Below are 129,001 nucleotides of genomic sequence, written 5' to 3' on the forward strand. Positions count from 1 at the left end.
TTTAAGTCCACCAAACTTTAGAAAACTCAAAGAAAATTTAAATCATTTTAATAAAATTTATGTATAATTATGTGCATTTGAATGTATATAAATACGCAAATGAAAAATAGGTAGTCATCTAAGTTTCTAACAATAGTTAAGAATAATAATATAAATAAAATAATTTCGTACTCACACAATGAATATGAAGACTTCATTAAAAGGGTTTAAAATAGGGGCACCTGGGTGGCTCAGTTGGTTAAGCGCTCGACTTCGACTCAGGTCATGATCTCACGGTTTGTGGGTTCGAGCCCCACATCAGATTCTGTGCTGACAGCTAGCTGTCTTTGGATTCTGTATCATCCTCTCTCTCTGATCCTCCTCTGCTCATGCTGTCTCTCTCTCTCTCTCAAAAATAAATAAAAACATTTAAAAAATAATAAAAAAGCAAAAGTGTTTAAAATCTATGAATTTATATACTGTATCTGTCCTCACTGTATGCAAAAAGTCACAGAGTTGTATATACTCATTGACTATCATGTCACAAGTGATAGTCATGTGAGAAAGTCTATTGAGGAATATAAAATGCCAATAAGATTTGTTGCATTAGAGTGGTAAACTTATTAATCATATTTTCTCTATTATTTTTAAACTTTCTATCACAATGTAACATTGTTTTGGTAATGACAATACAATTTGAAATGGATTTGGCTGAAACATTTTTATTTTAATTTTGTAAATAAATTTCTCTAATGTTTCAAAAACTGATCCTTTAAAAATTTTTTTTATGTTTTATTTATTTTTGATACAGAGAGAGACAGAGCATGAGAGGGGGAGGGGCAGAGAGAGAAGGAGACACAGAACAGGAAGCAGGCTCCAGGCTCTGAGCTAGCTGTCAGCACAGAGCCTGATGCGGGGCTCGAACCCACGAATGTGAGATCTGACCTGAGCCAAAGTTGGAGGCTCAACCGACTGAGCCAACCAGGTGCCCCTTAAAAACTGATCCTTATAAGGGGTTAAAGGTACATCAAAATATCATTCAAAGGAAAATAAAGATATAAAAACAATGCAAATAATGAGAGAGATGTACAATTTCGGAATACCTGGATCTAATTCCAAAATTGATCCACCCTTATGTGAAATATGACACTCAACCAGAACCAAATTTTCTGAGCATGAAAGACTCTTCTTTGAAGCCCTGATTTCTACAGATCACAGTCTGAAATATTTTATGTCTTAAATAGCCTGCACTACTAAAAATCAATTTGTGTTCCTTTTTTAACCTAAAGTATATGTGATGACCAGTTAATGTTGTTCATGAATTGGTTGGGTTCATATATCATGAACTGAGCTGAAGTCAAGAGTCAGATGCTCAGCTGACTGAGCCACTCAGGCACCTCATGGATTGGTTGGTTTTTATCAGAATGAGATCATCAGAGTTACCATGCCAAATTGATGAAATTTTGAAAGTAATTTACAGATCTTCATCTACCAATTTGAGGATCCATGACTAGAAAATAGTGCCTTCTGTCAAACTGAATAAAGAGCTGACTTTTCAGTGGAAAAGGGAAACAGTATTCCTCTTGGAATGGGCTGGGGAGTTAAAATTTAGGCAAATTTTCTTTTCTTTCTTTTTAAAAATGTTTTATTATTTATTTTTGAGAGAGAGAGGCAGAGCATTATGAGACTGACGCGCTACCTACTGCACTAAGGAGGCACCTAGGCAGAGCATTAGTAGGGGAGGCACAGAGAGAGAGAGGAAGATGCGGAATCTGAAGCAGCTCCAGGCTCTGAGCTGTCAGCACAGAGCCTGACGCTGGGCTCAAACTCACAAACTGCAAGATCATGACCTGAGCCAGAGTCAGATGTTTAACTGACTGAGCTCCCAGAAGCCCCAAATATTAGGCAAATTTTCACTCTGACAATTTTACTTCAAAGCCAAGACGTCTGCCTGAGTTTAATATTGCAAGGGATGAATTAAAAGATACAGTTTCTTTCTCTGTTAGAATATTCCCATCAGCATAAAGGCATGCCATACTATCTCCAGTTTAAATCTCAAACTCCATGATTTTCCAATTCCTCCATATGCTCTGAAAAAAGCATGATATCCAAATTGGGCAAGAGAAGGGAAATAAAAGTATGTAATATGTTTTTCAGGTAATTGTAGGTAATTTTTTATAAATTTCTAGGTAAATTCTGTGACATTTTGGTTGAGAATGGCCTTTCTTGGATGGTTTGATTACTTTTACATATACATTAACCCCCCAGATCCCTCCAGATTGTGCTTTCCTATAGTTCCAAAAATGCTGTGTTCCTTTCTTTGTCTACCGTGTTCATCCCTCTCCAAAGAAGGAAATCCTACCACAGGGCTTAGGAATCTGTAAAGCTATGTTATCATGATATAATTATTATTCACTTTAAATTCATAGGTATTCCAGACTTTGTCAAGTTTATACAGGGAGTGTCTATGTTTACTAGGTTACTAAAAAGTATGAAATACGGTTTGGAAAACAAGATATTTATAAGCTGGAATTCAGAATGTAGTTTAAGGAAAGACTTGAACATAAGGGAGTGTATTTTAGCTCAGGAACAGACAAGTCTTAGCAGTAAGGCTTAAGCCATAACAGATCCTATTTCCATTTTTCTCCCTTTTGTCTGTGCTCGTGATACGATGAACTATCTAAACAGACATGCCGAAGCCAATGAAGTGTTCTGCCTTCTACCAGCCCAAAACAACTTGAGATAAAAGTAGGAGGGAAAAGCTCTTAAAAACACATTCCAAATTCTGCCTGTTGCTTCAATCCTTCTTTATGAATTGCAATTTTAACTTTCATAAATTATGCTTAAAATTATAATTCATTAGGCAAAGACTATGTTTTGGTAGAAATTAGACAAGTGAATATCGACTTATCTTTACACACACAGAGCCCAAAAATAGTGAACATAAAGCTCAACTTTTTGCCCATAAAAACCAGAGGCTGCTACCCAAATAGTTGCCACACTTGGCCAGACCATTTTTCTAATGGTGGTACATGCTGGAAGGTGGGGACATGGCATTATAATATTATAGGAGAATAGGCTGCAATTAGTCACCTAAGATCATATATTCTCCAGCAAATTCTCTCATGTCCATTGTCAATTTGTCCTCTGGAAGGCACTCCCAAGTTATTTCCTCAGAAGTTTGTTACCTGACTTGTATGCTGCTTCAGCCCCCAACATGGCTATGGTTGACACTCCTAAAATAAGTCATGAGGATGAGAATCAACATCTACTATTATAAGGAAACTTAAAGATAATCAATCCAATTGCTCCAGCTGGAAGGATCCCACTCTTTTGAGCAAAGAAAACTTCATGGTTTTTCAGGGTAAGCTTTAAGTCTAAATACAGCATATGTTCATGATATGGAAAATAGAAGCACCATCCCAAGTCTAAAGCCATTCATTGAGTAACTATATAAAATGACCAAGAATAAAATTGACTTTGGAAAAATTTAAACACTGTGACTAACTCAGCAGAAATAAAATGGCAGATTCTGTTGAATATTTATAGTGTCCATTTGCCAGAGATATGAATGAACAAGTATATCAGTGATTAATAAGAGGATAGGTAAGCTCAAGCTTCAAGGAAGTGTATTAAAAAGAGTCATTGAACATATTACTTCTAGCTTAGAGAAAAAAAATTTTCTTTAGCCTACACAAATTTTTACCCTGATAATCTTCCTTCTTAGCCAGGATATTTGCTTGAGTTTATATTACAAATAATGAATTAAAGCTTACCATTTGCCTCTCTGCTGGAATATTACCATACTGTTTCCAGTTAAAGACAAAACAAAACCTTTTCCTAGACCTACACTCCCTCTCCAACTAGTGTCTTATTTCTCATTTCCTCCAGTCAACAGCAAAACTCTGCCAAATGTTTGTCTAGACACACTGCCTCCATTTCTATTTTCTTCTACCATTCACTCCATTTCTTTTTTAATTTTTATAGTGAAATATATTGCACAAAGACTAATTTTTAAAATGAACTTCAAAGCAGTCATTATTTATTAAGAAAAAAGCATCATCAGTATATTTGAAGATTCTGTGACCGCTCCCCAATTGTATTCTGTCTACTCACTGCCTTCTCCCAACCTTGTCCAATCTGTTATCTGGCATGTTATCTAAATGGCCATTTGTAGCAAAGTGGATGGACCTTGAGGGTGTCACGCTAAGCGAAATCAGTCAGGCAGAGAAGGACAGATACCACATGTTTGCACTCATAGATCTAACAGGAGAACAGGAGAAACCTAATGGAGGACCATGGGGAAGGGAAGAGGGAAATAGAGTTGGGGAGAGAGAGGGACGCAAAACCTGAGAGACTATTGAATACTGAAAACAAACCTAGAGTTGAAGGGAGAGAGGGAGGGAGAAGAGCAGTGGTGGTAATGGAAGAGGGCACTTGTGGGGAAGAGCACTGGGTGTTATATGGAAACCAATTTGACAATAAACTATGAAAAAAACAAAGAGTAAAAAAAAAAAGATAAAAAAATAATAAATGTCCTTGATTTTCTTTATGATTTTACTACTCATAGATGGATCCCCAAATAATATATCATTTATAGTTCTACCTACATTTGAAATGAATGTAAATGGAATCAAAATTATACTTTAATAAGGTAGGTAGTAATAATTTATTCATTCACAAGCTATATGATTTTCCATTGTAAGAATATATTCTAACTTACATATCTATCCTCCTCGTATTTTGCCATTACAAATACTGTAGCTTTGAACATTCTCAAATGAATCCTGTGGTACAAGTGTGCAAGAGTTTCTCCTGAAAATGGATTTTCTGGGTCATAGTGTGTGCATGTTTATCTTTAACCTACTCCCTCTTCTCCCACTACCAAAAGTTTCTCATCCCTATGGGTCTGAAATAGCTCTGGTCCAGATCTTCAGTGATTGTCTGCATTGCAAAATCCAATGGTCGGGTCTCAGCACTCATTTTTACTTAACAGCTTCAGAGTAGATCATTCCTTTCTTGAAACACAATCTTCATAAAGCTTCCAAAACACCATTGTCTCCTGAATTTTATCCTATCCCATTGGGTCAAACTTTCTGAATTTCTGTTATTGGGTTATTTTCATTTTCCTATTGCCCAAATTCTGAATAATTTGAGGCACAATTTCTCTTCTGTATTTATACTTACTTTCTGTATGATTCCAACTAGTCCCATGGTTTTCACCACTATGTAGGCTTATGGTTTCTAATGGCAAGCATTTTCCCCTCAAGTCCTCAATCATTCAGTGGAAAATCCAAAATGTTCTTGCTTGAAAACAATTTTTAATTCAATGTGGCAAAATAAGCCATTTTCAATCCTACATACCCATGCACTTTGTTTTTAACTCTTTTATGCTATTTATACTCCTTAAAGGATACTGCATTCATCCACTCATTATTCATCAATTTAAAAGATACTCACTTTTTCAGTGCCCAAGAGTGGTTCTGAAACAGTGTGGAGTGCTAGATATACAGAAAAGAACAGAAAGGACTTGATCCTGTTTTCATGTTGTTTATTGGGAAGACAGGCACTAAAAAATTTAAACAAGCAAGTACCTATGTAATTATAATGTGGTAAGTACTACAGAATAAAGCTTGGGGGTGGCTTTTATTAATTACGAGAAATGGAAGCAACTGTCATTGAACATATTTACTCTATTGAAATCTCAGCAGAGCAAAAGGTAGTTTTTGTTGAAAATCACAATCTTCGTGGCCAGGAGACAACCTTGTCAGTGATTGATATGTAAATATGTGATCTCATTTTGATTTTTTTAATAAGATGATACTAAAATAAGTATTATAATACAGGAAACTAGGGAGTTATGGAAGGTTTCTCTGAGGGAGTATTTTCTAATCAGAGACTTAAATGTAGGCAGGAAACAGATTATACTAGTCTTTAAATGTCATAATAGGGAGTTGGAATTATATCGTGAGAGAAGTGTAAAACTATTAAAGGTTTGGTGAGGACAGAGACATTACTATATTAGGATTTTTAAAAGACCATTCTGGCTGTCTACAGAGAATAATCCCTATGGGCGACACCCATTGATGAAGACCAGTGGAGGCTAGTTCAGTATTTTAGGAAAAAAAAAAAATGAAGATGGAATGGACAAACATGGTGAAAGTGCCAATAAAAATGGAGACAGACATAAGAAGCAGAAAGGATGGACACTGGCACTTGATTGAGTATGAGAGATGAGAGAGGTGTGGAGTAAAACTTTCAGTTTTTCCACATGAGTAACATGAAAGATGGTGTCATTTACTGAAAAAGAAATGCCAACAATGGGTCTGTTTGATGGGACAGAAGCAGGTTTTAAGTGTTAGAAGGGAGAAGACAATACATTCAGCTTTAGAAATGCTGAGTTCTAAACACCAAGTGAGAATACGTAAAGGATGTAGATGAAGACTTTGGCTTTAAAATCATGTGTAGATCAGTGTTTTTCAAAGTGAATAATATTTCAGAGTGTATAATCTCTTTCTGAACCCCCTAAGGCACTTGTTAAGTGTTAGATGAATCACTAAATTCAACTCCTGAAATCATTATTACACTATATGTTAACTAACTTGAATTTAAATAAAATTTAAAAATTAAAAAAAATAAAGGTCTCTGAGTAGCAAGACCAGACCTACTAAAACAGTCTGCCTGGGTGTTGGATGCAGGAATCTTTGTTTTTCCAAGCTTCTCAGTTGATTTTTATGTATACAAACACTTGAGAGCTGTTGGTTTAGATGGTAATTGAAGCTGATTGAATGAGATCAGCTAGAGAGAAAAGAAAACACCCAGACCGAGTATGGAGCAACATCAGACACTTAAGGTTGGATAAAAGAGAAGCAACTAGCGAAAAACTTTTAAAAGGGGGAATCAGAAAGCTAGAATGTAGAATCATGGGGGCGGGGGGGGGGGGGAGACAGTGTTTCAATCAAAAGAAGAATGAGTCAATAGTACCAAATGCTGCTATCAGATATGTCTTAGCCTCTCTCAGAAAGATAGGAGTGTCTCTTGGCAAGGACAATTTTTGGGGCCATTTTTAAGATGTTCCCAATGCCTAGCAGAATGGCATTATAAGTATTCAATAGCTATTGATTTATTTAACATTTATTTAATAAACATTGTTTAAATGGAGTGCCCACCATGTCCTGGGTTGCAAAAACAATAAAATATCAGAGACGGGGCACTGACAAAAAAAGTCAAGAGGCTTCATAGCATCACTTAAACGCTCTGTAGATTAGTTTATTCTTCTGCATAACAGGAAGCCAGAGTGGTTATTCCTGGAGTTCTCTTCCCTTGCTGACATTCTGTGATTCTACAGAATGTTATCACTCTTGAAAAATGTCATTAGAAAAAATCATATTATTCACAGCTAAACCAGGGTTCTACATAAAAGAAGAATGTAGAATGTAGAACACAGGCCAGAGTTCTAATACTTTACAAATAGTATCCCATTTAATCTCACAACCCTCTGAGGCATGTGATTGTCCTCATTTTATAAATTAGGAAAAAATGAGGTTCAGAGAGTTTATATCATTTGGCAGCGGTCAGTTAGGTCTGTCTGATTACAAAAGTCATGATTATCACTATTGTATGATATTATCTTTCTATACTTGTGTAGCAATTAAAAATGCAGGCTTCTGGACAGGACTAGAATATTCATTAAATATTTACATAAAAATAGAAGAAACCCAGTACATGGATGCATTGGTTCAGGATACAGAAAAGAACCTCGAGTGTGTTGCTCTTCATGCCCATATTAGGAGCCATGTTCACGAGTAAACAGGGCCTGTATAACTCCAGACCATTAAAACCTTTGGGAGATACAGTGGAGAACTAATTAAAAGCAGTGCCTACCCTTGTTTATTTAATTGATCCAGCACCAACAGAGGACCCAATGCCAGATGTAATTCTAGCTGTATTAACAAATGTTTAACTCATTTGTCCTCACAATAGTCTGGAAGTAGGCACTGTTGGTACCTTCAGTTGGCAGGTAAGGAAATTAAGTAGAGGTTAGGTTCATAGAGTAAGCAAAGGGTAGAAGTGGAATGTGAACCCAGTGAGTCCACCTTCAGAGCCTTTGTTCTTAACTGCTGCCTCTTGTGGTGCTTACAGTCTACTAGGGAGGAGGGATGTAGGGATGGGGAGATGGATAAAGACCTTGTCAGCAGACTGACTTTCTTAAAAAACAGTGTTTGCAAAAGCAGAGTAGGCAGCAAAGATGAGAGAACTTACTAATAAAGTGGTCATGGAAATGAGAAGGAGCCGTCCTTCTAGAGGAGGAAAGAACAGTGTGAAGGTGACAAGTAAACTCACCGATTCTTTGTTCAATAACAAAAAGGAAAACTGGAGTCCAGAGAAGTGATTTGCCTCATGTCAAGCAGTTTTTCTGACCACTTCAATAGTGTTCTAGCCCCACTATCATACTGTTTCCCAACAAAAGCGATATGCCTGCATTTTTCCTAAGCTCCAAGGGACATATTCTATTGTATAAACCTCAAAAATATTAGGATCAACGACCTTGGAATTCTGTTCATTTATTTATGACCCAAAACCATTTTGGTAAAATAATACTAAGAATCTCAATTCTTTCCTCTGCTTCTGTAGACAAAGTGGACAAGGAGCTACCAGAATTAAATTCAGAAGGGGCTGAGTAATAGATGTTTTTAAAAAATACTGATGTAACTAAATATCACTCAAAAGGGTATGAAACAGCTAATCTTGGGTTTTATCCATGAATTCTGATTCCAGTCCTCTCCTGTGAGTTCTCAGTAATAACCTCAACTAAGAGAATACCTCCAGGAAATTTCTGGATTCCTTACTCTCTTATGCCCATTATACTATGTCATTCAGATTGTGCTGAACTATCTTTCTTGCTTTAGACTCTTCACTAGTAGATTTTTATTTCCTCAACTTGTGTGTTAAAGGTATATTTCTTTTTTTCTTCCTTCTGCTCCGTCATTCATAGTACCCCCTTCCCTGCCTCCTCGCTCCCTTCCCAAAGCAAGTAATGTTAAAAACGTGGCATATATCCTTTCATACAAATTCGGCAGGATTGCTTCCTGGCAATTGTGAGAACTTTTTGTATTGGGGTCTATAAATAATAATCAGCTTAAGCATTGGAGGACGAACACATTTGGGGCAAAAATGCTATCTTGTGCTTCTTTGGAGTGTGATATACTAAATTCCTCACTTCAGTAGGACTTCACCTTGTAGAAACGGTGAAATATCTTGACATTTTCAATTTAATATTAAATCAAGTCACATTGAACTGGAAGTAAGGGCCCTTAAATCCTTTACTCATTTATTTTTTGTAGAAAGAAATATCTAGTTCTACATTAGGGTTAGTATGTTTTGATGAAGTGTTAAGTTAAGGGTTTGAACATTTCATAATGATCTTATGACAGGAAAGAATTGTTTACATACATGAACTTTAGGAAACAGAGTAGGAACTAGTATGCCCTCATTAAAATCACACTTCTATTCTGGGGCTACTCTGATCTAACTATATCCAAACCTTTGTTATAGAGTGTAGTCCTTACACCAATAGCATCAACATCACCCGGGAGCTTGTTGGAAATGCAGAATCTTGGGCCCAACCCCAGATTTTCTAAATTAAAATTTGTATTTTAAAAGGCATTTCACATATACATTAAAATTTAAGAAGTAATGGGGCTTCTGGATGGCTCAGTCAGTTAGGCATCCAACTTCAGCTCAGGTCATGATCTCACAGCTCATGGGTTCGAGCCTCACATGGGGCTCTGTGCTGACAGTTCAGAGCCTGGAGCCTGCTTTGGATTCTGTGTCTCCCTCTCTCTCTGTCCCTTCCCCAATTGTGTTCTATTTATCTCTCTCTCTCAAAAATAAATATTATAAAAAAATTTAAGAAGTGCTAAGCAGCTTCAATTACAATGAAATAGCTACATGGTAGTCACTCAAGTATGCAAAAAAGAGAGAGGAACAGCAAGACGCACCTTATATACTGAAATATGAATAAGCATGTCTTCTAAGCTGGGAGTACAATAGTTCCCATGACTCTCCTACAGAAACACTTAATGCCTTGGGCAAGTTAGAGCTCACAGAGCAGCATTTTCTTAACTGAGGTTGGGGAACATTGTGCTACTCAAAATGTTAGGTATTTCAGGAATAAATACCTCTGTGCACAAATAAGCTTGGGAAACATTACTATCTACTCAGCTTAGGATGCACATGGGAAAAAAGAAACAGCAGAATTAGGGAATGTGCAAAGAATAAATAGGTTTGTCACATCTCAGCTTGAATTTAAATATAAATTTCTTTCTGGGACCTTGCGGCCTTCTTTCCCCACCCTGACATATGATAGTAATATGTGTGACACACCCCCATGGATCTAACTAGGCTTATAAGCAATTGGCCATGCACTACTTGTAACTCCACCCAAAAATATAAGAAGATGCAAATCAGTAAGAGGAATGTTATGCTAGAATTATCTGCTCTAAATTGTGTAAGAACTAAATCATTTCAAAACTCTGATGTTTTAACTATTCACTTGCTATCAACAATAATACACCACTATATTCCAATACTTCACTGTGAATTGCATGGCAATGGCATTGAAACTTGAACTGAATGGATTATTGAGGCCTTTTCTGTTTCTGTGAGTTCAAGCCCACCGTCACTGTTTGGTAATTTTGTTATTGCAGTAAGTTAATAATCATTAAAATATGAATATAATTTTAACAGCTTTATTGAGGTGTAATTCCATACCATAAATCTCACCTGTTTAAGTGTACTAGTCAGTGGTTACTAGCATATTTATGAAGCTGTTTCATCATGACATTTTCATTTGAATTTGCATTTTTCAACTCATTTCCTAAAGAGCACTTTGACAATAAAATATCACATATTTATATTGCTATGAATATTTCCTTGTAATTTTCAGGAAGTTGGCAAATAATCTTGGTGCCAATAAAAGTTACAGATCATCTTCAGTCAAAAATAAGGAAAAAAGGAAAGAGAGAGAAGAGAAGGAAGAGAGAAAATAAAACTAGCTTATTGAAAACTCAATCCATATACGAAAAAAATGCTATTTGGAGGAAAATAGGAAGCAAATCTTCAACTAAATAATTGTTTCTTGCTTAGAACCTGCTCTAGGTTCAATAGTTCTTTCAATAACTACACTTTCTAGAGCTCAGAAGGAATGCTAACATTGAACAGCAGTTCCCTCCGTAGTATACTAGGCTCTCCTTAATATTAATTATCAAGGAGATAGGTAACCTGTGTCAGGAATTTCTCTGTCATGACTGCTGGTACTGAAACACTAGGCGTACATTTTTTGACAATAGTAGAGTCAACAAAACATTGCTCCTATAACTGTGATGATTTCTAGAGAAACACACTTAAAATGTCAGCATCATGAAGTTTGAGACAAAATATTTCCATCTGGTCTGTTGTTTTCAAATCATGTAGGTATCTCACCTTAATAGTCCATGCCACCATCTACCATAATGTCACTGTGCCCATTTGCATACTGAGAAAACTCCATAATCTCAGTTAGGGAAGCAAGAACCCATTCTTTGGGCAGCTGTAGAGTTTCAGCAAAGACTGCCTTCCTTATAAAAGCAAGTGTATATTAAGTATAGCAGGGCAGTAACCAAAATACACCTCCATGTCCTTAACTGATTCTGTCAGTCAGTAGTCTCCAGACATTTTCTATTAATAATTACACAAGACTGACTCTACAATGTAAATCTCCTAACTCCATGTCTTTTTCCATCTTTTATGAGAGAATTAAACACCATGCTCAGAAGTTTGAAATCAATTAAAAGAACCTTTCATATCTCAAATCTTCTATTGCAAAAACATGGCTGATGTTGGAACAAAGGAAATCTCATAAAAGATGAAATCATTTGTAATTACAAAAATGTCAATGCCTACCTTACTTATTGCAGAAACATAAAGTGAATATTACTAACAAAACTGAAAATATTACAGAACTGAAACTATTTTTCAACTTTGTAAGGTCCAAATAAATTAAGATTTAATACACTATGATGAAGTACAATTTACAAGATTTTCTTTCTCTAGTAGTTGTTTAATGCAGCCTCAATCACTAGGACCCAGTGAAATTTTTCTAAATCAGTTAATAATTGCAGTAACTTGGGGCACCTTGGTGGCTCAGTCAGTTAAGCATCCAATTTCAGCTCAGGTCATGATCTCGTATTTCATGTGTTCGAGTCCCGGGTCAGGCTCTGTGCTGACACCTCAGACCCTAGAGCCTGCATCAGATTCTGTGTCTCCCTCTCTCGCTGCCCCTCCCCTACTTGCATTCTGTCTCTTAAAAATAAATAAATGTTTAAAAATAATAATTGGGGTAACTTATCTTGAAATACATTTTAATGCAATAATAAAATGGAAAAAGAATGCCCATGGACTTCCAGTTTATGAAAATGATTCCTTCAAGTTGAGGAGCAGTTAGACAAAGTATGAATAGAGCATCATTATGGAAAGTTTATTTTTTCCCCCAGCAGTAAAGGTAGATTTGTCCTATTGTGGCCACACTCTCTAATGGGGTTCATTCTATGATTTCATTCTATGAGCCTGAGTTCCAGAGGATAGCCTGAGTCCTAGGAAAGAAAAAAAATTTAACAAGCCAGTGAAGGAATTGAGCCCACACTCTTAGCGTCATTGGCAACAGAGTCTCATAAACCATCATTAACTCCCAACTCCACGACCACACACACACACCTATTAGTCATTTGTTCATATCAACTTGCAAATTTGGTGAGAAGAATTTGAATCCTGGATTAGCTTTCCCTACAAGTAACAGATTCCAGATCTTCAGCACATCATTTCAGGTATGCAATATACAGTTGTGAAGTTTGTGCAATGCACTAAATTGCATGGCTTGGGGGAAGATTGGAAGCTGAGATGGAGCCTGTGCTCCCAGCCAAGCTGTCTGTGCCCGAGTGTTGCTGCATGCAGTCCAAGGAGCAGCTTTCATGATTGTCTCTGTCTCCCAGGAAAGCTCCCTTTTCCTAATTCTCACCAAAGTATTACATAAGTTAGCTCAAGTCCTTCACCACTTGCCCCACCTCTGTATCCTCAGGAAGCATAAAGTGATTTATATCTCCAAGGAATATAAATTTATTTCAATGCATCCCAAGATAAAAATAAATTGGCACATAAATCATTGAATTAAAAGAAAGGCACGTAATGCATTCCAAAGGTACACATACACAGAGTGGTGAGGGTTTGTGATTCACGGATAAGATTCTTCCATATTAACCTAGAGTTTTCAGAATGCACCATGGTTTAATAAAATAAATATATTCAAGAAGTCTTAAAACTGTGGCACTGACTCTGTCACCATTGAGTTTTGCAATTGGAATAATCCTCTGGTGCCTCTCTTTCCGGTGCCTAAGATTATCAGGAACAGAAAATTTTAAGAAAGAAAGAAGAATGTTGGACTAGCTCAGTGAAAATTTACTGGAAATAGGAGGAGGGGAGACTTTTCTCCCATCCCAAATTCAAACATAAAAGCTATTCCATTTAATCTGTTTTCCATTATTGAGCTTCCAAGCAAGACCTTGTTTAAACAGTGTTTCTCAATGTAAGAAAATTAAAACATTGAATTAGATGGTCTCTATTGCCTGCCTACTGGAAACATTTGAGTCTTCATAATTCCAACGTATAATGTAAATACACACACACACATACATTCAAATATATGTGTTTGTATATCCTATAACACAAAGTCTATAGAAATATTTTTTAGCTTTCCATGTCTTAACATCAGCAATAAGGTGGGGGATAGAAGTGGATAACAACATGATAATTAACAGAAAATCTCCTCCCATCTGATGTGAACATTTGCAGTTTGAGCTTGACAGACCTGGATTCATATTTCATCTCCGTCATTTACTAGCTTAGTAAGGAAGTCTCTATTTCATCATCTGTAAACTAGGGTTATTTATGAGGATTAAATTCAATGATGTAGAAAAAGTCAACACAGTGCCAGGTACATGGTAAGCACTCATTATTCTCTGATCTACATTTTATTTGTCAGCAGTTAAAATAAAAATGCACATCATACAATCCTATATGACGTCCCTCTGACCTATAAATTATTGTTAAATCCTTCTTTGCACTGTCATTTATTTTTTTTTCCATAAAAAAAGCCCGATGCTGGCTCTGGAATGGGTATTATTCTAGGGATAAGGCATGTCCTAACAGATAAGATGCAGGTCTACTTTTCATGAAATACAGCCTGGCTGTAGGTGCAGGCAAGAAGATAGTTGTTTCCCACACAAAGGGATAAGGACTAGGAAGAGGGAAATTCACTGGACATTGTGAGATCAGATGACCAGAAGCCGGGGGAGAAGTAGGTATCTACCCGGAGGGAAAATAAAGATGGTTAAATTATCTTCAGAACAAAATGGGAATCTGCCAGGCAGTTGAGGTATAACATTTTCTAGCAAACGGTCATCACACACAGATGTGGCTGTCCCATTTGGTCTGTCTGGGGTAAAGTGGGCACATGAGGACATAGTAGAAGATGCAGCTGCAGAGGTGACAATGAAGGGCTTTCCATGCCATGTGGAAGATTTGGATGCCATCCTGAGGAGCTTGACAAGCTATAGATAAATTTTCAAATGAGGTAAGGAAAGAGGAGACTGTCAGAACCTAAGATTTAAATTCAAAGAGTCCCTGGAAGCATTTGAAAAGGGTTGACTGGAAAGAAGTAAATCGTGAATTCAACCTAGAGTCCTCCTTTTCCATATCTCATAAGTGAATCATCAGCAAATCCGCTAGGGTCTAAATTAAAAATATATCCAGAAATCTGAGCCCATGCTTGTCTAAACTACCATCATTTCCCACCTCAACTACTGAATGACAAGTTATCTGCCCTCTATCCCAGAGTGATCCTATTAAAGAAACAGATAGATCTGATCCTTTGTCCAAAACACTCACTTTTTATTTCACTCAGAAGGCAGACCAAAGCCCTTACATGCAAAGCCCTAAAAGCTCTGCCCCACCTGCTGACTCCTACTCCTATCTTCTGACCTTATCTTCCTCTCATGCCCTCTACCTCTACCTTGACCATTCCACCCCAGTCCAGCTGCCACCCTTGCTCTTCTTCAGGTTTACCAGGTGAGCTCCTGGCTCAGAGACTGCTCTTTCCTCCACCAAAATCATTCTTCCCCTGGTATCTTCATAGCTTGCTCACTCACCTACTTCCGGTCTTTATTCAAATGCTACCTTCTCGGTATAGCCTTCCTTGGGCACTCTACCTAAATTTTCAGCACCACATACACACTTCCTTTCCCACATTTCTGCTTTTTTCCCTTATTTTACTTTTTCATTTCTATCTCCCTTCCCCATTAGGACTGCTATGTTTGTGTTTCTTTTCACTGTATTTCCAGGATCTAGAACATTGCAGTCACTCACCAAATGTCTCTTGCATTAACTAATTAATGATTGAGTAGTTAATGCAAGAAGGGAGACCAGTTAAGAGGCATTTCAAGTAATACAAGTTAGGTGATAACTGTCAAAATTAAGAACAAAATAGAGGGTATAGGGAAAAAAGGATTTAAGTGTAAGATAAGCACTGCTTGGTGATCTCTTTAATGTGAAATGTGACTAAGCAGGAGCAGGTGCAGCTAATTCCTAGGTCTCCAACTTAAGATACAAGGTAGATAGCAGTCTCATTCACCAACTTTAGAAACAGTGCAGAGTAAGTGCAGTGCTGGGGGAAAATTTAATTTTGAACTGAACTGTTATGTTTAAGGAGGTTGTAAAATATCCATAAGATGTCTGGTAATAATTGGTGGCAATGGCATGGAGCTCAAAGACAGAGATCTGGGCTGAAGATCTATTCTAGAAAATATTATCCTTCTTTTAAAAATTTTTAACATTTTTATTTATTATTGAGAGAAAAAGAGAGACAGAGCATGAGCATGGGAGGGGAAGAGAGAGGGGGAGACACATAGTCTGAAGAAGGCTCCAGGCTCTGAGCTGTCAGCACAGATCCCAACACAAGGCTCAAACTCACAAACCATGAGATCATGACCTGAGCCGAAGTTAGATGCTTAACTGACTTAGCCACCCAGGTGCCTCTAGAAAATATTATCCTATAGAATGCTTGCTGAAACTATGACATAAAGTGTGATTATTGAGGAAGAATGCTTCACAGGAGAAGACAACTGTGGACCAAATCTTTCTTACTAAGATAGCTGAAATCTTATTTAAAAGGACACAAAATTTTCTGAAAGCCCTTTATATACATATCATATGCTTCTGAATTTGCAGTTACCCTGTCACTGTTTTCCTCCATTCTTGCAGATAATGGGAATTATTGTCAATGGCTCTATTAATCCACAGCCCTATAATGCTTGTGTGTGTCAATGGCAAAAATGAATTAATACAGTATTCCTATACAAGTTTGATATATTAATGTCAGATTTACTTTCAAATTAAAATTAAATAAACAATTACTTTATTGCACACTTATTATGTGTAAGACAAAGTCTAGCTCTCAGTATATGTTGATCCCTTTGCTTTCCTCAAGTGAAGTCAGAAGAGATAGAGGTCCCAAAGCTTTCCTATCTCCTATAGTGTGTGGGAGGAAGTTGTATGAAAGGAAGTGCATGTGCGTTGATTCAAACAAATCTAGTCTCAACATTCAGCTCTGTCACTACTGAGAAATTTTGAGTTATTTACTCTCTGAGCCTCAGTTCCCCTATGTTCAAAACAGGGATCATACTACCTGCTTTACAACTGTGAAGACTGTGGCAATATACATGTGTAATGCCTGACACTTAGACTCTCAGAATAAAAGTATAGAATATGTTTTCCAACATTAACGTAACTTTTTCAAGTCAATAAAGGAGAGCAAAAGAGAGGGGAAGCTGGTTAAACATATTACAACCAAATTATTTGTTTTGCTGTTTAAATGTAAGCACCAAAGGCTCATTAATCAGGAGCCCCCTTTAAAAGCAAAGTATTTTCTTACACAGATTTCCATTGCATTGAGCAAAAATTGAGTGTTGACAATCATGTTTTCTCTACTAGTTTACAAAGTAAATATTGTGCACAATTTACTTTGTGTTGGCATAAGCTTTATAATCTGTCACATACAGAAGTTCAATGACAAGATTCACTATCAACATGAAAGCAGAAATTTCTTCAGCTGTTTCTACAGGGTGGAACAACCCATTCTTATGCAATTAATTATGGCTTGTGAGATTAGAAGATGAGCTCCACACCCTTTGTCTATTGAGTCATATATTTCACGGTGCTTTTTAGTCATTGAGTTTAAGGTGTTTTCCATAAACCAAAGCAAAGTTGGTGTTAAAGTCATTCCCATGGGAGCCTTATCCAAGCTGAAGCATCTGCTGACTTAAGCCTTTGACTTTGGTTTTCAGCTTCCAACCTCCTCCTCGTGTTTTAGTACTTCTCTCTCCACGCTCATAAATCCTAACACATTAGTTCATCTGTGGTTGAGGAGAAGGATCAATCCGTTGGAAACTTATTTAGGCTTTTAGGTTTACCCTTGGCTCCAAATCTATCTTCTTTTGGCTTTGTCACCACTCAGTAGCCACTAACATTTTTTGAAATCACAAATGCCAAACTCTGTACATTTGTGATCACATATTATTGGCACAATGACCACATAAGGTAGCAGATGAGTAATTGGAGTCTCGAAAATCAGCAAATATCAAAGTGCCAATTTTCTCCAACTTGAAGTTTACTGCAATAGTGGTTAGACTCTGGACCAGCATCAGTGAAAGTCAGTTTTCACCAGTTTAGCAAAATGAACATAGAAGAGCAATAGAATAAAAAGGTATCATAAAGCTAAAGCTAAGTTATTTAATTTTTGATAGACTGAGATTATGTCCTTCCTACTTCTAGGTACTTCAGTGCCCTTTCTTTAAATGATAATGTTTGAGCATGGTCATTTTTTTTTCATTTATAACATGTTTATTCACCAGAATTTAAGGTTGGCAAGTCTAGGTCTGCCTCCAGTAATCTTTTGAAATGTTACCAGTCCCAGAACCACAGACTACAATGTGCAGGTTCCCTTCTATAAGTGTCTGAGTTATGCAGAGGCCCAAACAAGATCAGGCAACCCTGCAATGAAACCTAAATATCTGGGAATCACTGACCCTCAGAGCATTCTTTTCACACCTATATCAGGATGTTGTCAAAACATTCTGCTGAATGTAACTGCTTTTCAACTCTGTTAAGGCTTTTAACAGGCTCACAGCCTGTGAGGCAGATATTATTAATTCCATTTGTCAGACTAGGAAAGTGTCAGATCAATGACAATATGATCTCCAAGCACACAAGGGCTAAAGCCTAAATTCACACTTAGCCCTTCTGGATACTTGCCCGGTGCAAGGCTATGTGGTTGCGGGGAGAAAGCCAGTGAAGAAGATAGTACCTGGGCTATATACGCAATATAATACCGTGTGCTGTATTAGTACAGATCTATTGGTTTACACTGCAGTTAACAAATTCATGGGGGCGAATGATAAATCACACAAATCTCCTGCCGTTGGTACAGTTCTAATTCATTTCAGGGGCTTGCTATTCTTCCTGGATCTCAGCACTCATCCTTTGGTCTCACCCCCCCCCCACATTCAATAATACAGAGAATATGACAGTAAGGAATGCTACTGTTCTGACTCCCTCCCCTGCTCTCCCCACCCAAAATGATTTCTCTTCTATACACTACTGGGGATGGTGCTCAGTTAAGGGAACTTACTACAGTAAGTATCCAACAGAGGGTCTTAGAAAGACTTACCGCAAAACAGAACATTGAGTTGTTATTCTTGAGAACTTCATCAACTGGCAGAAGAAGGGAAAATAACTGCAAAGCATAGGTTAGAGTTACTTATTTTTCTATCAACTACCAAAATGTCTACAGTTCTGTGTGCTGAAAGCAATTTGGAAGAAAAATCATTAAGGAGAATTTAGTTAAGGTTCATTTCCAGGATTATATTCCAATCAATAATCACTGCGGTTTCCTTTAAATAGAACCATGGATTGGCTAAAAGATTTGGGGAGGCAGAAAATAATCATGAGCACTGAACTATGGCTTCTCTAAGTGAAAGGATTAGTCTTTGATCATTTTCTCTTGTTCTAAGGCCAGCACGGGTACCATCAACCTCAAGATTCCGGAATCCATACATCGTGTGTTTCGTTGTTGTGGCAGGGGTGGTAATCTTGGCGGTGACTGTAGCTCTACTCATCCACTTTTTAGCCTTTGGTAAGTACTAGAAGACTAAAAGGACCACTTTTTAGACCAAATAACTAAATATACCTTCAGATGACAAGTCTGACATTCTCTCTTTCATTGCCATTTTTATTTTCTAATACAACATAATTGAGGGTCTTATATATCTCTAAATACATGTTTGTGTCTATATTTTCCCTTAATCAGTATTCTTCTCTTCTATCCCTCTCTCTCTTTTTTTAGAATAAACATTATTACCCAGGCAAGAATTACTCTAGCCAAAGCAAAAAGATCTCTTGGTTCTTTTCTGACACTAGAATTTGCCTACTATGTTTCTCATTTACGTAATGGTTTTCTTCTTCACATAATAATCTGGTAAAACTGTAAAAGTGAAATATTGCAAAGAACTTTAAGTTTCAACATCTAAAAATTGTATGTACCTAATTATTTGTTAATTCATGATCTATTTCCTGATAAAACAGTTTTAGTTAAGAGAACAGTTATGAAAGATAAGGAGTAAAAACAAATTTTAAAAAAGATCTGTTCCTTTATTTTTTCTCTTATTATTGTAAGATAAATGTAGGACACATGGACAAGAAACAATATAAGGAGCACATATGCCCTGTTCATTCATAAACAATGCTCCTTAATACTTCAGAAAATGTTCTTTCAGATGTTTTAATGTAGGTAAATAAAATATGTCAAATTTCACTAGAAAGCAGGCTTTAATCAGATTTTATCACTTAAAATGCACTTTGATGTTATTTTAGTTCAGCTATAATTCTGTTAGCTCATTTAAATCATATGTGTGGGTGTAGGTATATAGGTATCCATGAATGTAAAGAGAAAGAGAGAACATAACTTACTGTATGTATGATCTATTGTAAATGAGCAAAAATGCTTACTTGTCTGAAAGTTGAAAAACATCCAATGGTACAACAAAATTACCAACATTAGAAAAATCAGTAATGAAGAATAATCTTTTTTCAGCCAATCTAAAGTTGTTGCTATATTTTGCCATCAAATCAATCAGAGTCAACTATGTCTTAGGTGAATTACAGAGGCAGGAAAAAGAAACCTCAAGTTTCCAGTTATATTAATGAATTTTTACTCTTTTTTACAAATTTTCAAATTTTTTAAATTTATTTTTTAGAGACAGTGTGAGCAGGGGAGGGTCACAGAGAGAGGGAGACACAGAATCTGAAGCAGAATCTGAAACAGGCTCCAGGCTCCAAGCTGTCAGCACAGAGCTGGATGCAGGGTTTGAACCCACGAACAGTGAGATCATGACCCGAACTGTAGCCAGCTGCTTAACCAACTGAGCCACCCAGGCACCCCTGAATTTTACTCTTGATGATATTATATTGTCACACAAAGAGAGCCTAGGTTAAGCGTCTTCAGAATGTGTCCCAGTGACCATTGATAGCCCTTGATAGACTTGTCCTTTCACTACAAAGGAATACACTTCCTTCCACAAGTATCTCTACTCTTTTCCCTGATTAAGGTATTTCTCTGCATTAGTGATTACATATGAATGATCAAGAGAAAGCAAGAATTTTTCCTGAGACAGGTTAGGTTAAGTCCATGTTCATAATGTTTCTAAGATGTATCCAGTGTTTTGGGAGTCTTTCTTTTCCTCACATAGCTGAATATGTCCTCTGGAAGACTTTTTTGATGAAAACAATTCACAACGGACAACCAATTAGATAACCTGTTCAAAGGCTTATTTTCTAGTTTAGTCTAAAAAACTAATGACAAGTCGCTAGTACCTCTAAAAAGATTATTATGTGAAATAATTTTAACAATGTTTCAGAATTAGTTTGGGTTACTCCTTTGTGATAAATGAATAATAGCATATTATAGACATTCATTAATATTTCCTGAATTAATAAATCTGCAGTCACAAATCTCCCAAAAATATAGGCAAAATGAAAATTATGATATTTCTGAACAGTTTGATTTTACAAATGATGCTGCTCTGATTTTCCTACATCTTTAACAGTTTCAGTTTTGTCAACTTAAAATAAGAGAAAGAAGAATAATTTTATTATAGTTACATTTATAGTAAGTTTAGAGTTTTAAAAGAAGCAATTTTTTTAATTGTGTAATATAGCCTCTCATGGTCCTGAAAGATTAAAATAATTAGCAGTGAGACTGATTCTGCCTTTTCTTTGTTTTACAGATCAAAAGTCTTATTTTTACCACAGCAGCTTTCAAATCCTAAATGTCAAATATAGTAATCAGTTAAATTCACCAGCTACACAGGAATATAGGGATTTGAGTGGAAGAATTGAATCTATGGTAAGTTAATATTTCTCTTTGCTCTTTATCCCATTATAAAACAAATTTGATAATAAATCTAATATTTTTGTGATATATTTGTAATTGCTAGATGTGCTACATCATTTCCTTCCCTGAATACTGAAAGTTGTGTTTCTTTGTGATTTTTCTAAGTTAATTTGCTAGTATACTGGTTTGTCATTACATTTTTTTAAGTCATAAGTGAGAAGTATTAGAAGAGTCTTAAGTAAAATGTTATATGATTATGATTTCAAAGGCTGGAAGTCTATTGTTTGTGCAAGCTGAGCATTTATCACTTCTCTCCTTGAGATTGCCTTTCTAAATCCTTTCCATTTTGCCTTCTTTCCTTTTTCATATCCAACTAAACACACAAGTAGTAGGTGTTAAAATATGTTTGCATGTCCATAATAACATAGGTTAGACAACACCCTACTTTGGCTCAATGATAGACATAAAAAATAAGCAATGCAAGCTTGGGCTTTCAGTTGAAGAGGTCTGCCAGGAAATCTCATAAGTGGATCCTTTGCACTCATTTATGACCATAGATCAGTGTGTTGGCTTTTGCCCACAGAGTCAGAGCTGACCAGTGTCAAGGTTGCTTACTTACCCTTACCTTTTTAGAGTCCTAAGAATATAAATTAATCCAGTGGCTCTAAAACTTAAAAATTAACAGAATCACCTGACAGGTTTTCCAAAACACAGAATTCTGGGCCCTGATGTGAGAGTTTCTGATTCAATAGGTCTGGGGTGAACTGAAGAATTTGCATTTCTAAGTTCCCAGGTGATGCTGATGCTAAAGGTCCAAGGACCGCACATTGGGAACCACTAAACTAATCTTTAAAATAAGGACTCTCATGGCTGGGAGACTGAATCATTGGCTTGTCTAACACATTTTTCCCCAGAGGCAAACCTCACTAGATGCCAAGTTATGGGAAAACTGCTTATTTAGCAAGGGATTAGAGTGAGGAAAGTTAGGCATATTATTTAAAGGTTTAATGAGATCAGAATAAGCAGCTGAATCCGTGATTTGGGAGTAGAATCTATGACAGATCCTAAGATTTTCCTTGTTTTTGAGAACCTTGAGAGTTTTGCAGAGTACTGGGCAAGTATTTTGTAAAGTCACATAATTGGGCTTTCTAAATTAGGGTGGAATTACAGGTTTAGGGAAGGAAGACCATAAGGAAAGAGTATCATTTTCATTCCATCATATGAAGGAGGCTCATTACATTGTCAACATGACTTATCACCGTCAACTTGATCACCCAGCTGAAGTAGGGTTTATCAGGTTTCTACGTTGTAAAGTTACTCCCTCTTTTTTCCCTCATACTCTTCGAAGAAAGACACTATGTGCAAGCCACACATAAAGAGTAGAGGAGTAGAGCATTAAGCTTTGAATATTTGAAGAATGTTTAAAACCTTTGTTCTATTCTCCTCATGTATTTATTCAACCACTTGCTTATATCAACATAGTGGTCTCTGCATTTTTAAGATTAATATATGGACTGCACTCCAGAAGTGCTCCAGTTTAAATTTTCACCAGCAGCACATAAGTATGCACAAGCATGCTTATTTCACCACAGCATTAACACTCAGCGTGGTACATCATTTTAATTATTGCTAATCCAGTAGGTGAGAAGTGATATCTCACTATTAATTTGATTTTCATTTCTTTCATTACTAAAGATTTAATCTGTCTTCATATATTAATAGGTTATTTTTATAACTTCATTTATTAATTGCTTGATCATGACCATGCCCATTTTCTTACTGGAGCATATGTCTATGTTATATGGATTTGGATCCCTATGAGCATATTAAAGTTTACCTGTCATCCACATTGCATATATTCCTCTAATAATGTACTTTGACTCTCAATTCTATTTATGATGATTTATATATGAATTTTTTAAATGTCAAATATTTAATTTTTATATATGTCATATATATTTATATGGCCAAATTATCAATCCTTTTTATGATTTCTCATTTTGTATCATGTTAAAAATGGCTTTATTAACTCTAAGTACTCTTTAAAATATTAACCCTCATTTTCTTTTTATAATTTTATTATTTCAGTTTTTAGAACCAAGCTACTGAGAGTACTATGGTTTTATAATATATTTAAACACCTGGAAGAAAAAGATTTCCCTTGATAGTCTTCTAATGTATGATTTCCATAATCTCATTTATTTGTCCTTCTGTAAAAACAACTTGAACATTTAAAACATTGTATGAATGATACTCTAATAAGGTGCTAATCTATAGTTTACAAAGCACTTTCATATCTAACCTTCAGTTCACAACAGCCATATAAATTGACAAATCATTTTTATAGATGCATAAAGTAAAGCTTGTGAGATTGGGAAACATGTCAAAGGCCATTCAACTGGAGAGTAGTAGAATCAGATTTCAAATCATGGTCTCTTGACTCCAAATCCAAGTATCATAGCATTTCCCAATGGTAACATGAGTATCATCATTATCCTTGTCCCACAGACAACATTGTTTTCCTTCATGAGCAGTAGAATAGTCCCAGAAACTTCTACCAGGCAATTAATTCATCCTTCTTTTCTAGCTCTCAGTTTACTCATCAGTGAAATAAAGTCATTAGACCAGATAATTTTTACAATGCATTCTAATTTTATGACTTTAAAGCAATATATTCATTCATCTGTTTTTTCTATCCTTCCTCTCTGACCACTCCTTTGTGTCTTTACAGGCTCGACCTCCTTTACACTGCCATTAAATTTTGAAATTCCCCAACGCTTTGACCTGTGCTTTCCTCTTTTCTCACACTGTTTTCTATCTGTAGATGATCTCATCAATGAGAGTTACTTCAACCAACACTTGTACACTAATGACTCATTCTGCCTCCAGCCCAGACTTCTCGTCTGTACTTCAGATCTTTTCACCCCACAGCCAACCTAATACCTCCACTTGGCTGTTTTTTTTTTACCTTAAACTTAATCTGTCCCCAAATCAAACTCATGATTTCCCCAGAGCATCCCAGTCTCCTTCCAATAATCCTGCCTCCATTAACAACAATGTCATTTATTCAGTTTTCCAAACCCAAACCCTAGAATTCATCTTTGACCTACTGCCCTCTATCATTCCAAATACCCAATCTATTACTAACCTCTGCAGGTTTTATCTTCTGTTTCCCTCAAATCCACTCATTTCTCTTCATATGTACTAACACCATGTCCATCCAAGCCATCATCTCTACTCTGAACTACTTAAACAGCATTTACTGATTTGCATTTATTCCCTAAAACTGACTATCCACATGCAGCAAAAGAAAGTATTCACTAATTGCAAATCTGATTATATCATCCTTCCGTTCAAAACACTTCAGCAACTTCCCATTATTTATGATAAAGACCACTAAAAAGACCTGAATGGTCAGGCCTTTCTGTCAACATAGCCTCCTTGCTCTCTGTGCTACAGCTGCATTGGTCTTCTTCCATTCCTGCAACACCACCTCTGTGTTCCTACCTAAGAATTTTGCTTGTGCCATTCACCTCACCTGTGAGGCTTTTTCCTTCCTCTTCAACTAGCTAACTTTGATTCTTCCTAACAATCTCAACTCTATAAGCATTTCCTCTGAGAAACCTCTCTAATATTGATTGGATCCAATTACTCTACTATATTTCTGTATTTATCAGTTATAATTTTACCTAAATGTGGATGATAACTTGATTAGTGCTTGTTTGCCCCCATTAAATGTAAGCTCCATAACTGCAAGGACTATCTATTTTCTCTCACCATTGCATCCCAGTGCTTGGTAGAAGGGGTGTGCACCAAAAAAGTTACTAAAAAATGGTTGTTGAATGAGTGAAAAAATGAATAAGGCCATCTAGAAATATTGAGAGCACCAGTTTGCAAAATATATGTATCAAAACCATGAGCGCATTCGGACTGAATGGGATGGCTCCTTCTCAATAAAACAAAAGATTTCAGTCAGGATTCACACCTGGGATCAACTGAACTGTTGGAACTTCCATTTGTTACCACGTGTGATAATGCAACAAATTCTGCAAACAATTGCCCCTTTTTCCAAAATATACCCAATTATAGTCCCACAAACAATCTAGTTCATAGGAAGAAAAAGAAAACAGTATCCATTTGAGATTAATTTTATCATATTATTACACTATAAGGCTTCTGGGTAAAATTCATTTCAGTTATGTCTATTTAACAAACATTAATTATTGGGGTGCCTGGGTGGCTCAGTTGGTTAAGCATCTGACTCCTGATTTCAGCTCAGGTCATGATCCTAGAGTTCATGAAATTGAGCCTGGAGATGAACTCCATGCTAACAACACAGAGCCTGCTTGGGATTCTATCTCCCTCTCTTTCTGTCTTTCCCCTGCTTATACATAGGCTCTGTCTCTCTCTCAAAATAAATAAATAAACTTTTTTTAAAGTTTACTTAATACCAAAAAATCCAATTTGATACATACTTGACATTGAAATATTTTTTGAATGAATAAATAAATGATGCATTCTACCTGCTGGTTCCTGTACCAAGTCTTAGGGATACAAAATACAGCCATCATTGTAGTCAGGGGCTCACAGTGGTCTCCAAAATGGGGTTGTGCATTCCAGGAAGAGATTCACAATAATTAATTGTAAATACCCAAATACTCGAATATCACTCTACATGCATTCTTCCCATAAAGAATATTTTTTAGAGGGAAGTGGTTTGTTACTATTTAATAAGTGGATTGACATTGGCACCCTTGTTTGGTTTTATGTCAGCTGGTCCCATGCAATGTTTGTAAAGGTATCTTGAGGGAAGAGGAGAAGGGCACTAACACAGCAGAAGTGACTAGTCTTCAGCCTATTTTACCTGCTCTGAGGAGACTTCAGCGATGTATAGTTTCAACTGGAATTAAAGATTTTATTATCTAGTTCTAAAACTAAACAGAACCTCCCCAAAATCAATAAGGGAACTGAGAAGAATTCTGGAAAACACAAATTTTAAAATCCACAATCTGGAGATAACTCTAACATACAAGGACAATAATGAACAAGTAAAAACAATAAAGTAATAACAGAACTGACACTTCGCTGATATTGGCTGAAGCCAAGTTACCAAGGGAAGCGATATCTTTCTTAGAAGATATTTAGTACACATAAACACAAACACACATATAATCCCATCTCTTCAAGGTGTAAAAAAGAAATTAGGTGCTTTTAAAATAAAATTCAGGGGTGCCTGGGTGGCTCAGTCAGTTAAGTGTCTGACTTCAGCTCAGGTCATAATCTCGCGGTTCATGAGTTTGGGCCCCCATCAGGCTCTGTGCTGACAGCTCAGAGCCTGGAGCCTGTCTTCAGATTCTGTCTCCCTTTCTCTCTCTGACCCTTCCCTGCTCACACTGTCTCTCTCAGTCCCTCAAAAATAAATAAAAAACATAAAAAAATTTTAAATAAAATAAAATAAAATGCATAATATGGAGAAAAGACTTTGAAATATGTTTAGCAATGGGTCCTTCGGGTGTTTGGGCTTTCTTCTGTTTTACTGAAAATGATGCATTTTATCTATAAAAGTGTTTAGACATGCACACATAAAAACTGGGGAGGAAAGGATTAACCATCATGTTTGGTTGGTTCTGAACATATTTCTTTTAATATTTTTTCAATGTTTATTTATTTTTGAGAGAGAGCAGAAGCAGGAAAGGGGCAGAGAGAGGGGCACAGATTATCTGGAGTGGTTCTGTATTGTCAGCACAGAGCCCAAGGTGGGGCTCAAACCCAGGAATCTTGAGATCATAACCTGAGCTGAAATCGTACGCCTAACTGACTGAGCCACCCATGTGCCCCTGAACACACTTCTTTAAAAAACATATGAAATGAAACACATTCCATTTGGTTTGCAAAGGATAACCAACTGAAATCAGGGAAGATGGAAAGCCACTTGCTAACATAACCCTTGCACAATGGGTGGGACGGACTGACAACTTTGTGTCATGATTTATTAAATTCTGCCAAAGATTTACTTTATGCATTTGAAGCCACATAATTGTGTAGAAGAACTTTCAGCATTCCAAACCAAGTATTTAAATTAAACTTAGGTGGCGCCTGGGTGGCTCAGTTGGTTAACCATCCAACTTTGGCTCAGGTCATGATCTCGCGGTTCATGGGTTTGAGCCCTGCGTCGGGTTCTGTGCTGACAGCTCAGAGCCCGAAGCCTGCTTCAGATTCTGTGTCTTCCTCCCTCTCTGTCCCTCCCTTGTTCACACTCTGTCTCTCTCTGTCTCAAAAATAAACGTTAAAAAAATAATAAAAATTAAAAAATAAACAGAATTGTAACTTTGAATCATTTTACCACAAAGTACTTCAAAAATTATAAATTCTACCAAGTCATATTACCAGTGAAATATTATTATTAAATATAAGTGGAATAAAATAACTAAATGTCTAAATCAATCCCATGTGTTCTGAGATGAACTTAAACTAAAATGAACTGAACTGAAAACTCCAGTCACTATTTCTCATTAATTTAAGTCCTATGTTGCAAGGTTGGGAGGGAGGAGAAGAATGACTGGAAGTATAAAAACGTTTTTCCGTTTTTTTTTCCTACAGATTACTAAAACATTCCAAAAATCAAATTTAAAAAATCAATTTATCAGAAGTCATGTTGTCAAACTGAGGTAAGTGAACTATATAAAAATATATATAAGCTTAGTGGCTCTTGAGTGGCTCAGTTGGTTAAGTGTCAGACTTCAGCTCACGTTATGATCTCATGGTTTGCCAAAAGCTCAGAGCCTGAAACCTGTTTTGGATTCTGTGTCTCCTTCTCTCTGCCCTTCCCTAGTGCAGCTCTCTCTCTCTCCCTGAAAAATAAACATTATATATGTAAGCTTAGATGCAATTTAGCCCATTTGACTTTTGTTCACAGCATAGATAATGAGACACAATTTGTTGCAATATGATGAAGGTAGTATCATGGGCAGCTTAAAAAACAATGCAAATAAACAAAAACAAAACATGCCACATTTTGATCTACTACTACTATAAGTAAGCATATCACTTGAATGCATGGTAGGAAAAGAAGAAAGGTTAAAGAAAGCTGGGTGAGGATATGGTAACAAGGTTATTCTACTGTATAAATCCAGTGGATACCATTCACGATACAGTCTATGTAAACAGTGCCCCCTGGAGTTGTGCAATTTTGTAGTTCTGGGCATATTCAGCCAAGATCAGAGCACTATGACCAACATCAAGCTTTTTGGTTTGTATCTGCCTGAAATACTATAACAAAAATGACATTGTGGCCAAATCCAAGCATGTCTGGCAAGAATTAATAGTAAGGGAAGTAGCAGCATACATTCTAGTTATTTGACATTCCTGCCATAGTTGAATATGTACATATCTGTGTGATACGTCCTCCCAGCTAAAGTACTGGCCCTTACTGAACTTACCACAAATGTCTCAAATGCCCACATTACCCAATCCTGCAAATAGTATGCAAAAGTCCTTTGGAAGGGAGGTGTTTCTCAAATACCACCACCACAAGAAAATAATAGTTCCTATTTTCTGTAGAGTGACTTAGTAAGTCCAGAGCATGAACATCTGGTCAGATAAGTTTTCTTGAGAAATGAGAGGGGAAGGGAGAATCCACAGAAAGAGTATTTACCAAAATGAATTTCAATCAGTTCAGTGCACATTTGCCTTAGCACTGTCTTGTGAAAATCTCTGTACTAGCCACTGGCTCTCAAAACTTGTAGGAGTCAGTGAGCCATATGTGCTTGTTCACTTCCCACTTCCTGCTCAATGCCCTGCAGTCTTGCTTCTGAGACCACCAAAAATGCTAGTTGCCTTTGCCAAATTCAACAAGGACATTCAAATCACAAGCTCCAAGCAAATTATATCAATCTTCCATTTGGATCTCTCAGTGATATTTGGTACTGTTGTATTTTCAATCCTTCTTGAAATAGTACCACCCTGTAGTTTTTATGACCTATACACCCCTATTTTCCTCTTACCTGTCCATGCACTCCTCAGTTTTCTTCGCTAGCTCTTATTGCTTTTCTACATCCAAATGTTGGATGTTAGGCTATGCTATAAGCCTCTCATCTTCTCAGTTCACATTCTCTCCTTTCAGTGGCTTCATTCCCCCCTATATATTTTCTCAAGGTTGCATCTCTGGGCAAGTCCCCTATTCTCATCTCTAGATATGAATGTACACAGCCATCTACTTAATGTCATCGTACAGGTATCTCACAGACAACTCAACTTACCATATCCAGACCTGAACCTATCATCTCTCCCCACCAAATGTTACCCTTCTACTGTTGCCTACCTCAATCAATGGCATCTCCTTTAACTTAGTTGTTCAAGAAATATGCAAATCATCTTTAATTCTTCTTCTCTCTTGACCCACCCATCCAATCATCTAATCTTTCAATTCTATTTCCTAAATATTCCTAAGATCCATAACTTTTCTTCAAATAGTGCCCTTAACCATCTCTCTCCTGGACTATGAACAGTCTCCTAGTGAGTCTTCTTTCCTCCAGTTTTTTTCCACTCCACATTCTACAAAGCAGTCAGAAAGAATTTTTGAAACATACTCTAAACATATTACTCCCCTGGTTAAAATCCTTCCATTGGCCTCTCCTTACCTTTGCAATATGTCAAATATTATATATAAATATAATATATGCATATCAAAAATACATATATTCTTGATATATGTGTGTACATATGTGTGTAGAGATATATATATAGAGAGAGAGATTTTAGATACGTATATGTAACAGAGTATACTAAACCTTCCTTTACCTAACTTCCTCTTACCATGTCTGTCTCTGGGCTTATCTTTCACTACCATCCAAGTAGACTTCTTTCAGTTCTTCACTAGCCCTAACCTCAAGACCTTCATGTAAGCTATTCTTTCTGCTGGAAATGTACACACACTACTTTCCCCTCTCCCCCTTCAGTTTTACAAAATATAGTGTGTAATTGGAAGTTTGAGGTACAGTAAGTCCAAAAAACCAAGAAAAGACAGTTTTGTAACTCATAGTACCCAAGAGGAGGGTACATGCTTCTTTGGTAGAGTTGTTAGGAAGATCAAATAAATTAGTGTAAAACACGTAGTCCTGTTTGAGTATATAATCCAAAGTTTGTCATTCACTAAAGATCCTTCTTCTTTGAATTGGTTCTTCTATTTTTTGTTAGTCTTTTTCTTATTGATTTGTAGGAATTCTGTATTCATAGTTGGTAGCAATCATTTGTCACCTTCTGTGTTGCAAATGTATTCTCCTTGTCCATGGCATATTTTCAAACTTTATGGCATCTTTTATTGTGAAAAGTCAATTGCAAACAGTCTTGTTTAAGAAATCCTTTCTATTCATCTATATAAAGGCATTCTTTTATATTTTCTTATAAGCCTTAAAATTTTTCTTCATATTCAAGTACTTTGTATATAATATGAGGAGATTTAATTTATTAAGTCTTCTTAAATTTTTTTAAAATTTAAAAATTTTATTAAATTTATTAAATTAAAAATTTATTAAATCTTCTTAAAATTTTTCCATCTGAGTCATTTTCCTTCAGTTCTGTGATACCACTTCTTGATACATTGTTTACATATGTCAAAGAATCAATTTCTGGTCATTAATTCTGCTTCTTCCTATAAAGCTTAATACTTGTCATTCAAATAAAAGCTAACACTATAGATTTATCTATTTCTCCTTATGCAATATATTTTGAGGACACAGTGTCAAGTACCTGTATGTTTAGAATCAGTATATCTTCCTCATGAATTGTTTATTTTTATCAAGATATTAATCCTTTTTTCCCCTTATTAATGTTTTTAATCTTAAAAATCTCTTTTTTTAATGTTTATTTATTTTTCAATGAGAGAGAGTGTGTGTGTGCAAGGGAGGAGGGGCAGAGAGAGAGGGACAGATGATCCAAAGTAGATTTGGTGCTGACAGCAGCAAGTCTGATGTGGGGCTCAAACTCACAAACCATGAGATCATGACTTGAGCTGAATTTGGACACTCAACCAACAGAGCCACCCAGGCACCCCAGTCTTAAAATCTCTTGTATCTGACACTATTGTGGCTACACTGACTTTCTTGTGGCTATCATTTTTCAGTATATTTATTATCCTTTTATTGTCATGATTTACATATTCTTATAGGTTAGACATTTCTCCTAAAACAGAAAAACAGCTAGATAATATTTTCTAATGCATTCTCATTATCTTATTTTAGTGAGAGGAATTTTTATACACACAAATCACTTATTTTAGTGATTATCATTAAAACTTAAATAGAGAGTTGGCTTAATCACTACCCTTTTTCTACTTGGAACTCTTATCCATGTTATTATGAAGAATGTTTTAGTGCCACCTTATTGTAATGACACCAAATCAGTCATTGTGATGATAGATTACCAACTTGCCACCTTCTTTGTTCCCTATTTCTTACTGTACCTCAACTCTCCTTCTACGTTCAATCTCCTTTTTTCTCAAGTACTTCATTTTTAAATTTTCACAAGAGTTAGAGCATCTAGGTGGCTCAGTTGATTAAGCATCCAATTCTTGATTTTGGCTCATGCCATGATCTCACATTTATGAGACTGAGCCCTGCTTTGGACTCCATGCCAAGCATGGGGTCCTCTTAAGATTCTCTCCCTCTGTCCCTCTCCCCTGCTCATGCTCTTGCTCTAAAATAAAATAAATAAATTTTCATGAGAGTAAATGATCTGTAAGATATTCTTTTTCATTTTGCTTTGGGCTAAAAATATGTCCTATTTTTATTTTCATTATTGAATAATACTTTAGCATAGATATAAAATTCTAAATCAATAGCTATTGTCTCTCAGTACTTTGAAGATACAATTATATACCACCTTTTTCATTGTTATTAAAGAAACTGTCCTTTAGTTAAAATGTTCTTTGGCAGCGACTCTTTTCTCTATTGTTTGAATATCTTTCATTTGTCTTTGGAATTCAGTTTTTTAATGATGTATTTGTATGTGTGGATTTTCTTTTATTTAGTATGTTTCAGACCCATTGTGATCTAAGGTTTCATGTCTTCATCAATTCTGGATAATTCTCATCATCTCTTATAATATTGCTTCTCCTTTGTTCTTTGGTGCTCTTAGTAAGCTTTCCATTAGGTAAACATTGAGTCTTCTCTAGTCTCTTAACCTCTATTTGATCTGTTTCATCTTCTTGTTACATTTCGTGTGACTTCTTTATCTTTCAGTTCACTAATTTCTCTTCAGCTTTGTCATATTCTGTGTAATCCACTCATTGAGTTTTCAATTTCAATGAAAAGTTATGATTATGTATTCCTGTCTGCAAGCTCTGTTTGTTTCTTTTGTGACCCTGTCTGGTCTGTTTTGATAAAGTCCTATACTTTTCTCATATTTATGATTCCCCCTTTTATTTCATTAGTCATTAGTCATTATTTCAAGTATAGTTACCTGTTAATTTTATTATGTGAAGTTTTTGAGGATGCTTTCCTTATTCTGCTGATCTAAGTCATGATACATTGTTTGCCATTGGGATTGTATACTTGTATTTAATCCCTCTTCATAAGTGAGAGACTATGTAGTCTGGATTTAACATTCACTCTTACAGAGCATTTGCTTCTATCAGGCACTCTAGGAGGATCAGCAGCACGTGAACCTTTTTTGTTTTTGTTTTTCTGTACGTTTTTTTGTTAATTTCTTAAAAGTTCTGGAACCATGAAGGCAGTGGTAATACAAATCCAAAACTTTCAGGTAGCTAGGCTCATGATCATGAAATATCAGGAGACTCTTCTTTTTTCTGTCTAGACCTGAAACCCTAAGACCCATAGACCTTTTTTTTTTTATGACAATGATGAGCACATTTTTTTCTTTCCAATCCATGCTTTCACTAAGGGTTTAGTTCCTTGAGAATCCTGGTTATTTAGAAACCTCATATTCATCTCCCTGTTTAGCACTGCCCAAAGTGTCCTCTCCAATACCTATGTAAATGCTAAAAGTTAAGTCTGCTGGGTATTCTAGTGCTTACCACATACATTCATGTTCTTTACTTTTGGTTTACCAAAATTTCCCTTCCTTTAATGTGACTTCAGCTTTGCATTCCAAATGAAATATATTGTATTTTACCAAGCACTTCTGATTATTTTATAGAGAAGTTTTTTAAAAATTAGTTAGGCTTTCAAAATGATAGAAATGGAGGCCATTTCTTCAGTGTCTGCTCCTCCATCCAAACTGCAAAATCCATGAGAACAGTAACTGTGACTCTTGGTCACAGCGAATTTCTGAAACAAAGAACAGTGCCTAGGACAAGAAAGTGCCTATTTAATATTGCTAAGTAAATATTAACACTTGGAAAAAAATATTATGGCAGAACCGACTATTGAGAGGAGAATAGAAGGCCTAGAATGAATATGAGAGACAAATTTGTCTAAAGCACATTTTCAGGACAGAAGATGGCCAATGTTAGGTGGAAGAAATGATTTACATGTAATTTACATGGAAAGAAGTGGAAATTATATCAATTTTTGATAATTGTAGGCTTTAGTCAAATTATTAAGGTTCACTGTGAGAAATATCTGTGGTTAACTGATATAGCGATAAAATTTTAATATATGACTACAAAACTTAAATTTTGCTTTCATAGCTAAATCAATGGTTTATGTAATAGCAAATTAACCTGAGGCTTTAGGTCACATAAATTTGGAAACTTTTTCCTTACAGGTTTGTTTAATGAGATAAGGGTGCTTTTTTTTTTTTTTAAGATTTGTGAAGTCTAATAAAAGCTAATATGTATAATACACTTACTGTATGCTATTTTCTCTTCCCAAAAGTTTGCAGATATTAACTGACATAATCTTCATAACAACCCATTTTAATGTGATGAGACTTAAGATATAGAAAGATAAGAAATAAATAACTACCAAAGTCAAACAGTAAATGGCAGAGCTAGTATTCAAATTCTGGCATTCTGACTTCAAAGCAAACTATACCAAATAGTGGATACGGCGTACTATGCATTGAAACCAAATACTTGTGAAACATCACTGTGTGATATGTTATTAAGTATGCAAACACTGTTACGTGAATCTGTTCTAAAGTTAAATTCCCTAAATGAATCTTTTTAATGTTTAATCATTAAGAGTATATAAACAGAAAAACAAAAAATTATATTATCTATTTTTTATATAATTATGGCTTTCAGGCAAGAGGGCAATGGTGTGATAGCAGATGTTGTCATGAAATTTAAATTCACTAGAAATAACAATGGAGCATCAATGAAAAGAAGAATTGAGTCTGTTTTGCACCAAATGTTGAATAACTCTGGAAACCTGGAAATAAACCCTTCAACTGAGATAACACGCAAGTACCATTTTTATATGCCATTTTATCCCAATATATCAACTAAACCAGTTTGAATTCATATTTTAATTTAATGAGACTGATTTGTCTTTCCTTGGAATTAAACTTCATGAAAACAACATATTATAAAGCTAGACATAATACATAGTTCTCTAATATAAAACATTGCATTCAGATAGTAAATTTTATTTGCTAAAATTCTTTATATAATTTCCCTCTGGACACTCCTTATACATATCTCAACAGGAGAGATGTCATTGTCAGATCTTCAATCTGTAGGTATGCTATAGATATGCTCAAGGTCAGAGAACAATTGAATTAACACTGTACCTCACCCAGAACACAGCATGCAGTCGGAAGGTGTCTGATTAATACTTACAGAATAAAAAAGAAAATTAGAAGATAAAGCAACATCCCTAACTCCCCTCTAAAAATATCTGTACCTCTGCTTGTCCTGAATCTATTTCCATTTTTTTCTATCCCAAATGCTACCACTTTGGTCCAACTCAACATCATCTGACTTGATCTACTGCACTATTCTCCATACTACTCTTTTTACATACTCTTCCAAACTATTGTCCACATACTGACCAAGGAATTATTTTAAAACATAATTTGAACATTATTTAAAAGCCTCCCATGACTTCCCACAAAAAAAAAAAAGCAAGCAAACAACAACAACCACAAAATACCTGTAACTGGGATACTCAGGCTTACCCAGCTCAGGACAGTCCGAGTTCATGCCACTTGTCCGAGAACGATTATTAATATTGATCCCCTAAGTGCCTTGGTTTGGACAATAAATGATATGACCATCTCACTTAAAGCACTGCATGATCTAGTTCAAACTTACCTCTTCAGCTACTTATTACACCACTCTTCCTTATTCACCATAATCTGGTCACACTTTCATTTCCTCCACCTGCCAAACTCCTCTCCTCCTGCCTCAGGGCCTTTGTACACATTGTTTCAGTTTCTTATAATACTGTCTAGATCACCCCTTTGCATCCATCACGTCTCGTCTGGGTCACTGCTTTCTAATATAAGCCTTTTCTAACTTCTATTACTCAATTATTTACCTGTGTCATGGACTCCATTTTCCTTTATAACATTTATCACAATCAAAACTACAAAATTATTTGTGTGATATTTCTGTCGTTTGTCTTCATACAACTCTGTAAGCTTCCTAAAGGCAAGAACCAGTCTATCTTGTTCATCCCAGTGTCCTACTACCCACTGTCTAGTACATAATAGATACTCCATTAATATTTCTTACATGGCTAAAAAAAGACTTAATATGTGCATAGAATTTAAAGACACTCCTCTAATTTGTCATGCACTGTTAATAAACCACGATTCCCCCATAATAAGCTCAAGATTAAATAATTTTGGTAGCCCCCACACTGGACTGGTATACAATCAGTGTGTACCTATTATAGCTGTACTAAGTGTTAAGATATTGAAATGCTTTCCTATCTATTGGTAAACCACCTCTGCACCAGGCCCAAAAAGGTGTTTCCCCAGCTTCTCCAAACCCCCATCCCTACCCTGGACTCTCGGCTTATCCCCCTGCAACTGAAGAGTTGATGCTTAGGGACTTCCAAGACACTGCTCTAGTTCCATGGTTTGTTGCGTCCTTTATGACTGGCTGGTGCTCCTCCATTATAGTTTGCTTAATCCCCACAACAAGACTCTACTTTTATTGTTCCCTCTCAGAAACGATGGAGAATTGCCCAGAGTCATGCAGTCTGCATGTAAGGGAGGCAGGATTTGAACTCAACTCTCTCCTGTTCAAAGAACAAAAAGGAGTGGTCAGCTTTTTTTATTCCTTGCCTCCAAAAGGATATTTGGGCTCCTCTGACACTTACAAAACAGATATGATACCCAAACCCTGTGAAAGTTCTGTCAGCAAATAAGTTTGCAAAAATTGGTTTTAGAAAGTATGAAAACCTGTCTGAGAAGTTTAGATATCTTTAATAGGATATAAGAAACTGGGGTCTCAGAAGCTTTCAAGCAAGGAAGGATATGGTCTGACATACATTTTTAGTGGGGGAAGCCTGGTAACATATAGGAGGACACATTGAAAAGTGCAAAAGTGGAGGCAGGTAACCCAGACTGAAGGTTATTATAATAGTACAGATATTAAATGATGAAAGCATGAACTAAAGTAGTAGTCAATGGGATGGGGAGGATGGGCCTAATTCAAAAGATAGTTAGAGGCTAGAAGGCATAAAATCTGAAAGCCAATAAAATGTAAAGATGACAGAAAGGGAGGAATTAGAGACTGTTTCAGAGTACTAGCCACTGGTAGAAGTGGAATCATTCTCTGAAGGAGGAAACATAACAAAGGTAGCAAATCTGGGGTAAAATCTGGTGAGATTGAGTTTGAAAGGGCCGCAGCATGTGCAGACCTTAAGCTGGAATAGACAGACCTTCACTATCTGTTATCAACATAGTTTTCTGTCTGTACCCTCCTCCTGTTTTGTCACATGCCACACATGCACTCCTAGCTCTACTGACTTTATTGTTCCACAAACATTATACATCTCCATGCACTTGTATGCCCACTATACTTTCCACCTGGAATACATTTTCACTGCTTGTCTGCCTAGGAAATTCCTTGTAGGTCTTCAAAATACAGCTCAAATGCTTTTCTCACCATGATAGCTTGGAGAATCTCTCAGCATGACCATTCTCTCCTTTTCCCTCTCTACTTCATACTTAAATTTATTTGAATGATTTTTTTATTACTTTCTAAGCTGTCAGTTTGTGAGGGCTGACCTCCTATATTTTTCTCACTACTACACCTTCAGATACTAAGAATAGTATCAGTAGAGTAATACAGATATATCGATATATATTTACATATATAATCAGGTAAATGAAAATTTAACTTCTCTTATGCAACTTATCACACCATAGCTCAACAACTTTCTTATGTTTCTGTTTTTCCCAACTAAATTGAATGACTTGAGAGCAGGAATATCTTTTAAATATCTTTTAAGTATCTTTTAGTGTTTGATGACAAACTAAAGCACAAACTTAAGTATAGATAACAATAAATTGGGGGAAGATTATAAACATGGAGATTTCTAGGACTTACGACTCAGAGATTCTTTCAGCAGATGTGAGATTAAGCCTACAAATCTGTATCTTATCAGACACTAAGTGATTCTGATGATGGTTGTCTGAAGACTGCATTTAAGAAAGTAAGGTGAAATAATATAAAATCCTTATTGTATTGATCTTACTCTCACTTTTTTTTAACACCAGCAATTACTGACCAGGATACAGTGGAAATGTTCACTCAAGGTAAGTTTCAAAACTACCTTATAAAAACGGTTTACAGAACATAAACAGTGAACATTCAAGTATTTGCACTCTTTGCCAAGGCAGTTTCTATTAAGGTTTGTCTTTAGTCTTAGTTCACACCTGTGGGCTGTTGTTGGGCTAAGACACTGCTGATTCCACTGGCCCATAGAGAGATGTTTAGGTTTTCCCCTGCTTTTAGAGGAAGGAGCTGCCAGCAATGGCATTCTGTGTTGAGTTTGACCTCAGGAGAATTTTTTTGGCAACTTTGGGAAGCTCTTCCTGCCCCAGTTGTATGGTGGCACTCCCTTCCACTTGTAAATTATGGTTGGTAACACCATTTATATGGCTTCTCCTAACCACCAGAATAGCTTGCTTTGTTGTGAATTAGGTTAATCAAAAAGTACAGTAAAAAAAAATTATAAAAAGTGCTATTAGATTTAGGTCTCAAATCTTAAGGAAAAGTCATGACTTTCCAATGCCATTCTGTATACTCTCAGGCTAGGATACCAGAAATATAATCCCTAGAAAACAGCTGTTTACTTCTCTGATTGATGAAATATAGTTAGAAGTTAGTTCAATGTACCTCAATAGCTGGTCTATCTCAGATATTTAGGTGATGTTACAAGGTAATGGTAACTTTTTCAACTTCATTTTATATTTAACTCATGCTTCTTTAATGAAAATGTGCTTAAGTGATTTACTAGGGAACTTGGTTGAAGGGTACAGCAGAGGAACTTACAGTCTATGAATATTCTTTTTTTCCCCCTAAGTTTATTTATTTACTTTGAGAGAGTGAGCAAGAGAGAGAGAGAGCACTGGGGAAGGACAGAGAAAGGGGGAGAGAGAGAATCCTAAGGAAGAGCCACACTGCCATTGCCCAGCTGGACACGGGGCTCAATCTCAGAACCCTGAGATCATGACCTGAGCCAAAATCTAGAATAGGATGCTTAACTGACTGAGCCAGCCAGATGCCCCTGTGGCTTTTGTATTCTTAATGGAAGTCTGGAGGTCTGTTAGAAAAAAAAAATGCCTTTGGATGGATGTCTTATCGAAGTAGTGTCACTACTTGAGAATAGAAGTTGGTAGTGACTTACTTCTAATTTCTTAGTAATAGACTGAATGAAAAAAAAATCATAGGAATGGGGATTAAGAGGACTTGAATGATCATTTCAGCTTTGGCCACTGGAGTGTTCATGGGCTTTCTTTCTTAAGACATTTAGATAAGCCTCATCTAGGCACTTAGAAACCCTCAGTTACCCTGAAGCATATTCTGTGAAATATGGCCTTGAAAAAGGGCACATTTGGTAATATACAGTCAGTTATGGAAGCAGACTGGAACTTCCATGATAAGCTGGATTACCACTATGGAGATTTCTTGATGAGAGCAGTTTTCCTCCAACTTCAATGTGGACATTAATCACTCATAAGAATGTAGCTTCTAATAAGTTCTGGGATCTACCATACAGCAGGGTGACTATGGCTGATAATACGGGACTGATGCTTGGAAGCTGCTGAGTAGGTCTCAGGCACGCTCATCACACGCACACAAGAAGAGTTAACTATGTAATGTGATGGAGCTGTTGGTTGTCTTGATCTTGGCAAACTACAATGTATATAGATATCAACTCATCACACTGTACACTTCAAGTATATAGAATTACATTTGTCAATTATTCCACAACAAATTTGGGGAAGAGGGGAATGCAGCTTCTGATTTTTTTCCTAGTGTGATCCTTAGAGTCAATTTTTTTCCAGCTTTGAAGCATAGTTGACAAAACTGGAAGATATTTAAGATGCACAACATTATGATTTGTTATACATTATAAAATGACTTCCCACCTAGTTAACATATCCATTGCCTCTCATATTTACCCCACCCTTTTTTTTTTGATGAGAACATTTAAGTTCTATACTCCTAGAAAATTTCAGTTATACAATGGTGTTACCAACTGTAATCATCATGTTTTGCACTAGATCCTCAGACCTTATTCACCTTTGGCTGAATGTTTGTCCCATTTTACCAAATTCTCCGCATTTCTCCCATCCTGGCAATTACTTTCTACTCTTTCTTTCTAGAAGTTTGACTTTTTCTTTGTTTTTTTAAGATTACACAGATGAGTACCATGCAGTATTTGTCTTTGTCTGGATTGTTTTACTTAGCATGATACCTTCCAGGCTCATCTATATTGTTGCAAACAACAGGATTTCCTTCCTTTTTAAGGCTGAATAATATCACCATTCTCTTGACCAATTCATCCATTGATAGACCCTTAAATGATTTCTATAGAGTGTCAACATGTCAACACTTCTAATAAACTTCCAGGATATACCCGTAAGGCAAGCCCACAGACAATAATTTTGACTAGCAAAGCTATGGAGAAGATGAAAATTTCCTAGTGAAATTATGGCCAGCACAAACCTATCTTAACCCCCATTCATGAAGAATTCCAGAGAACTCTAAAGTTGCTCCAGAATTTGAAGTCTCTGTGGCTATTAAGTTCAGAAATATTCTCTAAAATGCAGTCTATAGGCAACAGTAGTCACAAAGGTATTCTAAAAAACAACATACTAATCACACTTTTGGAAAAACTAGCTGGTTCTAAGGACAAATACACAAAAGACAGAAAAGCTGTAAAAGATGGAGAGACTCTGGCAGCATCTCCCAAATATAAATGAATCATGATCTTCCCAACACATTAATGCCATTTTATTACTAGGATGTGGGGCCCGTACAGACCTAATAACTCTGTCTGCGGAGCGGATCCTGGGAGGCACTAAGGCTGAGGAAGGAGACTGGCCCTGGCAAGTCAGTCTACAGACAAATAATGTTCACCACTGTGGAGGCGTCCTGATCAGTAGCGTGTGGGTCCTGACAGCAGCTCACTGCTTCCGAAGGTAAGGCCACAGCTTGCCTCCCCACCTGGGAACAACGAGGAGAGACAGATACAGGACTCCACCCTGGACTGAACATGATTGGATTATGCTAGAGATAACTGCATGTGAAAAAAAAACTTGATGAGTTTTTCTTCCTATTCATGATAGCAGAAACATTTTTTTCCTCCTTCAGCTGACTAATTTAATACTATTTTTCTTTTTCAGGTAATAGTGTGCCATCATGGTAAAAAAAAAAAAAACACGATTTATATGTCAGCTTGTTTAGTTTAAATCCTAGCCATGAAAACTTGAGAAATTTACTGAACCTTTATAAGCCTTTTTTTCCAAATTAGGGAGATACTATTATCTGTGTCTTAGTGTTATTGATAGGATTAAATACAGTAATGCAAACATATGTTAAGTATTAGCAAGATGAGTTACTGTAGGAAATTTGCACAATACATTATATAAGCTTATCAGCAGACTCATGGCTGATCTGAGACTCCCTTATGTCATTAACTAATTCTTTCAAAACAATTATTGAGTATCTACTATGAGCATAGTATTATCACAGAAGTTAATTAAACACTGCCTATACTTCAAGGGAGCCTACATTCTAATGCTGGAGATAGACATGCACAAAAATAATGATCAATAACAGTGAGTAGCATAAATAAAATGAATTTAAACAACTTTTAGAAAATCCTTCACTGATGTCACTAAAGGATTTTGCTAACGTGAGGGTAATAAACTGCCAGTGGAGAGTAGGATGCATAAACTTACTCATGATAGAAGGACTAGATGACTAAAATCTGTAAGGTTTCTACACACCTTATTACTGGAGCATTCTAGTTGCTGGGAATTCATCTCAAACACTCACTCAGAAAAGTGAAGATGTCTAAACTCAAATGTGCCTCTCACCATATCTATTCTTTTCTCAGACTCACGCACTATCCACAGTCTAAAATCCAACTTACTACACATCCAGAGCCTTCCTATCCAATCAATCCAGATTTCTTTTTCAAAGCATGAACATTGAGCTCCAACCAGACTGCTTTCTTCTCTTGCCCTGGATTCTGCCTACTTTTTCAGGCTTAAGAGCATTGTGCACTAGTCTTGTTAAACTTTACTCCCTCTTAATAATTTTGTAACAGGCACTACATTATACAGCAGTACCCTCAAATCTGCAAAGGACTTCTTAGAAATAGTGAAGATTTTTCAGAATTCCAATAGAAGGAAATAGAGGAAGAGATATTAACATTTTAGGGAGAAGAAGAAGATTTTAAAAAATGCTCTTAAACCTGAAAAAGTAGGAAGGGAATAATGCAATCTGGCTGGAGCTCAAGGTTCAGTCTTTATTGCCACATGAAAGGCCAAAGAACAACTGTAGAACTAATTGATTTTAATCACTTCTGAGTTTGGGAACCAGAAATGCAAATACTTGGACTTAGTAGGCACTTAGGATAATCAAGGATGTAATGTGTAAACAGTCTGGATTCTAAGCCCTATGCAAACCCAACTATCAAAAGCTAAGTAAAGGATATCACTATAATGAAAGTCACCATTATAAATATCAATGATTACCAAAGTACTTCATGTTGTTAACTCTTTTTTAAATTTATTTATTTTGAGAGACAAAGAGTGAGTGGGGAAAGAGAGCGGGAAACAGAGAATCCCAAGTAGGCTCTGCACTGTCAGCACAGATCCCACAAACCATGAGAGCATGACCTGAGCTGAGATCAAGAGCCAGACACCTAACCAACTGAGCCCCTGAGGGACCCCATAATTCATGATTTTAAATGCTTGGAACATCTTTGAATTTTACCTCCCAATTCTTCTGTTCACTACTAAATTGATCCAGGAGAGCTAACAAACTATGTGACCCCTACACTGGCACTCTTCCAGTAGGCCTGATTGTTACTGAGTACCCATCAACAAGGATTTTTGGGGACATGGCCAACCTTACATCAAGATACATAGATGTGATGGGGCCTTCCAAGAGTCCAAGAGAAGACTGTTATCACTTCCTCTATGAAGCCTTCCCTGATGCTTTCTTCTCTCTCCCATGATACTCCCACAGAAATCTGCTCAATTGTCTTTAGCAGTAGTCCCTGTGATTTAGGATAATTAATTGTCTGAGTCTCCATTAGCGTGTGGAGCTGCTCACAAAAAGAGATCATAGTTATTTATACTTTTAAAGTCCAGTAAGTTAGCATACAGTGTAATACTAGTGTCCGTGATTCAACACTTCCATACAACTCCTGGTGCTCATCACGACAAGTGCACTCCTTACTCCTGATCATCTATTTAACCCATCCCCCACCCACTTCCCCTCTAATAACCATCAGTTTGTTCTCTATAGTTAAGAGTCTGTTTCTTAGATTGCCTCTTTTTCCTCTCCTTTTTCCCCTTTTGCTCATTTGTTTTGTTTCTTAAATTCCACATATGAGTGAAATCATATAGTATTTGTCTTTCTCTGACTTATTTCATTTAGCATAATACTCTCTAGCTCTATTCACATCATTGCAAAGGGCAAGATGTTTTTTTTTAATGGCTGAGTAACATTCCAGTGTGTGTGTGTGTGTGTGTGTGTGTGTGTGTGTGTGTGCATGCACACACATGCACACCACCTCTTCTCTATCCATTCATCAGTTGATGAACATTTGGGCTGTTTCTATAATGTGGCTATTGTAGATATTGTTGCTATAAACATTAGGGTGGATGTATCCCTTTGAATTAGTATTTTTGTACTTTTTGGGTAAATACCTAGTAGTGTGATTGCTAGATCATAGGATAGTCCTATTTTTTTTAATTTTTTAATGTTTACTTATTTTTGAGAGGGGAGAAACAGAAGATGAGAGGGGAAGGGACAGAGAGAGAGGGAGACACAGAATCTGATGCAGGGTCCAGGCTCTAAACTGTCAGCACAGAGCCTAACATAGGACCCAAACTCATGAACCGTGAGACCATGACCTGAACTGAAGTATGATGCTTCATCAACTAAGCCACCCAGGTACCCCAGGGTATTCCTATTTTTAACTTTTTAAGGAAACCAGAGTGGCTGCACTAGTTTATATTCCCATCAACAATGCAAAAGCATTCCCCTTTCTCCATATCCTGACCAACACCTGTTATTTCTTGTGTTGTTGATTTTAGCCATTCTAACAAGTGTGAGGTGATATCTTATTGTAATTTTGATTTGTATTTCCCTGATTACCAGTGATGCTGAACATCTTTTCACCTGTCTGCTGGCCATCTGTATGTCCTCTTTGGAAAAATGTCTGTTCGTGTCTTCTGCTCATTTTTCAATTGGGTTATTTGTTTTTTGAGTGTTGAGATTTATAATTTCTTTATATGTTTTGGATATTAACCCTTTATCGAATATATCATTGGCAGATATCTTCTCCCATTCTGATGGTTTCCTTTTAGTTTTCCTTCACTGTGCAGAAGCCTTTTATTTCAATGTAATCCCAATAGTTTATTTTTGTTTTTGTTTCCCTTGCCCCAGGAAACATGGCTAGTGGGGCACCTGGGTGGCTCAGTGGTTTAAGTGTCCGGCTTCAGCTCAGGTCATGATCTCATGGTTCATGGGTTTGAGCCTCGTGCTGGCTCTGTGCTGACAGCTCAGTCTGGAGCCTGCTTCAGATTCTGTGTCTCCCTCTCTCTCTGCCCCTCCCCTGCTCATGCTTGCTCTCTCTCTCAAAAATAAATAAACATTAAAAAAATTTTTTTTAAAGGAAACATGTCTAGAAAGAAGCTTCTATGGCTGATGTCAAAGAAGTTACCACCTGTGTTCTCGTCTAGGGTGTTTATGGCTTCAGGTCTCACACTAAGGTCTTCCATCCATTTAGAATTTATTTTTGTGTATGGTGTAAGAAATTGGGCCATGATCATTCTTCTGCATGTTTCTGTCCAGTTTTTCTAACAGTAACTGTTGAAGAGATAGTCTTTTTCCCACTGGATATTCCTTCCTGCTTTGTTGGAGATTAGTTGGCCATACATTTGTGGGCCCATTTCTGGGTTCTCTCTTCTGTTGATCTAGGTGTCTTGTTTTTGTTCCAGTACCATTCTGTCTTGATGATTATAGCTTTGTAATGCAGCTTGAAATCCAGAATTGTGATGCCTCCAGTTTTGTTTTTCATTTCCAACATTATTTTGGCTTATTTGGGGTCTTTTCTAGTTCCATACAAATTTTAGAATAATTTGTTCTAGTTCTGTGAAGAATGCTGCTGTTATTTCAATAGGGATTGCACTGAATACAGAGATTGCTTTAGGTAATATAGACAGTTTAACAATATTTGTTCTTCCAATACATGAGCATGGAATGTCTCCATTTCTTTGTGTCTTCTTCAATTTCTTTTGAAAGCTTTCTGCAGTTTTCAGTGTACAGATTTTTTACCTCTTTGGTTAGGTTTATTCCTAGGTATCTTACTGTTTTGGGTGCAATTGTAAATGAGATTGATTCCTAATTTCTCTTTTTTCCTGCTTCATTATTGATGTATAGAAATGAAAGAAATTTCTGTATGTTGATTTTGTATCGTGGGACTTTATTTGTTTATTACTGCCAGCAGTTTTGGGGGGAGTCCTTAAGGTTTTCTATATATAGTATCATGTCATCTGCAAATAGGGAAAGCTGCACTTCCTCCTTGCCAATCTGGATTGTTGTTTGATTCCTAGAGCATAGTTATTTATACTTTTAGAGACTCATATTGTTTCTTATACAAAGTGAACATCTAGTAATGACTTGTTCAACTATAACTAATGCAAATAATAGTTATTTCCACTGAGTGCATACCTTGCATGCCAAACACTGTGCTTGACACACTTGTTTCAATACTTACAACTGTGTGAGAACATATAATAAATTGCATTTTGTACAAAAATAAACTGAGGATTAGAGATATGAAAATAAGTTGCCCTAAATAACATAGTTAATATATGGCATAGCCAAATTTTAAATCTAATTATCACTGGTTCCAAAATCATGTTCTTATTCATTTGCTGGAAGAAAGAAAAGAAAGGCAGGGAAGGAAGAGAACAATAGCTTTAAAACCTCTATAAGGAGACTGAGCAAAACTCTATAAAGAGACTTATTGCAAACTACTTTTTACTTTAGAATTTTTAATTAGCATTCACTCTTACATACGTTACTATACATTATAAGATTATTTCCTGGACATATAATTTTTATTTCTATATCATCTATATCTAAACTAGACAAAACTCTTAAATTATTGTATAGAATATTTTATTTTTATTCACACTTAAGAGCCACAATGAGTTAATCAAGACTTCAATCCACAAACCCTTTAGACAAATTATCCAGAAAATATATACCAAAGAGATATTGATCAAATAGTTGCTAGCTGGGGAAGGGATGGCAAGCACAAAATTCAAATATTTGAAATGCTAATAAATTCACTATTCAAAACACATTTTCATATTTTTTAGCTACTCTAATCCTCGTCAATGGACTGTCACCTTTGATGTTTCAACAACTTTTCCTAAACAGAGAAGAGGAGTAAGGACTATTATAATCCATAGCAATTATAACCCTGCAACTCATGAAAATGATATTGCAGCTATACAACTTGACAGAGACATCAACTTTACCAAAAATATCCATAGGGTGTGTCTCCCAGAGGCTACCCTGAATATTCAACCTGGTTCTATTGCTTATGTAACAGGATGGGGATCTCAAGAATATGGTGGTAAGTGTCTCGGGGAAAATAACAACAACAAAATCTCCTGGGACTGGCTGTTATGTAATTTTTTTTTAATTAGGAAACACATGAAGGACATGTTCTGTGGAAGGAACTATCTCATATTCTGATGAGTCCAACTTCTAGTTATTACTAAGTTTCCTCAGCAAAGCAAAGCAGTGTCCCTAGAAACTACGGGGAATACTCAAACGTAGTAACAGGGAAACATAAAATAAAAATGATGAAGAAACATGAGTTCTTCAATGCACCATAGATCTCAATGTCTCTCATATAAAGAAAATTTTTTACTTTGAAAAGATTTGGATAGACATTCTCTAAGCGTTTTAACACCCTTTGAAGTATTAACAATCATTAAGGTATTCTGAGATTAAGTGAATTCTGTCTCTAGCGCAAGAAACTCCACACACATAAACATTACTCACTCTTATTTATTGAATGAATAAAGTAGAAATAAAAATGACAGCAATGTAAAAGAACAGATAGGGCCATGGTGAAGAGAATATCAACCAGGGTGTGGAAGGACATAGCATAAATAATTTCCACATGCTTCAGCTCATGCTATAGATTGGTTTCCAAGAAACAATATGAAGTCTTAATTGTCCTAGAAGATACCTCATTGTGTTTTCACCACCCAAAGTAATTTGCTGTAATAGATAAATATGTGCCAATCACAAAAATGGCACTGCCATTTTGAAGAAACATCAATATAAATAAAATATTTCTTTATCCTTGAAACCAGACTGGTTTCTCTTTCATTGCTAGATTAAAGGTTACTCAATATGTAATTTTCCAATTCAAAATCAGTCAGTGAATAACTTAAATGCTGCTAGTCAATCTAAAAAAAAACAGATGTGTTTTGCTCTTGAGGTCCAAGAGGCACTGCATCACAAAGTAAGGCAAAAAATAAAATTGATCTGTATAAAGGGGTTATTCTTCTGTACTATTGGCATTTTGCTAAAAAGAAACTCCCAGCATATCTTCAATAACCTGCTTTGCTAAATAAGATATAGTGTTTTGGAGTATACTTTTTCCTTCCTGTATTTGACACAGAATCATTAATTTACCCATTTCACTTCTACTTTATACTTTACAGGTAGCACAGTTCCAGATCTACAGCAAGCACAGGTCAGAATAATAAGTAATGATGTATGTAACGCACCAAGAAGTTACAATGGTGCTGTCTTGTCTGGAATGCTATGTGCTGGACTACCTCAAGGTGGAGTGGATGCATGCCGAGTAAGTTCAAAACAATGCTATCATGTCACCATCCAAGTTCATAAGCATTTATTGGCACATGATACTGTGATAAGCATAGAGGTAACATAATTGTAATATTCAGCCCTGATCCTCCAAACGTTTGTTATCTAGATTGTACAGTTAAAATTCTATTATGAAGTTGATCCAACATTAATTTTGAGAAACCAGATTTCTGAGTGATAAACCATCTAAGCTCAAAAACAAGTCAGAACTCTTTTTGAACTCCCTGACCCCTATAACCAATCCTTTTATCTATAAAAAGAGGGTAATAATAGTACCTAGCTTTTTAGATAACACTAAAGATTAGCTGAAGGTTGAATATGTCTGGCATATGTTAAGCAACAAAGAAATCTTAGGTATCTTGGCTATTTTTGCTGTTAATCTAGACTGCGAACACTGATATTAATAACTTCAATCTCAAACTTTTAATTACTATAAAAGTGTAAATAAGCTAATTGCTCAGCTAAAAGTCACAGACAACAACTGATGTTTTAATATAAATAACACCTGAATATCAGTACCTTGAAGATAAAAAAATGTAAACAAAAAGCTTAGTTATTTCAGTCATAACAGTTTCTATAATTGTAGAACAGTACAAATGAGGGAGGGGGGAACTATTGAGATCAGGCCTGTCATTTTTAATCAAAGATAAAAATGTAAATAACTATGAAATTCTTACTTTAAAGTAATTAGAATAGGATTTTAATACTAACATTTTAATGAAATTATCTAAGCAATTAACGTGGATATGTCCTTTAATAGATTTTGATCCCATGTCTGATATCCAACCCCATATAGTAATAGCAATAACTACTCAGTATCAGAAATTATATTTCTGGAATTAGGAAAAATTAATCTTTTCTTGAGGAATCTGCTGCTGTTTTGGGGGTGGGGGAAACAGTACACAGAAAAATCAGGTTTATTCTTTCCTCAAACATTGCTGAAATTTTTTAATTTCAATTTTTTATTTAAATTCTAGTTGACATATATGGTAAAATTGGTTTCAGGTGTAGAATTTAGTGATTTATCACTTACATACAACACCCACACATCACAGTTCTCCTTAATGCCCATCACCCATCTAGCCCATCCCCCCACCCATCTCCCTCCACCAACCCTTAGTTTGTTCTCTATCTTTGAGAGTCTCTTATGGTTTGCAAACATTACTAGTTTAGTTCTCATATTCTTGAAAAAGTGGATAAGAAGTATGTCTTCCATAGTTTTTTTTTTAATTTTAGGCATTTTACCCAAAATGAAACATTTTTTACTGACTACAAGTTGTGTGTAAATGGAGAGGAAATGTTTGTCAATTTTCAAGAAACCATTAAATACCCATTAGCCCTTTGTTCCCTTTAAGTGGAGATATCTTTGTGATAAGGAACACTTCTTGTTCTACTTCCTATTTCTTTTTTATTGCTAGTTCTATAACAAGAAATTCTCAAACTTCATAGTTTTCAAAAAAATTCACCAAATAAATAATACACATCTATATTGACAATGCTGGCTATACCTAGAGCATTAATTAGAATTGACTTAGGGAATCATATGAAATATAAAAGGGCATTACTTATGCTTTACTCAAGATGTCCTTTACCTTCTGCATACACAATTTCCGCTCTTCCCCTCAAGCCCAGATCAAGCCATAAATCATCATGAACCTTCCCCTATCTGTTCCACTCCAGACCTCACTGATTTTCAGCTGAAATACTGTAATGCATAGAGTTTGTGCGTCAAAAAGAACTAGCGCATTGCAAAAGAGTTTATGAGATCATACTTGTTCATTTATTCATAGAAACTTTATGAATTGTTTTCTGTGGAGAGGAACTATTTATCAATTTCCAAGAAACTAGCTAGCACCAGATACAGTGCTAGCAAACAACGTTGTTCCCTGCACTCATCCAAGCTACAGTCTAGAAGAGGAAACACAAGCTGAAATGCCTGCCCAATAGGAAGTGAAGCTGTCCAAATACAGGATAAATTACATGTCCCTCTTAGTTCAACATCTGCTGGCCCACTCTTAGTTAGTTAGATATTATGCAGAGAAATCTCTTACTAGAAAGAATAGCAGCAAAAGCGCAATGATGAAAAAGAACTGGGCAAGAGGAGCACGAACACACAACCCAAAAGAGGCAGGTGCCAATCAGCTCCGTGCAGTGCTTGCCATGCAACTGGTGACTCACACACTGACCCTTCTCCCAATCTAGACCAATAATTAGAAGAGCTAGCTACTAAGATCAGTCAGATGAACGGCAAACTATTCTAAAAGCACACTCGGTAACAGCTGACTTTTCTTAGCACAGACTATATGCCAGGCTGTACTCAAAGTGTTACCTGTATAAAACTCATTCAAACATATAGAAACACTATTCACAGATGAGGAGACTGAGACCACAGAAATCTATTACACAGGTTACTAAAGGGTCATATGACTGAAAAGTAGAGGATTCCAACCCAGGCTATCTAACTCCAGAACCCACAGAATCAGTCTATCATGCAGCATGTAAAATGGATTAAATTTGTCTCTCCAACTAGATTATTACATTTGTTGGTTAGTTTATTATAATTGGCCAGTGTTTCATAAGGAGTGTATTACTCATTGCCTTATAAACTTCTTTTTGATTATTCACCAAAGAACACTTTTTGATGAGATATTGTTATGCAACAGACACCATGCAGGGTGTTATGAATAGGAAGATGAATGAAACATATGAAAATTTATCCATTCAACAAATATTTCCTAAGCATCTCCTGTGAGCTAGAAGCTTGGGATATAGTAGTGTCCAGAATAGGTATGACCTAATATGGCAGACTTTACAGAATAACCAGAAAAACAGACACTGAACAAGTATCCTAAATGCTGCGAGTTTTCCAGCAATGTGGGGATATCACAAGGGGAAGTGGTGCAAGGGAGTAAGTTCAAATAGGCATACAATGTGTTTATGTAAAATAATATAGAAGCAGTGAGAGAGATACACACAAGATGTGGGACACAGGCAATGAAAAACTAATCCAGCCCAAAACCTGAAGGGGTGGCAGTGGGGAAGAAGGCATAGGTCTAGGGAAGGCTTCCTGGAGGAGGTAAAGTGTGGGATGGGAAACAGTCAGCCAGATGACTAAGGACAGTCTGGGAAACATGCTCCTCATCTTCTCACACCTGTGGAAGGAACAATGTATGTTCTTAAAGGATTTTGGTAATTTTCACATGAAATTGGTATAATTTTTCAACTTGGTATAACATTTCAACAGGAAATGCCAGATTACATTTACTGTCATAATGGGTGTGACTTCTACTGATAGAAACTCCTCAATCCTTCAGGGTTGCCTCACACTTAAATAATCATTGTGTTTCCTTTTAGGGTGACTCTGGTGGCCCACTAGTTCAAGAGGACTCACGTCGGCTTTGGTTCCTTGTGGGGATAGTAAGCTGGGGGGACGAATGTGGTCTGCCAGATAAGCCAGGTGTATACACGCGGGTGACAGCCTACCGTGACTGGATAACTGAAAAAACTGGGGTTTGAGCAATAAAGGCATCTCCTGGCAAAGTCTGTATGCAGATGTATGTCTAAAATTCTAAAATCTTGCCTTTCAGCTGCAAAAGAAACTGAATTTTAACACCCTGTCACATAAATATCCTTTCACAAACACTTTGTTCTTTATTACTACGGATTTTGTTTTCTTAAGAAAGCTGTATGAATGTTGCATAGTATTGTGGCTGTATGCCAGGGGAAACATGGAAACTAGTTACAGAGGTAACAAAGTAGTGAGAAAAATGGGTACCCTGAGAGTAGACACTAGAGGAATCTGGATAAGTCTACAGTATCAGAGGAGGCTTCTCTGAAAAGTCTCCTTGAAGCTGTTAAGTGAGCAAAGTATAGAAACTTGCTAAGGAAGGAGTGGTAAAATAATATTCAAGACAGAAAGAATACCATGAGGAAATAAAAATATTTGAAATTTCTGGTTACTCAATATTCTATGGGTGGTGTAAGTCCTAAAATTAAATATGTGAGGTCATTGTACAACAATCTTAATTACCCTATAAGAACACACTCCCATAGAAACTGATGAATTTCAGGTATTTAAGATCAAAGCTAAAATAGTCACTCCTCAACTGAGACCCAAAGAATTATAATTTTTATGATGACTTTTATTAAAAATATCTGAGTCTGGGTGGCTCAGTCAGGTAAGCGTCTGACTCCTGGTTTCAGCTCAGGTCATGATCTCACACTTCATGAGATCAAGCCCTGTGTCAGGCTCTAAGCTCTCTCTCCCTCTCTCTCTCTTCCCCTCCCCAACTTGCTCTCTCTCTCTCAAAATAAATAAATAAACTTTAAAAAACATCTCTCACCTATGTGAAAGAAAGAATTTACTTCCTCTGTAAACTGATGATATATACCTATGCAATCTTCTAAAGTAACTTCCAACAATACGGAGCTTTTGAAAAACTAAATAGGAGTAATCTTAAGAACTAAAGATCACAGTGGCAGTTATGTTTGAGAATATAAGGACCCTCAATAGCTAAATCAAGTAATGAATTTAAAGTCATATGCAAAGAGTTGTCTTGCAAAGAGAAAAGTTAAACAGTTTAATTTCAATAAAACTGTCTTAGAAAAGGAACGTTTCTCTTTCCTTTTTTCTCCCTTTCTCTCCCTTACCCACACATTGCCAATGGATGTAAATAAAATCCATTAAAATTTAATGGCACAGTAATTTATATAGTCTGAATCATGAATGTGACTGAATTTTTATGGGATCCTGACGTTAATTACAGCTTGGTTACTCATGACAGTCCATGTGTCAGGGTGTCCTCCTTCTAAAAGCTAACTCACAACACCCAGGTATCAGAACTACAACATGCATTGCGATGAAAACTTGCATTTCCTCACCTAAACTGTGAAGATACCCTCAGGGAAGTCATTTACTTTTAAGGAAAAGAAGTTGAAAGTTTAACCAACTTGGTGAAATGTGCAAATTATTGGTACACCTCATTTCAAATAAAGTCTTTTAAAATGATTTCCCCACCTAAGAATTTATGGAAGTTATAATTTATGAAAGAATCCAAAACAATTTATTTAATTGGTTCTCCAACAAGAGAAATGCCAAGCAGACTCTAAAGGCTTGGTACTTTCTGCTGCCTTATAATCAAGCTCTGTAACTGAGGCAAGCGTCCAGCTTGCCACTCCCTGGTCTCACCCTGTGAGGACAACTTAAACTGGTAATTCTGAGTAAGCCTCATGGGGAATGTGTTTTTGTGTATAGGTGTGTTGGTGTGTACATGTGTGTGTATACATTCCCTCACATACTCATAAACATTTTAATTTATTCCTATGTATTGAAAGCTATATACTTATTTAACAGAAAGTAGAACAAACTCAACTTATTGAAGATAAAATATTATTTAACAAATATGTTTACTTTTATGAAGAGAAGGGAGACCTGAGGACCTTCTTTCTTTCTTTATTTTTAATGCACTGATGGGTTTCATTTTCCTGAGAGCTAAGTTAACTCCATGAAAGCAATTTTAATATTTATAAGAGGTCCTAGAAGATTCAGGGGAAATCTTTTATAATATCAAAAGTGAGTCTTCCAGAGCATCACTTTGCCATGAATAATAATTACTCTGTAGTTTATATGAGGATGGAACGAAGATTCCATTAGATTGTTTATCTAAATCTGTCACAGGCTCGAATTTACACAATTCAGTTGCTATATTCCAATTTGCTAAATATTAAATGGTTCAAATAGATCCAAAATGGGTTTTTTCTTTATATTTTTCATATGTCTATATAATCCAAATCTCAATACAGTCCTTTTCGTTTCTAATCAATCAGTTTGATTAACCTCCTATGGGAAAAACAGATCAAGGGAGATACTTAGGCAGAAGCTTAGATGATCATCTGCAAATGTTTTAGAGGATTTCTGCAAAAAGTCAGGCTTAAAAACAGATCATTTCCATGGTCCCCTCCAGGCTAAGATTCTATCACGATAAGGAAATAGTTTGGGGGAAGCATGAGATCGCTGAGAGAAAGAGGAATTTCAGAGTATTGGGACATTGTTTAAGCTGGTATGCAACCATAAAACACAAATCATCTAGAGTAAAGAAATCAAATCAACCAAAATTCAAAAAGAAAAAATAGAAATCCATTTTGGAGGGAAAAAAGCCCAAGGAATTCAAAAAGCAAACAGAACTCTCAGGGCATTTTCCAAGGCCACCTCTACCTTTAACCTCCAATCGAACAAATTAGACTGATATTACTACTGCTATAAAAATCATGTAGCACACTAATAAGAGGGTTTTTCCCTACAAAATTCATCCATCTAACCAGTCATTCATTGTTTCACCCATCCATTTATTTATCAATATCTTTTGAGCACTTATAATGTGCCACACATCATTCTGAGCCAGCCAAGCCACCTTCTAGGAAAGAGCAAGCCAGGCAGAGAAACAAGCAAGTATAAAAGTCCTGAGGTGACAAATTTATGAGTTCGAGGTACAGTAAGAAGTCAATGTGGTTGGACTAAAACTACTCCAGAGAAACTGGTATTAGAGAAGGTTGAAGAAATAGGCACATGGGCCATACAAAGAAGTTTTGATTTTATTCTAAATTTGAGGGCAAGATTTTGGAGGAGAATCGCAACACGTGGGTATCAGAACAGCTACATGCATTGTGATGAAATCTTCTATTTCCTCGTGTGAAGTAACCTACATTGAAGTCACTTATTCAAGAAAAAGAAGTGACAAATTTAACCAGCTTGGTGAAATATAAACACAAATTGTTGGTATACCTTATAACAAATAAACTCCTTAAAAATCATGTCCCTGCCTGAGTATTTGTGAACATTATGATTTACAAAAAACAATCTAAAACAATTTATGTAATTGGTTCTCCACAAAAGAACTGCCAAGTAGACTCTTAAGGCTTGGCACTTTCTGCTGCCTTATATGATCAATTTTCCATTTTCTAAAGATTAATATGACTACTCCAAGAGAAACAATTATAATAGAAGAAAGGTAAAAGGGAGATGAATCAGAAGACTATTCAGGAACCAGGAAAATGATGGAATTGACTTGGATTGAGGAGCTAATAGTGAAGATAGTGAAAAGTACTTGAATGCAGGAAATATTTGTAGAAAGAAACAGCAGAAATTTCTGATAGACTAGACTTGGGGGCTGAGAGTAATCAAGGTTGACTCAAATGTTGAGCCTGATTAACTGAAAGGAAAATTTGGGAGACGAATCCAGTTTGAAGATGGGGAATCAGAAGTTTCTTTCTGAATCTGTTACATTTGAAATGTATACACAGTCAGGTCAGGCAAACAAGTGTAAATTCACATCTGTAGCTCAGAGAAGGGATTGAACTGCAAATATGAATTTGATGGCATTACACTTTCAGGAAAGTAGGGGACAAAATCCATTTGGATGACTAAAAGAGAGGATGGGAAATTTAGCTTTTAGAAATAAGGAAATGTATTGATGATTTCTAGAAATATACTGATGTCTTAAGATGAAAAAAGTTATTTTAGTATCACAACAACAACAAAAAAAGCACTTAAAGAAAAATGTGTTCAATTTTATTTTATTAAAATTAAAAACTTATTATTCAACATATACTATTAAATAAAAAGAGGAAAGGACAGAATGAGGGAAGATACTTACAATACATGTAGTTAAGTGGCTCATACCTAAAGTGTATGGGGCATTGCTACAAATAAATAAGGAAAAGAGGTAATTTGGTAAAAAAAAAAAATGGACAAAAGATTAGAACAGGTATATCAGAAAAAAGGAATCTGAATGGCTAGTAAATGCAATAAAAGGGGCTCAACCTCATTAGGAACAAAGAAAATTAAAAAATAAAAACATTATATTATACCACAACTACACATCAGTGGATAAAAATTGAAAGTCTGACAATATCAAGAACTGGCAAGGAGGAAGTGGTGTAAACTGCTATAATAAACTTAAGGAAATAGCAATTCCATCCAAAGTGACACTAGAAATGGGCACACATAAGCAGGAATATACAAACCAGAATTATTCATAATAGCCAAAATAGTGACCACAAAATGACCATCAACAGTAGAATGGATAAGTAAATTCTGTTATATTCATACAATGGATTATCATGCAGCCACAAATATGAATAAACTAGAGCCACATTTAACACAATGGACCTTAAGAACACAAAGTTAAACAAAAGAAAACAGCCATCAAAAAATATATACTATTTCATTTATAGGTTTTTAAACTGCATTGTTTAAGGACTCATTTTACTCATGAAAAACTTTTCAAAAAAAGCAAGGCACCTATTACCAAAAAGTATAAAACAATATTTACCTTTAGGGGACAGGATAGAACTGTACCTAAGAAAGGAACGGCAGAGAGCTGCTGGTTGGTTCACAAACCTCTTCTTACCTTTATGGTAAGTCATTAAGTTGTACACTTATGTTTTATGTACTTTCCCATATGTATATTATTTTTCACATCTCTGATAAAGAACAATAATCAGCATTGTCAGGCATAATAAGGGAAAACAATAATTCTCAGGTCATTCAGAAAAAAGCCCCTGAAGGAAATATATGAAACTTTTTAAAACATATATATCACTGTAGATAGCAGAAAAAATTTTCCTATTCATAATCCACATTAATATTTTGATAATTGTTTTCAAAATTTGAATTTTTATAGATATAGTATGATTGTCTATCAATGTTCACATTGTTAAGAAACATAGTGTGTATGGTACTATTTCTTGTGCTAGTAATTTTCCTAAACTATAAGTTTGGGGATAAAATTAATATATAATCTCATTTTTTAACAAGAGACAAGCTCAAATGATTCAGAGATTGTTAAATAATAGCATTTGCAATAATAAAAAAGTAAAAATGTTTTAAGTAAAAAAAGGCTGCATGTTTTTCTATGTGTTTGTAAATAGAATACTTGTAACATTCCTTAGAAAAGTACTTAGTGATTCAGTGACCCCAAGTTTTCCTTGCTGATAATTATCTACCTTACCATTTTTAGTCTCTCTCTAAAAAATTACAAAATCAGAACTAGCATTTTACAGCCTTTAACATTTTCAGGGTTTTCATAGGAAAACTCTTGAAATAAGCATCCTTTAATATTCTAACCATTTCCATTTTAATGACTACAACAATTTATTTTCCCGTTTTGGTTCTACTAGTCAAGGAAAATAGTCAAGGTTTCCCATCAGGTATTTCTTTACAATTTGCAATAAGGAAAGGAAACTACCAAATATAGTAGCCGAGTCTATGACTTTAAGACACTAATATATGCCCAGAAGAGATAAATTCAGTAAGTCCCTTGGATATAACTAGATATTTAGATGTTTGGACTCATAGCAGGGAAAATGTCAGAGTTTTGCCAAAACCTATTTCATCTAGCTTTCTAAACTATCACAAGCTTATAATTTTTAACAGTAGTTTTCACTGCAGGAATCTAAACTAAAGAGAAGCTTTATTATGCCAGAGCCTTATAGATACATTTTTAAATGACAACAATATAAGATAAATTTGATAAACAGTAGTGGTACTATTGGTCTAACTATTACGGTCCAGCGTTGGATAGTATTTTCACATTATCAGACATTTTTGCATATATTTGTTTTTAAGAAAAAGATAAGGAAATAAATTGAACCCATAAGATGATCTAATGGTCACATTAAGTTGAAGAAGCAAGAATATTCCTTTAAAAAGTTGTTTGACCTCCAGATAAAATGTTAGAAGTTAATTGAAGTGACCAAGCACAGTAAAAAATGGCAGAAGACAGCCCAAGTGCTGGTTCTGTGACTCAGACCAAAGCTCTCCCTCTGTGTGCACCACCTCTCACCCCTGCACTATTCTTCCACTCAACACTGGGCTACTGAAGGGCCATGGTAGGTCACGGGCAGTGCTTCCATTTCCTTATCTGTAAGGCTTCAACAATAATGTTCCCTACTTCATAGTGTTTTACTTTGGATAAAGTGAGCCTTTTAATAAATTGTATGAAACAGACCATATAAAACTTACTAAGAAGAAAGATTTAAAAATAGAATAACACTGAGCCAAAAAGAAATTTTTAAGTGGGAAGTTTTGCTCTGAAGTTATACAGTCAAGTAATATTTTTCACAGCCAGCTATACATTTTAAAAGATTATTTTATATTAATTCTTGATTTTAATTTTAAGCAAGACATCTTTTTCTAAAGATCTAATCACACTTTTAAAAAAATACTGCTCCTTAACAGAAAGTGCAAAATCCTCTTAGTGTTGTAATTTCCAATCCTATTAGGTGAAAGATTTCAGTTCCCTCCAGTATAGCTGGATAATTAAATAAAGGCTATCTCTTTTTTGATCAGATTGCATTGAGCTCCTTTTCAGAATTCATGCCAGACAAAACCTGATCAGGAAAAGTTAAAGTGTGAAAGCTTCAAAGTTCAAACTCTATTGTTACCAACCATTTACATTTTCCCATTAAGTGAAATTAAACCTCTCCTTTTATACACACAGATCAGGCAAAGTGCTGTCCTTAAGTTAGTGTAAAAGAAACCAAGTTCTCATAAATATACCTTCTGGATCGCTTTCTTTTATGAAAAAAATAAAGCCTACAATATTATGAAATGAGCATTTGTTAAATGATTACCATACTCATTTGGGTAGAATTCACAAAGTAAAGACAATTTCTCTGAATTCTAACATAAATATATTGGAAATGTGGTCATTAACATTAAAACTTGCTCCAGATAAAAGGTTTATGAGGATATCTGTTTTTACTGGCAGTAGTTTTGTTAAGATACCCCCACATATGCAGATTTCTGCATTACCTCAATTAAACACATGTATTCACAGTCTCTTCACTTGACCAATTTCAAAGTTACCCTTCAGCTAAGAAAATTTGTCTTATTCTAGAATTTACAGATATTTCTCACCAGCTGCTCTACTTCATTAGGGGGATTTGTTTGTGATAAGTAGAAACCATAGGAGCAAAAATCCATTTTTTTCCCATGAATGTTTTGGAAAATAATGTGTGACAATGGAAGCAAAAGTGACTGATACCCTCCTCACTGAAAGGATGGCTGAAATAAGATATTGTTATACCCAAGTTTCCAATATTGCCCCCAAAAACCAGAGACTACCAGGGAGACAGAGTCACACATGCAAAAGCAAAGGGCTTTATTACGAGTTTTGGCTTGCCGGGCCTAAGCTCCGGCTCACAGACTTTACTGGCTCAGTGGATTCATGCTGAGAGCCCCGAACATGGTGGGGTGGGGGCTTTTTTGGGAAGGGGGCGTTACAGGAAATGGCAACACAGGCACAGTGATCCAATCCCTACCCCCTATCAATACTGGCAATAACTTTAATCATACATCGATACTTTTAGTGAGAGCCAATCACAACATTTAGAGTATTGACCAATCACAAAGTGGGCCCAGGACCCTCACGTAGAGTGTGACTAGTCTTAAGCAATAGGTGATTATCTTATAGCCTCCATCTTTAGGCCACCCTTAGAAATATTAAAGGTGTTAACTGGCCTTTCCTGATTGGGTATTACAAGGGTGGTCCCTCCTTCCTTGGTCAACGTGTGCCCTTCTATTGTCTAATGATTCTGAGAAGCCAACTTCAGACTTGCGTTCTTACATTATAATAGTCGATATTGCTTCCATTGGTGATACAGTAGTTGGTAGCTGCTTCCATCTGCTAAGCAGCAGGCCTTCCATATAATAAACCCTTAGAACGCTGTATAAGAAGCTAAGGCCCAGAGAAGCTAAGTAAAATGTCTGAGATCACACAGTTGGTATATTGCCAACTTAGGATCTCAAGGCAGTTTTCCAGATTCTAAAGCCTGTATACTGATCCTTTAGAAACTAATCGTAGGCATGATTTGATTTTCACATGTTATTTTTAGTTTCCAAATTCTGAGTTTTTAACCTAAGAGTCAGAATATCTAAATACAATTTCCTCTCTACTATGGTCATCATGTTCTCATCAGTGCCCCCCACATGATGAGGGTCAAGACATTTTGATAATGGATTTTTCCAGAGTTATATGTATTGACACCCCCTAATATCAACAAACATATACTAGCTCTAATTCAAATTGGTACCTTCAAAATCCTGATACTCAGATGGTTTAGCAAATTTCCTTGTTCTTTCCTGGTGTCTCTTTAGACATATTCTCACTCTCAGTGTGATGATATAATCCATATGCCTCTTTCTTGAACCACACTGCTTCCATCCATAAGTATCACATAGAAGCTGGCCTGTTTTCCTCTTTGCCAGGCTCAAATATGCCTACAGTGCCCATGAAGCCATTCATAAATCTATGACACCTATCTTCACAGTGAGGCCACAAATGCTACCATCTCTGGAGATTTCCCTAAACCCTTGGGAATGACGGAGTTGTCTGTGCAAGGGCAGAAAGAATAGCTTCTCAGTCTTCCCCCAAACCCATGTCACACTTTTTCATAACAGACAATTCTGATGGGGTCCAGAGTCTCAAGAAATAGCTTTCCAACATTTCACTCAGCTTATATTAATCATCCATTCCTTAAAATTTCACCAACTCATTATATAAAAATGTTCTGTGTGGGGCCTTGACTTCTTTAAGAAATAACAGTCCCCAGGGACCTAATGCTTCCCCTGAACTCCCTCTGGGCACTGCTTTTCTAAAAGAAACAAACCTAAAGCTTCCATATATACCAATGCAATGAAAGCAGACGGTGAGAGGGAACCCAGGATGAAGGCATGAGGGGTGCTGGTAAAAGCTTCAGGGCTTCAGGTAAGTCAGCTAGAAGTGGTGTCCTATTAATAGTTTTAAATGACTCTAACAAGAGAAAAAATACCTTTAGGGTTTTTTTTTAAGTGTTCTAGTATACATGATCACAAATGTTAGGCATATAGGAGAGATATTTCCAAACACATAAAATTATGGAATTTAAAAGGAAACTTAGAGCTGTAACTTCATTATAACATCTTTCTATGGCATTTTTGTTCTTTATAATTCTTTAAACCTATCTTCTATCTTTCCTTGATACTTCTTAAATATCCCAATGCTTAAAAACTAAAACTTTTCTAAAACCTTCTTTTCTGTATAACTTAAAAGCTGCCTCAACTTTAACTTTTTTTTATGTTTTTTTTTATTTATTTTTGAGAGACAGAGAGAGACAGCGTGAGCAGGGAGGGTAAGAAAGAGAGGGAGATATGGAATTTGAAGCAGGCTCCAGGCTCTGAGCTAGCTGTCAGCACAGAGCCCCAGGTGGGGCTTGAACCCAGGAACCGTGAGATCATGACCTGAGCCGAAGCCGGATGCTTAACCGACTGAGCCACCCAGGCGCCCCTCAACTTTATTTATTTTTTTTGCCCCCCAACTTTTAAGCTCACACTCACACTTGCTACCCTAAGCTGATATATTTTCTTGCAATACACTAAAGTACGCATCCCACCAAAAGTAATTTTCTTCATCACATTTCTCTTTCAAGCCCCCATTCTGCCTAATGGTGGTAACTACACACTCTATTCTTAGTAGATTTCATCAATCCATGGTTTTCCCAGATAGCTTGGGGTTTTCTCAGGCAAGTTACCATATTCTCACTATCTACATTTTAGGCATCCTAGCTTACATAGTGTCAAAGAACAGGGGCTGAGGGGCTGATCTAGAGTCATTGTCTAGACTGCGCTTTCCAGAGACACATTGCCCTGTCTGGTCTGAAGGCTTTCTCGACCCTCCACACCAGTCTCTCAGAGGTCTGGGTTCCCATTTTGTCTCTGATTCAGACTCAACAAATCATGAAGGTGGGTCAACCAGCTTTCTCACACACTTTCTGCACACTTCTTAGAGGCACAGAATAAATGGGCCACTGTCTGCCACCACACTCCAGTCACCACCAAACTCAGCAGGACTACTTCAGGGTCTCTCTGCCTCAATACACTGAGAAATCCCTGTACATAAGTGCTTAACCACCATGATAACTCAGCAAGGTGTGAGATCCCAGGAGATTGTGAGCCTCATATGATAAAGCAGTGTATTTTGAGAAGTCCACATGGAAAAAGTAAGGGTTGAGCTAACTGTAAAGAATGAGTAGGACTTGCAAAGACAAATGTGAATGAGAAGAACATATTGGAAATTTTGAGGACATAGGCAAAAGCACAGAGTATGAAATACTCAAATACAATTAAAATGGAAAATTTTAAAGTAATTATATCTGATTAAGGTCCTATTCATAACTGATACAAGAACTGCCATTATTGTTCTTTTTCATTTTAATGCAAAGATGACTTCTCTGATTATCTGTCCATTTACATATTTGGGAAGAAAGGAGATAGCGTAGGTAGAACAATGATTCTACTTGATCATAGAATGAGTCTCTTCAACAAAAACCTGTTACCCAGGGAAGACTTTTTTCCCAGAATAATTAGATTCTCCCTTACTGTGGGTCCCTGCCCTCTGGCAAATTCTTTCTCTTCCAGATGGTTAAATATGAGGATGTGCCGTAGCTAGTCTCCACACCAAGATCTAAATTGGCTGCTAAGAACCAGGATGCTCTCCAAAACTGGGAAGATTACTGGTTAAATCCATATCTATTTTTAGTAAAAAAAAAAATCAACACCCTTTGGATTTTCAGGGAATTAAAGTGTTTTAACATGTGCTAGTATTAGAATAACAGTAAAAATTTCGTGGAGAAATTCATAAAAGGATAATGTATGTGTTGAAGGAGGCAAGACAATTATAATTGGAGAGCATTCAGATCTTAATGGAGGGTTAGAACTTCGGAGAGCTATTAGCCTTTTGCCAAAAAAGCAATAAAGAAATTCTCACAATCTTTAGAAGTAGATTCTAGTGAGAAGAGCAGCCACTTGTCTCCAAATTCACAAGAGGCAACACTGAGTAAAAGCTCACTGTCCTTCTCAAACCAGGAGACCCCATTGCTCCTCAGTCACAGCAAACGAGACTTACAAATTTTGCCTACACTTGGGTCATAGGATTATTTACAGAGCAGCATATATAGGGCTCATGTTTTACTAATATAAAATTAATTAGTAAATGTTCAGAAAGCGCTTTGAAGATGAGGCGTTTGTAGGAGTGCTAAATATGATCATTATCATAAAACACATAGAAGTCACGGGATTTCGTAAGCTAAATAGGTAGAGAATGACTGCGGCACACAGCCCTGGAGGACAAGATGGCGCAGACACACACTCCTCAGAGACAGCACGCATGGACACCGCTGCAGCCCAGGTAGGCTGAGGGCAGGTGGGCAGCAGGAGGGTTCGCCATTGCTCCTCAGAGAAATTCCCTGAAGGGGCCAAATTCGTCAAAGTCGTTTCATTTGTATCCTAAAAAAATTTTTTTAATAACCGTTTTATAAAAATAGGAGCACTATATATCCCAAATGAAAGAAAAACAAGAATGATTAAGATGGATAACTTTTAATCATTAGAATCTGTTTGGCTTGTTAATTTTGTGAGACAGCTTTCCAGCAAAATTAAAGCATTCATAAAAAGTATGCTGAAACTGCCAAAGTCAAGTTGGGACATTTTAATTTTAAAATGAATTTCATCTTGAAGATGGAAAGAATATAAGATAGTAATAAGTATTGATTTCTAATGATGTATGTCGATAATAGAGACATTAATATATATGTTCACAATAGTGTCTTTTACCTTCAAGCTGTGGCAGACAAAAGTTCTAAGTATTAATTTTTAAACATCACAATGCTTCGCTACTAGACATTTTTGGTGGTGTGATTTAAAATTTAGCTGGAAACACAAACAGGGGATTTGATTTTTTCCCATTAGCAATGCCATATGCTCAGATAGCAGTTCGCCTGAAAAATCAAACAAATGTCCTGACTGATTCCATAGTACACACAGATGAACAAATAATTTTTGTGTTTTGATTCTTGAGTTAATCAGATTAACACAAAGGTAAATGTTCACATACACATTAATCTATTTTCCAGGAAAATCAATGTTTTGACAAACTCTTTGAGCCTGGCCCATATTTTTGACAAAATCTTTGGACAACTTTTCTGGTTGCACTATCTTGCCAACGTCTAGATCCTAGGTGAACAGTTCAAGATTGCGTAGGAAGTAACTTCACAATACACAGCTTTAATAGTCAGTCACTTACATATTCACATTCATATTTAGTTTAATTAGCTATAAGAGAATCCCTGAAATGTTTTCCAAATTGTTACTGTTCATCCTCATGAATTAGCAAAAAGTCTGGTAAAAATGTTTAATCTTGGCTCTAATGTGTTAACTCACTCAACTCCTTATGCTCCATAAACAGTATGTGAGAAATAATGTGTAGACATACTCTGCTTTCAGCCATTCAAGGAATTTAAAAATTTTAAAGCACAACTCATCAGAAAGCCGCTTTTCCTGAAATCATTAAATAATCCTCAGTATCATTACCATTTTGTCATTACACCTGAATAGCTTCAGGACAGACTTGCTGAATAAATTAAACACTTTGAAAAAATTAAGGCATGTTGCTAAAGTCAAAACAAGTTTCTCTATTGCTCATGTTAACTCTACTCAAGACCTAATTTCTACCAAATGAGTAGTCTATTTTCAACCAACATTCCAAATAATAATAACACTTAGAAAAAAAAATGGAATTTATGTGTCTGGCATTGGTTTTTAGAGGAATACTTAAAAGAACTGGATATTGATAAAGTTTAATTTCCCTTTTGAATTCAGGAATACATACAAATGCATATGCACACACACATGCATGTACACACACACACACATACACAAATACAGGGGACTCTACATTCCAAATCAATAAAACCCGTTGCAAGTAGGAAGAACATCTGCATCTTAGAAAACTCAGTTAGTGGAGCACCTGGGTAGTTCAGTCAGTTAAGTGTTCGACCCCTAATATCAGTTCAGGTCTTGATCTCATGGTTCCTGGGAATGAGCCCCACACTGGGCTCCATGCTGACAGCACAGAGCCCGCTTGGAATTCTTTCTCTCCCTCCCTATGCCTCTCCCCTGCTCATACTCTCATACTTTCTCTAACACACTCTCTCTCTCAAAATTAATAAGCAAAGAAAACTCAAATAAGAATGACAGAAACAGTTCATTTGCCTTTAAAATTAATCTTTATTCATTAACCAAAATTTTACACTTGTAAATCAAGATAGTAAAACCACTGGAGTGATCTCAGATTTTAGGGGTAAGAGAAGTGAGAGCTGCATGTTAGAGTGGCATATAAAACTTAATTTTCCTTATAGAGGTCAGAACGAACCCTAATCTTAACTCTAATGCTAAATATGCTGATAGTCAAAGGACAAATATGTACCTGGAGTGCTTATCTTCCCCAGGTTTGAACGGTCCTGAAGAGAAAATACTGTCCTACATGTCTTCTTCAAAATTAGGACACCAGTATGGGTGATTTGCAAAGTCCCTTCCAGTTCTAGAAGACTATGTGTCTCTCATTTTAAGAACTTTACCCTTGAGAGAAGTTTGAAGTCAATCTCCCAAGTAAACAAATTCTTATTTACAAGAATCACTTTTTATATCAGCTTATAGACTAGTAAGAGGAAACAAGTGTATCTGTAAGTTCAATTAAGTACAATTGCCAATATTCAATTTTTTTAACCTACAAAAGCAGCAGTTTTTAGATAGTTCAATCTATTAAAAGGGCACAGTTGAGATGAATAGAAAATATATGTCAAGTTTTAGCCACCAGTTTCATGCTACAATTAGTACATTCTCATTAAGGCTTATTCCATGGCAAGCTGTGTTGAGTAAAATATACAGACATAAATGCAGATATGAAGGAGGAGGCTTTATGACAACACACTCATCTATGGGAATTAAGTTCCCAGGGTTTTACCATATAATTTAGTCATTTATTTTTTCCCCATAATTTTAAACACTTTTCTAGATTCAGTGTGTTGGTCAGATTGTGGATATGTAGAGGAAAACATTTTTCATATTGAAGTGTCTTTTAGGGACTTTTATTTTATCTTACTATGAACCAAAACTATTCATGGACATCATATTTTCATAGAAATATTGATATTTTTACATGCAAGGTGAAAACCTAATTTGTACAGAATATATTTAAATGGTCAAAGTGGTTTTTAAGTAAAATGAAACTTTTGGGGTGGCTGGGTGGCTCAGTCAGTTAAGTGTCCAACTTTGGCTCAGGTCATGATCTCACAGTTGTAAGTTCGAGCCCCGCATCAGGCTCTGTGCTGACAGCTCAGGGCCTGGAACCTGCTTTGGATTCTGTGTCTCCTTCTCTCTCTGCCCTTCCCCCTTTCATGCTCTGTCTCTCAAAAATAAATGAATGCTAAAAAAATCTTTTTTTATATTTATAATAGTTTATTGTCAAATTGGTTTCCATATAACACCCAGTGCTTCTCCCCACAAGTGCCCCCCTCCATGGCCATCACTCCCTTCCCCCCTCTTCAGTCCTTGGGTTGGTTTTCAACATTCAATAGTCTCTCATGATTTGTGTCCCTCGCTCTTCCCAATTGTCTTTCCCCCTTCCCCTCCCTATGGTCCTCTGTTAAGTTTCTCCTGTTAGACCAATGAGTGCAGCCGCTCTGGAAAACAGTATGGAGGTTCCTCAAAAAAATCTTTAAAAAAGTAAAATGAAACTTCTAAAAACATGACACTTGGAAATGTCACCTGCATTGGATATCTAGTTAAGATTATCTCTTTAGGAAGTAGCACCTATTCAGAAAATGACTATTAACTAAAAAAAACAAATTTTTGATAGGTAATTAATTCTGTTTTCAAACAAAAATAAAATAAATATAGGCATTTCAAATTAATCATGATTTAGTATGGACATTTCAATGTACATTGATATAAATATATGAAACACACATACACACAAACATAAGCATACATGGAATACTGAACATAAGGCTAAAGAATATATAAAATATTAAATATATAATATAAATATAAATTATATAATATAATCCAAAATGTTATAGACTGAATTGTGTCCCCTCAAAATTCATATGTCAAAATCCTAACCCCTAGTACCTCAGAATCTGACTGTATTTGGAGATGCGATCTCCAGAGTGGTCATTAAGTTATAAGAAAGTCATTAGATGGGCCTCAATGCAATGTAGCTGGTGTCCTTACAAGAAATGTAAATTTGGACACGGACATACACAGATAAAAGACCGTGCGGAAATGATGGCCATCTACCAGCCAAGGCAGGAGACCTAAGGAGAAACCAATTCTGCCAACACCTTGAGCTCAGCCTTCTGGCCTCTAGAACTGTGAGGAAATAAATTTTTCTGTTTAAGCCCGGAAAAAAAATGAAAATAGGAGACACATATGTACAGAGGGAAGACTATATGAGACACAAGAGAAAACCAGTCATCTATAAGCCAAGAAGAGAGGCCTCAGAAGAAACCAAATCTGCCGACATCTTTATCTCAGACTTCCAGCCTCCAGAACTATGAGAAAATAAATTTCTGTTGTTGAAGCCACCCAGTCTGTGGTCCTTTGTTACATCAGCCCTGGCAAATTCTAGTACTACCAGTATAGTTTCAAACAAATATATAAAGTACATAAAACAAAACTTACATTTTACAGTTCTTACAGTTTAAATTTATTAGTGACCTTATTCATCAGCGTATATCCCTTGCCTAGCACAATGCTTGGCACATAGAAAACACTTAATAAACATGAGTACAATAACAATTTAATTTCTAAAGAGGCATTTCCTCCAATACACATTTTGTGTGCGCCAAAGAAAAACATTTAACAATATTGAAACATGGATCCATTAGAATAAAGTTGCCTCCAATTCACAAATAATTTGATAGCTTATTTTAAAAGCTTTTATTGTTGTTATTCTCTTACTTGGTTCAGCTATTGTTTCCAAATTGTGTATGTCATCTCATGCCTCTAACAACCCTATGAGTCTATGAATAATGATAAATAATCTCCCAGAGTTTTTAAAACTGTTTGGATTAAGGTATTAAAAAGACAGACTTGAACCCTAAAATACTCATAGTTACCTTAAATGTAAGTTATCTAAATATACCAGTACAAGACACATATTGACAAAGTGGATTAAAAAAACATAACCCAATCATATATTGTCTATAGGCAATATAGGCAGAGGCACCTGGGTGTTTCACTCTGTTAAGCATCCAACTTCAGCTTAGGTCACGATCTGATGGTTCATGAGTTCGAACCTCACATCAGAGTCTGCTTCAGATTCTGTTTCTCCATCTTTCTCTCCCCCCAACCCCTGCTCAAGCTCTGGCTTGCTCTCAAAAATAAATAAACATTAAAAAAAATAACAACAATATAGGCCACGAACAATAGCACCAAAAATAATAAAATAACTTAACCAAAGAGGTGAAGATCTGTATTCTGAAAGCTATAAAACACTGATGAAATAAATTGAAAATGACACAAATAAATGGAAATATATTAGATGCTCATGGATTTGGAGAATAAATATTGTTAAAATGTCCATACTACCCAAAGCAATCTACAGATTTAATGCAGTCCCTTTTAAAATACCAACGACATTTTTCACAAAACTAGGACAAATAATCCTAGAATTTGTATGGAACCTCAAAAGACCCTGAATAGCCAAAGCAACCTTGAGAAAGAAAATCAAAGCTGGAGGCATCATAAACCCACATTTTAGATGTACTACAAAGCTGACTAATTGAAACATGGTACTGACACAAATATAAATACATAGATCAGTGGAACCGAATATAGGGCCCCGAAATAAATTATATGGTCAATTGACAAAAATATGTAATGGGAAAAAGACAATCTCTTCAACAAATGGTGCTGGAAAAAATGGCAGCTACATCCAAAATAATGAAACTGGACCACTTTCTTACACCATACACAAAAATAAACTCAAAATGGATTAAGGACCTAAATGTGAGGCCTGAAACCATAAAAATCCTAGAAAAGAGAACAAGCAGTAATGTCTCTGACACTGGCCATAACAACATCTTTCTAGATATGCCTCCTAAGGCAAGGGAAACAAAAGCAAAAATAGACTATTGGGACTATATCAAAATAAAAACTTCTGCATAGTGAAGGAAACAATCAATAAAACTAAAAGGCAACCTGTAGAATGAGACAAAATATTTTCAAGTGACATATCTGATAAAGTGTTAGTATACATCTCAGCAATTTAAAATATTGTTTTAAAGTACTATTGATATATGCAACAACCTGAATGAATTGCCAGAGAATTTTGCAGAGTGAAAAATATCAAAATCTAAAGAGTCGCATTATCGTAGGATTCCAATAATGTAACATTCTTGACATGACAAAATTATCGAAAAGGAGAAGAGACTGGTGGTTGCCAAGGGTTAAGGAAGATAAGCGGACTGAAGGCAAGTGGGTATGGCTATAATAAGGCAACATGAAGGACCCTTGTGATGAAAATGTTAGGTATCTTGATTATATGAGTCTAAATATCCCAATTGTGATACTGTACTATGGTTTTGCAGTTTGTTACCATTGAGGAAAACTTGTAAAATGTACAAAAGATCCCTCTGTATTATTTCTTACAACATGAGTCTAATTGTCACAAAATAAAACATTTAATTAAAAAGTTTTGAAACACAAATACACAAACTTCTCTTCTTCTGAGGTATTCTATAAGACAACTGACCCAGTATCTTCAATAAATCAATGTCATAAAAAATGTTTAAATGAGGGCAGAGTATAGAAGCTGTTCTAGATTTTAAAAGATAAGAAGTATTATAACCAAATGCAATGTGAAGATTTTGATTTGGTTTTTGTCCAACAACAACAAAAAGATTGTAGAAGACATTTTGAGGATGACTAGAGATATTTGAATATGAACTTGGCATAAGAGGCTACTAAGGAATTATTGGTAATTTCATTAGGTATTACAATGGTCATGTTTTTAATACCCTTATTTTATAGAGAAAATAAAATATTTAGGGGTGAATGTCATGATGTGATTATTTTTCTAGAACTACTTAAAAATGTTTCCAAAAACAAATGAAATATTGCAAAATGTTCACAGTTCTTGAATCTATGTGATAGATATATGGAGGTTTATTAAACTGTTCTGTTTTTAGGCATATTCAAAGTTTTCCATGATAAAATACAATTTCTCTTGATCCCATTTCCTTCACCATGTATAGTCCCATATCTATATTACCTTTCTCAGCAATCTTTTAAAGAATGGTCAGTGGTCATTGTCTCCAGTCACTCTACTTTCATTCTCTTTGAAACCACCTCTAACCATTCTCTTCTGCTTCCACTCCTAAAACTTCTTGCATCAAGGTCATCAATTACCTATATAATGCCAGTCCGTTGGTCCATTTTGAGTGCTCATTTGCTCATCCTGAGCTGTTAGAAACATTTGGCACAGTTAATCTTCTTCCTTATCCCTAATACACTTCTTTTGGCTTCCAGGACACCACTTTCTCTTTCTTTTCCTCCCCCACTTTTGGGTTGCCTCTCTCAGTCTCCTTTGCTTGGTCTTCTCCCTAATCTCTCAACAGGATAGTGCTCCAGTGACATGTCCTGGTCTTCTCTATCTATACTTACTCGCTTGGTAATCTCTTCTAGTCTCAGATTCTAACCTAAATGTTGAAGAATTCTAAATTTATATTACTAGCCCCAACCTCTATCTCAAATTCCAGACTTGTATATCCAATCTACATCTCCTTTTGGTTGACTAGGGAATATCTAAAATACAAAATGAATAAATGTGAACTCATAGTCATTTCCTCAAACTTGATAGACTTCCCACTTTAGTTGAGGATAACTCCTTCATCAAGCTAAAGAACTGAAAACTATCTATAATCTCTTTTCTACTCATATTCCACACTAATCCATCTATAACTCCTACCAGCTCTACTCAAAATATATCCAAATTCAAATCCTTTTCATTTTCTCCACCTCTACCACTCTGGTCCAAACCAACATCAAATTGTGCTTGAATTATTATAATCATGTCCCATCTTGTCATTCTGCTTCCATCCTTGCATTCTATAATTTACTTTCCACAAAGCAGTCCGAGAGATCCCATTAAGAAAATGAACAAAGCTGGGACACGTGAGTGGCTCAGTCAGTTAAGTATCTGACTTCAGATCAGGTCATGATGACTGACACGAGTTTGAGCCCTGCATCAGGCTCTGAGCTGTCAGTTCAGAGCCTGGCACCTGCTTTAGATTCTGTGTCTCCTTCTCTCTCTGATCCTTCTCCACTGTGTGCTCTCTCTCTCAAAAATAAACAAACATTTTTTAAAGGAAATTAAATCAGATCATCATACTATTCTGCTCAAAGCCCCCAAACTCACATTTCACTCAGAGAAAAAAATCAAAATTATTACAATGACCCACAAAGCCCTAAATGACCTGGACCTTAAAACATTACAAAATTACACTCTTCTTACTATCCTCATTCACTGAGTCAGCCACAGTGCCCTCCTAACATGCCCTACCAAGCATACCCTTCTCTCATAGTCTTTGCAGAGTTGTTCCATCTGGCTGGGACATTCTTGAAATCTGCATCACCAACATCATTGGTTTCAAGTCTACTCAGATTTTACCTTCTCAGTAGGCCTAAACTGACTACCCTAATACCACATCCTGCCACTATCATCTCACATACACTCCCACATTTCTGATCTTTACCTAGCTATACTTTTCCTATAGCACTTAAGATCTTTCTACCAGTTATATATCTTATTTATTAATCATACTCTTTGTTATCTCTCCTCAGTAAAATGTAATCTCCATAAGGAAAGAGAATTTTGTTCCTGCTACTATACCTAGTCCACAGAACATCTATAAATATTTGCTAAATGAATAGTTAAGTAGTACACTATTCATATTGCTGAAAAATAAGCAGGCCAAATATTATATTTACTAGTTCTACATGTTATTTTTCAGCCTCAGCAGTCCATTGAATCCATTGTTAATGTAAAAGTACATTTTTATACTTAATATCAATTATATATGATATGCTTAATATCATCTATAATTTCTGAGGATGTTCTATACCTTGCTCATATTAACACTTGCTTTTCCCATACCTTTCTGCTCAGAGGAACAGAGCCAAACACAAAAATGAAACTCACAATGTGTGGAAAGATTACCCTGGGAATCTTAATGTTGGTTATTGCTGCAGTAATCATCGGACTCATCATTTACTTTGTCACTGATGGTAAGTAGTCACTGTGTCAGACTGACTAATCACACAGAATTATTGATTTCATTATCTGGGAAATTATGAATTTTGATAATGGAGGAAGGAAAGAAGTCAGACAAGATTATGTAACAGAGAATTTCATAAGTTTAATAGCACTTACTACAAACTGTTTTTTAGTGATCTTTGGCTTAGGGTATTCTAAATGCAGAGATTTAGTGTACTCTTTTTGTAATTCCTGCTAAAGATTTGGGTTCTGGGAATATGCTGCTGAATAAGCCACAGCTCCTACCTCTGTTGAACTTATAACTTTCTGAAGAGAAAATTAATGAGTTAACAAACATAAAAGCCCCTACACTATGGGATTGTAAGCTATCTTATTTCAAAGCCTATAATATTTTCTTCATATAATAGTTTCTTCTTATAAAATTCTTTCTTAAAAGTAGACTATCCCCTACCATTAGGGAATGAAATTTAAAAAGGTCAATACAAATACAAATTTTTATATATTTTGCATATAATAAGAAAAAAATTATGGGATCATGAAGATCCAACTTTCTTAAATACAGAACTTTGTGCCAAATTTGCTGTATGCTGTTCTTGTCACTTTATTTAACCCATTATTTCCTAACTTCTTCAAGAATGAGGACCTTTTTATAGGGAAATAATTTTTTCTACACTCCTACAAAAGAATTATTACTTTGTTGAATAAGATAATAAAGACAACTATAAATTTAGCAATTTTAAAAAAATTAACTTGTATTTAATTAACTACATCTACCTATATCTAAAAATCAGTAATACAGATATGCACAAGAATCATCATTTTTTAAGTCTAGAACAATGCCTGCTGTATACATATTTTTCCCTAGCATCATCTTCTGCTGTCACCATGCCACTCCCTTCTATAATTCATGGCTCATAAATTGGGTACCACTGCTTTAGAATAAGTAGTGTTTTCTGAAAAGGCGCATTTAGGAAAGAAGCTGTCTAGCTAAGTGAACAACTATTTCAGTTTATAAGGTGAAAATAATTTCCAAAGAGACAAATAGAGTTGTATACAGTGGAGTAAAGAAGCCATCTCCTCCAGAAACTGTTCATACTGTGATGCTTCATCTTCCACACACACTCTAGACACAGACTGTGAACACGATCCTTAGTAGATTGTAATGCCAGCTGCTACCACTGCCAGGCCAAGAGTCATAGTCATGGCGTATGCCCATAAATCCTTGAATAAGAGTTGCTCACTCAAGACATAGACACAGAATCTGCTGCCTTTCATCAAAAGTATGAAAGTGCCGGAAACTAGAGAGAAGGAGAGATATTTAAAGAGGTTATCTTTGGAGATAGGTGGGCTGTAAAGTTTTTATACTACTAAAACCTCCCCAATATGTAAATAATAGATGTTTTCCCCCTTACATCAAGCTGAGAGATGAGCTTTGAGAGAGAAACCAATTTCAGAAAAGTTCAGAAAAACCTAGAAGGAAATTAGTTTTAAGTATGTACTAAGTTCCTAGAGCACTAAAGCTAGATGACAAATTCATAATCATTCAAGTAAGGGCCTAGAGGGGTCTACATCAAGTTAATGAAGTGGGAAGGAATAGCAGGATGGGGTAAGTAAAGAGCTTGGCAAGAGGGGAAAAAAACTTTAAATCAAGTTCAAACTTTGATTTATAAATAGACCTGGGTATTTTAACTTCTGAATTGAGACCTTGTTTTGTGGTTTATAGTGACCATAATACTAGTTGTTATAAAGAATTTAAAAACAAAATTCATTTTATTGTTACATACTACAAATTATACTTGTTTGTAATACCAGTATATATATATATATATATATATATATATATATATATATATATATTTTTTTTTTTGTGCATGTGTGTTTGTGTGTGTAAGCACTGTTTGCAATTTATTCTAAAGCAATATTCTATACAGATAAGTTCAGTAGGCCTAGAAGAAACTACCGATGTGAAAATATGGGTTCTAATAAATTTAAGATCTCACTCTTAGAGTTAGTGATATCTATTTCCCAGAAATTATAAACCTTAGTGACTTATACAAACTTCTAAAAAGGAAAAAAAAATCCTAATTAAATACTTCTGCATCAGAATAGGTAAGTTTTTTTAATAGTGTAAGTTTTCTCAAGTCATAATAAGCCTGTGGGAACAAGAATAGAACCTCCTGAGACTGTGTAAAATACTTTGATAGGGCTTATCTTTTTAAAAGTCATTGGTCTTTCACTTTAAGTTTACATACCTGATGCCACAATATCTTGTATGAACTAAAACATTAAATGAATCAGAATGATCCCTTTAAGAAAGCTACATATTTGTCCCTAAATAAACCAAATCTCAATCTTATGAACCAAATTTTATACTTTTTACCCAGATGCTCTGTCATGGCATCATACAGAGACAGCCTTATGATGCTCCTCTTTTGGGAAGCTTTCAGTACCATTTCAGTATTTTTTAGTTCACTATGCCAGACTCCAAACCTGAAAGCAATGAGCCATCTCCTCACAAAAACTGGAAAGGTGGCTGGAAAAACCAAAGCCCACATAAATATTCACTCCAGGATACCTATCTTCTTCTGCTTCCCATGACTCTATATAATGGTGATGTTGTGTCTTCTATTTGGTTAACTTCTTAAGAGATAGATAAACAGATAAGAAAAAAAAGAAAAAAAGCATCTGAAACTACCCAAATTCAATTCAACGAGCATGAATTAAGTGATTACTATGTACTTAGCGGCAAATCCTAGGGTGGGTACTATAACGGAGGAATCGCTGTAATGAAGGAGAGCTGATAGAACATCACACTACTCTTGAATAAAAGTGTTCAGCAGGGTCAGCACAACGAAGGGCCAGAAAGTAAATAGTTTCCTCCTGATGAGCCATTACAGTCTCTATTACAACTACTTGAGTCTACTGCTGTGCTAGAGTTGACAATACATAAATAAATAAATGCAGCGCTTCCCAATAAAACCTTCTTCATAAACACTAAAATTTGAATTTCATATAATTTTCCAATGTCATAAAATATTATTCTTTTGACTTTTCAACTTAAAAAAAAAGTAAAAACCTTTATTTGGTCACGAGTTAGTAGTAGGCTGGATTTCACAGTTTGCTGACCCCTAAGTCAGAGCAATGAATTTTAACCCTGGCTGAACCTTAGAATCACATTAGAAGGAATCTGGCAGAGAGCAACTGAACCAAGAGAATGAAGTTAACATCAGCTGTAATGAGGCAAATTGATATCAGGTGCCTAATATTGGCCAAAGGACACATAATAACTGCTATTTTCTTACTGGTCAGAAAAACAAGTAAATTATAATTTAGATCTACTCATGATAATATCAGTTTTATTCAAATGTCAAGCCATATAAAATGCCTGTTTCCTATAATCTCTAATACTATATTTAAGTAAGCTTTCTTCAGCATTTTGGAGAGCATGTCTCTTCTAATTACTCTTCTTCAGAAATTTCTCAGTTATTCTGGGCCATTAATACCATCCTGGTTAGATATGCATTTTCTTAATCCTATTCCACAAAGAGCTGACAGAACATGCAGAGGAAACCTAAACCCTATTCTCCTTCATCACAGATATCCCAGGACCCACCCCCCTCTCCCATAGGATTCGTGTATGTCCACACCTTCCCAAGTTGATCTGTCACAAAGGGAACATTTTCAGTAGTTGCAGGTCATTAATTCATGGTAGGAATTGCTTAAGGAATATCAGAAGTCTGAATGGAGAGAGGAGAAGTCTACATGGAAAGAGGGCTCTGGGCTATAGGGGAGAGGCAGCTAAACTTGACTGTCATAGGAAAAGAAGTAAATGAAACAAACTTGTTAGGCAGGAACACCAGAGGTATAGAAGTAAATGTCTGCATGTTCTAAAACCATGGCCTTGCAAGGAGGAAAAGTAGGCTTGAGCCCTGACCCAGGAAATAACACTTACCTGAGAAGTTTCCATTTCTGTCCTTTCCTCTTTCTTCACTGGTTTCTTCCTTGGGTGAGATTATGTAGAGAAGTTACACCACATCTTCAGAATATTCCTTTAAAGGCTTTGGCACAGTCCCCTCACCTGCTACCCCCACAGCCAGACAGAAGGGCCTTGAAATACAAGAAAGGCCCCTTTTGGCCTTTCATCTCAGGAGAGGTTCAGAAATAATAAGGTCCTACATGGAGTCTCTCCTTGCCTATCTTCTGGGAACTTCCCTTCCCCCAGATGCTCAAAATTCTCCTACAGCATGGATAATACAGGCTCTACTGACCTGCCCCCACCAAATTCAGGTAAAACAGACCCTGTTACCTCCCCTTGAATCAAAGCCTGAACTCATATACTCGGCAACCCTCATACTTGACCCTGACCTCACCTTAAGATCACCTGGAGTACTTATTTACGACATTGATGCTCCCACCCAGAACAGACAGACTGTGAGAGAGGGCACAAGTGATGAGAGTTCTTAAAACTCCACCTGTGATCCTAAGTAGAAACCTAGGCCTAGCCGCTTACCCAGCCAAGGCTGGCTTCTCAAGCTTTATTGTGCATAAAAATCACTTGAGCGGATGTTAACCAGACTTACTGTGGTGATATAAACACATACATATATACATGATATATAAAAATGCATATCTATATTTTATATACACAATATATGTATATATTTATATTTGATATACATATATCAAATCATTATGTTGTACACCTGAAACTAATATAATGTTATATGTCAATTACATCTCAGTTTTTAAAAATCACTAGGAAATTTAAAACATGTTTAAAAAAAAATACAGAGGTGAATCAGTCAGGATCTAGTCCTCCTTGGAGCCCTTAATCCTAGCTCAGAGTGTATCCTGGATTATTTGAAAAATATGAATCTTCTGGGAAGGAAAAGAACAATGGAAATAACACTTAGAAGAAATTTTAGGTCATAAATGTCTTTTGTTGCTCAAGATCTGGGTTACATTTGAAGGAAAGGAGCTAATTTTTTACTATGATTGTTTGTTCTTCCGAATACCAACAGTAACACTCAGTTTACCACTCTACCTTCTAATTAAGGGTTTGGTGTCTTACATGATACCAGAGGTAGACAATGGCTTTCCTCTTTAGTGTGTGAAATTCACTTAGTAGTTCAAGAAGTTAATATAACCTAACATTGCCTCAATGCCATAGATTCTCAACCTTGATATTCTAACAGAAAAATATGAAGTCGTAGAGTATTTATGAATAAAAATATATAACAACAAAAATACTATGGTCTTCAGAATTTTCTCTTCCAGCTTTATTGAGATATAGTTGACACATAATTTTGTGTAGCTGAAGGTTTACAATGAATTGATTTGATACACCATATTGAATTAAAACGATTATCACCATACACATACATTATTTCAGATGTTTCATTGTTAGTGTATAGAAGCACAACTGCTTTCTGTATGTTGATTTTGTATCTGGCAAATTTACAGAACTTGATTAGTTCTAATACTTTTTTCTGAAATCTATAAAATTTTCTATATCACAACATCTGCAAATGATGACAGTCTTATCTCTTCCTTTCCAATATGGTTGCCTTTTCTTTCTTTCTCTTGCCTGATTGCTCTGGCTATAACTACTTGTACTGTGTTGGATAAAAGTAAAGAGAATGGGCATCCTTGCCTTACTCCTGACCTTATAGGAAAAGCTCTGAACCTCTCACCAGGAGGTATGATGTTGGCTATGATTTGCCATATATGGCTTTTATTATTTGAGGTATGTTTCTTCTAGTCCCTATGTGATGAATGTTTTTACAAAATGAGAGAACGTTGTACTACATTTTGTCAAATGATTTTTTCCTCATCTATTGAGACTACCATGATTTTTTATTTTTCTTCTATTAATGCATTGTTTCACATTTATTGATTTGTGTATATTATGTCATCCTAGCATCCCAAGGATAAATCTCATTTGATTATGATATATGATCTCCTCAATGTATTGTTAAATTCAGTTAACTAGTATTTTTTTGAGGATATTTCCACCTATACTTATCAGGGATGTTAGTCTCCAGTTTTCTTTTCTCGTGGTGTCCTTACCTGGCTTTTGCGTCAGAGTAATGTTGGCTTCATAAAATGAGTTTGGAAGTATTCCCTCTTCTTCAATTTTTGGAAGAGTTTGAGCTCTCTTTCTCTGTCTCTCTCCTCTCATTGTGCCCTACTAGTCTATGGAATAGAGAGGTACAATAGGACCTGAGAAAAGCTGAAAGAAAAAAAATTCATTTAGACTGTATTTGATGTATTAAAATGCATAGTCCAGTTTATCACTCAACTCTGCTTTACTTTTCTATAGTTTTAAGTTTGATTTCTTTCTTCTATTTACGTAATTTGCAGTGCTTACAAGTCATGCTTCATTTTACTTTCTCCTTTATTCATTTTCATTTTCTAGGTGCTTCACAAATGATAAAACCTAGGACTCTGTTGATTTCCTCAATTGTAATCTGTAAAGAGCACAAAAACTAAGATAATTAGCTATGCTTTGATATCATTTCTCATAGTAACAGATCTATCTCAGATGACCCAAACTTGAAAGCTGGCACATTAAAATTTTACATAAAAAATTCTGAATACATCTTTGGGTAAGGTTATAGAGCTAGGTAATGTTAATAAACATTGCTCTGTCAGAGTTATTTTTAACAATTACTAGGAATCAAAACTATTTAAATCTTGAGTTACATGCAGCTTAATCAGAATATTAAATTTCACATGATTCTCTTAAGAATGAAAGTAGTTACATGATGAATGAAGTGAGAACAACTTTTTTCTCTCTCCTTTCCAGCAAAGACACCTTTCTACTATCATATCAGCTTTAAAGTCAATAATATTGACTATGACAGCAAGTTTGAAAAACCATATTCACAAGAATATATGGACCTAAATAAAAAGATAGTATCTTTGGTAAGTTGAAATTTTTTTCTGTGCATTGCCCTTTTAAATGTGTTCCTAGAAGTGCCAGAATTCTAATAATAACCTTCCAAGTTGGAAATGATTGATAATATCATACTATTTCTTACTACTACTTAGTTCTAGATTAAGACAGTCCTTTCACTAAGTCAGTCAGAAAACATGTACAGGGAAAAAAAATGTAAAAGGGACATATTTAGAAAACAGTAAGAAATGCCTGACACATCAGAGATAGTCAATGAATATTTCTAATATATTAAAAAATGAATAAAATATATCCTACCTCCAAGATACCTGAAAAAGACATGTTGTTTCTGATCCTAAACTAAGAAGTCCTTCATGGAAGAATGGCCAGTGTAGAAGAGAACATATAGCCCAAAATAAAGATCATCTTGTATCTCCTCAGTGTGGAAAAAAAAAATTTAAGTGTCTATTTAAGAATGTGCTTTAAGTTAACCTTTAGTCTTGACTTACTCCTTGGTCATAAGCTTCCTCTATCATAGATCACTCTGATTAGCTCAAGTAAATCTACCAAACAAACCAAAACCTGCCAAAAGCAGTAATGGCATTATTCACCTCTCATTTCTTTGAGTGCATTCCTGACCAGGACATCTTTGATCTAACTGAACCTTATAGTCTTTCCATAACATCCCACTACCTCCAATTTTCTGATAAATTCAGTCTTTAAAACTCTTGGTATACTTTTACCATTATACCAAGGATTAGTATATAGAAAATGGAGAAAGAAAATTCCCACTTTTCCTGTACCTTAATGATAAAAAGGAAATAACAAAAGAGCAATATAATACAATGGTTAAGAATCAGCCTTGGACTTGGAGTCCTTGTTCAATTCTAAGTTTAGCTATTTACCAACTACATAAACTTAAACAAATCATTTAATCTCCTCACATCTCAGTTTCTTCAACTAAAAATATATGACAAATATCTACGTCATAGAATTGTTATAGGCATCATATAAGATGAAATACATCATCATCTTAGCAAAAGTTCTATTAATCTGTAAGCTCTTAAAAAAAGATAGCCTAAAAAATACCTAAAGCAGAGCATCATTAATATCCTTAATAAGTTGTAAACATAACGAAGTTAATATATAACTTTAAAATAATTCCAATTATACTCAAACTAAGAAACGCATCTTTTCTTCTATACACTTAGGTTAGCTCATTCAAATCAATTAACCTATGTTTATCTCAAAATGAATATTCTAACATTATTGGATTTTACCAATTATCATAGCATATGGTCACTTAGCCACCAACCCTGATACCTTGCTTCAGGCTCCTTTAGCAATCCTCATTCTCAATTTTTAACTCCTTTGTATTTTTTTAATGTTTGTTTTTGGGAGAGAGAGATAGAGCACAAGCAGGGGAAGGGCAGAGAGAAAGGGAGACACAGAATCCGAAACAGGCTAGGCTCCAACCTGTTAACACAGAGCCTGACATGGGTCTCAAACCCAGGAACCATGAGATCATAACCTGAGCTAAAGCCAGACACTTTTCCAACTGAGTCAACGAAGAACCCCAACACATCTGTATTAAAACAGTCACCAGGGGTACCTGGGTAGCTCAGTCAGTTGCGCTTCCAATGATTTCAGCTTAGCTTATGACCTCACAGTTCATGAAATTGAGCCTTCATCCTGCTGACAGAACAGAGCCTGCTTGGGATTCTCTCCCTCTCTTTCTGCTCTTTCCCCATCCTCTGTTCACTCTCTCTCTCAAAATAAATAAATAAACTTTATTTTCAAAATAAAGTAAGTAAATAAATAAAATAATCACCAGATAGTTCTCATACTTTTCCTTCTACATGGGTCAAAGTGCCTGCTTTCACACACCTTTCTGTTCTCACTTAATACAATGATGCTCTGTGTGTTATAATTATTACTTACACAGCATTCATAAGCACAACACTGGTGATAAGAGCACAAAATAGAGCTGTGAATCATTCATCAAACTCGCCTTAGTCATTATTATAATACCTACAACATGTTCATCTTCTTGTGATTTTCATTAAATAATTCTTGTAATCTTAGACTCTAAAAAGAAGGAAAAAATTTGATAAAGAGAGCTGCTGCTTTACCAAGTATGGTAGTCTTTTACCTACAGAGACTAGGCCTGCATAGGGAATATTTTCATGTTTTGGATATGTGGTTTTCCAGCAGACAACTCAAGAAGAAATCTCTATGTCATTTCCTATTTTTTGTAGATCTCTAGCAGATACGATGCCCTATTACAGTGAATAGAAATTCTAAAGATTAGAGTGAGGCAGTATCTTAACAATAATCATTAGCTTTACTAAACATCAGTATTGGCCTAAGGCCTTTATGCATTAATTTCTTTACTCCTCACAACATACCCATTTTCTATATGAGGAACCTGAGGCACTAAAAGGTTAACTTATTCAGGGAAAGTATGCTTCCCACCTTCTTTATGACTTTTCTGTGCTATAATTGAAGAGCATGCAAACATAAAATCTTGAGCACATTTCAGATTATATCAATGTCACATGGCCGCCAAATGTTAAAAATGTTTAAACAAATTCTTTGTGGTTTTCATATATAAGGAGTCAGATTATATATGACCAAAATGATATCTGATATGTGTGAGGTACCAAAACTATCCATATAAAACAGGGCAGTCATGCTCATACATCAAACCACTTGTCCAAGATCGGGGCATCTTTTGTCACTACAAACCAGGGCATTTGTCAAATGAATTTTTTGCTAAGTTAATGTAAATCTTGCATAAGCATATGTACCTCTATGCATATGCCTCTCACCCAGGTTCTCCTCATCACATTTTATTAATTATTCCTTTAAAGTGGCCTAGCCTGACTTCCAAGGCAAGATTGCTGATTAAAAACAAGTATTTATCTTTCATTCCCTCCTCAAATCTCACTGGAATGACAGAAGAAAAATGAAAACAACTAATGTGTCTTACAATGACAGGAATATTGCCACTGATGCACTGAAAGTGTGAAAAGTTTCTGGAAGATAAAAATTAGAGCTCTCCTTAAGAGTAAAATCTTAGCAGTATAGTTGTTGACAAATTCACAACCTCCTGAAGATAAAATATGGGCCTTCAAAAAGCAGGTCTTCCCAAAGAAAGTTTAGAAAATAATCTAAAATCAGAGACAGTAAAGATTATAAAAGAAGTGAGTAATTAATTAATTTAAGGACATAAGGTGTTATAAATTAGTCAAAGGACTGGAATGAGCACTCAACTAGAAGTCCATACTAATTCAGCTAGAAAAAGAAAAAGAAGTGATTTGAGTATATTGAAAAGAATGGTGGGAAAAAGTCATTATTTACAAACAACATTACTATATCTATTATTCTTTCCAGTAATAGAGTTTTGTAAAGTGGCCCAATGAGGGCCTTGAACCATGAGATCATGACCTGAGCCAAAATCAACTGTCGGATGCGTAACTGCCTGAGCCACCCATGCACCCTGAAACATCTTTTTAAATTGACCTCCTAAACTTTTTAACTTGAAAATTATTTTTTTTAGTACCAGATAGTCTTTTTGCTGTGCTTGGGTGTACTCTTACATAGGCTTTTTTCCCCCCTGCCATTGTTCAGGGTGCTGTTTCCTCCAGAAGTTCTATTTTGTGGAGTATCTAATCTGTTTTATTTCCTTTCTTTGAATGCTGGGCTCCTTTATTTACATTATCATTTTTCTTTGTTGGCTCACTGGGGCCACGGTCTTTTTATTTCAGGAAGTCCTACAAATTCTACAAGTCTTATAAATCCATCTTGGCTTCTGTGGGGCCATGAAAATCCACTCACCTGGTCCAATGTCAGCTTTATCCCTGGTTATCCACAAATTTCTGTTGGCCAAGCTCTTCCCGGGGCCTGTTGCAATTTTCTACTTACACAGGACTCTCAGACTACTCTCTAGGTCTTTCCTTGGAACCTCCCCTGGTAGAGAAAGGTCTTCATCACCTCCCTGCTTCCAGGGCCCCCATAAAACCCCCTTCTACTTGGTCCCAGGAGAGACAGGTGTATTGGAATTAGGAATAGAAGAGAAATGTGGCATTGTTTAATTACCATTTTGCCAGGATTCCTTCATTAATTATACTTAGAGATAACACCTAAACTCCTTACCATGGCCAATAAGGCTGTCTGTAATCTCAACTTATACAATGTCCCTTGTTCACTTTACTGAAGTCACAACAATTTTTTCTACCCCTCAAACATACCAATCTCATTCTTATCTAGGACTTATAGCACCTGGTTTTCTCTCCACCTAAAATAATCTTCTCCCCTGGATTCTCAACCTTTCACCTTCCAAGTCTCACCCAAAGGTCACCCCTTCTAAAAAGACTTATTGAAAAAAATAAATAAATAAAAATAAAATAAAATAAAAGGACTTATTGGATCATTCAAATATTGTCCCCTGAATCACTCTGTTGCATTACTTTATTTTATATTCTTTTCATTGTCTAACACTATCTCAAATTGTCATATTTATATATTTATTTCTTGGTCAACTTATTATCTGTTTACTGAATTTTCAAGTATGAATCTACTCTGTTTATAGTTTTATTTCAATAGATATCTACTGAATAAATGGACACATCCCAATCACTTTGGAACAAAAGGAAAAGTATAAATTAAATCTTTGCAATGCCGATAATGAGGCACCGATATTGACGGCCTGTCTTTTCCAAAGTAAAAGCCGTAAACAGTGAAATTTGTTGCTGAGTGCCTTGTGAAGGTCATGCTGTGGGAAATCACTTATTAGGTTAAAATCAGGAACAATTAAGAAAATGATTCTTACATAAAATTTCTGAGAGATTTTTACATATCCTGCTTCAAACCTGTGAGCAGCATGTACTTGAAGCAGCAGGGAAAATGGTCTGTAGCCCAGCCATGAAAGGTGGCCCATAGTTAAAAACAAAGAAAGAAAAGAAATAAGTATCTCATCTGTGGGCACATTTCTGTTAGTTTTTATGGCATTGTTGTTCAATAAAAAGCTGAACATGGAGGGGTGTGGTTCCTGGGTGGCTCAGTCGGTTAAGCGTCCGACTTCATCCCAGGTCATGATCTCACAGTTTGTGGGTTCAAGCCCCACTTCTGTCTCTGTGCTGACAGCTCAGAGCCTGGAGCCTGCTTCTGATTCAGTGTGCCCCTCTGTCTCTGCCCCTCCTCTGTTCATGCTCTTTCTCCCTCTGTCTCTCAAAAATAAATAAACATTTAAAAAATTCTTTTAAAGCTGAACATGAAAAACAATCTATATCAGTTGGTCCTCTGAACTCACCTCTTCAAAAAAAGTACTGTATTCTGCCCTATCATACTACTGCTAGGAAATAAATATTCTTGCCTTTACCTTATCACATAATTTATTGATTTGAAGACATTTGTCAATAAACCTACCTAATATAAAGATAATTTTCAAAAAGATATGTTTAACATACATTGCATCTTTTTCTTAAATGGGTCATGATTTAGGGAAATTTTAACATTATGTATTCAATGATATTAAGGATTTATTAATTACTAGCATGAAGTTAATAATAAAATAAAACCAATTTAGCCATTTAATGGTAACTTGTGAAGTTGAGTGATGGGTATACAGGGTTCATTACATTCTTTTGTTTGCTATTGTATATGTTTAGAGTTCTCCACAATAAAAAATTAAATTTTTTTAAAAAGAAAACATAAGTACTTATTCATTTTACTTTTTAACAGATAAATGAAACCTTTCATGGATCTAAACTGAGAAGACAGTATGTCAAATCTCACGTTGTCCAAGTAAGGTATGTAAAATATCCCAAGAGGCACAGAGCAAAAAATTCTGTCCTTTACCTTCATGTCTTATACTCACCAGAATAAATTTTTTGGTACGAATTGAAAGTTTGAAATAAATTTTAGTTTGATTCTTCAAAACTACTAGCATTTTCAAATGTGAAAAAAGGTATTCAAGATCTTTTGGAAAATTATTCAACCAGAACCAAGAATTCCAAATGATTATGAGTCTCAGGTAAAGGCTGAATGAGTTTGTCTTTTATTTGAAGGCACAAGGTCAAAAAGCAAATCTAACATCAGGAGATGATTTCAGCAGAGGTAAAGAATGGGTAAGATAAGAGAGCCACAGAATACTTGACCCAGGAGGGGGAAACTAGTAGATATGAGCCAAATCTAGCTTAAAGTCATGGATTAAGTATAAAAGTTGGGAAATATCATATAAAAGACATAATTTTCAGGATGTGTTGAAAAATAAAATCTGTAATCTGAAATTACAAGGCCTATATTCCTATGTGGTAATAATGCACTGAAACTGAGACCACACACCGGTAACTCCCAATGCTCCCATGATGTGTGTCCTTGCACCCAATCAGCCTCACTATTCCCCATTACCTACTGGCCCCTCTAGCAGCAATGTTTATCCAAACACTGGTGAGACACAGATAACCTAGGAACAGTTAACTTGCTATAGATATGAAAAAATAGTGATTCCAAGTGCAAATTAAAAAGTTCACCACATCCTCGTCAGGCTCATATGCTTTGGAATCTACCTCTCCCTAAAACTAGAACGTTTTCTGTTTAGTTTTCCCAGTTTATTTTTAAATGATCCATGCTCTTAACCAGTAGCCCCCCAAGACTTTCTTGATATTAAATCATTTAACCTGATAAGAACCGTGTATAATATGTACAGATTAGTTTCTTATTTTACAGATAAGAATACTGAATCAAAGGTAGTTTGATTTCCCAAGGTCACACATTTAATAAATAATAAAGCTGTATTTTGAACCCAAGTAGTCATATCTAAATTACTGAACCAACTTCAGCTTTTGCTCCTGCTCCGTGACAATTCATTCTCCATGCAGCAATCAGAGTGAATTTGAAAGGCACAACATCCTCCTACTTAATATCCCCTGACAGTCCCTCATAAATTCCAAATTCCTTATAGAGTCCACATGATCCTCCTTCATCTGGCCTTGCCTCTCTCTGACTTCACTTCATAACTTGCATGAAAAAAGGACTATAGCGTTTTTAAAGGCTAGGGTAATGGGGATATCTTAGGTCATCTCTGTTTGCTACTTGGCTTTGCCCTAGGAAAAGTAAAGTTCTCATATTGTCATGACAGGAGGTAGTATTACAACTTGGAGTAAGTAAAGTGCTACCAAAGTTAGGCCTCCACCTGCCTCACAGAAACTGAGAAGTAGAGTCTCTATCTCTTTTGATGATTACATTTCAAAGAGATGGACTTCAGGTCCTTGAGAAAGACATTTCTGAGGCTGTTAAACTGCAAGACGCTTTTAAAAGATTTGTGTACAGTTCAAAGAGGCAGAGAAAGAATTTATAACTTTTTTAAAGTAAATGCTCTATAAGGAAAGGGATATTGGGCTCTAGAGTCAGAAAACTGAGGGAAGTATTAAGTATGCCTTGGTCAGAACCTTTGTACATGATGTTTCTTCTTTCTGGGACATTCCTCCCCCATTTCTTCTCATGACTTACTCCTTCTTGTCAATGGGATCTCACCTCAAAGAGGCCTTACCTAAAGCTGTCTAAAATGTTCTCATCTCTAACCTTCAAGTCATTGCTCTGTCTCCTTCATAGAACTCATTTTGAAGATTATTTTATTTCTTCATTTCCCTGTTTGTCTGTCTCAGTAGCATGAAAGCAGGCACCTGTGGTCTTATTTGTTCATAGCTGAAGTAGCTCTGGTCTGTGAACCTGTCTGATATATTGCTTGGACAATATACATTTGTTGAATGAATGAATTGAAACTTCAGGAATGGAAAGGAAAATACTGTGGCAAATAATTAAAGGCATTCGTCATATAAAGCTAAAGATTATTTTATGAGTCAAGAGAAGGTAACATCAAAATAACTTTTAGTTCATGTTTTTGGTAGAAAAGAGGATCATATGACTCTTGATGATGTCAGATTAAGAATCCATGTCCGTATTTAGTTTAGGTTTAGATTATTATTTGACCCAGGAAAAAAGTTCACAGTGACATCCATGGTTTGACAAAATTTTTTAAATAAACAAAGCAATATAATATGGCCTTGTCTATTCCATGAGAAATAAAGGGTTTGTCTCTACAAATCACACAAGAAAAACTACCACTGCACCTGCATAAAAGCAAAAGAACTGAGAAAACTTAATAAATCAACATACAACTTAAATGCTTAATACTGTACAAAAGAAAATTAAAAGAATACATGTATAGTGCTGAAAGGAAGAGCATTTTGGTATACTTATATCCTAAAACAGCAAATAATAAGGAGTGATATAGAAGTTAGCAAATCTATTATTTAGAATTATCCTATAAAAATATGATTGAAATAATAAAGCTGTATAATTACTCAGAATATCTTGCATCTTAGCCATTGTTTCTGTTTTGTTCATGAATATTATAAATATTTGTAAGTGAATGTTTTCAAGATCTCTCTTGAGTCACATACTTTGAGGTTGTGGATTTTAAAATACACAAATATAGAGAAATGCCTGGGAAGAGGGGAGGAGGCACAGAAACGGAGAATAGAGCAGAACAGACATCCCACCAAGTCAGTAACAATACCCCCCTTTTAAAATCTTTAACTCCTTATAAGGATCAGTTTCTGAGGGGCGCCTGGGTGGCTCAGTCGGTTAAGCCTCCGGCTTCGGCTCAGGTCAGATCTCACGTTCGTGGGTTCGAGCCCCACGTCAGGCTCTGTGCTAACAGCTAGCTCAGAGCCTGGAGCCTGCTTCCAGTTCTGTGTCTCCTTCTCTCTCTGCCCCTCCCCCTCTCATGCTCTGTCTCTCTCTGTATTAAAAATAAATAAAATATTAAAAAAAACTTCCGATTTATTCATTTGCATCTTCAAGTCAAAATTACAAATAAAACAAATCCAGACTAATGTGTTTGCTCAGTCATGATTTCCAACAGATGAGAGAGAACTGGCCCACCCTTGCAAATTGTGCCTCCACCAAAAACCAAACAAACAAACAAACAACACTCAAGATAATAAATCTTGCCTGTTATGTTTCAGTTTGTTGTTTGCTATTGGTCCTATGTACCAAGTCCATGGTGGATTTCTGATACAAAGATATATTTATATTAATAAATATCTTGCACAGTACTGAGATCTTAAAAATGCCTCATATATATAAACTTATATGGTATGTACAATAGTCCAGTAAATACTACTATCCCCATTACAGAGATGAAGAAATTTGTAAGTGCAGAGAATGCCAACAGCTTGCTGTAGTAAGAATTGGCAGATGGTGAATCTAGAATACAAAGTCAGTTCCCTGAGTCTAAATCACACTCTCTTATTGTTCACCATGTCCATAAAGTGGCATTTCCAATCACTTGAAAGTGGAATAACTTCCAGAAGCTCTGCTTAACAAAATTATACAATGACTCCTCTAAGAATGATTGAGGCTCAGTAATAAAAGTATAATTTATTTGTCTGTTTCTGTTCTGCAGCCGAGCCCAAGGGAAAGTGATAATACATGCTGTGCTGAAATTTAAATCCTGTTTTAAAAATAATGCTGAAAAATTCCGGGATAGGATTAAAACCATTTTATATCAGAAGCTAAAGGGCAAAACTGGCTCTTTATATATAGATTCTTCTTCATTTAAATTTTCAGGTAAGCTTTTTTATGTATGGTATAGAATGATTTTCATCATTTAATTTTAATATGGTGTTCTGTTATAAAAATGAAAACAACACTTCTCACCTTAAACCTAATTTGATATGCAATGATTATTTTTTTTAACCACTGTTAAAGTGATCAAGGCCCATGTTAATCAATTTCTTGATATAATATCATTCTTGTAGTCTTTGAATTAAGCCTTACTTGGTATGTTGTAGACTCTAGGTCTGGAGTTCTCTCTTGTCCAGCAAGAGAGCAGGACACAGGATTGAAATGCGAGAGAGGCTAATGTCCAGGAGGAGACGAGAGCCCCAAGTAAGGGTCCTTGCTCCATTTTTATTAGGATCAGAAGGCTTACAAGGGTGATGTATGCGCATGAAGAGACAATGAAGGTGCAAACACTAACTCACAGGCATAGGGGAAAGGGGGTTTTGAAGGTTTGCTGTGTTAGGAGTTTGGGTCAATACAAAACAAAACCTTCGCACTGGGCAGATGGTTGTTTACAGCAGGCATGAGGCACCACTTATGTCTACCTAAACTGGCCTACAGGACAAGAAAGACAGAGCATGCTACCTCAGGGTTAACAGGGCACCTTTCTTCCGCTAATTAGCTCCGCTCAGCACAACTTCACTCTGCTGCGGTCCATAGTTCTGTTTACCTGCTTACCTATTTTGGTCCTTCCTTCTTGTGAAAGCAGCTTTCCGCTATTGTAGTAAATTGGGGGCATTTCTGCCCTGAATACCTAATCTTGTTTACCTAATCTTGGATGTTTTCTATCCTGAGATTCCTATGCCTATACTTTTGTCCTATACTGGGGGCCTTTGCCCTTTTTACCTAATCTTGTTTACCTAATCCTGGAGGCATTCATCCTGTGGCTTTCTATTTCTTCATGCCTTGTTAACCCACTGGTGCCAGCTCAGGGAATTCCTAACTATTCCCCACAATGATAGAGTTTAAAAAAAAAGTAGTCGGGGCCTCAAATAACATTTCCTTACAAAACAAGGCAGCCTTAAACTTTTAATGGCTTGTTCTGTGGGTCATGATTTCTCCCTCAGTTCTTTTTGATATCTCAAGAATCTAGACTCCCACACTGCAGAAATGAGTTTGAATCTCTTTAACATCAAACCTACTTCCTGATAGGCCTTTAATGGACTTTGTCTCTCTCACTTTTATGTACAATCTAATTCCATTTTTTATTTGTTTTAATTCCAGTATAGTTAACATACAGTGTTATACTAGTTTCAGGTGTGCAATTGCACAACCTAATTCTTATTTTTGATCACCAGACAGTATTGTGAAAGACAGCTTCTAAAAGGCAGGGACTTCCTTCATTCCCAGGATAATGAATGTCTCTCTGGTCTTAATAAAAGGACAGCCAACACTCAGCACAGCTAAGCTCAGCTATCAGTTCTCAACTACAACAAATTTGTCCAAGGGCAGAAAAGTATCCCTGCCCCTACAGGAGGGACTAAAAGGATGAAGTGTTTGTGAAAAAATAAATCTAGGCCAAGGGTTCATTTGCATAGAACATCAAAAGGATCAAAAAGCAAAACCTGAACATGCTTCTCTCAGATAAGAAGTCATCATGTTGTTGAAATGAGACTCTCCTCAGGTTATTAGATGCTTTCTCTTAGAACCTTCCTTCTCACACGGTTTATCCTATGTGTGGTGACCTCGAATGAACAGAGAGAAATAAAGCAGATCTGCAATTTAGTGAAAAAACAATCTGGCTTCTCTTTCTAAGTTTCAAGTCAATCATCCCAAATTAAAAAACCAATTAAACTGTGCCCTCTGTTTTAACATCAACAAAGAAAGCATGCAAGTCCATATCTAACTTAAAGAATCACTGAGAGAGGTTGAAATCAAATATTATGAGATATTAGTTCTAATAGACAATTATGAGTTACTTGTACAAATACTTTGCTAGGCACTGAGGAAACTTGAAAGAGAAAAAGGGTATTGTTCCTATCAGCAAAAGCCCTGTAAAATAAATAATTACACATACAAGTTTGTACATTTAAGCTCACACTGATTTCATATATATGAAAGGCATAATTGGTGTCATTATGACACAAATATTTTAAGCTTATCCAGTATAAACAGTGTGATGTGGATTGGACCTAATGCTGTCATCAGCTGGTAAAATCAAACAGTGATTGCAAATTGCTGAATGAGAATAGTTGAAAATTGTTTTTGCCAACAACATGCCTCAAGCCCCAGTCCACTGGTCTGTAAGCCCTCATCATCACGTATGGGCAGTGATCCCAGTAGAGGAGAGGTTCCTTTAACACAGGTCTGAGAGAAGCTGGTTCCTTTCCTTCAGAGTACTTTCCAGGTTCTGATTACATATTCACTAAAATGATTATTTGATTACTGACCATCTCTTCTGTCAGATAATCTCCATGAGAGTAGAGGTCATGTGCTTGTTTGCTCACCATCACATCTTCAAGCCTACGCAGGGGCTGGCATACAGCGGCAAGTGATCGTTGGGTGAACTGATGAATCCCCCATTATCAAAGCTGCAACTGGAAACCAGAGTAGGAGAGAATATATGTTACCTCTCTTATCTAAGGTTCCACAAAGAGTTAAGACCTAACAAAAATGATGTGAGTACCTGTTTTCAGTTCTTTACGGATGATGTATAGTATGATTCCAGACTCATAAAAGAGAACTTCAGGTAGATAAAGAGGAGTAAGAGTACACTTATCTTGATGGACACTGAGTAATGTGTAGAATTGTGTCATTACATTGTATACCTGAAACTAATATAACAATTCATGTTAATTATATTTCAGTATTAAAAGGCGGGTTCATTCATTTCATAAAAATGAAAACTCCCCATGGTGTTAGAGCTTAATTCTCTTCTAGAATCTTAATTAAGGAGGCTTGATAGCAAATGTGGCACATGTAGGCTACTAGTAGACACTGCCCCTCCCAGGTTTAGGATGAAAAGAATGCTTCAATTATTGAAAGCCAAGAACACAATGTTTAATTTAATTTATTATTCCAGTCATTCTTGAATTCTATGAAAAAAGGCATTTTACTACCTTCCAAGTACCTAACAATCAATATTTATGGATTATATTCTTCAGTGAGAGAGAATGTTTTCTCCATCAATTCTAAACTCAAGAGATCAAAGATTTTTAAGTTGGTTAGTATAAAACTAGAAAAATCATTAATGGCATAGTTTTCCCCTGCCCATGAAAGAATTGATTCCTAAAAAATCTCTTAGAAGGAAAATTCCTTGACCTAATACCATTGGCTTCAAAGGGAAAAAATTGTATGCATTCCCAAATCCCTGAATTTATATTCACTTATGCTTAACTGCTATCACATACCTTTGTGATAACTTCAATAGTTAAATTGGTTAGCACAGCCAATTTTTCTTTATTACTTATTTTTATAAAATGACTACTTCCATGATCTTGTTATTTTTTAGTTTAATAACCAAAAAGTACATATGATATTTAATGTTTATATAATTTAAAATTTAATGCGCAAAAAAGGGAAAAAAGAAAACAAGTAAAACAATGTAAGTGATATCTCACTATGATGCACTTGACTATCACTGCCATAAACTATCACACCAAAAGCTAAGATAAAAATGTAACACTAGACTAGATGTACCAACTACACAACTACAAGAATGACCACATGGTGGCTCTCTCCTAAAAGCCCAGAAGGAAAAATTCAAGTCATTCCTTGTAAATGGGAAGAAGTGTCTCATAAGCATTTTAAATGAAACGCTTTATAAAGTTAAATGCTCATAACTTTAATGAGCATATTTAAAAATAATAATCATTTCTACAAAAAATGCCTTATACATACTGGTACCCTTAATTATCTATTGAATAAGTCTGAAAATATTTTAAATACTTATACTAAATCATAATTGTTTAAAGTAAGAACTCAAATTATGTGGAAATAATAGAGAGAATAATAACAGAACTTCATATACATGGATGACAGTCCAGGCTTACTATTAAGAGTTTTACGAGAAGAGAGAAGCTCCGGCCTACCACGCGGCTGGCCAGCACTGAGATATGGATGATGATGTTAGTTAAACACATTTCTTTTATGTGGTTTGATCCTGAGACAATGCATGGCTCCCTTGGTACTATGATTTAAGGAACTGAACTAACCAATCATTCTTTGATAAATCCTAGAGGACTTTTCTAAGAGCATACTATTGTCCTTTCTTAACCAAGAGCCAATCTTAAGCTCTATAAACCTATTTTATGAATGAAAGTTTTCTTAAAATATTCTAACTAGTGTAAGACTTTAACCATTTAAAATTCCTTGGAAGTCTTCTAAAAAGGCAAACCTTCCTAAGAGTTCCTATTTTATCTTTTTAATAAAATACAAGTCTCTTTAAAATTAATTTTTTCAAAAATCTTTCTCAAACTTTCCACCTACTTTTCTGACATCACTATGGACATTCATTAATATATAGTGGATATTGGGGCACCTGGGTGGCTCAGGTCACGATCTCGTGGTTCATGGGTTTGAGCCCCACACCAGACTCTGTGCTGACAGCTCAGAGCCTGGAACCTGCTTGGGATTCTGTGTATCCCTCTCTCTCTCTCTCTCTCTCTCTGCTCCTCTCCCACATGTGCACATGCTCTCTTTCTCTCTTTCTCAAAAATGAATAAATGTTAAAAAAAGAAACATCAAATATATATTTTTAATTGTATATAGTATAGACATTGTAGTGCCCTCAGAACATTTAAGGAAAGGTAGGGTTATTGATGCCTTCAACAAATGATCCTAAGTTTTCAGCTCTCATAGTTGTTCTTTATATTTTATTTCTTTCCTATACTTCAATATCAAGCAAAGTTCCTGCTGTCTATGTTCTTTCTTCTACCTTCCCCAAATTCATTTTAAATATTTCACAGTAACTTATACAAAAAATTAGAAAAGCAAATAGCCTTTGTTTGTTTGTTTGTTTTGAGAGAGAGCAGAGGAGGCGCAGAGAGAGAGGGAGAGAGAGAATCCCAAGCAGTCTACGCTGTCAGCATGGAACTTGACACAAGGCACCATCTCATGTACCAGGAGATTACGACCAAGAAAAGCAAATAGCCTTTGAATGAGGGTATTTGGGGGTCTCCTTAATTAATTATATATGTTCTAGTGAGTTATTCTTTTTATGTAACTTTTGGCTCCTCAGACACCATAATTTCCTGATTCTTGACTTTATTCCAGAGAAAACGTTGCTAAGTCTCCTGAGAAACATGGAACATTATTCCTGCTGGTATCTCAAAAGGTCTTCCAATAAAACAAGATGTTTAATTAAAATAGTATTTATTTAAGTAATTTTAAAACGCAACCTTGAGCTTAGAGTTTGAATTATACAATACTGAACAGCACAACTATGTATTAGACACACCCGGAACACAGACATGTCCCAACTGATGTCCAACATCATCCATCTGAGGTTGGGATGGATTTTTGTGACAATTTTGTGTGGCAATGTTACTGAACCACAGGATGCCTAGGTATCTGGTTAAGCATTGTTTCTGGGTGTATCCGTGAGGATGTTTACAGACAATATTAGCATTTGAATTGGTGGACAGTGTAAAGTTGATTGCCTTCTCCAATGTGGGTGAGCATAATCCAACCTATTAAAGGCCTGAATAAGATAAAAAGATAAAGGGTAAATTAATTCTCTTTCTATGCCTGACAGTTGAGCTAGAACATTGGTTTTTCTCCTGCCTTTGCACTGGAATTTACACCTTTGGCAGTCTATTTCTCAGGCCTTTATATTTTCAGAACTAAATGAACCAATCAATCTTTGAACTGGAATTACACCACTGCTTTTGGGGGTGTCTAGATGGAAGATCACAGGACTTCTCAGCCTTCATAATTGCCTGTGAGCCAATTCCTCCTAATACACGAATGAATGAATGAATGAATGAATGAATGACTTAACGAACGAATGAATGAACAAAAACTTTTATTTCTCTAGAGGACTCTAATATAACTTTCCAGGGCACACTGCCAATCACCAGCAAGCCCCAATTATCTCACGTTTTAAATAGGCTTTCATACAGCATGCTTGCCTCACATAATCCTAAGAGGACAACTGTTCATGTAGCAAGACTAAAGCCCTTGTCTCCCTTCAAGTTTGATTAGCTTTCTTTAATTTCCCAAGAACCTAAGCCTTTGAAGTCACTGCACTCATGCCCAGCCTGAGTGAGTAATAACATAATCAAAATTAAGAGTGATTAATTTTAGGCTAAAGAATTCCATTTTGGAAGAGAGAGAGAGAAAGAGAGAAAGAGTTCCACTTTTGGGGCACCTGGGTGGCTCAATTGGTTAACGTCTGACTCTTGATTTCAGCTCATCCTAATCTCAGGGTTATGAGGTTAAGCCCCACATTGGGCTCCACACTGGGCATGAAGCCCACTTAAAAAAAGAAAAAAAAGTTTCACTTCAGTAGGGTCCATTAAGATACAGTAATTTATGAAAAACACAAGTTCAAAGTTTTGCTTTCTAAAATTTTGTTGATAATACTGTGTAAAATGAGCTAGAGGGGAGAGTCTTTAAGCAGAGAGACTGGTTAGAAAATAATTAAAATGGTATTAGTGTGAAGAACTGAATACCTGAACTGTCATAGCAAAAATTATATTAGAAATAGTGGACATATCTCAAAGAGATTATATTTATGGAGTTGATATAACTGATGTGAGGCAAAACAGTGAGAAATTGAATACCACATCCAACTTTTAAGTCTGAGTAATTAGTGGAATGATAACGTCAAATAGAAATAGACAATAGAGAATGGAGTAGAATGTAGGTGATTAGCTTACATTTTGAGTATTAGATAGAATATACATCTCCAGATAAAGTTATTTATCAAGCATTTGGAAATAAAAGATTGGTCCTCTGGAGAAAACTTGGGTCATAAACCATAAATATGATGGCCATTCCCTAATACAATAATGAAGTCCTAAAAAAGAATAAGATTGCAAAGAATATAAGATGAGAAGAGGAGGAGTCAAAGAGTTTTGGAGAATATTTTCATTTATTAAGAAGAAAAAAAGAGGAGTCGGGATTTGAGATGATAAAAAAAATAGATGAAAAGGTATGAGGAAAGTTTTTATAAATATGCAATAAGGAATACATGACTTTATCGTCCAGGAAGATGGAATAGATGTACTTTTCCCTATTCCCCTCAATAAATGCACCTGAAATTCCTAGATATTATATATAAAACAAACATAAGAACAGAGAGGTGACTCAGGGCCCAACAATATGGTAATGAGTTCCACCAGTTTACTTCATATATTCTAAAACTGGAGCTGAAGAAGCCAGTGATCCAAAAACTCCCAAGAATGCAAGGGGGTGGGGGGGAGGCTTGCTTTCTTTAATCAAAATACCAGGAAAGCATTAGTATAGCAAGATATAATGTTTTTAAACAATAACTGCTCTGCTGCATCCAAAATACCATAGAAAAAACTAGAGCTTTACCCCAACCCGTGGCAGCAAAAACTAAGTGAGGATCCTGTATTTCCACCCTTTCTGGGCTCTAATTAATATGTACAGGATTTATATGCTGAAAGTTACACAGCATTAATGAAAGAAATGAAAGAAGATATAAGTAAATGAAGAGAAAAATCATCTTCATGGATTGAAAGACTCAATTGTTAAGATGAAATTGAAATTGAAGATGAATTGACAATTGAAAGATGTCAGTTGTCCCCAAATTGATATACAGGATTATCTTTTTGGAAAAAAAAAATGTAGGAAAAATCTTTTACATCTAGGGCTAGGTAGAATTCTTTGACTTGACACCAAAAGCATGATCCAATAAAAAGGAAAATTGATAAACTTCATCAAAATTAAAAGTTTTGCTCTGCAGAAGTCTATTAAGAGGATGAAAACCCAAGCTACAGACAGAAAAAAAATTTTTTCATATCACTTATCAAAGGACTAGTATCTAGAATATATAAGGAACTCTCAAAACTCAGTGAAAAAACAATCAATTTAGAAAATCAGCAAAACATGCAGAGACATTTAACCAAAAAGAATATACACCTAGGAAATAAGCACATGAATAGGTGTTCAACATCATTAGCAATTAGAGAAATACTTCTTAAAACTGCAATGAAAGGTGCCTGAGTGGCTCAGCCAGTTAAGCATCTGACTCAATTTTGGCTCAGGTCATGATATCACAACTTGTGGGCTGGAGCCCAGCATTGAGCCCTGCCAGCACAGAGTCTGCTTGGGATTCTCTTTCTCCCTCTTTCTCTGCTGCTCCCCTGCTTGTGTGTGCTTTCTCTCTCTCTCTCTCTCTCTCTCTCTCTCTCTCTCTCTCTCTCTCTCTCTCTCTTTCTCAAAATAAATAAATAAAACATTTTTTTAAAACTACAATGAAATATTACTACACATTTATGAAATGGCTATTTTTTTAAATGATGACAAACCAAATGCTGGCAAAGATGTGGAGAAAATGAATCATTCATATAGCACTCATGGGAATGTAAAATGCACATCCATTCTGGAAAATAATCTGGTATTTTTTTAACTAAACATACAACAGCCATACAACCCATTAATTGTACTCCTAGGTATTATCCCAGACAGATGATGGTTGTGTACCCATAAAAACTTATACATGATGTTTATAACAGCTTTATTTCTTAATGCCCAAAACTTAAAACAATCCAGATATCCTTCAAGAAGTTAAGGGTTAAACAAACTTGGGTACATCATACCATAGAATACTACTTAGCAATAAGAAAAACTTGGATGAATCCCTAGAGAGTTACATTGAGTAAAAGAAGCCAATTCAGAAAACTACATATGTATGATTCTATTTATATGAATATATGGGACATTCTTGAAATGATAAAATTATAGAAGGGGAGAACAGATTTAGAGGTTACCAGGGATTAAGCAGCGAGTAGGATGAAAGTAAGTAGATGTGACTATAAAAGGGCAACATGACAAATTCTTGTGGTGATGGATATGTGCTGTATTTTGACAGCATCAAGGTCAATATCCTGGTTATGATATTGTACTAAAGCTTTGAAGATACTGTCTTTACAACATCTGCAAGATATTACCTTTGGGGGAAATTGGGGAAAGAGTACTTAAACATTATTTATTACAAATACATCTAAATCTGCTATTATATCATAGTAAATTTTAGATTTTTTAAAATTATATTTAAAAACCATACACATTTATTGGGATTAGATGTTAGATGTCCTGATGAGTTCCGCTCTTTATGTCTCATATTCCTAGAACTCTGAGTTACTATTGAAACAAATATGATTTAGATGAGTCAAAGCATGACTTTATTTTAAATGTCTTTGAGAAGTTTGGCAATCTTTAAAAACTCAAAAACTAGCACTATGGAGTTACTCTTATCAAAATATAATAATTATATTTTACCTTCTATTCCAGCAACCTAAAATCTTTCCTTATTGAGGTATAATTAACATATAACATCACATTCATTTCAGGTGTACACATAATGATTTAATATTTGTGTATATTGCCAAACGAACACAGCAATAAGTCTAGTTAACACCTATTACCATATATATTTAGAAAAAAATTTTTCTTATGATGAGAACTTTTAATTTCTATTCTCTTAGCAAGTTTCAAATATGCAATACAGTATTATTAACTATAGTTACCATGGTGTACATTATATCCCCATGACTTATTTATTTTATAACTGGAAAGTGATCCCCTTTTGATTCCCTTCACCCATTTAGCCCACCTCTCCCCACCCCAACTGTGATCAAGTTGGAGATCCTTGCATCCCTGAAATAAATCCCACTTGATCTTTTAATGCATTGATGCATTTTGCTAATATTTTACTGAGGATTTTTGCATCTTTGTTCATCAGGGATTTTTTTTCATATGACATCTTTGATTTTGGTATCAGGGTAATACTGGCTTCATGACATGAGTTTGGAAGTGTTCCCTCCTCTTCTATTTTTTGGAAAAGTCTGAAAAGAATTGGTATTAATTCTCTTGTGAATGATTGATAGAATTTACCAGTGAAACCATCTGATCCTGGACATTTTGGAGACCTTTCTGAGTACTGATTCAATCTCGTTAGCAGTAATCAGTCTGTTCATATTTTCTTTTTCTTCATGGTTCAGTTATGGTAGGTTGTACATTTCCAGGAATTTATCTATTTCTTCTAAGTTGTCAAATTTGTTGGCATTATTATTATTCATAGTAGCTTCTTACAATTCTCTATTTCTGTGGTATCAGTTGTAATGTCCCCTCTTTTATTTCTGATTTTATTTATTTGAATCCTCTTTTTTTTCTTGGTGAGTTTAATTAAATGTTTGTCAATGTTGTTTATCTTTTCAAAGAACTAACTCTTAGTTTCATTGATTTTTTTCTAAAAAATTTTTTAAATCTTCATTTATTTTTGAGAGAGAGAGACAGAGAGAGAGAGACTATGTGAGCAGGGAAGGAACAGAGGGAAAGGGAGACACAGAATTCGAAGCAGGCTCTAGGCTCTGAGCTATCAGCACAGAACCCAATGCAGGGCTCAAACTCACAAACTGCAAGTTCATGACCTAAGCTGAACTTGGACACTTAACCACCCAGGTGCCACTCAGGCACCCCATCGATTTTTTTTCTATATTCTTTTTAGTGTATTTTTCACTTATTTCTTCTCTGCTATTTGTTATTTCTTTCCTCCTGGTAACTTTGTTATTATTCTAGTTCCTTGAGATGCAAAATTAGGTTATTTGAGATTTTTTTTCTTGATGTTGAAATCTTTTGACATTCACTCTGATATAAAATTGTAAAGGTACTAAAACTATGAGGCAAAACCACTTTGATTCTTCTTTTATATACTGATGAGTTACATATAACTTCGGCTACTCTTAATGCAATATGCATTAAATAGCTGTAAGTACCATATATTAGATGCCAGTTTTAATGTTTTCCCCCTTAAAGTGATTTCTGTTACTGATAAGTTGTGCATTCAAGAGCTTTTAGTAAAGCTCATGATGTGGAATAATATCAATAAAGTATAAGAAAAGACATTCAAAATATGAATGCCTCTTTTTTTAAAAAGAAAGAAAGAAATGTCTATCAACTCAGGTCAGGAAGAAATTTAGAAACATAAAGATTTCAGAAATATTTTCCTAACCAACTTTTCCATTCTTATTACCTTCTACATTCTTTTCTCTTATGTAGAATTTCTGAAGAAATGCATAAGAATTCTTTATGTTCTGAGCAAGAACACAATAGTTGTGGCTTGTGTTTAATGAGAGGTAACTTGTGCAACTTCAAAAACCATGTAATTGTCATGGATTTACTAAACAGTATTGCATAAAATAAATCTATAAATTCTCTTAAGGTTGTCATTGGGTCAATTAGCCAATGCCTGAATATTTTGTTCTAGGTTTTTTTAAAATATATATTTTCCAGAAGAATATATTTTGCCGTAGAAAAATACATATAAAACAAGCAACTTAAGGAGCACCTGGGTGGCTCAGTTGGCCAAGCATCCAAATTCAGTCTAGGTCATGATCTCATTGTTCCCAAATTCAAACCCCGCATCGGGTTTTGTCCTGACAGCTCAGACCCTGGAGCCTGTTTCAGATTCTGTGTCTCCTCTTTCTCTGCTCTTCCCCACTCATGCTCGCTCTCTCTCGCTCTCTCTCTCTCTCTCTCTCAAAAATAAATAAAACATTTAAAAATTTTTGAAGTAACTTAAATAAATTCCAGAGAAAAAATTTAATTCAGCATGAATAAAATATTACAAGGCAATGGTTATTTTGCATCAAAAACTAATATATACAAATTGGCAAGAGCAAAAGCCAAGAAATTATCTGAGAAGAAGGGGTTAAGAAGGAAAACTCCTTGAAGGCTTCTGGGTTGTTCAGTCTGTTAAGTGTCTGACTCTTGATTTCAGCTCAGGTCATGATCTCACATTGAGCCCTGAGTAGAACTCTGTGCTGACAGTGCAGAGCCTGCCTGGGATTCTGTTTCCCTCTCTCTGCCCCTCCCCTACTCATGATATCTCTCTCTCTCTCTCTCTCTCTCTCTCTCTCTCTCTCTCTCTCTCTAAAAAATAAATAACTAAACAAAGAAAAACAAAGGAAAGCTTCTTGAAGAAGCCACCTCTCAAGATAGGTCTTAAAGAAAGCCACGGACATGATCTGAAAGAAATCCATGAAGTATTCTCTGTTTGGTGTTATACCAGAGCTAAGCCATCAAAATGCAGACCTTCATAAAATGTGTAGGTACCAGGAACAACCAAGCTGTTGAGAGCTATTTGAACTTACCAGTAGAGTGAAAATTCCTGGTGAGGGTACGGCAAGTTTGCACAGTCTCTTGCCCCCAGACAGCTTCCAAAATCTACCCTCTTGAAACTTTCATTTCTGCTTGGGCATCAAACCTCAGAGTGCTTTGCTGATTAGTGTCAGGAGCGGCCTGTCCCCCTGCCCTGTCCCTGAGGCATGATTGCACGGGGTCATGGAAAAGATGAGTAAACTAGATACACTCTAATGCAACATATAATTTTCCCCTAAGCAATGAACTGACAACTGACTACCTTCTGGGCCTGAATGCCTTTGTGAAAGTCACTACTGCAATAAAATGTATCAATCATCTTTGGGACTGTGAGAGCAGGTATTATGTCTCCTGAGAACCTGTTTTTCTGGGAACTTAGAGTTCTAAACAGCCTAATGACCCTTACTCATTAAAAAAATGACCTTTACTAAACAATGTTGTTTGCTTCTTGGTTAAAGGTCGCTTCCTTAAGGCTAGACCTGAGGTTTTGTAAAGAATACCTACGACAACATGAGTACCTGTAGCTAAGTTTTTTATGACAATCATTACTACTAGAATTGTAACTTCTGCAGAACCCATGTCCCAGAAAATTGTAAAACTTATCTATGAGAAACCATTTACTGCTCTTTCTGGTCCTTGTACCTTTAGCCATAAATAAAGCTTGAGAAGCAGGCAGGGCAGAGACACCTGCCAAATGGACAGAGGTGCCCGTCTGGTGATCAAAATGAAACTCAAGGCTCTCTCACTCTCTCTTGCCAACACCGTCCTCCTTCAGGAAAACCCTGGACCTGCTGGAGCTGGACTCTGGCACCAAGCTAGAAACTTGTCAAAGTGAAAGTGCTATCCTGAATATTAGCTTTCTGTCCAATGTGTTTTCTCAAAAGGGCCCCTTAGAAACACAAGCATGTCATGTCAAAAGCATAAGATAGATGTTCTCACTTCAGAGTCAAAATGGCAAACATATTGAAGACATGTACTGTAAAAAAACTAATCTACATCACTCTGAGGAATGACACATATGTAATATCTAACCAAAGAGATAATTTTCAGTCTAATCAGAAGCACAAAAAGAAGTATTTATTGAGGTTGAATATACAGCCAGGTGACTAATCAAAACCTGCAATGCGTGAAAAATTCAGCTTTTGTTCAACCACACTCCAAGTCCCTTGTTCCTTTGCCTTTTAATTAAGACCAGTCTTATTCACACTCCTTTTGGGGGGCTGGGGAAGTTAGGGGACAAGAGGTGAAAATATTATGAATGAGCTTCCAAGGTGGAAAATGATAATTCCTGTGTGATAAAATAATTCCGGTAGTTACCTTGCTCAGTAAGTCCATACCCCTTATAATTTTAACATTTTCACAGAGCTAACACATGAAAATTTCTAAGTATCCTATAAAATACATTCCATAAGAGAATTCAGTTAATCTCCACTAAATTTTTAATGCTAGAACCTAGGGAAACTATCTGAAAAGTAGAATTAGTCAATGAATTCAGCATTCGGACTCAGGTAAAGTAATAAATTCACCTGAGTAGAGTTAAAACCCAGGATTTCTGTAAAATTTATAATATAAATATATCTACTGCTACTGTAAAATTCTTATACTTAAGAATTATATAACTTAGTTTTCATTATTATTTTCAGATTTTTTAAATGGTTTTTATTTTTATTTTTGAGAGACAGAAACAGTGTGAGCAGGGCAGTGTCAGAGAGAGGGAGACGCAGAATCCAAAGCAGGCTCCAGGCTCTGAGCTAGCTGTCAACACAGAGCCCGACACGGGGCTCGAACCCACAAACTGTGAAATCATGACCTGAGCTGAAGTTGGACACCTAACCGATTGAGCCACCCAGGCGCCCCAACCCCAGTATTTTTAATAGGTTGACTTCTTTCCAAAAATGTTTGTCATCAGCTGTTCCTAGTTCCCCTGCTACTCCTGGATGCTAAGTGACTTTTTGTGGTGCATCCAATTTTCTATCCACAAATCTGCCATAATACTAATCATATAATATTAACTTATCTACTTAGTTGCAAATCTCTTCCACTACACTCCAAGTTCATTGAGGACAGAGTCCATGTCTATTGTCTTCAATTCCATAGGAGAACATCAGTGCACAGTTCCTGAGCTGCCTTTTAAAGCTGTTTTGTCTTACTATCTATCCTTTGATAAATATCTTTCTAGGCAGGGGCAGTGCCATTGTTTTTTGTCACTTCCTTTATATGTTACATTGTAAACAGAGAACCTTAAATTACGGAGTTGACTCCTTGATTCAAGCATAAATCCATAGGAGTTCTAGCCTTTGAGTGTGAGCCAAAGGACTTAAAAGAATGGAAACACAAATAGCCACAGCAGTGACTCAATCCAAGGAATGACAGCTTAAATCACTTCCCCATTTATTGTATCTCTTTCACCTACTCAAGCGATAGTTATTCTCTGAAGCTCTGGAATAATACAACCATAAAAGCAAATTATAAGTCAAAAACATTTCTCCCCTTTAGCAAGACATACATCAATAAAGAAACCCGAAATAAAGAAGAAAGTTCTGTGAACATAGTAAAGTTCTCATAAAGTGTAGTCTTTAACATTTTTCTGGTTGAGTTACAGGACTTCTCATATGGTTTTATGTATTTTACTAACCACACAAAGCTCAGAATCAAACTCTAAAGGTATCATATCCAATAAAAATTAGCTTTTGGAAGGCAGCTATGAAGGATTAGGTGGAAAGGAGCCACCTTTCCATCTAAGTGGGTGTGGCTCATACCTACTCAGTCCATCTGACAGTTGAATTGGTCCTGCCTTTTTGTTCAAACAAGTTGACTTTCTGGTAAAGAATTCTTTTGTCCCCTTGATTTGTTGTGCAACCTAATGTAAGAATGTAACTATAATTGTCATATATAAATGAATACTCCCTCCTAGATTTATAGAGCATAATAAAAATGAGCTTACATTGGCATTTATAGTATTTAATCTATAGATCAACTGATGATTCGTAGTTTGAAGAGAAACTCTTGAGTAGAAATGGCTAATGCATTTACAGTTCTCTACATCTGAAATTTGTGGCGTAACTGTGATTCACTTGTTCACCCTCTCCCTATACACCTCACCATGACTTAAACAGATTTGCAGTTCTGCGGTTTTGAGGCCTGGAACAAAATCATTGATTGTAAATCTCATCCTAAAACATTCCCTAGACATCTAGGAATGAGTACACAATATGAAAGTCTGCTTTATTACTAATGTATTTTTTTATCCATTTAGTATTATATGAGAAATGGAATGGCATACTTAATTGAGTGTTCTGAATAAATGAAACCACACAAAGGTTATTAATTTTAAAAGGATCAAAATATACTAAAATGCACTCAAAACCAAAAAAAATGCACTATATATAATACTACGCACAATCTCTCCTAGTTATTAGCGTTATTTGTTATGCTATGTAGTTATTTCAGCATCTACGCCTGGGTTCTCAAAAAGCAGAGTCTGAGATAGACTCACCTGTGGTATTTGATCTGAGAAAGAGCAAAAGGCAAAAAGCATAAAGTAAAGAGGGAGAGTTTCCAACATCAGGGGCAACTCTAGCTCCATTCCATAGGATCTTCTGAATTCTATATCAGAACTGTGCTCCCCTTTGACTAACAGCAGAAGAATTTGTCCATCGACTCCCATCTTACACCAGCTCCTACAGAGTTAACTCCTACGTTTCCTATTGTCCATCTGGGATGTCCAGTGAGGCCCTTCTGGCAGAAAGTGAGAAGCGAAGGTGCTAACTTGAGAAAAGCATGTGCCAAATAACTCCTGAGTAAAGCAGATCCAAGTCTGTATGAAATCGGTCACTGCATTGTGGCTGATTTTGGATATGGCCAAGAGTATTTAAAGTGATACAAATATTGTTGTCAAATACATTCAGTTATCTGGTGATTTGGATTCAAGATACAATGAAAGATCACCATTTTTAAAAATATATTTTAGCACTTTCTAGGACCCAGACCTCTTTTCAACTTACAATAGGGAAGTGAGAGTCTTTAGAAAGAGAAGAATAAATACTAAGATTTTATTTCTCTCAATGCTAATTCATGAAAATAGAAATTATATAGTCAAAACTGAATAAAATGATTATTTACAGAATAATGTGTTCCCTCAACAGAATAATTGGTATTAATGAATATTTTTAATGTTCATAAATCTAAAGTTTTCTTTTTTTCTTTTTCTTTGACTTCTAGACATTGCAATGCCAACAGCAGAAAATCTTCTCAATACCTGTAAGTTCATTAACAAAGAGTTATTTTCTAGTGAAATTTAATTCCTTGGATGGCAAAAAAAGACCTCCATTTGACAGTCAATACAGTGTCCAGAAAGATGTAATGGGAAGCCTGCTTTTAGAAACTTGTAAAAAGATGACTGTGGTTGGTCTTAAATTGACCGATATCATAGATTTTTTTTAAGTTTATTTTCTTTTTTTTAATAATAGTTTATTGTCAAATTGGTTTCCATATAACACCCAGTGCTTCTCACCACGAGTGCCCCCCACCACGACCATCACCCCCTCCCTCACCCTCCCCCTTCAGTCCATGGTTCATTTTCAGAATTCAGTAGTCTCCCTTGATCTGTGTCCCTCACTCTTGCCCGCCCTCTTTCCCCCTTCCTCTCCCCATGGTCCCCTGCCAGGTCTCTCCTGTTAGACCTATGAATGCAAACATACGGTATCTATCCTTCTCTGCCAGACTTATTTCATAGATTTTAAATGAGGAAAACATCGTTACATGCCATAATGGCAGAGGGAATCTAGGGACAAGCAGTCATAATTAAGAATTTAGGATCTAAAACCAGCTACACATCAGTGTTGAGCCCCAAATCTAACACTTACCAACTGGAGGAATTTACACAGGTTATTTAATTTCTCAAACCTTCAGTTCTAAGTTGTTGCAATGATAAAAGGAGGAAGCACAAGTAAAGAACTTACAAAAGTGTACAGCTCATAATAAGGACTCAGTAGATTTCAGCTATCTGTATTTTCTTATTCTGCCTATAAAAACTTTAGGCCTAAAAACTCACTGTGGAATTCTGATGACACAAACCAAGTTTAGTGTGCTGAAACTTACATGCAAGCAACTCCCTGCTGGCCAACGCCTTCTGCTTCTATCCTCCCAACAACTGCCCCGGGAAATCTGATCCTCAGGGTTGCCAGAACATGGAGCAGGTTGTCAGAGGAGCACTGCTCTTATCTGGGCACTGAGACTAATTCGGACAGCTGGAAATCACTTCCGGAGCCAAGCGACACCATCGTCATTGGCCCTTACTACCTTTCAGTCACAGCATTGTTATTTCTGAGCAACCTGAGCAAAACTTAAACACAAAGCTGTATTAGATTATTTTTCTCCCTGATATACTTTGACTGAACAACACTCAAGGAACTTAATAAAACATTTTAGGGGTCCCTGGGCGGCTCGGTTGAACACCCAACTCAATTTTGGTTCAGGTCCTCATCCCAGGGTTGTAGGATCGAGCCCTGCATGAAACCCCATGTTAGGCTCTGCCCTAAGCATGGAGCCTATTTAGGATTCTCTCTTTCTCTCCTCTGCCTCCCTCCCCCACTCCCACTCTCTCTCTCTAAAGTAAAAAAAAAATTTTAAGACATTTTAAAGTCAATTATTCTAGTTAAAAATTTTAGTGCTGATACAATCAAAATCCACAATTAAAAACTTGTCACATTGATAGTAAAGAGGTACACAAGACAAGAATAAAAACAGTAGTAGGAAAGAAATTGGCCAATTTGTATTCCCTCTAGCCAGAACACTAAGCAACCATCCAGATCAGTATTCTAAATTTGACTTGCTCTATCTGAGGTTTTAATTATATCTTAAATAAAAAGTGAGATGGGAAATGGGAGGCAATAAAAATCAAACAGGGTTGAAGAAAGGATATGGTTTGGTATTTGACAAAGTATATTAAAGTACAGTAATAAATGGGATGCAAGTTAGTAGGGTAGGGAAGCTGTAAGAGCTTGGTAGGTTCTTTGATGTTTCTGAAAGTATGAGCCATCAAGTCTTCATTATATTCCTTAAATTCTTGACATTTACCCTATGACTTTGTGATATAACAAAAGCTACAAGGTGCCATGTAAGATTTCAGCAGAGGTAATAACAAGGTAATGCTGCAGAGGTGACAGCCGGAAACTTAACAGCCACAACAACCATGAGTAAATAGGAATTGAGAATGGAAATGAGTGGACAAATATAACTTAGACTATAATTCTAAACAAATACACAAACAGGAAAGTAGAGTCACACTGGGGAGGTTCTCCAAGCCCACAGAGAAGCTTCTTTGTTTTTATATTCCTCTGAAGGATGTTCAGTAAAAGCCAACTTCCTTTAGGAGTTGTCCAAACAGAAGGAGGATAGGGAAGAACTATTATACCTTTGGGTTCTTGGTTATTTGTTTCAGCCTCTGTAGAGTCCATGATAAGGGAGTAGAGAGAAAGGAAAAGAAAAAGGAATTACATCAATGAGTCAATATGAGAGCTAATTCAAAAATAAGAACCATGAAGGCTCTGCTCCAACTAAGTGGTTTTTATGAAGAGGATGCCTTAACAGCCTGAGGTTTAGACTACATCAAACAAAACAATCTAGAATCAGAAGCAATATACAAATTTAAGGACTTCAGAGGGTTAGTGAAGATCCTTTTAAGTCTCCATGTCCCTCCCCTGTGCTTCTGATGCCTTTCCACCTTCAAGAAAGAATATCTCAAGTCACCTCTTGTCACATTTCTGTGAAGCAATTGACCATCTAACCTTTCTAATTAATTGAAATGTTCTCATTCTTGATACAATTGCCATTTTCTAACTCAGTTCCTTAACCTTAACACTGTTAACACTTTGGGCAGACATTTTTTTTTTCAAGGACAGTCCTATGCATTCTAGAATTTTTAGTAGCATCCTTAGCCTCTACCTATAGATGCCAGTAGTGCACCCCAGCCCAATTATGACAACCAAAAATATCTCCAGATATTGACAAATTTCTTTTGGGGTTAGGAGTGGAGTGCAGAAGTGTCCCTGATTGAGAACCTCTGGTTTCATCTATGCCCACTGCACTGACTATGGCAAGTTTTGCTCATGCTCTAAGTGTTAGGAACACACCTATTACAAACAGGATCTTACACTCAAATATCATTTTTATTTCAAGGTGTCTTATGGGTTACATGACATAGACTTCATTTCTATATACATTCATTGAGCACCATATAGGTTATAGATTTTCTGTGATAAGTTCTAGAAAAAAAAAAAAAATATATATATATATATATTTATGGTTCCTGCTCTCTAAAACATTTGGTTAATAAGGCTGACAATCTCTAGTAATCTCATGGGTGTCTCAGTCCGCTAAGGGTCCGACTTCGGCTCAGGTCATGATCTCATGGTTGGTGGGTTTGAGCCCTACATTGGGCTTTGTGCTGAATGCTTGCTTGGACCGTGGAGCCTGCTTCAGATTCTGTGTCTCCTTCTCTCTCTGACCCTCCCTGCTCATGCTCTGTCTCACTCTATCTCTCAAAAATAAATAAATAAATAAATAAATAAATAATAAATAAAAGCACTTAAAAAAACACTTAAAGAGTCTAGCAGTTTCCCTGGATCTAAACTGACACTAGAGCATAGTCCTATTTCAGAGAAATGTCTCTCTTTGGGAAAGAGTTGGCTATCTTCATGTGTTATTCCTTTAAGTGAGATATTGTGTATTGTAACTTTAGTGCTAACATATTTCTGTCTACTCTGTCTCTTGTCAATATCCCATTGGCATTCATAGCCATTCATTCTTTTCTTATAAATGTTTCAGAGCAATCACTGCATTAAACAACTGCTCACAAAATTACAAGGCACATATTTCCTATACAATTTAGTAACTGGTTTTCAATTATTATTTTCCAAATTCAAACACTTCAATTTACCTGCTTCTTATAGCAAGGCCACTTACACACAGAGAGAGTTACGTGACTAATGAGGATAGGGGAGGAAGATGTCAATCTATTTTTAATGGATTCTCAGAAAAATCTCATATCAGCAGTTAGTCCTAACTTCTCCAAGACTGTGGGCTTTTCTTCAGTTAGCAGTTAATAGTGACATACTTTATGAGAGTTTGTTTATAACAGCAATGCATGCAAAAGCAATATCAGTATTGTTATAATCTTACTAACTCCATTTTGAGCAGGTTGTGGACAACGAACAATAACTCCTTCTGGCAACAAGATAGCAGGGGGCAAGGATGCCCAAGAAGGGGAATGGCCCTGGCAAGCTAGCCTTCAACAGAACAGTGTCCACCGATGTGGAGCCACTCTGATTAGTAACAGCTGGCTTGTCACTGCTGCTCACTGTTTCATAAAGTAAGCTCTGGACTACATAAAGGCTCAAGGCCACTCACGCACCTGAAAGTCTGAAATACATATCTTTCAAGAATATGGCCACACAACTATGCCTTCAACTATTCAATATTGTGAAATATGCTCTCAAAATTACTCAATGAATTATCAATTTTTAAAAAATATATATTCAGGCTAGAGCAGGAATTGTCAACAGTGGCACTATTTGGTCCAAATGATTCTTAGTTTTGGGGAGGGGGTAGCCTGTGCATTGTAGAATATTTAGCAGCATTCCTGGCTCCCACCCACCAAATGCCAGTAGCATTCCCCCAGGACTGACAACCAAAAATGTCTCCAGTTATTACCAATGTCTCCTGAAGGACAAAATAGCCCTCAGTTGAGAATCACTAAGCTACACTTAATTCAATTTTACAAAGAAACTATAAATCCTAAACTGAACACTGTTCTTCTATTTCTTTCTTATCATTATTTCATTTGATCGTATTTATTTAATCATAAGTATTTGAATTCATCCTGCATCCTCCCATATATATTATAGCTCTGTTGGAAATTACTAATTTCTTGAAGCGCCTGGGTGGCTCAGTCGGTTGGGCATCCAGCTTTGGCTCAGGTCATGATCTCACGGTTTGTGGGTTTGAGCCCCATGTCGGGCTCTGTGCTGACAGCTAGCTCAGAGCCTGGAGCCTGTTTCAGATTCTGTGTCTCCTTCTCTCTCTGACCCTCCCCTGCTCGCACTGTCTCTGTCTCTCAAAAATTAAAAAAAAACCATAAAAATAATTTTTGAAATTACTAATTTCTTTAAAGGATATATTATCGCACCCAAAGTTTACCTTGTTTTTACCCTTTTTTTGATGTTTAGTTTTACTAATTTATATTGGTTTTATGTAGCACTAATTGGTTTTATTTTTAAAGAAAAGTCCCTCTTAAACTTGAGACATTGAAAATGTTCCAGCAACACTGTTTTTCAGTCCTTAATAGATAAACCCTTGATTAACAAATAATAGTAAAAGTCAGAAATATCTTCCTATTTATAGTTTTTAATTGTTATAAAAGAGGATTTAGGCTATTTCCTTAATTTTTATGAGTTTACTCTGTCCCATAATCTTGCCCACTTTTTACTTAGTCTTACTATCTTGTCTTCTCATATTTAACTTTCTAAATGCCCTTGAGTCTTTCTAGACAGATAAAAGGTAGTTTCCATGGCTTATCTTTTAAAATAGAGCTTATTAAAAATAAAATATAGTTTATTGAATTATTCAAAGTCTATTCATGTTATTATTTTTATGATTCTCTCACACATGGCCTTACTTTTGTATGTTTATATGCATTATGGGTATTCAATACATATCTAAGTTTTTTAAAACATATAAGATATTAATTCCCACAACTCTGAAATTCAAGACTATTAATAAATAAATCTATTTTTTTTTTTTAGGGCCAGGGATCCCAAAGAATGGAATGTTAGTTTTGGTCTTCTTTTAAGTGATCCACAAATACAGCGAAGAATCAAGGCTATTATAATTCATGAAAACTACCATTACCCCGCACACGATAACGATATTGCCGTTGTGCATCTGTCCTCACCAGTATTATATACAAGCAACATCCGAAGGGCATGTCTACCGGAAGCTACTTATACATTCCCACCCAATTCAGACGTGGTGGTCACTGGATGGGGAACATTCAAGTCTGATGGTGAGTTCCTAACCTTCCACCATTATATGGTTTGAGTTTTAGGAGTTTAAAAAAAAAAAAAAACCACTCTGAATCACAACTAAATCTGAGATATATTTTCTCTGGGTCATTTTAAAGAGGATAATGTAAAAAAGGATAATGTAAAGGATTAAAGAAATAAAGTAATTTGTCTAAACTCACATAGGCATTAAGTGGCAGAACCCAGATTTAAGCAGAGGAGATTGGGCTGCACAGCCTATATTCTGAATGCTACACTAAGCTGCCTTTCCTTAGGCTTAATATGCTTAAAAATTATCATTAACTACATTCACATAGAAACTACAATTTCCTAGAGCTTTTACCATAATTTCCCTTAATAATGGTAGTTTTTACAGAAATGCATTATTGAAAAAGTAATTCATTTTTTTCCATTTTATTCATTCATTCATTCAATAAATATTTATCTTGATTACCACCTTTATGGCAAATACTGGTCTAGGTGGTTTGGAAATATTAATTTATAAAATAGGCAAATATTCCTGCCCTCTTAAGGCTTACATTTTTAGTAAAAGAAGACAATAATCACAAAATACAAAAAATAAGTAGATTACACAGCATGTTTTATGCAGGTAAGTACCAAAACAAAACAAACAAGCAAACAAACAAACAAAAAAGACTACAGAGGTTTGGGCATTTTTGATGGGGGGAAATGAATAGCCCTATGTGACAAGGCAATACTTGAGCAAAGATCATTTATATATGTGCATCCCATGACCTTAGTTATGTAAAGATTTAGTGACTATTAATGTTTATAAATACATTGGAAAACAGAAAAAAAAATCTAAAATTAACTCTGAGGTTCAGAATTACAGTAACAGCAGAAAATCTTAAAATAATTATAAAGTATAAGTTTTTGGAATATGAATTGTTCATTTTGTTTTCTTTTTTTAATTTTTTTAATGTTTTATTTATTTCTGAGAGAGAGAGAGAGAGAGAGAGACAACATGAGCAGGGAAGGGTCAGAGAGAGAGAGGGAGATACAGAATCTGAAGCAGGCTCCAGGCTCTGAGCTACTTATCAGCACAGAGCCTGATGTGGGGCTCAAACTCACGAACTGTAAAATCACAACGTGAGCTGAAGCCAGACACTCAACTGACTGAGCCACCCAGGCACCCCATCATTTTGTTTTCTAAGACATACAAATAATAAATATAAAATTCCAAAACAATTCAAAAGGAAAAAAATCTCATCACACATGGGGTCCCATACAAAAGAATTTCTAATTATGGTCATTTTTTTAAATGTTTATTTATTTTTGAGAGAGAGACAAAGAGAGTGCAAGCAGGGGAGGGGCAGAGAGAGAGGGGGACAGAATCTGAAGCAGCCTCTAGGTTCTAAGCTGTCAGCATAGAGCCCAATATGGGGCTCAAACCCATGAACCATGAGATCATGACTTGAGCTAAAGTCAGATGCTCAACCTACTAATCCACCCAAATAAGGTCATTTTTAACAATAGCTTGGTATGTTCATAGCATTACTACTTTGTTACTGAGAAAGGAGAAAAAAAGCTTAATTAAAACATATGTTTTACATTGATTTGGAAATTGTACATAGTGGTAGTTACAAATAAACCTAGCCAGAGATATTAATATTGATGTTAGTAAAAATTATATACTTTTCTTCCTTTAGGAAAAAGTCCTAATATACTCCAAAAAGCATTAGTGAAGATTATAGATAACAAAACCTGCAACAGTGAAGAGGTATATGGTGGTGTGATCACACCTGGAATGTTGTGTGCTGGGTTTTTGGAAGGAAGTGTAGACGCCTGTCAGGTAAATCTGCCTATTCCGTTTTCAGGATTTTTTTTCCTTTGTATTTTAATTCTAATTAATTTGTTCAATTTTCTCAAAAGACTGACAAATTTTAAAGGCTTAAGTTTGTTTTGTAGCCAGAGTAATTAATTAGAATTATATTGGCATCTGATAGGTCTTATTAAAATACTAAAGAGCTATGCCTCTTTTATGGTGACAGAAGCTAGGAATAAGTATGGGGAAGAGACTAAATTTGGAATAAGCAAGAAAGAGATGAGGGTATATTTGTAACTTTAGTTGGGTTGACCCTCTTTCACTGAGAAACACCCAACTGAGTCCAACACCAAACCTAATGATCATGGAGATTTCTTAATTTAGGGTGGCTCCAACTCCCTTAATACTTATTGATATAACGGGCTTAACTAGCATCTCCATATGCTAGCCACTGTTTTAAGCTCTTTACAAATGCTAATTTCTTCAAGTTATGACAATTCTGTGGTGTATGTTTATGCAATTTTAAGCCCTATTTCTCACATGAAGAGACTGAGACAGAAATCAAGTAATTTGTCTAAACCCACATAGGCATTATGTGGTAGAACCCAGATTTGAACAGAGATTGGGCTGCACAGCCTATATTTTGAATGCTACACTAAGCTGCCTTTCCTTAGGGTTAATATCCTTCAAACACCTCTAATGCTGCTTAAAAGCAATAGTCTCAGAGTTAACAAAAGTACTACTCTAGTTATCTAGGTGGGTAAAATCAAGGGTAAATTCAGGACGAGCGTTATTTCATTCATTTATTTCTATGGACTACTCTGTTGCATACTCTGTGCTAGGTACAGAGGAGTTAAATGTGAATAAAGCATGAACTTTAGGAGTTAGGAGATATATAAACAAGTACTGGCAATACATAATTGTCATCTCTCAGTACAGATTCCCATATTTCCAACTCTCACACTAACCCTATTCTTCAAAGTTATGATAAGCTTGAATTTCAGACTCTCTCCATTTTCTCTCAGTCCATCACCCTCAGGACCATGACTCTCTTATAATCTTATGCAACCTAGAGGTTTTATTATTTCAACCTCTCCATTGTCCACCTTCAATGACTTCACCGTCTCCTACTTCCCCACACCCATGCTAATAATCTCCAACCACAGAGCAATATGACTATTTTATTGGCTCCTATATGTGAGCTCCTGAGCACAACTAGAAGAAATCTTGAAACCTTGTAAACTGGTGTCATATAATCACAGCTGATTCCTTACCACATTATAGAACTACTGAATGCATGCTTTATATTTGTATATATTCACATACCCTATATAAGCAACATTTCATTACATTGTGTGAATGTGTCCATATATGCTCTTGTCTTCCTTAACATATGACATTTCCTCATACTAACTAGAAAAAAAAATAAATAAATCATGAGAACTCCTTTAATTTCTTTTCTATATGATAAATTTATATTTGTTACTATCCTCTACTTCTAGGAGCAGGATGAACAAATTTCTTCTATTCTTCAAAGCTAATCTTTTGCCTATATTCTTCATCTACTCTCTATCTATACAGGTATTTGTACTTTACATTAATTTGAACTTTCTTCCATGTTTTCCAGACTGTCCCACTCCAACAATATTCTGCAAATACTGTCAGATCTCTCCTTTAATACATACTACTCTTTCTTTTTCTGTTCTTGTTCAAATCTCCAAAGAATAGTCTAACCATCATTGTTCCATATTCTCAACTTATTCACTCTCTGACCCACTGTTTGCAGGCTTTTGCCCTACCAGTCCAGTAGCCAAGATTACTAATGATGGTCTAATTGCTAAATCCAATACATGCAGAGTGGAAGATGGACTAGAAGCAAATGAGATAGAGATATTATGATCTATTAAAACATCTGCCTGAGAAAGGTAAAAAGAGCTTCAACTAAGACACAGTAAGGATAAAGAGGCACTAAGACAGGTAGACAAGACCGCAAGCCTGATTAGAAGTGAGGAAGAGTGGGAAAACATGGGTGGCTCAGTCAGTTAAGGGTCTGACTCTTGATCTCAGCTTAGGTCTGATCTCAGGATCATGAGTTTGAGCGCTGAATTGGACTCCACACTGTGCATGGAGCCTACTTAAAACATCATCATCAACAACAACAAATAGGATGACTATTATTCAATTCTATTTGTTTATGGGTCAGCAATGCAACCCCATCTATTTCTTAATTTTTCTGAACTTTCTGTAAAATCTGCTGCACAAAGGCTTTCTATGAAAAGTTTATTGTTTGTGTGTAGAAAAACAACAGGGGAGGAATAGGAAAAGAAGGAATACATGCTAAATTCCATACTTCTCCCTGAGCAAAGGGAGAGAAGATGATGTACAGGAGAAAAAGCAGGTTTGTGGAGGATGAAAGTTTGGGGCATGTTAAATTTGAGGTGTCTGTGGAATAACCGGACATATATGTCCAATGTGCCATTAGAAATAAAAACCTTGGGCTCAAGAAAGAGTGCTGGCTGTATATATATATATACCTGAAAGTTATTGTCATCTTGGTAGCAATTAAGTTCATGAGCACAGAGACAATTGCTCAGATAATGTATGTAAAATAAGAAGCACCTAAGATTTAGGACTCAGGTGTAAATGCTCCTAAGAAGTTTACAGTAAGAGAGAAGGAAAACCAGGAAAAAAATAAGAAATTGGTGTCACAGGGGTCCAGGGATCAGAGCAAAAGGGAATAGTCAATAGTGACAAATGCCATAGAGTAAGATAAGTGCTGGAAAGAGTGTATCAACTTTAACAATTGTTTATTGATAAAATTTAGAAGGTTCATTCATTGGTGGAAAAAAAACCATTTAGAAGAAAGTTGAAAATAAGACAAGTAAACGGAAATGTCAATATAGATTACTACTTCTAGCCACTTATATATGAAAGGAAGATAATTAGGGCAACAGAAGAGGTCTTAAGATCCAGAAAGGCTGTCCTTTTTTTAGTTGAGGAAAACTGAAAAAAAAAAAAAGTGTATATTCCTGGTGGGGAAAGACAGTGAAGGAAATGAAGATGTTACTAGGAAAAACAAACAAGAAAAGAGATTATTGATTAGAACAGTGTCCTTCATCCAGAGAACAGGTGGAGAGATTAGCCGTACAAAGAACTAAATACCTCCATTTATCAGACAATGATAGTAAATACAGATGTTGGCTCCTGCAGGTGAGCTAGGAACTCAAAAGAGACAAGGACAAGAAATGGAGAGATTGTTATCATTCTCCACTTACTCTGAATTTGAAACCAAGAGATTAGGTTCAGAGTACAGGAACCTGATTTTAAAAAATTGTAAAATAAGCCTTATATACTGTTAGCAGGTATGTAAAATGGTGCACCCTTTATAGAAAACAACATGGTGGTTCCTCAAAAAATTAATAATAGATTGCTACATGATCCAGCAATTCCATTTCTGGGATTATACTCAAAAGAATTGAAAGCAAGGACACAGATAGAGATTTGTACATTTAATTCATAGCAGCATTATTCACAGTAGCCAAAAGATAGAAGCAACCCAAGTGGCCATTGATGGAAAAGTGGATAAACAAAATGTGGCACATATATACATAATGTATTAGTCAGCCTTAAAAAGGAAGGAAATGCGGCCATATGCTACAACATGGGCGAAACTTGAAGACACTGTGTTAAGTGAAATAAGCCAGTCACAAAAGGATAAATACTATATGACTCCATTCCTATGAGGTACTTAGAGTCGTCAAACTCATAGAGACAGAAAGTAAGATGATGGTTGCCGGGGCTGGGAGAAGGGGGCTATGGGGAGTTATTGTTCAATGGCTATATAGTTTTAGTTCTGCAAAATGAGAAAGGGTGTGGAGGTAGATGGTGCACAACAATATGAATGTAGTTAATGCCATTGAGGTGTATATTTAAAAGAGTTAAAATGGTAAATTTATGTTTTATATATTTTACACAATTTATAATAATGACTTTTTAATGTGAAATGAGAAAAGTTTGGACTGGCTGCTCTTAAACATGAGAAAGGAATATGGGGAAGGGTGTTAGTCTGAGGGTGTAAATTTATAATATGGTTTTCTTTCACAGGGTGGCTTGGCCCAGGTTGTGATGGGGTGGAAGGTGAGAAGTAGATAGCCCCAGTGAAAGTGCAGTGGTATGGGGAAATTATGAAATATAGTCCCATAAAGAAAGATGGGAAGCAGGAAGTAAGCTAATACACTAGGAAAAAGGGAAGGAGTCAAGAACTGGCATTCTTCATGAGGTTGAAGAAATATAGATGTAGATGGGAAGGTAGTGAAGAGAGAAAATTGAAGGGATAGGTACAGGCAATCATAATGCTGAATAACGATATTTTAAAGGTGGAGAAATCCCGGGTGATGATAAAAAGTTACATAGAAATGTTTAATACAGTTGACCTTTGAGCAATACAGGCTTACACTGCCGGAACCCACTTTTACACAATTTTTTTTCAATAAATACAGTACAGTAGTATAAATGGGTAAATATAAATCTTGGTTTTTTTCTCAATATCTGCCTGAAAATAGGGGAGTTTGGAAAGAAAAATTTTCAGCACACCAATGATTTCATAAGCAACAATACCTTCAATATCTCTTTTAGGTAATAATTGAATTGAAATCTTTCATACATGTTTTCCATTATTGTAGTGTTATATCCAAAGATATATACTGACGTCTTTGATTTAAATAAATGATTATAGAACACAAAAATATTCTGTACTAGAATCATTTTAACATTGAAAAAGCTACAGTTTTATTTTCTTCTTTTTGTGTCTCCCTGCCTTTATTACAAAGAAGAAAATAAGCAGTTATTTACCTTTAAGCTATAGTAATTGTATGTATCCTTCTTCTCTCTAGGGTGATTCTGGTGGACCTCTGGTTGGTGCAGATTATAAAGGCACTTGGTTCCTTGCTGGTATTGTAAGCTGGGGAGATGAATGTGCTCTTCCAAACAAGCCTGGTGTCTACACTCGTATAACGTACTACCGAGACTGGATCTTGTCCAAAACTGGTCTCTAGGGCAGAAGTTCTTTATAGATCAAAGCCTGAGTGGCACCTGGGTGGCTCAGTTGCTTGAGCATCCGACTTCAGCTCAGATCATGATCTCACGGTTCCTGGATTCAAGCCCCACGTTGGGCTCTGTGCTGTCAGTGCAGAGCCCACTTCAGATCCTCTGTCCCCATCTCTCTCTCTGCATCTACTCTGCTGCATCTACTCTCTCTCAAAATTAAATAAACATTTAAAAAAAAAAGAAGCTTGAAAATGATCCCCTGTTAAATATTTATAGCTTCATTTAACTTAGAACCACCTTTCTTTATGCACATTTAATGTTGCAAACATAAAAATATAAAATTGTACAACTGTGAAAACTTTTTGTATATTAGACTTTGAAAAAGGGGTTAGTGACAGTAATGAACCAGAACATATTATCTCCCCTATACTTCTTTCTGGAGTGATGGCAATTATATGAGTAAATATAGATTATAGTTTACTAAGGTCTTTTCTGCTGATTTATAGATCTAGCTCCCTTAGGAAATCATAGAATAGATGTTAGCAATAAACTCCCTTCTTAGGATATAACTAATCCCCAGCTGAATCACATGACTGCTACCAAATCTATAAATTGGTAGGTTGTAGCCTAATGAATTGCGGTAATACCACCTACAAAAATTTACAAAGGAAATCAGTCTGCCTCTTTTCTTTCTAGTCTTTGTGCCAATACCAATCTCTTCTCTATGTATGGCTTCCTCACCTGGACTGACACAAAACAGCATGATAATACCATGGGGTGCATTGAATAGATCCCAATGCTTTTCGATCTGTCCCTGTTTCTCTTTCATATGTAAGTGAGGCCAGAAGATGTTTCTCACATGTACACACATAACAGTAAAATTATCCTCAGACACATGGGCTATGTTTCAGCACATAAGCTTGAACAGATAACACTGTATTACATATCTCCAATCTCTTAAAATTCCTCACCAATATAAATGATCAGCCAGAATAAATAATATGGAAGTCTTGCTTTCACGTCACTTCCCTTTTGCCCATAGAGAAACATTCTAGCTGAGGGTACAGATGTCTATAAATGCACTATTGGAGCTCATGCCAACTTTGCCACACAAGCAGATCAGTTAGCTTTAATGATGAACATAATCTCAAGGTGGTGCTTTTCCAGACTCCACCAGCGTTTCTAAGGCAGTTTACCTTTCTCTTTCATCATCACTGACATCCCTACAGCTACCACTACCAGCTTTCATTATTATATAAATTTTATTCATGGACCCAAAAAATAATTGCATTAATAATAGTAGCTAACATTTACAGACCACTTGCAATGTTCCAGGCACACTTCACATGTATTATTACACTGAACCCTCACAACAACCTTGTAAGGATGGTTCCCTTGTAATCTTAATTTCAGAGATAAGGAAACTGAGATAGAGAGAAGTGAAGGTCAGAGAGTTTATAATTGGCTGAGCTGGGATTCAAAATCAGACAATTGGATTCCAGGCCCCACACTGTAAACAACTATGCCCTGTTATGGGTGATGGGTGTAACTAAGGATCTACCTAGCATAGTATTCTAAAATGTAATATTAGTCATAAATTTTATAAATTAATACAGTAGCCTTATAATTTGATGAGTTTTTTAAATATTGTGACATCTCTCAGGGCACATGGGTGACTCAGTCCATTAAGCATCCAACTCTTGATTTTGGCTCAGTCATGATCTCATGGTTCATGAGATCAAGCCCCAAGTTGGCTTTGAGCTCACAGTGTCGAGTCTGCTTGGGATTCTCTCTTCCTCTCTCTCTACCCCTCCAGTGCTCCCACCAACCCTATCTCTCTCTTTCAAAATAAATAAATATTTTAAAATATTTTGACATATCTCGTTACACATTTATAAAAGTTAATATTTCTACCTTTCAATATTTTAGAAATTCTTTACAAAAAACCATATGGATATTGGTCAGGATTCACTGGTCACAACTCAGAGAAACTCAATGTCAGAGAAACTCAAAAGTCAGAGAAACTCACACTACCTTTGGTGAAAAGAAGACATTTTCAATTCATCTAAAAATATGGAGATCTACATGTGGCAGAGCTGAGGCTAGATTCAGGGGCTCAATAGTATTTTGATCTTAAGCCACATCTTACCTTTTCTTTCCTCTGTCTTCATTTCATAGTCAGATACTGCCCACTGAAGTAGTAAAGACTTGTTCACTGGCTCTATGATTAGGTTTTCTTTAGTGCTAACAGTGCCACAAAAATAGAGCCCTCCTGCCCTCTGGCTCCAATTTTTTAAAAATATCTTGAGGGATTCCAGGGTGGCTTAGTCAGTTAAATGTCTGACTTTGGCTCAGGTCATAATCTTGTGATCCAGGAGTTAAGAGACGCATCCGGCTCTCTGCTGACAGCTGAGAGCCTGGTGCCTGGTTCAGATTCTGTGTCTCTCTCTCTTTCTGCCCCTCCTCTGCTCATGCTCTGTTTCTTTCTCTCAAAAACAAATAAATGTTTAAAAAAAATTTTTTTTAATCTTGCGTATTCCAGGGCATCTGGGTGGCTCAATCAGTTAAGCCTCCGACTTTGGCTCAGGTCATGATCTCACGGTTCGTGGGTTTGAGTCCTGCTTCAGGCTCTGTGCTGACAGCTAGCTCAGAGCCTGGAGCCTGTCTTTACCCTCCCCTGTTCATGCTGTCTCTCTCTCTCTCTCTCTCTCTCTCTCTCTCTCTCTCTCTCAAAAATTAAATAAAAACATTTAAGAAAAAATCCTGAGAATTCCTACAATGGGCCTCGGTGGAGGTGGGAGGGGATTTGATTGATAGCCCTTCGGATCAGGGTAGGGGGACACTTCAAGAAAGAAAAGAACTCTGGCAGACAAAATAAAATAATAATAATAATAATAGTAGTTATCTATTACCCAGTGAAAAATGTGCTATCTTCTGAATCAATACAAAATTATATCATCTCATTCTGTATGTTCTATATTTTCATGTGTTTCTTGTCTTAATTACAGATTTTGCATAAAGCAGTGTCATGCTATGTATATTTTAGTATCTTAGTTTTAAAAAGCAAGATGATTGGGGTGCCTGAATGGTTCAGTTGGTTGAGCAATGCATCTTGATTTCAGCTCAGGTCTTGATCCAAGGATCATGGGATTGAGCCCCGCATCAGGTCTGCACTGAGTGTGGAGCCTGCTTAAGATTCTCTCTCTCTCTCTCTCTCTCTCTCTCTCACTCTTCCTCTGCCCCTCTCCCCAATTCACACATACACTCTCTCTCTAAAAAGTAAAATAAAATAAAATAAAACAAAACAGTGGTGAATAATTGATAATGGAAAAGAAGGGTCAAAATTGACTTTAAGATATAATGACTAGGAGGGTGGGAGAATGGGACTATAATGAATGGAAACTAGGGACACTAGACTGAGCACCACAAATGATGACTGCAAAATTCTTTTTTTAAAATAGCCTTCCAGGGTGCCTGGGTGGCTCAGTTGGTTGGGCGGCTGACCACGGCTCAGGTCATGATCTCACAGCTCATGAGTTTGAGCCCCATGTCAGGCTCTGTACTGACAGCTCAAAGCCTGTATTCTGCTTCAGATTCTGTGTCTCTATCTCTCAGAAATAAATAAACATTAAAAAAATTTTTATTAAAAAAAAATAGCCTTCCATATGAACTCAGACACCTATTCCTAGCATATATTTGCTGACTAAGGTAAGATGAGAATTGTTTAAGTTAGTATATTCTTATTCTGATGGAATATTCTATATAGGTTTGTGATATATTATTCCTATTATTTTATTAAGTAGGAATTAGGCAATAGTTCAGTCTTATAAATACAGAGAAACTTTCTATGCTCTCTATAGAAGTAGCATTGGTAGTAAAATAAGTTTCAAAGCATTTCTTTACTATTTTCCCAGGAAAAAAATACTATGTATTTAAATATTTGTCACATTATACTAATTACTTCTAAACTAACTTTAGTGGCACTGAAAGGTACTTTTGCCATGTTGGTATACTTCACTCTGATATATAATGGAATTAAAGGTTACAAATAGGGGCGCCTGGGTGGCTCATTCGGTTAAGCCTCCGGCTTCAGCTCAGGTCATGATCTCATGGTTCATGGGTTTGAGCCCTGTGTCTGGCTCTGTGCTGACAGTTAGCTCAGAGCCTGGAGCCTGCTTCAGATTCTGTATTTCACTCTCTTTCTGACTCTCCCCTGCTCGCATTGTCTCTGTCTCTAAAAAATAAATAAAAAATATGATGATATTTTATAAATGTCTAATGAAAGGAGCATCAAGGAATTATAAAAGTCAATAAACCACTCTTACAAACATCAGAAACTTTATAGAAACCTTTTTAAGAGTGAAGAAATTTAAATAATAGTGAGTACCTTACATAGGAATTAATAGGATGCCAATTAATTTTAAGGCAACCCAGTCTTACTCAAATATAATTTGAATAAAAATGGATAATTGTCTTTTCCCGCCCTGGCCAGCAGGGCGGAAAATCCTTGCAGGTTCTTGATCCTGAGGGAGGGAGAGAAAGGGCAGGAAGGAGACACAGAGAGTGGAGACATATCCAGCTAGCAAATGGCCAAGCAGCTGAATCTTTGCCGCTCCCCACAGATAATATCAGGGGCGCCTGGTTGGCTCAACTGATTAAGCGTCAGACTCTTGATTTCAGCTCAGGTCATGATCTTCCTGTTCATGAGTTCAGCCCCACACTGTGCTCTGCTGACAACATAGCACCTGCGTCAGATTCTCTCTCTCTCTCCCTCTCTTTCTGCCCCTCCCCTGCTCATGCTCTCTCTCTCAAAATAAATAACTAAACATTTTTTAAAAAATTAATAGATAATACCAATAACCACATATACTTGTATTTTTAAATTTAATGTGTTATTACACATTTACATCATAAATTCTTAAAACAAGGGGTACCTGGGTGTCTCAGTTGGTTAAACATCTGACTCTCGGTTTCAGTTCAGGTCACGAACTTGCAGTTTGGGAGTTCAATCCCCACATCAGGTTCTATGCTGATAGTGTGGAGCCTCTTGGGATTCTCTCTCTCTCACCTCTCTCTCCCCTTCCTCTGCTTACTCTCTGTCTAAATATTCAAATAAATAAACTTAAAAGTCTTTTAAAATAAATTCTCAAAACTGATACTGGAGATGTACCTTTCAAACATCAAATTCTGAAAAAGGTAGGATTAAGATGTGTTGTATTTTAGAACTCAATTACTTTATGAAATGGAAATATTATGGGGTCAACAGAAGATTAGCAGCAAAAGAATAAAATTAAAAGTATGCTATTTTTAATATCCAGCAGCCCACATGAAGTTTAGAAGAATAAAAATATCTCAACATAATATAATTATTAAATGTTTGGAAATATCAGATATAATGAGCTTTGACTAGCCTTTCTTTGGTAACTCCAAGTACAGTGTCTAGGACATAATGTTCAATAAATATTCAATTAACTGAATTATTGAAATAAAATTGATCATTCTTGTTTTATTAGTTATACTTAGCCATAACTAAAACAAAAATAAAATATTACTACTTTCAATGTTTAGTGAATATATCAATTTTGACAAATAAACATGATCATTATGCTTCTGCTTTTTTATTAATTTCATAATATCAATTATTTATTATATATTTTTATTAATCTGATCTCCAATACCTTACATTGATTTTCAACCCTAATTTCCTACCATTTACCTCTGACACAGCTATACTGAAATGAGAACTATAATAACATCTCGTGGCATGATTCTCTGAATAAGATCCATCCTCAGAAAATGGAAGTGAATCTTTCATTTTAAATGCTACAAATAATTTAACATGGCTTAGAAAAAAATGAAAAGCTTTTAGAATTTGTTCCTCATTTCCATATCAAGTTTGTGGAATCACTTCCTCAAAATTAATGATACACATTCTTTCCTCAAATCCTTCAAATATAAAGTTGAATGAAAACTCTCCCCTTTTACTCCCATCATAGTTGCCATAGACATTATCATTCTTGGTTAAATGAAGCAAGTCATGTTTTGAAAAACCAAAGAAAACATTTATATTCCTTTTCTCTGATAGTGTGCTGCCTCTATCTTTTTAGCAAAATTTTCTCCCAAATACTTTTCATTTATATACTTCTCCTTTAAAAGACCTGCTTTCTTCTATTTTTCCAGTCTTTTTAGTAAAGAGATGTTAAAAATCTATTTCTTGTTCCTCTAGGTCACTTCCAAACTCATTTCTGTTACCTCAGAGTTTGGACTTGCAATTCAAAAAGAGCTTAGCAGCTAGGTACAGGAAGATGATGAAGATAATGTAAAGAGAAACAAAGATATCTTTCTTGAAAACCAGCTGAGGTCATAAAACAGGTTTGCTCATCCTTGGAACTGCCTGAGTTCCTGTTGGCTTTCTAGGCCTTGTACGTTATGAAAGAGGCCTCTATTATTACAACCAAAAGGACCTAATTAACATGGCATCAATGTTATCCATTCCCATGACTTCATCCACAAGCAATATACAAATGTGTTCTGTTGATTTATATCTCCAGCCAGGATGTATCTCTTGAGCTTCCCACCTGTATAGCCTAGTGCCTACCAAAAATTTCCTTTGGGCTAATTTATAGGCATCTCATACTCCATACATTGAAAACTGCTGTCTCTCCACTATTCCTAGTCTTAATAGACAGCCCATTCAATGCATTTTTCTACGATGGAAATTAAGGACTAATTCTTTATTCCATCCACTCTCTCAAAAATAAGAACTAATCAATCAAGTCCTATTAACTGTACTTTCTATATTTATAAAACTTAAAATGTATCTCTCTCCATTTTATACTACCACAATACTTTGCATGTTGTGTTGACAACAAAGACTTTCTAAATAGATAAACTGCCTCAAATTTGATCTGCCCACAATTCTCAAATGCCTTCAGAGCACTATCTGTATGTTACACAATGACCGTTCTAAGTATGAATCTGCCACATCTACACCACACCACTCCATCGTTCAAGGCACTATTTATAGGGAAAGCCCAAAGTCATTAGCAGGTATAATAGTGCCCCCTTATCTGTAATTTCACTTTCCATGGTTCTAGTTACCCCAGATCAAGGACCATCTGGACACAGATATATTGTCAGAAGGTCAAATTTAGCCTTTTTAGGCTATCATTGTATGCCATGATGCCTAAGTCATTCACTCATTTCACCTCATAACATAAGCATTTTATCATCTCACATCGTCACTAGAAGAAGAAGGCTGGGTACAGTACAATAAGGTATTTTGAGAGAGACCACCTTCACATAACTTTTATGACAGTATATAATTATAGTTGCCTTATTTTATTAGTTATTATTGTGAATTTCTTACTGTGCCTAAGTTATAAATTAAACTTTATTGTAAGTACGTGTGTATAGATACAACAGAGTGATATAGAGGGTGTGGTACTATCGGCAACTTCAGGAGGTCCCTGGGGTCATAGAATGTATTCCCTGTAGATAAGGGAAACTACTGTAACACAGGGCTTCCTGACCCGAAGCCTGCCTCATCTTTTGTCACACTTTACATGCCCTTTTACAGGCACAGTGAAGCTTCTAATGTTGTGTTTGAGCACCACTGCTCTAGCTGCTAAGAACGTCCTCTCCATCCCACAATCGCTTTTTTGCTGGTCTCCTAAATTCCCTTTCCCTTCCTTTCTCCTATACTTTGTTGTTTTCCCTTGTTCTCTTTCTTACTTTGATGAACAGATACATTTTGGAAGAAGTTGCAACCAAGATGAATGTGGGAAAGGAAAGGTAGAAACTAATAATAAAGCATTCATGCTCCAGTTTTTTCTTTCCTTAAATGAGACACAAAGAACAAAATGTGCATCATTATAATCAGATTTTACCATGAACATTCTTCCTTTCTTCTTTTTGTTTCTGGCCCACAAATAATAGCTTTTCCAGTTTGTAAAATCTGTCCAATGATTACCTTGTTTGGTTTGGTTTCAGCTATATGGCCCAGCTCAGATTAACTGACATGATGTATATGCAAAGGCTTTTGAGTTCTTCAGGAAAATAAACTCTTATAATGAACCTAGTATAGCTAATATAATAGGTACACACTTTATGGTCATAAATCTCAGATGTAAAAAGTACCTTTCTTTAATATTCCACATAAACATATTTTCAGTATCTCCCTTAAACTCTCAAGAGCTCAAGACTCAACAAATAGTATTTTTTTCAATCTATTGTGAAGTTCTGGGTCAAAATACTATTCTTTTTAATGTTATAAACATTTATGTTTGTAATACAGTGGAAATTTTTACTAATAATTAATACTAGTGGAAATTTTTGTTTAACTTTTTGGTTTTATTTATTGATTTTTATTTATAGGCAATCACAAATCACCATTCTTGAGATCAAGCCCTATGTCGGGCTCTGCACTGACAAGCAGAGCTTGGAATCCTCTCTCCCTCTCTTTCTGCACCTACTCCACTCATGCTCTCTCCCTCTCTCAAAATAAATAAACTTTAAAAAAAAAAGGATTAAAAATACAGCAGACAGCACTGTTGTGACAGTGAGAGTGAAAAAAAAACTTACGGTAATTCACTTGCACAATTTAAAAGGCTATATGGTGTGAAAAATGTTAAACTTGCAGGTGTGACAATTTCTACATATCAGGAATCCTGGGAACAATTGCTTAAATATTTTCTAAATGTTACATAGGAAAAGGATTGTGCGAAAGAATAAGTTTTCAATGCTGAGACTGGCTTGTTTTATGAGGATGTTGGTGAAGGAACTTATTTAATACAAATGGCGCTTTAGCTCACAGGAACCTAACTCCATATTTTTGTTAGGAGCAAGTGTTCAGTATTCGCCAATTCAGTGCTTGTGGCAATTTTATAGAACTACCACAAACAATCAGAGTCAAGTCTATATTTGTGCTCTTTTTGGGTTTAAAAATATATGGGATATGTTTTTCCAAAAGATGTACTTCTCATAATTTCTGACTCATCTATTCCTCCGACTGATTATTCTGAAAGAGTCCATTTCAGAAACAAAAATACTCCATCAGAAAATACTTCCAGTTCGTTCAGAAAACCATGTAGGAACCCAGATTCCATGCCATGCATTATAATATTTCATTTAAGGCTAGAAATAGTGTGAGAAAGCCAATAATTCGGCCAAGTGGTGACATCCAAGAGGGAGCCCAGATACACAACTGTTCTAAGTCCCTCCAGATTCTGGAGGCAGGCAGCACAGAGGGAAGTGGAGGAGGCACCTAAGACATATCTATCCAATACTCATCTATTCTTCTGTAAGCAAATAAGCTCCTTCAGGGCCTGGATGATGCCACGTGCATGTTTTATCACCTGCAAAGGCTAAGAGCATATATAGCTACTACTTATTAAATAAACAGATATAAGACAGAAAAAAACAAATAAATGAACCAACAAGAACGGACCATCTAAGTCAAAAGACTCACCTACACACATAACATTCCTACTTTAGCTGCCACAAAAGCATACTAGTTGACATAAGTCAAATCAACCTGGTGATTTCATAAATTCCAGTGTCAGTCATAGCAGTATTGGCAAATAACATCATCAAGCACTCACCATGAAAGGTAAAGCAGCAATACAGAGAAACTTTTGAAGTGGCCCCAATTTGAAATGATCAGATTACATATATATATAAAGGAATTTAAGCAAATATTCATATTGTATATAAATACATATAAATGTGGTTACAGCATTTATGCAGCATTCTCTTCAATATTAGCTACCCTATGAATAATGTGCAATAATGGAAAGTATAGTATTTAAAAAATTATAAAAGCAAGGCAATAATTTTAAAAATTAATCATTTTTACTCCAACTAAGCATGGATAGTCTGCCCATTAAGATTAATAGATAAATTTGAATGCAGACTAATTTGTATTAGATCTGATTAATTCTCTTAATATATCAATTTGACATTTTGTGGAGGATGATTTTTAAATGAACATACTTGTCTATTGTTTCAATGTACAACAGTATGTGATTGAAAAGCAAACCAATGCTTTTGAGAAATGAATTAATTTCTTCAAACAACAGATTTGAACTGGATGAGTTTCTTTTTTAGTATTTTTCATTTTCATTTTGTATCTCTTAGAACAGTAGCACTTAATGGTTTTTGAAAAATATCCTTATTAAAGTTATGTGGATAATAGCATAAGTGGATTTTAAACTCAAAATTAAGCTTCAAGTGTCCTTCTCTACTTAGAAAAAATGTTGTGAAAACCAGGCCATCTGCTGAGGTACTATGGTTACATTTGGCCTTCACAATGTGTTTGACATGTTCTGTTTTAGCACTCTCTTGGATTATTAGCCCGCGATACAAGTTCACCTTGATCTTTTACATTAAATAGAAAGTAGCTCAGGGACAAAATTTGACATAAATCTAAACCTGTGACGTTTCCATCTAAAGAAGGCAGAAATAAAACAGGCCTTTGGGCTAGGTTACGATAAATCAGAAGTGCCAGAAACACAGGGCTTGAGGCTCTATCAGTCAGGAGGTATGGCAAGTGCCTCTTCTGAACAGAATCAAAATCACTGCTCAGCCGTAAACAACAGCATCCCGCTGATGCAGGGCAACCTCCCCACCTTGACCTTATCTGGAAAGATCCGAGTGACAGTTACTTTCTTCCTTTTTCTTCTCTCTACAACTTTTAATGCTTCTTTCTTGTTGAAACTTCAGAAGTGGACTCAGAAGAAAGAGAAAGGAAAAAAGCTTTCGAGAATGAAGATGCTTTTAAAACATCTGACCTTAGCCAACCTGTTGGAGACTCTGATTGTCATGCCGCTAGACGGGATGTGGAACATTACAGTCCAATGGTATGCTGGAGAGCTCCCCTGCAAAGTCCTCAGCTACCTGAAGCTTTTCTCCATGTATGCCCCAGCCTTCATGATGGTAGTGATCAGCCTGGACCGCTCCCTGGCCATCACGAGGCCTCTAGCTGTGAAAAGCAATGGCAAGCTCGGACAGTCCATGACTGGCTTGGCCTGGCTCCTCAGTAGTATCCTTGCTGGACCACAGGTAAACCAGTATCATGAACTTGTTAG

At 35.9% G+C, this 129,001-nt stretch overlaps 3 protein-coding genes across 4 annotated transcripts in view; all 3 read left to right on the forward strand.

The window, feature by feature from the left end:
• Window positions 1-19,134: 19,134 nt before the first annotated feature.
• Window positions 19,135-51,560, forward strand: LOC115301925 (transmembrane protease serine 11D-like; the record flags this gene model as incomplete). The annotated part of the gene is made up of 9 exons (XM_029951946.1): window positions 19,135-19,258; window positions 21,408-21,526; window positions 28,115-28,182; window positions 34,719-34,876; window positions 38,150-38,188; window positions 40,906-41,083; window positions 46,514-46,777; window positions 47,883-48,021; window positions 51,399-51,560. Coding segments are annotated over 9 exons (1,251 nt in total), but the record flags the coding sequence as incomplete, so codon positions are not given.
• Window positions 51,561-63,212: 11,652 nt separating this feature from the next.
• Window positions 63,213-117,922, forward strand: LOC115301936 (transmembrane protease serine 11C-like). The gene is made up of 10 exons (XM_029951955.1): window positions 63,213-63,268; window positions 72,092-72,210; window positions 79,008-79,126; window positions 84,843-84,910; window positions 88,573-88,736; window positions 105,243-105,281; window positions 109,221-109,392; window positions 110,825-111,084; window positions 112,753-112,895; window positions 117,761-117,922. The coding sequence occupies exons 1-10, from the start codon at window positions 63,213-63,215 to the stop codon at window positions 117,920-117,922; spliced, it is 1,302 nt and encodes a 433-aa protein (XP_029807815.1).
• Window positions 117,923-128,456: 10,534 nt separating this feature from the next.
• The window catches only part of GNRHR (gonadotropin releasing hormone receptor), an 11,897-nt gene continuing 11,352 nt past the window's right edge, over window positions 128,457-129,001 (forward strand). For both annotated transcript variants that reach the window (XM_029945256.1, XM_029945261.1), the window contains exon 1: window positions 128,457-128,975. In XM_029945256.1, coding sequence (XP_029801116.1) covers window positions 128,457-128,975 — 519 coding nt within the window. The remainder of the gene's footprint in view (window positions 128,976-129,001) is intronic.

Source organism: Suricata suricatta, chromosome 1, assembly GCF_006229205.1.
Source record: "Suricata suricatta isolate VVHF042 chromosome 1, meerkat_22Aug2017_6uvM2_HiC, whole genome shotgun sequence".
NCBI lineage: Eukaryota > Metazoa > Chordata > Mammalia > Carnivora > Herpestidae > Suricata > Suricata suricatta.

Bases quoted from the DNA above. Each gene is read 5' to 3' on its own strand.
- LOC115301936 (XM_029951955.1), top strand. From the start codon at position 63,213: ATGGCGCAGACACACACTCCTCAGAGACAGCACGCATGGACACCGCTG. The intron at 63,269-72,091 runs GTAGGCTGAGGG...CTTTCTGCTCAG, and splicing joins TGGACACCGCTGCAGCCCAG to AGGAACAGAGCCAAACACAA. The intron at 112,896-117,760 runs GTAAATCTGCCT...TCTTCTCTCTAG, and splicing joins GAAGTGTAGACGCCTGTCAG to GGTGATTCTGGTGGACCTCT.